General features: G+C 42.6%; 1 protein-coding gene across 2 annotated transcripts; it reads right to left on the bottom strand.

The window, feature by feature from the left end:
- Window positions 1–9,835: 9,835 nt before the first annotated feature.
- GLRA1 (glycine receptor alpha 1) lies at window positions 9,836–103,476 on the bottom strand. Of its 2 annotated transcripts, none has more exons than XM_072145541.1 (9): window positions 102,822–103,476; window positions 45,601–45,731; window positions 45,331–45,398; window positions 25,803–26,026; window positions 25,372–25,454; window positions 23,962–24,099; window positions 23,563–23,777; window positions 19,895–20,041; window positions 9,836–11,348 (listed from the first exon to the last, which is right to left on the bottom strand). In XM_072145541.1, exons 1-9 carry the CDS (start codon window positions 102,875–102,877, stop codon window positions 11,034–11,036), a joined length of 1,377 nt encoding a protein of 458 aa, XP_072001642.1. In that variant the 5' UTR covers window positions 102,878–103,476; the 3' UTR covers window positions 9,836–11,033. The 2 variants fall into 2 exon arrangements, with proteins under 2 accessions (XP_072001642.1, XP_072001643.1); XM_072145542.1 differs by having other exon boundaries at window positions 9,836–11,324; window positions 102,822–103,474.
- Window positions 103,477–127,283: the final 23,807 nt, after the last annotated feature.

Genomic DNA, 127,283 nt, shown 5'->3' with positions numbered 1-127,283 from the left:
GTTAATTAAAAAAAATAAATCGCATAAAATAATTGCAAGCTTTGTGTTCACCATCCAGATGTATTGAGGAGTCCTGTGGCTTTTATGGGATTTTTATTTATTTTTTTTGGTATGCATTTGATTTTCTGTGTGGAGCCGCAAGAAGACGTCCACACAACAACTTCATATAAGATTTATTATAGTTTTTATAATATGGTGAAATACAAAGGTGATCTAGCACTGCCGCACCCCTACAAATATGTATTATGGGGCCATAGAGATTCTGTATTCTGCATCTGCTCAGATGTCAAATGGGGTTCAATAAGTGGTTACTGCAGTAATAGGCTGCTTATAGATGGACTACATCTGAATACGCTGCTGTTCCTCTGTCTGTGTAATGTGGTCTTCAGTAATGTTAGCAGGGCTTAAGTTACAGCATATAATTGTTTTTGTTTGCGGCATGAAAAGTTCTGCAATTGATACTTTCTGTATCAATTCCACATGGTTTTCGATATCTATGCTTGATGTTATTCTAAAGGAAGTTGCAATGTATACTTCATGAGTCGGGTCATGTGCTGTCAGGTGCACAGAGTTGGGTATCAGAGCTGTGTGTTATGAGCCATACATCTGTGTGACATCACATGACCAGGGATATAACAAGCCCAGCACCTGTGTGTGACGACATTTGACCAGGGATCGATTTCTATCCACAGGAAGTAAACAATGAAGCTTCCTGTTCAATGACTGCAAGCAGAGATGTAGAACACCCTAAGGTTGCATTCACGCGTTCAACTTTTTCATGCAGTTTTTGATGTCCAAACCAGGACTGGAGTGGAAAGAGTAGCACCTCTGAATGACATGTTCTACCCATTGTGATCCACACCTTCTTTTGGCTTCAAAACTGAAGATGGGAACATAGCCTTGGGAATCGATACTAAAAGTATATTGCAAAATATTCTAACTTTCATTACAGAAATATCAATAATCTGCTAGAAATGCACAACCTGTTTTAAAGAGGACCTGTCACCCTTAAAAAGCACTAGGAGCTGCTTACTTTAGTAACCCCATTTTTACCAGTGTTACACTGCTAGCTTTATTGCAACCCTCCGATAAAGCTAGCAGACACTGCCGCGCAGTACAATAGGAACACATGGCCAAGCTCAAAGCTGTTCATGAGGGGCTTGGTCCAGGCAATCACTGCTGGCCTATGGAGTGGGAGAGACGGTCCACAGAAGAAGCAGCGCCTTGGACTGCCCACTCATAAATACTCCGGAGCGTGGATCGGCATTCCTATTGTACAGTGCAGAGGGTTCTGATAAAGCTAGCCGTTTATCACTGCTAAAAATGGGGCAGCATTAAGCTCCTTGCTTGTTTTTTATGGAGGACAGTCCTCTAAAGGGAACCTGTCATCAGGGACCTCATTTTCACTAAAGACAAATTGGCAATGCATCTGTAATGGGCTTTTGCAATCTGCTTTTCTGCTTTCTCTAAGCATTTGCTTTACTATATAATTGTGTTATAACTTGCCTTATACCCTGACAAAATCCTGTGTAGTGCTAGGGGTTGTGCTTTGGATGCATTTCATTTGCGTTGCCTGTGACTGAGCAGGAGGGAGGAGCTGTGCAGGAGCACAAAGGTGGGGGCTGAGAGCTGAGGAGTCGCATATTACTTTTTTGAAATGCATCCAAAGCTCAACCCCTGGGACTATAGAGGTCAAAAAGTAAGTTATAACACACTGTTTATATTGTACTGTAAATGCTTATGAATGGCAGATTTGCACTGCAGCTGTAATGGGCTTCTGTAACCTGTCTTTAGTAAAATGAGGTCCATGGTGACAAGTTACACGTGTATATGCACACATATAAAATGCATGGTTCTACACTCATACACACACGTATACACTAGTGCACACGCATATATACATCACATATGTTACATGCTGCACTACAGAAGCCCTGGATAGGGGATGCGTCTTTCATCCTATGCATGAGTTCTTGCCAATAGTAGGAAAACGTAATAGATTTATTTTATTTTTTTCTTCTCCTTAGATCGCTTTGTATAGGGTGTGGTTTTTTTTTTGTTTTTTTTTGTGGTACTGTGTTGGTAGCCACCCCATATAATATATAGATGTAGATCTACAGATTCCATCCTTCATCATGTAATGTCTGACCATTCATCTTGTGATAATGAAAATGTGAACAGAGGTTGTGTAGCCACAAAAGAGAACCCTTTCTAAAGAGTAACGTGTGCCTGGAGTTTGGGTACAGCTCAGATGTTCAAACTGCAGCCAGAGTGTTATAGAGCAGGAGGTGCAGGACAGTGTCCTATCTGCTGGCAGCATGTTATAGAGCAGGAGGAGCTAAGCAGATTGTATATGGTGTCCTATCTGAAAGCAGCATGTTATACAGTATAAGGCTGCATTCACACTAACACAAGGGGGACGTATATACGGCCGATATACGTCCCCCATAGAAGGCAAAGGGGCGTGTGGCGCCCTACTGGAGTGGTACAGTGCGACACCATACCGCTCCGTACCCCATGAAAAAAATAGGACGTCCTATTTTTTTCATGGCATACGGCACCTTGCGCCATGTATCCCTATGGAGAGGGGCGGGGGTGTACAGATTGTCCTATCTGCAGTAGTATAGCAGATTATTGAATACTGTTGCACCTTTAACGTACAACGTGCAACACGATTCTGACGAGTCGCTGTATAAAATGTGTCACAAGCTCTGACTAGGCACTTACTCGCCCCTTTGAATGCTCACAGTGCAGCAGCAACTGGTGCCTTAGCTTTCTAAATACATGTGCAAGCTCCAAAGACGATCTATTCAGTGCAAAGTCAGACTGAAAACGGGAAAGGGGGCGGACAGAATACTTCTCCACCGTGTGTAAGTTTTATTGGAACTTTGTTACATTGTCTGATCCCCGGAATCTTTGCTCTAATTCCAAACCACGGAATCTGTGTCAGCCATAAAGAACCATCTTGGGCTGTGGAGAGAGTTATTGTAGTATTTCCCAGGAGTTTGGCTCTAGATCCTAACAATCAGTATCTTAAGTCCTGGCTAATCCCTTTAATGATTGGTCATTCAATGAGATATCTGACCCCATGACCTCTATAGTGTGGGTGCAGCAATCATTCCAGTTTCTCCTTGAGAGAAGGATAAAGTAATCAATCACTACTCTACTTACTATGTGAGTAATGTAATCGCAGCCATTGCCTTCTGGGTACATGTCCATGTGTTAAGAAGTGCAGGTGAAAAATTGATGTGTACACAACAAATCCCTGCCAGACCCATGATAGATTTCGGGGGGGCCGAAATAGTGGGATTTCTTTCTGTTTTCTGTTCCTATCAAGTAACCGAGGAATAAAAATGCAGCAGCATTGAAAAAAAAAAAAAAAAAAATTCCAGCTGTGTACAGCCACCACTATAGATGTTCACTCTTTAGCTCCCCCTAGTGTTGACTGTGTTCAGCCAGAATGTAATCAAGGACGTCCTTGCATTGTATTACCTGTCTTCTGCACTATGTGTAATTAGTGGGATTGGGAGACCATACAACCCATCGGTGACTCCATTGTATGTGGTTGGTTTTGGAAATATTTGGAAATAAGATGGTTAATGATGCAAGTTTAAAAGAAATCTACCATCTAAATCTAGCATGATCAACCCCTTACTCATAGACCCAGGCACCGTGACTGTGGTAATCATCTTATATTTCTTATCCATGGCCTCCTCCCTTCTAAAATCAACTTTTAAAATTATGCTAATGAGACTGAAGAGCTCCTGGGGTTGATGAACATTCATTCTTACTTTCCCACATCATCCAATAAGGACCATACACGGCAAAATTTCAGAAAACCTTTATTTTTTTCAATATGAATTGCAATGAATGGTACGTGGGATAATAAATATATTTTTATTTATATGTACAGTTACAACAAATGCTACATTCCATGTTCAAACTCAAAAAAAAGATATCTGTAGATGTTTCATCTTTTTTTCTTTTTTTTTTTTTAATTTTTAACAAGCCAAAAAAAGGAAAAAAAAAAAAAATTGCGTAACTTTTGCTTTTTTTTTTCCATGCAAAAGATTATAAGTATTAGTTACAGAATTTTTTTTTCTAGTGTCGCTCTGGCGTTTTATAAAATAATTGCATAAAGAAAGCAGTTTGCGTCTTCGTCGAGCTGCAGGATATGGAAGCACTTGGCGCCACTGACGTAGAGATATTACGGACGGCGTGAACCTATAATTTCTCTCTTACATTTACAGCAAATGTGCTCTTATGTTCTGATACATGTCTTGGCTTTAGAAAGTTCCTACAACACTAGGGGATGACGGGACAGAACCTTCACGTCTTATCGAGAGTCATAATCTGAGTATAAACTGGTATTAAGACAAAGGGCCTACTTGTATGGAGAGAATTTAATTTTTTTAGGGGTCTACAAAGATCCTGGTGAATAGATATTTGGATTCTACAGAATGGACGGTCTATCTATGCAAAAAATGGCCACAGTTGTTCAGATGAGGACCACCTCATCCCTTGGAGGCGAAACTTCAACTGATTCCCATAGAGCAGTGATGGCAAACCTTTTAGATGCCGAGTGCCCAAACTACCACCGAAACCCACATATTTTCCGCAAAGTGCCGATTTGACAATTTAAGCAGTAACTTATTACTCTCTGCTCTGTTACATGTTTAAATTGTATAGGCACCTGAGGACACCAATACAGTAGAAATAAGGAGAAGAAGTTTGGATTATCATTGTAGCTTCCTTCTAGGGTTCTGGGCTGCCTGGAACTGCAGGAGGCCTTGAGTCCTGTCTGGCGAACTGCCAGAACTGCTTTAGGGTGATGGTGCAGGTGCCCATAGAGAGGGCTCTGTGTGCCACCTCTGGCACCCGTGCCATAGGTTCGCCACCAGTGCCATAGAGGTATGTATAGGTGGCTCTCCATCCATTCTCCAACTGGATGTAGAGGCCGGTGGCCACCTCACCAGGGATAGGATGAAAATTCTGTTAAAAGTTCCTTGAGGTCCACCCTTTACCATAAATGGTAAACTTGATTAGAAAGAACAGAGTGCTCGAATATATACACATACCCTTTTGGGACATGGTCGCCATAAATGTAAGACCTGTCCTTTCTCTGGTATTGTGACCGGCACATAGAGTGCCCAAAACACTTGCAAAATGTCTTGGGGCTTTAGAGAGGTCTCCTCGTTTTTTAAAGAGCCACCAGAAGATCTGAAAGAGATATTAATATATGGGCATAAAATAAGATTTCCCAGTGATGCAACGTTAAGCCCTTATAGATATCACCTATACAGCCCATCATCCCTTGAAATTTAGTCACATGATTAACTTGTCCATGCATAGAGTAGTAGGTCTCAGAGGACACACCCTTAAATGTGTATTCGAGAAATAAACAACAAAGAAAGGTGAAGAGTAGAGACAAATGGATCCAAGCTTTGGTTTGGGCGTCCACGGTTCGGCAGCTCTGCCGAACCCAGACGTATTGCCTGATGGGATGTAGCCAAACAGGCAGCTTAACACCCCTAGCAATTAGGCATGTTGCGTTTGGCCAGGTGGACACCGAGTGGACACACCTGGCCAATCACAGCCGAGTCTAATTACTTGTGGCGTAAAGCTGCTCAAGCAGCACGTCCGGGTTAGGCGAAGCTGGCGAATGGCGGAAGCCAAAACCGAAGTTCGGGTGCGCTCATCTCTAGTCAAGATAAGGCAGAAGTGGGGAATGGTCTTGTTGGATGAGTGTGGTCCTACTCCACTCTGTGGTGCCTCTCCACTAGGATTCATATGTCTAAAACAGGTACAAATACTTAACCCCTTTACTTTCAGTTTTGTATATTCATATATACTCAGAAATATGGGATATCAGGGAATAAGTACTAAACCTTCAGACATAAAGGTAAGACCAAATGTACAGAAATACCACCCTATGTCTTTGGTTTCAGTCTAAAAAAAAATCGCCACCTACAATTTGTTTTCCTCCCTCGAGTTTGAACAAAGTAAAAAAGACCATATTTTTCGGACTATAAGGCACACAAAAAATCCTTTGATTTTCCCAGAAATCAAAGGTGCGCCTTATATATGAACCGTACTTACAGACAACAGCTGCCTTGAACTGTGCACAGGTCTGCCACCTGCTGCTCATTCATCCTTATAATCAGGTGCGCCTTATAATCCGGTGCGCCTTATAGTCCAAAAAATACAGTATATTTAGGAAATGGGGTGGGGTTTAAATAGGTCTGCCATTGGCTGGAAAGTAGTATAAACCATAGGTAAATGAAATATCCTAGTAGAAAGTTTTGGATTATGACTATGTCCCTATACTAATAGCAGGATGACTAATGCTGATACTCGGTACAGATGAAGTGGACACAGTGGGGGTAGGTTAATAAGACTAGCGATTTTGACGCCAGTCTTAAAGTGTCCCTCCCCCATCCCTCACTGGTAGTCCGGCGCCCATATACACTTAGAGGCTCTGGCCTTTTAGTGAATATGGGTGCTAACTCCGCCACCTTGGACCTGTAAACCAGGTCTGAACTATAGTAAATCTGGCGTCTGTACTTTCACACCCCAAAGCGCCGTGCAAGTCGGGGAAACAGGAAAACTGACAAGGAGGGGGATATTTGTGTGATTTCTCTGTCAGAAATCTGTCAGAACAGGCATAATGAATCTCCCCCAGTGTGTCAGTGTTGCTTTATCAGCCAAGTGTGCGTGTGTTTTGTCAGGAGAAGGGAATACACAACTATGATGTCATCATATAGAGTACACGGACACAGAGAGCGGCCATCTTGGATCCACATTACTTGTTACTGCATCTCTGAGGAAAAGCGGCAGCTGACTATGAGACGGGAGAGAGAAAATACGGATATTTGGATGTCTATGTGGTAATGACAGAATATGCTGCTTCATTTGATCTCACAAAGATACATGAGACACCATATTTTCCCCTAAAACATTGCAGGATGTTTAGTATACGGTCTAAACCAGTCACAGCACAGCTTTTATGTCCTATGGTTAAAGTGAGAAATGAAAGCCCGGCTGTGATTGGTTGCTTTCCTCATGAGCAGTTTTATGGATATTTTCCAAGGGATACTACCCTGATAATACAGCAATAAGATGGTACAGGGCCGGCTCTGTAGATTCGACATTACAACGCTGCGCCTCCTGGGCTCAGCACGGACCCTAGAGAGGGACCAAAAATCAAAGGTCCACCATAGAAGTAAATACAGTCCCCACGCCCAACCGCACCAGGGTAAATCTATTGGGCCACATTTATCACTGTTGTGCGCCTAAGTGTAGTAGTTGCGCCTAAATTCGGGCGCACTGTTTTGCCAGAATTATCACAAGCTACAACCATCTGTGATAAGTATATTTTCTGCCTCTTATTAATCACTTTACTTTAACACAGTTTAGGCGCAATGTTAGATTCGGGCACTTACATGTGATCCTGCTACAAGCTCCTCTCTGCTTCTCCCACAGACCAGAATGAAGATAACACTCACAGCAGCACCCAGGTATGTGACACCCAGCACCCAGTAATCTCCTCAGCAGGGGCTTCTCCTGGAGGGGATCCCCCAGTGCTGGTCTCCTGCTGCACCCCTGTAATTCTGCACAGTATCCCCCTCAGATACACTGGTGATACTGTGCAGAATTACATGGGGGACACTTGTTTTTAGTATCTGCAACATTCTGCAAACTTGTGCAAACTTCTCTTGCTCTTGCTGTGAGCTCAGCGTTTTGCAGAATATTTTGTAAATAGAAGGTGATGAACTGTAAATAGAGTCTGCAGCTCCTGTCTGTAATGTATCTCATGTATCCATTATATGTTCCAGTGTCTGGCTGAGCTTTGCTGCTAGAAATGAGCTCTTCTGCAAAGGGGCTCAGTGCTTTCTTCTCAGATAACGCCACCTTCGGGCTGGAGTGTTTTTGCGCCTAAATGCAAAAGTCGCACGTGATGAATATCATTAGGCGCAGCAAAACATCTGGAATTGAACGATAGATGAGGGAAGGGTGGTTATTTTAGCTGCGCGGCTAATTTGACATTTAATCGCAAAACGGGCGCAAAAACGGTGCGCCTAAACGAAAAGGCGCAAAAACAACAGAAAAAACAAGTGATAAATGTGGCCCATTGTGTTATCTTAATCCTAAAGTTTTTCCCGATTAAAAAATTCTGCAATAATCAGCACCAACACTAGGTGGCAGTATATTCCTCTGTTTTCCCTAACGCTCACTATGGGATATTGTCGTGTTGTGCGCTGCAGATTTTTTCATGACTTAGCCTTTATCACTAAAATTTTAATATAATCCTAAAGGAAACAACAATGGCGTTCACTAGCGGCGGAGGATTTTCCGAGCGCTGAGCGATCTTGTCACTCTGGAAAATGTTGTCATTCCCATGATTTACTTCTGGTGTTGAGAAAATTAGGAAGATAATCGTAGCAAATTTTGCAAATTGTGAACCTTCTCTAGAGCATTGCCAGCCATGTGGCGTGTCCTCGTATAAACTCAATTACGGGAAATATGAGCAGCTGCTTATGGGTTTTCAGTCATTTCACTAGATAAATGAGGTTTTATAGTTGTAGTGACATCATTAAAGGGGTTTTAACCCTAGATAAGATCCTATGACAAGATTTACAATCACCAAATTTTATACAGCAGCTTTCTGTGACTTAGGGAACTGGGTTTTGAGTCCAAAGTTTCAATCCGCACTCACCAAAACTACAATTAACCACCATTGTCTGCTGCCTGAGACAGAGACACAGCCAGACAGAGAGAGCCAGACAGACAGACAGACAGACAGAGAAAGACAGAGAGACAGACAGAGACAGCCAGACAGAGAGAGACAGCCAGACAGACAAATAGAGAAAGACAGAGAGAGAGACAGACAGAGAGAGACAGACAGACAGACAGAGAGAGCCAGACAGACAGACAAATAGAGAAAGACAGAGAGAGAGACAGACAGACAGAGACAGCCAGACAGACAAATAGAGAAAGACAGAGAGACAGACAGAGACAGCCAGACAGAGAGAGACAGCCAGACAGACAAATAGAGAAAGACATAGAGAGAGACAGACAGAGAGAGACAGACAGACAGACAGACAGAGAGAGCCAGACAGACAGACAAATAGAGAAAGACAGAGAGAGAGACAGACAGACAGAGACAGCCAGACAGACAAATAGAGAAAGACAGAGAGACAGACAGAGACAGCCAGACAGAGAGAGACAGCCAGACAGACAAATAGAGAAAGACAGAGAGAGAGACAGACAGAGAGAGAGACAGACAGACAGAGACAGCCAGACAGACAAATAGAGAAAGACAGAGACAGACAGAGACAGCCAGACAGAGAGAGACAGCCAGACAGACAAATAGAGAAAGACAGAGAGAGAGACAGACAGACAGAGACAGCCAGACAGACAGAGACAGCCAGACAGACAAATAGAGAAAGACAGAGAGAGACAGACAGACAGACAGAGACAGACAGGCAGACAAATAGAGAAAGACAGAGAGACAGATATACAGAGACAGACAGAGAGAGCCAGACAGACAGAGAAAGACAGAGAGAGAGACATACGGAGACAGACAGACAGAGAGAGCCAGACAGACAGACAGAGAAAGACAGAGAGAGAGACAGCCAGACAGAGAGAGCCAGACAGACAAATAGAGAAAGACAGAGAGACAGACAGACAGAGAGAGACAGACAGGCAAATAGAAACAGACAGAGACAGACAGAAAGAGAGACACACACAAAAAGAGCACAAAGTATATGTGGTGAGGGGCTTCATTGCCATCAATGGGTGCCGGTTTAAAGTAAAGTAGAGTCACCAGTTTAGGCCTCTTTCACACGAATGTGTGGCGGAGAGATATCCGTCCCCATAGACGGCCATGGCACCCTACCTCGGTACGGTGAACACACACATACCATACCGTTGACAGGAAAAAGATAGAGCGTGCTTTATCTTTTCCCATATGTACGGCCGGGCTCCATAGTTCCCTATGGAGAGAGGGGAGGGGTGAGCAGCACTCCCCCCTCCTATCTCCAGCATGTGGCTGTATGCTGTAGCCAGGAGAGCATACGATTGTGTGAGAGAGGCCTTATAAGGACGTTCCATATACCGGTTAATCTTACGAGATGGAATTTAGTTAAGATATCTGGGACTATGTTTTATATTTTTAGGTTCATCCTGTAGACAATCCCTAAAATTGAAATTTATAGGATATTCCATAATATAGTCATCACCAGGATACTTTGAGAGATTCAGAATGTCAAGTATCAAATCTATGTCCAGGCCATATTTAAGCTAAAAACAAACATATTTGGTCAGGAATCATCATAAGGTTATCATAGGATTCGAAAATAAATCCCATAATTGTGTCCGGACTACAGTCTACATCCCTAAAAACCACGGCTCACAGAGCCCAGTCCATTAGCGAAGAGCGAACTATAGATTTCTAAGACGACGATTCATTTCTGTGCATCGAGACGATAATTAGACGTTTATATTGTTGCATATTTTACATGGATTTTTTTTTCAGGCCACTTTTCATGTATTTTACAAAGAACTCATTGGATTCATCCCCACTCTGTAGACCTGTCCCTCCTCCACTTGTAAATCTTAAGGCCTATATACACTTTAAAAGCCCCAAATCCTTGGATTTGTATGTATATATATTTATATATATTGCCACATTCTTAAAATCATGCATTTCTGCATTGCTATTGCACAGACTTAATACAGTTTTTTTTTTTATATATTTTTTTTTATGAAAATCCATAATATTTCCAAGTCGTTCTGTCTCTCCCTTTTCCATAGTTCCCCAATTTTTTTCCTATAACCCCCTACCAATCCTTTCCTTTCACACCCCCCTTTGCAGGTTTACATTATGTACCCGAAATGCATTGGGTACACAAATACAATGTAGCCTAATCGTAGTTTTATCAATTCTCTAATCTCATCTCTTTCCGTTTCTTCTCAATTCCAAAAGTTTTCTTAGATTGTCCATCCCCCAATCCCTCTGACCGGCTTTCTCCTCACTGCTTATGGACATCCTCACTACGCACAATCTTGTAGATGATCCAGTAGAACGTGTTGAATATAAGAAAAACCAAAGGGAATCCGATCCTGGAGACCTTGTCGATCTTCTTGGCGCGGCTTATGAAGAGCTTACGCATCTCATCAGGAGATTTGGATGCTGGGGGTGCGTTGCTTGTTGGGTTGTTGTTGTTGTTCCCTTTGACGGAGATCCCATCTTTGGCCTGGAGACATGCGGGGCCCATTCCGTAAGCTGCGAAGCTGAAACGTCCTTCCCCGGTGTCATCCTCCTGCAAAAGATTGATCATAGGGCTCTACTCAAAATAAGACAGGAACGTTGCACCCTCTCCAACAGGCTCTCTTCTCTCTAAAGTCTCCATACGTGTCCTGCTATTTGGGCATCCACAATACTAAATGTAGACCTACAACGTTTTTGTGGGCTACTATTAAGACGGCCTCTCCAATCGGCCAATCTAGACCAAGATCTTCCTTCACTAATGTAATATAGTTTTGTACCAATATTTTTTTTCATTTATTTGCTTGTTTAAAGGGGTTTTCTAAAGGATAGGGCCCAACTTGCCAATCGGTGGATCACTAGATCACTAGAACGAGAGGTCCGATACCCCAGTCAGACCCCTTGCCGATCCCCGAGATGAGCAAAGCAGTAGGATGATCATGTCCGGGCTGTCCGTTCATCTCTATGGGGCTAACATAGATTGCCGAGTACGAATGGGGTAGCCCGGGAATGGGTGGCCGGCTGTTCCTGCTCATCTCTGGGAGCCTCAAGGGGTCCGACTGGGGGACATCGGTCACCCCCTTTAAGATGGTATTTTCCCATAACCACTATTTAGTGAAGACTAAATAGAAAAGTTTCAGCTTTTTCAACTTTTCTCAGCAGTGTCTGCACATTTCAGGTGCGGACATGACGCCTGTTGTCTCCGATGCCAATCTGGTGATATTTTGGCGGATACACCTGCTAATACTCTGGTATACAGTTCTCCAAAGTGGGAATTAATAACGGCACTCGGAGCATCGCCCGGGGTTGCCATAGCAAAGGCATCAGCTTGAGATATTACAGAGCAAATGTCACAAAGGAGATTACAAATCTAATAGTAAAGATGCCTCCCGAAATTGCCTTTTCTTTATTTTTTCTTTATTTTTTTTTATAAGCTTGAAACTTTTAACTCTTCCTTTTCCACATAATAAGATGTTGCATATCCTTATGATGGAATGCTTCAAACAAAATCCCTTTTCAGGAGACAATGGGGCAGATTTACTTACCCAGTCCCATCGCCATCCCACGGTGCTTCCAACGTGGATTCGGGTCCGGTGCGATTTAAGATCGTGTGTCCGAGTTACTTCCAGTGTCGCTGCTGTGCCGAGGTCCCTTCCCTTCGAGTTCACCTTCTTCTTCCCGGTGCATGTGAGTGCTGATCTTGAGACACAAATTCTTTTTTAAATTCCGCGTTTTTTCCGAACCGTCGGGTTGTCCGGCGGCCACGCCCCCCATTTGTGTCCTGTGAAAACCGGCGCCAATGCGACACAATCCGATCACGTGTGCCAAAATCCCGGGGCAATTCGTTGCACAACGGAAATATTGGGAAACCCGACGAAAGTGCACCGTTCGGACCCTTAGTAAATGAGCCCCAATGACTTACCAGCTTGACCATCAGCACTTGGTAACATAGAAGGTGACCATAGTGGTCTCCACAAGAGCTTGGAGATCCAATGTGGTGGCCTCCAGTGGTGAGACACAGATTTGTAGGGAGCAGACAAAGCTCATTTCTTCAAATCTTTGGGTTTATAGGACCTGGTGAATGGTTATTTACATGTAGGCCCTTAAAAAGAACTTTTAGGGGTGAAACACAGTTCTCAACTCAACCACCAAAAGGATGTTGTATGAGTTAGCACATAAAAGTTCTATACACTAATCTGATCTGGGGTATCATTACTTTATTGGGGGGTTTATTGAGGGATTTGATCTAGGGCAGTGATGGGGAACCTTTTAGAGACTTAGTGCCCATACTACAACCAAAACCCATTTATTTAGATGGGTTTTCCCACAAAACAAGTTAGGCCTAATTCACCAGATTAGGCCTAACTTGCTGATCATTCACAAGATTACGAGAACAGGGTTCCGACGGGGGCTCATCTCTGTGAGCAAAGAGTGGTCCGACAGAGGTACCTCAGACCCCATTTGACCTCCCCTTCTCAATTTCTGTGGGGGTCTCATTACTGAGACCCCCACCAATCAGCAAGTTAGGCCCTACCCTGTGAATATGGCCTAACTTGTTCAGTGGGAAAATCCCTTTTAAGTCAAAGTGCCAACATAGCCTCGCAGCACTGGGGTCCTGTGTTCAAGTCCCATCCAGGTCAACATCTGCAAAGAGTTTGTATGTTCTCTCCGTGTTTGCGTGGGTTTCCTACGGGTCCTCTGATTTCCTCCCACACTCCAATACATACTGGTAGGTTGACTAGATTGTGAGCCCCATGGGGCAGGGATTGATTTGGAAAGCTTTGTGCAGCGCTGCAGAACAAGTTGCCGCTATATAAATAAAGAATTATTATTATCATTATAGTAATTTAAGCAGTAACTTATTTTTAACAACTTATTTTTAACTACCCTGTCACACTTTCAATCGTATCAGCACCTTGAGGACACCAATACAGTAGAAAGAAGGTGGAGAAATTGTGATTAACATTGTAGCTTCCATGCAGGAAGAATCAGAAAGCTTGGAGCGGATACTCTGTCCACGCCTACTCCATCTTCCAGTAGACTTAGGAAACCAAGGATACTTTATAATATATCTTATCATGGCACGTCTTGGGCTTCCTTGGACTGCAAGAGGAGGCAAACTTTGTGCTGGGGTGAGGGCCTGGATGCCCACAGAGAGGGTCCTGATTGTCACTGTGCCATAGGTTTTCCACCACAAATATAGGGTATGAATTAAAAAATTTGACACGGCAAACCACTTCCTAGTCACACCTTCAAAAAGGTTTTGGTAGGTTTCGGTCCAGAACGTTGCAATATAATATAATTTCTAATATAATGCACCGTACAAGGACCACTTGAGATCACATGATTGGGGCTGTGGGTCCTCAAGTCAAGTGGAGAGGCTTCAGAATAAAACTGGTTAGTAGCCAGGTTTGTTGCCTTTCCGAAATTAAAGGGGAGGTGGAAAAACATGGCTGCAGTCTTCCAAAGACAGCGCCTCACCTGACCATGGGTAGTGTGTGGTATTGCAACTAAGCTCCATTCATTTCTATACAGCTGAGCTGCAGTACTGGCAGTAACCATGGTCAGGTGTGGCGCTGTTTTTGGAAGACGGCAGCCATGTTTTTCCACCTCCTGAGAACCCCTTTAAGGTTTCCTTCACACCACTTGCTTCTACTCCTCTTCCTCTGGGGCTTGACCCATAAAGTTTCCTGTATAAAGCCCTGAAGGAATATCATCTCATCAGTTCTACAGCAGGAGGTGTGAAGGGGCCGGAGGGGTAAAGGACTTCCTATAACGGACTTCCCCAAAAAGTTTCAAAAACACAAGCAACCTTTAAGACTCACCAAATACATTAGTTGTGTTTGTGTTTCAGGACCTGATTGTAGGACACATTAGTAATGTGGATGCACAAATGACTCCCCCTTTGTAGGTTTTTGGGGTTCACGTTACCTTTAGAGGAGCCTTGTTAAGGGGTGCGATGTCTAATGCAGGTGCAAAACAGGGGATCCTCATTCCTGATCCCACAAGCAAAATGAAGGAATTCACTTTCATAAGGACCGGAAAGTTATCACCGAACCCAAAAATATTTCGAATTTTTTTTTTCCTTTAAAGTTCCATATTTGATTAAAAAGAACATTTGTTAGATGAAAAATTGTAGGATTGAGCTTAAAAACTCTTATTACTCATATCCCCTGGTTTGCCTCTGCCACCCACCCTCCCTTCAATCCCCGCCCCCCGATTTCCTATACGCCCTGTAAAATAAACTTACAATGTTAAGTACTTTGTATAAATATATGCAATAAAATTCCCTTTAAATGGAATATATCAGCAGTTTTGAGCATACAAAATTTCAGGCAGTGTTAGGTACCCGCCCTGGAGATCTGTATAACCTCTGTGTGTGTTGTTAGTAGCAGCTGGACTGTGAAAAATATATTTAGATTCCAGGAATATGTCCTCCCACTGCTGTGCTCTTAGTTCTCTGCACCAGAGTTGTAAATCCCCTTGTGGGATAGAGACCTGAGAGCACAGCAGTGTGAGGACAAGTCCCCAGTGCTCTTGAAGAAGCTTTGGCTATGCAAAACTGCTGACAGATTCCCTTCAATCTAGAATTCATGAAACAGGCTATACACAGGCTATACAGGTGCGTCATGTGTTCCTTACTTTACGGATAACAGAGAAGATAACACAAGGTATAACACGGGAAAACATAGATCTGCAGAGAAGCTGCGTGCACAAAACGGCAGCATATTATTTTTCTCAAGACTATATAAATGAGCGCACATATCCTTTCATTTTAAAGGGAACCTGTCAATAGATTTTACTCCATGGAACTATGAGCTCCCTCAAGTAGGGGATGAAATTTCCTTTCTAGAATTTCTTCTTTTATGTAAAATCTTACCTGTTCAGGTGAAAATGAGCAGACAAGACTCATATTTTTGATGAGTCAAGATTAGAGGCTAAAGCAGGATTGTAACTTCAGATGCCCCTATCTTAAGTTCTAGTACTATTCTATGGTACAGTTCTATAGCGCTTCTGGTGTCATAATAAAGATAAGAATCTCATCTTTCAGAAAGTATCAGGCTTGTGGTTCTGTGAGCTACAGAACCGACGACACAGAGAGTTAAAAACATAATGGGGGAATTTATGAAGCCACTTTAGGCAGACTCAATTTGTGGCCAAAAAAACACAACTTCCGTACATTTCACCTTTTGTTCAACTGTATTTTTTCTCCAGTTCTGTAGATCACAAAACCACAAGCCTCATACGAGTTGAAAGAGCAGATCCTTATCTTTAATAGGACACCAAAAGCATGATACTGGGTCTATAAAATAGAATATAGAGGCAACTGAAGTCACACTTCATTGGAGCCTCTACACTTGACTCATTTCAGGTAAAATATGACTCTTCTCTGGTCATTCTCACATGACTTTGGAGGAAATTTTGAGTGAGATTTCACATAAAAGAAGGAATTCTAGTAAAGACATTTCATATCCTACCTGAGGGGGCTAACAGTTAAATGGGGTAAAATCTGATGACAGGTTCATTTCAAAGAAATGATGATTTTCTTTTCAATGTAAAATTTGGTATTTATAGGCTCATAAAGCAAGTTGCTGATTGGTTTACTTTGGGCAAGTTCAAATGTAAAGGCATTGGATACTTTTAGTTTCTTCCACCCTCATGCAACTTGGTCATTTTTTAACGCTTGGATATTTTTTTTTTACATTATAAATATTCTGTGTATAACTTATTACATTTAATTATCCACATCTATAGTATTAAATGTAAAAACTTATTCACAGAATATTTTGTCCAAGAATAATCAAAAAGAGACTCCACTGGCAACTTTGACATTTTATTCCCAAAGTGGGCGGGACCTATAACTCCATGTAGGAAAAGCGGATCACTGTCTGCTGCTTAGAGAGATAGTTTGCCCCGCTTTGTAGCTATTTTTGTAAAAGCTGTAGGATGGCACGCACAGAAACTAAAATGAAAGTCGTCTGAAGGTGGAAATCCCATTTAATTAAGGAAATGACAATTGCTACATTATGTTTATTACCTGCATTTAGTAATTTGGCAACTTAGGGCAGGTTATTCTATCTGAGCTGTGGATATGCTTGAAACAAGTTGCTCCACTTTTTCATTATATAAGCATCTAAATCGCCATTTATATTGACGTTGGCCACACTTTAGATAAATTGAGGTCTTCTATTGTTTCCTTTGGTATATACAATTAAGATGCATGGCTGGTTTAATGGACACAACATTAGTGACAAGTTATTGTCCGTAATGTTCTCATTTCTATCCGGAGGGAAGCACATTGTTGTGTATCTGTATAACCACACTTAAAGTGGGATAGAAATATTTAAAGGGAACCTGTCAGATAATTTCTGCTGCCTTGAAATCATAATATGGAAGGGGTAGAGAAACTGAGCTCTCTGATATGTAGGATTATATGATTTGGAACATGATTTCTGCATGAAAAGCAGTGTAAAGATTGACATAAGAGAGACAGTGAGAGTCCAGATAATCCCACCCACACTCAGTGATTGACAGTGAGAGTCCTGATTACTCCGCCCACACACAGTGATTGATAGTGAAAGTCCTGATTACTCCACCCACACAAACTGATTGACAGTGAGAGTCCTGACTGCTCCGCCAACACACAGTGATTTGCAGTGAGAGTTCTGATTACTCCACCCACACACAATGATTGATAGTGAGAGTCCTGATTGCTCCACCCACCCACAGTGATTGACAGCGAGAGTCCTGATTACTCCACCCACACACAGTGATTGACAGCGAGAGTCCTGATTACTCCACCCACACACAGTTATGGGCAGTGAGAGTGCTGACTACTCCGCCCACACACAGTGATTGGAAGTGAGAGTCCTGATAACTCCACCCATACACAATGATTGACAGAGAGAATCCTGATTACTTCATCCACACACAGTAATTGGCAACCTCATTTGTATACACACTGATTCAGAAAAATCTGTCAAACACTTTGTGTGGGGAGGTCAACTAGGACTCTTATAGGCAAGCACTGTTTTTGGGCAGAGTAATCAGGACTCTAACTGACAATCACTGAGTAGGTGGGGAAATCTGGACTCTCAATGTCAATCACTCTGTGTGGGCGGAGTAAACAGGACTCTTCTCTGTCAATCACTATGTGTGGGCAGAGTAATCAGGACTCTTCACTGTCAATCACTGTGTGTGGGCAGAGTAATCAGGACTCTCACTGCCAATCACTGTGTGTGGGCAGAGTAATCAGGACTCTTCACTGTCAATCACTGTGTGTGGGCAGAGTAATCAGGACTCTTCACTGTCAATCACTGTGTGTGGGTGGGCTAATCAGGACTCTCCCTATATCTCTTAAGAGTCCTTTCAAGAATTACTCTCTTTGTCAGAAATCCTGTTCCAGATCATGGTAACCTTTATATCAAACCACTTCAATAAATTCTGTCCACAAGCAGGACAGCGGCTTTTAAAGGGGGTGTCTTTTTAAGACAGGCACAAAGTATATAACACAGTAAACCGGGGTCTACATGAGTATTGTTGCATACGGGAAAGTCTAATGATTTCCTTCAGGTGGTTATTGTTGCTGTGGGTAGAGCAGTGTTATGGCGCAGCTATTATTTGGAATCATTCCTTCGCTATGGAGATTGTAATCGCGGATGGCCTATCATCGGAGCTGTGGTAGGAGATAGATCATGTTTCCTTTTATACCGAATTACCTCTGCAGAGCAATTTTTCTCCGGTATTAAAATAAAGGCAGCAATATTATTTCCAATGTGTGATTAGTGGGATCAGCGCTCTGCAGCGCCAATGTAATGAATAGCATCAATTATTCTGTTCTCTCCGAGAAATCTATTAAGTATAAAATTGGCCTTTTCATACTGGAGACGGCCACAGGGTTTGCAAAGCACCGTTATATACCAGATGGATAAGAGACCACTCAGATCTGTTACATAAAAGCTGTCGTGAAGGGTCTCCGTTACCTTACATTCATAGGGAAAACATTGGTACTACCCAAGGGATTGCTTTAAGGGTCGGCTTAGGTTAACATTTTCCAGTTTGGGAATTGATTAGGAAACATTTGGTCTTTTATTAAACTTTTATTATTGACCCCACACCGTGACGGATGCATCACAAGGCTTAGGCCTACTGATGTATGTGGTGAGTGGCTGCGACATCGGGCAATACTACGCCAAGCCCTGCAAGGACCTATGACAGTTTTAAGTCTATAGCTCCGCCTCCAGCCACACCCCGCTTCACATCCCCTTCTTGGTATGGAGGTGGAATGAGAGGGAAAATAATCACAATTACTAGTGGTTTGCACTAGTAATTGTGATTATTTCAGGGCTGGCCTACATGTAACGATAATGATTTCCCCCCGTGCGTATCAAGAGTGTTGGACTAGAGTTCTTCGCCCACCAAGTAAAATTCCAACAACCCATAGAAAAAAGAACTAAGTAGCCTCCAAGTGAGGTTAATATCTCATTGGGTCCAGTATTAGGTTCAAGCCAGGGACTGGCCCACCAGAGGATCATAGGATCCTCTGGTGGGCCAGTCCCACAATGTGTATGAAGGATATATGATGCAGACATTATGAGGGTCCGATATACAAGAGAAACCTTCCTATCTCTCCCAACCCACTCATACATTTGCATGTATGTGTAGTGAATGGGGAGAGCCCGTCCAGCGTAGTAGAGACCCCAATTTTACTTTCACTATGTTCACACTGTCTGTGGTAAAGAGCCATCAGGTTTGCCAAGTAAATTAGTAATAAGTGGCCACCATGACTAGACATCCTAAACCAACTCTTTAGAAGAGGACCTGCAACAGGTCTAACTACTTCTGGGATTCATTTTCTTAGAACTATGTGTTGTGCCGTTCCTTCAAATTCATGAATAAATTGACAACTGGGCATGACCATTCCTCTGAACATTGGTGTGGGATTGGGCGGTTTCAGATTGTGTAGTGTCACCCTCTACAGACGATTTTACTACCTTCTCTAACCTTGAGGCCAGGGATTGGCCGAAGTTTCATGTGGGCAATGTTCACTTCTGGCCCGGTTTTTCCATAGCCCCCTAAATATTGTTCCCCCCATCTGACAGTCATCATCACAGAGGAGGTTACCTTGTGATGTCGTCTCCTCCTCCTGAAGCGTAGAAGTTCCTTGTGCTGTCGTGATACAAAGTTGACAGCTGCGTATTCCAATAGGGCGGAGAAGACAAACAGCAAGCAGACTGCCATCCATATATCAATAGCTTTCACATAGGACACCTACAGCAGAAAATAATTCTTGAATTACATGAATATATTCTGTACCCTTGAGTAGTCCATAAATCATCTGCGGAGGGATAGCCAGGGCAGGAAGCCCCATCCTCGTAGGATTGTTGCACAGTACCACCAAATTTAGGTTTAGCCAAATTTTTTCTTCTGTGAATACCCTTAAAGACTATATCCACCTCTGGGAAATTATTTTTGTGGGCTAAGAGACTTCATAAGAAAAACATTAGCTTTATTTGCCTTGTGTAGACATTTCTCCCCAAACTATTTCTTGTTTAGCTCATGTGGAGATAAAATCCCTGAGAGAAGAAGATCAATATCTCAGAGCGGAACATGTTTGTAACTTTTCGTAACTGGTTGTTAACACTCAATTAAAGTGAACTGACCCTAAATCAGCTTAAATGAGTGTTTATAACTAATAAAGTGAGATGTCAATCTGTTTCTCTGTAGCACTTTTCCTAAAGAGGCCCTTTTATGTTTTTACACAGCCAACAGAGGACAATTTCTATATTTTTCTTCACCCAACTGTTGGTTCTGACCACCAATCTGGATTTCCAATAAACAAACTTACCTCAGCTCAGCCTTGAAACAGGAGAATAGATTTTCTTTCAGCACTTTGTACTTGATAAGTAGTGATGAGCGCACCCAAACCGCAATGTCAGGGGTGACCAAAACCCATCTGTTTGACTTCCAGGTTCAGATTTGGCTAAGCCCCCTGCCGATAACACCCGCGATCAGTGGTGGAACTGATCATGTGTGATAACTATTTAAATGGCAGCACTTTAGGATTTTACCCAGGAAAATGGTGTCACGGTAGCAATTAAAAGTTTTTGGGCGTTACCGATGGGGGTGAGTATTTGGGTCCTGTACCTGAAACCGAACAGAACTCTCAGGTTAGGGTTTGGCCAAATTCACCCAACCAGAACAAGAATGGGTCCACTCATCCCTAGTGACAACTCATTTTATTTGGCTTCCATCAATCATTGTTCCAATTAAAGTTTATGTAATGGGGACACAACGAAATCTTCATGATTGTCTTCTAGAGAGATGGTCCTCTCAAGGAAGATGACCATTATACTACCGATATGATGGAGCAGGTAAAACTGCTCTAGGTATATAGTGGTCGTCTCAAAAACTTAGTCTTTAAGAGAAGTTTTGCTTTATTAATCAAAATTTTTATGAATACCTAAACTATAAAAATCTGGAGGTTTTTTTGATTCTAGACTTGCCTTATCGAGAACTTGAAAGAGCACAGATCCTCCTGCTCTGAGAGAAGGTAATAAACATGAGCGCCCACAACACATGAATGGAAACAATGAAAGCTGATGACTGAAATAAGAAGAATGACATGAGAACAAATTAGAACAGCGAACAATGAAATGATACTGGGATCCGACCACACGGAACGAGTGAGTAAATGAAAGTGTTGGACTGAACGAGGGAAGTGTTCGGAAATCAAAAACACCGAGAAATATAAAAATATATGCAGTGACGGGAAAACACAAATATTTTGAACAAGGTTTATATATATATAAATGGTAACTCCTTAAAGGCGGAGCTAATTTTTACCTTAAAGGGGTAATTCCAGGAATAAACATAATTCATATTCAAACATAATATAAGCTAATATGTAATTATAAAAATGTTAATGTAATACACTATAATAAAGATTTAAAATGCTCCGGTCCTTTGATCAGTTCTTTGATTTTGTCCCTGTGGAGGAGACAAAGGACAGAAGATGGCTGCTGGTTACGTGTCCACATGATATGTCCTGCACGGGTCTGGGCAGGTCATGTCATCATCGCTATGTTTGGCTGTAGTCGGATGGTTGCATCCAGTATGTTCAGTGCTGTGGTGAGACCCATCTCAGTGAGGTAATGTGCAGCGATGGCAGTGACACATCATTACTATGGTTAGTTCATGTTAGATCATTACTCGGAGCAGAACATAGGAGGGAGGAGATGTTACTTAGAACTGGGGGATCATGGGAGATGTAGTATCCTCTGGAGGCCATCTTGGAGATAACTCTGCCTACTTTAGAAAGGCCGTACAATTTTGTGAATCATAAATCGCAAACTATTTAAGCTCCATTCTGTGATTAATGACATTGGGGCACATTTACTCACCCGGTCCTGTTGCAATCCCCGATCCAGACGGTCCAACAAAGATGAAGTCCGGCGCGATTCACCAACATCGTGTGCCCGAGATCCTGCATCTGTTGCTCCCCCGCTGAGGTCCGCGTTGTCCGAATCCGCCGGATCGTCCGACGGCCCGCCCCCCGATTTGTGTCGCGTGAAAGCCGGCGCCAATGCGCCAAAATCTAATCGCGTGCGCCAAAAACCCCTGTTAAATGCGTCGCTAATCGAAAATCATCGGGAAACCCAATGAAAATGCGCTCCAGGGACCCTTAGTAAATGAGCCCCATTGAGTTTTGTTATATTCATTTATTTATAGCATTACGGATTTTTGCAGCAGACATTCATATTCTCGAAATTTCCTTTTAAAGGCATCATTTATTTTTTTAGGTCTGTGTAGCGGTTTTTGGTCTTGTTGTTTACAGGACACATTTTTTAATGAAAATTATTACATTTTCAAGAATTTTTTTTTAAAAACCCTACATTTTAATTGTATTTTTGATCTAGCCATTGCTTTTTTGTAAAAATGGGTTACAATGGACTTTTTTTTTTCTTATTCCAGTTGTTATGGCTAAAGAGAAGCTGTCAATCACAGTTACCCTCAAGCACATATTGTGCCCCTAGCAACAAACATGTATGTAATTCTACGGGAAGACTTTGGCCTCGTTTTGAAAAGTTCTCCTTTATCAAATTATTAGAATTACTTTGAATTGTTCCATAGTTTTGTTTTTTTCCTTTTTCAAGATAACCGAAAATGGGAATTCGCCAAACTTGATCTAGGGGTTGCCAGGAATTTCTTATGAAGGTCAACAATAAATGGCCAACGGTTTGCCAACATCTGAGCCCTGCAGCCAGTTTGATGCTGTGTAAACACAGGACATGGAAGCAGTAAGGCTACATTCACATGAACGTAACCTAATGTGTGCTCGCCAACTCCTCCCCTCTTCATAGCGAATAGCACTTAATGGCTGTTCTTACGGTCAAAGATAGAGCAAGCTCTATCTCTTGTGTGGCCTCGGCCACGGAACAGTAAGCACTTGTTGTGCTCACCATACAGCGCACAGCACCTATTTCCGTCTATGGGCTTGCACCCGTATATATGTCCCCACAACAGCAGTGTGAATGAGGCCTTAGCCTGTGTCCTTTTAGCAGACAGGAGTTGGGGTAGCGGGGGACGATCCAGAACGCAGAACGGGGGATGATTTGGTTCAAGTTTGCTCATTCCTACCATTAATCAATAACTATTCCTCCGAAAACTGTCCAGACTCTCACTCTTTCTTCTATTTCACAATAATCAGAAATAACAATTGCTTAGTATAAGAAAAAAAAAGATATTAAGTGACCAATTTTGTGCAGCATAAACATAAATATAGTACAAACCTTTGGTAGAGATGCTCGAGAGCCAGAACTTTGGGTGGTCATGGTCAGCACAGTGGTGATGCCAAGACCAACCCTGGCAGGAGCTGCGTCCATGTTGATCCAGAAGGACACCCAAGAGAGGATGACAATCAGCAGACTGGGAATGTACATCTGAATCAGATAATAACCCATCTGTCTCTCCAAGTGGAAGCGAGCTTCAATACAAGTGAATTTTCCTTGGGATTAAAAGTGAGAATGATATTGGTTAACTGGTTTGGAGAATATTTCCATATAAATAGAAGCACATGTAAAGCTTATAGGGGTTGTCCAAGTTGTAATGACTTCAAATATCATTGCAGGTAGTCCTATGAGGAAAGGACTAAAAGAAATAGTCCCTAGGTGGATATGACACACACTTACCAGTATTATAGTGTTTGGTACAATACCGTAGATCCTTTTCTTCCTTCAAGATAAACTGTGGTAAGGTAAGTCCTTCTGCCACCTGCACGGCACCCGTCTCCTCCCACTCAAATATAAGATCGTTCATAGTATAGCCAACTGTGTAGAGAAACATACATAATAGCTTTTCGGTTATAAAACATTGGGGTAAATTGATCAGAAGTTAAAGGTGTTTTCTTAAAGTCGTCTTTGGACCAATGATTTGCCACCTTGGACCACAGGACAGCATTTCTTCTGTGTAGAGATGAGTAGACTCCCTAAACTACGACAATATTGGATGAAAGGATGGATTTAGTAGATAAAAGGTTCTCCACTACCGTTGTACTTACCCCACTAATTTGCATGTTGGGTCATGTATCTGATCTTACCATGCTAATCGTCTCATCGAATTACTGATGAAGGCTTCTGCGACTGCTTGGACTCTCTAACAATTGAGGGCTATGGGGCTCACTGGGGGGGGGGGGGGTGTTGCTATATTGCTATATTGTATTGTTTTCTTTTCTTTTTGGTTTGTCTTTGTGTCATGTCCCTGTGTTTTGAAAAGGGAAAGCAGAGACTGTTGAAAACTTTATTTGATCAAAAAAGAGAAGAGCAGACTCGAAGGAAGATCATATCCATGGCTAGTTGCTAGTGGCATCAATTTGTCCGCCAATTCGGCAATATTTCTTGGTCAGGTGGCCGAACCCAAAACCGAACATCAGAACCGCTCATCTCTACTTCTGACTAAGGGCATACTTTGTTGCCCACAGATCTGAGAAGGTCTCACAACCATTAAAGTCAGTCTTGTGCACCTCACTATGTAATCTTCTGCCGTCACAATGCCAAAGGCTAGAAGAGCCAAAGTCATATGGTACCGGGAACCAGAGCAGGGTAAGTACACATTCTTTATTTGCCCTGCTTCAGAGCCCTTGGGGTTTTCTAGACTACACAGTGGCATCCACAGATCCTAGTGACATCACCTGAGCCTCAAAGTCCCACTATCTACAACACTTTTTTCCTAGGAAGGTTGGTCAACAAAGGACACTGGAACAAGGAGCCAGAGTGGGGTAAGTAGACTCAGAGTGGGGTAAGTAAGCTCCCCCTCCCTCCTGCCTAGAATTAGAACTGTAAAATCTCACAGCTCAGTAAGATTCTGTCTTGTTGTTAGCAATATGGAATTCAGCACCGATGCTAAGTAATCAGTGTGCAGGTAGATAAACATCTGTCAAGAATCAATGACCGCAGTTTTTGGCGCCCAGTTGATCATTGGGACAAGAGTTAGACCCCCACCGGTCTGACAGTGATGGCCAATTTATTAGAGCTCCAGTAATCTTAGGATGACACAGGCAAACAGGATTGAATACAAAGGTCTAAGAATCTTTCACAACTTACAACTCTCCAATTGCATGATGCAGGTTTGGACATCCATTGGAAAGTTTTTCAGGTCCATGGGACAGGCCAACGTCAAAGTTAATCTGGAGAAAAATAAAAGATATTTATGAAGGAATTGCTTTTCTAGTAATTGGTTATGCAAGGAGAACTTTTTTAAAATGGGGCAATGATCAAAAACATTAACCCACCTACTGCAACTATAACATAATAGTGGTTGACCCTTCTGTACATTATTGGACAGTAGGGCCTACTTCTACTCTCTGGATGGTCTTCAGAGACCACATACTTGTAGATCACCCTAGGATATTGTCTACTTCTCCCTGTGTGTAATATCCTAACAAGTTTCTTCACATTAAGAATTAATGAGTCCCACCAATAAACTCAAGTACTTTGATCTTGCCTCAATGCTTTCAGGTTATATTTTGACTCACCTAATGCTGTAGAGTACGTTGCCATTTTTGAAGATCCTTAGCAGTTTGTTGTCTGTGGTGATTTCATGAAAATTCGCCCCCTTTTCATTGGCAAAGAACAAATCTGGCTTCCAGATGGAATCCAACATAGATGGGTCCAAATCCAAGGAGTCATCTGGGTATTCACTGTAAGCCAACCGCGGGTCATTCCATTGTTGACGTAGGAATATATTTAATCTGTAATCCTAAAATAAAATAATAAAATGACCATACAACTAAATTAAACATTTTTTTTAATTAAAAAAATTAAAAAAGCCATCTAAAGTGTATGGCCAGACTAAAGGGGCTTTTAGAATTTTATATCAATAGAAAAAGCCATCAATCGGTAGTGGGCCAAACTGGACCCAGGCACTGTTCAGCATTTTGGGACTGGCTTTATGTTAAGAACTGAGTTAGAACAGATGTGTCCTTTGGATAGTGCTCCAGGCTTGACTACCATGACCAGCCAACTCCATGCTCAGCCTTTTGATTGACCTTCACAGATGATTGGTGTGATGGTCAGGTCTTGGCCCACTACTGATCAGATATTGAGGATGGACCATCCATATAAAACCCTGGAAAACTCTTTTAAATTCCTCATTCCTCAGTGAGAAAGCATATCCATTTCTGCCTTCATTTACATTTTCTGTCGTAATAACGTGTATAATTTTATTTGAGCTATAGTATGAAGATGCCTATCTCTCAGTCTGTGGGAGGTCCAGCTTCTTTCTGCCGGTTTATAACCCCAGACACAGGGCCGACACCAGCACTGGGCATACCTGGGCAGGTGTCGGGGGCCCACATAAGGCTGTACATAAGGAGTCCATGGGGCGAGAGCGGCTGCATTTAATGAATACATAGGGGGTGAGGGGGACTTATATAAAATATCCATGAGGGGGCTGTTTGGTTTGATAAACTAGGGAATATTTTAGGGAACAGGAGACTGTTTTGGTTTCTGAATTTTTAATCCCGCCACGTGAGTGGCCCACTGAGGTTCTGTCGTCCAGGGGCCTACTGAAACCTGGAGCCGATCCTGCCAAGACAATATATAATGTAACACAAACAAAATGTTTTTGCTTGTTGACTATCAATCTGTTCTCTCTTCTATACAAATTTGACAATTTTTCTGAATTATTATCTTTCTACTATGTTAATGAAGTGCTGTCCATGAGCACAGGATGTATTATTTGCAGATCCTGTAACAGGTTTCTCACATATACAGCATCCGGAATGGTAAGGGAGGAAGGAGAAGGCTTTTCAGGGATTCAGTGTGCGTACAAGCTGTAATGGAAAACATTCATCCTACCGGCTCTACTGGTATGTAATCATAGGTTCCTGTGAAATGTTTTAGGAGCTTGATGTATGTAACACTTACATTATTCAATGACATTGGACCTTTTCTATAGAAAATCGTGCTATGACTTTAAGATACTACTCTTCCAACCTGAAAATATTCCTGGCACATCCATCTGCTACTGGCGCTCCAATGCATTAGGTTAATTTGATTATCCGATTCTCATTTTTCATTTAGATTGGATTCGATATACTATAAATACAGGCACAAAGTAATGCAGGGGCGGATTACTGTATAAAGAACGTAAATCCTTTTATTTGACGGATATTTCACTGCATGTTACCGGTGTATACAGCACTATCTTCACCGAATTATGGGTTAGGGGATTCCCTTGTGGTACAGGGTGGCACTTGTTGCCATGTGACTGGACTTACAATGTTTTAGAATGGCTTCCTTGTCTGCCATGTACGGAAACCAATTAGGCCGTCCTTTAGAGGAGCTTAAATACACCGAAATCCAGAAGAACTCAAATTTTAATCCCTATGTGATGTTTACACAATAAAGATAATTTTTAACCCCATACTTTAATTTTACAGAGTTATATTGTTTTAGCTCCTATAACTCAGTCATGGTCAGTGTAAGATTTCAGAGTGTGGGTGGGGCCTCTCTAAGCAGACACTTCATGATTCCTCCATGTTTTGAGATGCTGTGTGCTGACAGTGTGCTTAGATTCTCACAGTACAGGGTTTATATGCACTTTTATTTAGCTTCTAAGCATTCTACTAGCATCTGACACACAGAAAAAGAGAGATGAGACAGATCAGAGATGATGAGATCCATGAGATGGATATAAAACCCAATGACACTCTCAGCTCTGCTAACTCAACTAATAAATAAAATACAGAGTCAGCTCTGCTTATCTGTCTGTAGCTTGTAGAGTAAGTCTCTGCACACTGTTTGCCGACTGGAAGTTCCTGTGTCTGAGCTTGTCTTGTAATGCAGGAATGAGGGCAGAAGGCAGAGAGCACTGCAGTGTGCAGACAAGAGAAGCTATTTATGAGAAGAATCGGACCATAGTCCGATCCAACGTCAACCAAAATTGCAAACACCAAGACTTTAAGAATATTTATTGTCTTTGTGGGAATATCCCTTTAAAGTCCCATTGTGGGACTAAAAACATTCTCTAAAATCAGGTTTCAAAATAAAACCTTTTTCTGGTTAAACAGTAAAATATAAAAATGACCAAATACAAACAATAGTCAATGCCACATCTGTAAATAATCTGTGCTACACCACTGTTTAAAACATTATACATAAAAAAAACCCTTCTACTGCAAGATTAAATATATCAAAAAATTAAAAATGCTAAAAAAAAAGTAAAAAATTTGTTCTGTCGTGACGGCCCAGAATTCATGCAGGGGGGAGGGGTTAGAGGGAATGAGTAAGTATTTTACAAAATACCATAAGTGTAATGCATGAGTGGAATCATAAAATTGCCATTGATGTATGACCTTTCATATCCCTTAAGCAGATGGTTGTATCAGGGTTTCATTTTCTAGAACTGATTTATCTTTTCTCATGCAAAGATATCATTAAGGGCTAGGGATGGCTCTATGTGATGTATGCAGTGGACCTTCACATTTCTAAGTATATATCAGAAGGTATCCACACTTCTCACAATGAAAATGTGCAATACATCAAATTTAGGGGCCCCCCATATACAAAGTTTTATAGCACCCCATTAATTATGTGGAAAATATGTATGATGCCTTTTAATCTCCTGATCCCTCATCAGAATTGTTGGTCAAAATCTTTTAACAATGTAGTTCCTCTGGGGATGGGGAGACATATACATATTCTCCCCACCAGTAGCAATGTAAATTGGGCTGCATTCCTCTATCCAGTGGTCCCATGTTAGACATGGATTTTTTTTCCTACAAGTTCATTTAAATATTACAGATTTTCTTTTTAGTCCGCTGATGTTATGTATATGATTCTCATTTACTGCTGAAATAGTTTTTATAATTAAAAAAACTCTTCGTGAACAATAATTACTTATATTTGCGCAATTTTAAACAGATGAGGTTCCTCATGGGAGGAGCTTATTTATTTTCTTAAACCACACAGAAAACTGAGCTTTCCTTTATCTTGAAAGCAAACAAGTAGGTGGTCAGGGTCCATCAGGGCCGGCGCCAGCACTGGGCATACCCAGGCAAGTCAGGGTCCATCACTTGTAAATGGTAATTATTATAAAATTACAGTATCTAATTACAGTATTTTAGTTTTAAAGGAAGACAATCTATATGTACATCAATTTTGTTTTAACCATCACACACACATCAGATCTGTACCACACAGTCTCTCCACGGGCGTAGAAGGTGATAAGAAATAACAAAAATTATTAGACAGGTTCCTGTTACACAGTTATAAGAGTCTGACATCTCAATTATGATACTATACTTCCACTATGATAACCACCTATATTGGGGGTTATTTATCGTGCACCAGCATATGATAGCCCCGCTGCTGCTCCAGCACAGTTGGAAACATAAGGAGACATCGGCCTCTTCATGTATCTGTTGGGGTCTTGCGTAGCATCTATCTCTTGGCCAAGTTCTAGCCCGGGAATTTTCGCATATGAAAAACCTCAGGTGCAGTGCCATGCTGGCCCACTCCCCACTGAACACGCCCACCCTCACCGACCACACCCCCTTCACGCCCCTCAACGCCCCCCCTGGAGTGAAGTTAGCGGATTGGGCAAAATAATCGCAAGTGCTAGCTATATAAGTGCATGGCAAAAAAGCCCCGATAAATATCCCCAAGCTAGCAGAGATGGTCCTAATTGGTGCTATCATGTTGTGCTGGGATATCCTGGGATTTATAGCAAACCAGAGTATAAGAAAATCAGGTAGATTTTTCCACTATATTAAATATGTATGAGGTTTTTATATCTATAGATAGAGAGGATCATCACAGGGCACCTCCAGCTAGCAGAGATGGTACTATATTTGACTGGAGCTATGATGCTGTGCTGGGACATCCTGAGCTTGATAGCAAAATAGGGTAGAAGAAAATCCTGTAGAATTTTCCTGCCAATGCATAGACTAGGTAGGTGTTATGAAATTGTCCCTCTCCTTGTCAGGAGGTGTCTGGTGAGCCTGCTCAACTCACTCAGAAGCTACTGCCCTGGTAAGCTTTGTAATTGCAGCTGGAAACCACTGCCTGAGAGGGCAAGAGTTAAGATGTTGATTTTCCTTAACCAATGATATCCTTTGTCTTATTGTAAAGCAAGTTGGAAGCTGGTAGGACAGTGCTGCCACCTGACTAGAGGAGTATAAAACCCCCTGTGGGTGGGAGCATGTGGTCAGAGTCAGAGAGTCAGTATCATGCAGGAAGTAAGACCTTAGATTCAGAATCAGAGTCAGTTTTTAGTCAGCGGAGTGAGATGCAAGGTCCAGTGTGCAGCTCCTGCAGAGCTGCCATCCTGACACACTACCAGGACGCAGAGGTGTCTCATACCAGCTGCCTGACACCTTGGGGCGGTCAGGAGACTAAACCCCAGAGCAGAGGTCCACCATCTGGACTCTGCTCCATTTACCAGCCCAGCCTGTAGTTACTACCAGGCTGTGAGCAACCTACAAATGGACCAGTTATCTCCATCAACCTTCCAACTGCTGAATCTTCTGCTACTGTTTGGCCGTTGCCTGCTGTTGAATTTCCAATAAAGTACTGTGAGTTTATTTGCACAACGTTCCTCCGTGTGATCCCTGGATCAGGCTGTTTACCATCACGGCTCCCCATCCTCCATTACCCAGGAATGTAGGGAGAAACCTCTTCAAACAGCCTCTCCCCCCATTTTCTTGCACACACCACCTGCTGTAGACTGCTCCTACAGAGCTGCCATCCTGACACACTACCAGGAAGCAAAGGTGTCTCATAGCAGCTGCCTGACACCTTGGGGCGGTCAGGAGCCTAAACCCCAGAGCAGAGGTTCACCGTCTGGACTCGGCTCCATTTACCAGCTCAGCCTGTAGTTACTACCAGGCTGTGAGAAACCTACAAATGGACCAGTTATCTCCATCAACCTTCCAATTGCTGAATCTTCACGGCTCCCCATCCTCCATTACCAAGGAATGTAGGTAGAAACCTCTTCAAACAGCCTCTCCCCGCATTTTCTTGCACCCACCACCTGCTGTAGACTTGCCAGGCTTCAGACCAGGCCTCTGGTGCCAATACCAAGCACCGTGACCATAGCATAAGCCAGCCACTTCGGTATTCTGAGCTCCGGCTGTCTTCAACCACCGAAGAAAAGGCTAGGCCCCGGTGGGGGATGTTGCATATGTATGATGTTTTTTATCTCTACATATAGAGAGGATAAACACAGGGCACCTCCAGCTAACAGAGATGGTCCTGTATCTGACAAGTATCATGATGCTGTACTTGGACATCCTGGGATTGATAGCAAATCAGAGTGGAAGAAAAAAAAGGAAGGGCATGTATAAATCAAGATCGAGATGAAAGACTGAATTGCAAACGTAAGTGCCATATGTATAAAGGATTTGGATTTCAATATAGTAATTACCATCGATACCTTCTTTTAGGTCAATGGTCATTATGTTTTCATGACTTCTCTTCTTCAGATATTACCGACACAGACCAGTTAAGATATCACTTACCCTAAAATGTCCGGTCTTTGTCCCAGTCTCATTATTTTGTCTGCTCTGCTTTATTTTTAGCCGGTAAGGACATCAATGGACAAGTAGCTAAGGCATATCATAGTCTCATCTCTCTTGTTCCCCATCTCTCCGGCAGAAGATGATTTATGGGACTGCTAGAGACTTTAATATTTAAATGTTCTTTTTCTAAAAATACAATTTCTATCCATATCCTTCTCCCACACGAAATGAGTTGAAACTGACCAAAGTCGTTTATCTGAGTTGCCGTGATGAGGTTTAATGGGCCTGTATAGTGCTGTCTGCCCGCAAGGTCTCCTTTGATTTAAGGACAAAAGATGAACCATGCGAGGGGTTATATGTCATTATACCATGTGTCATGCCTCATTTTATAAAGCATGGGCAGCCGGGGAACGGAAAAATGAAAGGCTATAATCAGCAAAGAGTCAGGCCTGGTCATAAAGCCTCGGCGTCCTCTGCTGTAGTAAAAGCCCTACAAGAAACAGACCACAAGGTCAACTTGGACAGAGATGCTCATTAACCCGATATATTATCAGAATGACTGTGTTCCTTCTCCCCTAGGGATGATCCAGTGCTAGGGCTCTGTAATGGCCATTCAGTTTCATTGTAAAGAACCAAGGGAGTTCTCCTGCTTCTTCGTCATGTGCGTCATAGGCAAGTCACATGCGGGATTACTATCTCACTGCGGGGCCACCAGTATTTTTAAGCTTCATCCCCTTTAAAGACCTTATTTAGTTGTCTCTTTGTATCTGATGGCCATCTCAGACACCATCAAGACCATGTGAAGCACCAGACTCACCACATGGGGGCACAAACGCCTCTCATGTTGATTCTTCTGAAGAGACAGGCTGTTGACACACATTTATAATGTAGAAGTTAACCACACTGCCTCCATGACCGTCTACAGATTCTCTCTTAGATTTTAAGGGGATGTATAATCATACTGTCCTCCCAGGGGGTTTAGATGAAATTGTTTCTAGCTGCCTTTGTGATGCTGTGCTGATGCATCATTGGGGCCTCTCATAGTAGCTTCTTTAATAAGACAGGCTGTTGACACACAGTTATAATATAGAAGTTGAACACACTGCCTCCATGACTGTCTACTGGTTCTCTCTTAGATTTTAGAGAGAGATGTATAACTGAGATGTATAATCATACTGTCCTCCCAGCAGGCTTAGATGGTATTGGTTCTAGCTGCCTTTGTGATGCTTCGCTGATGCATCATAGGGGCCTCTCACTGTAGCTCCTCTGATAAGACAGGCTGTTGTAGTATAGAAGTTGACGACACTGCCTCCATGACTGTCTACCAATTCTCTCTTAGATTTTAGGGGGATGTATAATTGACATAATCATACTGTCCCCCCAGCAGGCTTAGATGGCATTGGATCTAGCTGCCTTTGTGATGCTGCGCTGATGCATCCCGAGGGCCTCTCACTGTAGCTGTTGATGCAAATTTATAATGTAGACAACGCTGCCTCCATGACTACAGATTCTCTTTGATTTTAGGGAGATGTACAATCATACTGTCCTCCCAGAAAGCTTAGAGGAATTGGTTCTAGCTGCCCTTGTGATGCTGTGCTGATGCATCTTGAGATTAATAGCTGATAGTATAGAGGAATCTAACAGACAAGATGGTTTCTGATCAGAACTGGGATAATATTGTTCTTGATAATATTTGTTCCTGTTTCAGTTCTAGATTCCTGTTTCCTGTTTCCCTGCAGTCGTTGGTGTTCAGATCTGCTTGAATTGCTTTTCTTAACTTGGAGTCCTTGTGCTGTTGTTTGTGTTGAGGTCAGTAATGCAGATTAGTGCTTCTTTAGGGAGTGTGAAGGTCAGTGGTGTCTTGTTTTAGGGTCAAGTGTAGGGAAAGATTTAGGGACAGCTGGAAAGAGGGTCAGTTCCTTTTTGGTCTCTGCCCCAAACCATCACTATCATTCATTTGTTCTACCATCAGCGTCCTAGAGATAACTAAAGCTTATGCTGCATCATACTACTTCCATTGCTCTATATTATACCCCTGGCAAGAGTGTTTGTAAAATTCACCGCCCATCAACAGCTTTGATGCCTCCCCAGGTCCCAGTACAACTGCTATTTCTATCATCCTACAGCTATGACCTTATATCCCTTGTGCAGATGAGTAAGTAGCAGACGGGCTTCCATAACTCATGATAGTCTATGGGAAAAGCTGGGGGGGGGGGGGCTTGGGGAATTTGACCTCAGCACAGCTGTTCTCCTTTAGCATCCTTACCTGAATTGCTCCCTCTTGTACCGGGAAGTAGTCACATAACAGATGTAGGTTAAAGAATATAATTCACCCAATGATTTACTAATATATGAAGATATCAGTGAAGGGAAGGTTGTATCTTCACTTCAAGGTCACATTCAACCAACTTTCATTTGGGCCATAGGTCAGAAAACTGAACTTATAAGACTATAAAAGACTGAAAGAGACCAGTGCTTGCATGTAAAGAGTCTACCTGTTCTGTTGAAAGTAGGTGGTGGTACATGGCAACATCCCGGGACCCAACCATTCTACAGCACCCACCAAGTTTTATACTGAGAAGGACCTTCACCCAAGAAATCATTGTACATCTGCTCCTGCTCTCAGTACACCTGTATACAAGAGCCATTTCAGAACCTTTGAAGGTCCGCCAAAGGTCCTGAAACCGCAGATTGAAAGAAGGCAATAGGGACGCATCCTCCATTTTCCTGGAGGTCTTAATCCACCCCAATCACATGAATACCAAGACCTAAAGTTCTTCAACCTAGTTACATACGAATACTAAGAGCTAAGGTTCTTCAGCCGCCCCTCATATACATGAATACCAAGCCCTAAGGTTCTTCAGCCGCCCCTCATATACATGAATACCAAGACCTAAGGTTCTTCAGCCGCCCCTCATATACATGAATACCAAGACCTAAGGTTCTTCAGCCGCTCCTCATATACATGAATACCAAGACCTAAGGTTCTTCAGCCGCTCCTCATATACATGAATACCAAGTCATAAGGTTCTTCAGCCGCCCCTCATATACATGAATACCAAGACCTAAGGTTCTTCAGCCGCCCCTCGTATACATGAATACCAAGACATAAGGTTCTTCAGCCGCCGCTCACACACATGAATACCAAGACATAAGGTTCTTCAGCCGCCCCTCATATACATGAATACCAAGACCTAAGGTTCTTCAGCCGCCCCTCATATACATGAATACCAAGACCTAAGGTTCTTCAGCCGCTCCTCATATACATGAATACCAAGACCTAAGGTTCTTCAGCCGCTCCTCATATACATGAATACCAAGTCATAAGGTTCTTCAGCCGCCCCTCATATACATGAATACCAAGACCTAAGGTTCTTCAGCCGCCCCTCGTATACATGAATACCAAGACATAAGGTTCTTCAGCCGCCCCTCGTATACATGAATACCAAGACATAAGGTTCTTCAGCAGCCCCTCATATACATGAATACCAAGACATAAGGTTCTTCAGCCGCCGCTCACACACATGAATACCAAGACATAAGGTTCTTCAGCCGCCCCTCATATACATGAATACCAAGACCTAAGGTTCTTCAGCCGCCCCTCATATACATGAATACCAAGACCTAAGGTTCTTCAGCCGCTCCTCATATACATGAATACCAAGACCTAAGGTTCTTCAGCCGCTCCTCATATACATGAATACCAAGTCATAAGGTTCTTCAGCCGCCCCTCATATACATGAATACCAAGACCTAAGGTTCTTCAGCCGCCCCTCGTATACATGAATACCAAGACATAAGGTTCTTCAGCAGCCCCTCATATACATGAATACCAAGACATAAGGTTCTTCAGCCGCCGCTCACACACATGAATACCAAGACATAAGGTTCTTCAGCCGCCCCTCATATACATGAATACCAAGACCTAAGGTTCTTCAGCTGCTCCTCATATACATGAATACCAAGCCCTAAGGTTCTTCAGCCGACCCTCATATACATGAATACCAAGACCTAAGGTTCTTCAGCCGCCCCTCATATACATGAATACCAAGCCCTAAGGTTCTTCAGCCGCTCCTCATGAATACCAAGACCTAAGGTTCTTCAGCCGCCCCTCATATACATAAATACCAAGACCTAAGGTTCTTCAGCCGCCCCTCATATACATAAATACCAAGACCTAAGGTTCTTCAGCCGCCCCTCATATACATGAATACCAAGACCTAAGGTTCTTCAGCCGCCCCTCGTATACATGAATACCAAGACATAAGGTTCTTCAGCCGCCCCTCATATACATGAATACCAAGACATAAGGTTCTTCAGCCGCCCCTCATATACATGAATACCAAGACCTAAGGTTCTTCAGCCGCCCCTCGTATACATGAATACCAAGACATAAGGTTCTTCAGCAGCCCCTCATATACATGAATACCAAGACATAAGGTTCTTCAGCCGCCGCTCACACACATGAATACCAAGACATAAGGTTCTTCAGCCGCCCCTCATATACATAAATACCAAGACCTAAGGTTCTTCAGCCGCCCCTCATATACATGAATACCAAGTCATAAGGTTCTTCAGCCGCCCCTCATATACATGAATACCAAGACCTAAGGTTCTTCAGCCGCCCCTCGTATACATGAATACCAAGACATAAGGTTCTTCAGCAGCCCCTCATATACATGAATACCAAGACATAAGGTTCTTCAGCCGCCGCTCACACACATGAATACCAAGACATAAGGTTCTTCAGCCGCCCCTCATATACATGAATACCAAGACCTAAGGTTCTTCAGCTGCTCCTCATATACATGAATACCAAGCCCTAAGGTTCTTCAGCCGACCCTCATATACATGAATACCAAGACCTAAGGTTCTTCAGCCGCCCCTCATATACATGAATACCAAGCCCTAAGGTTCTTCAGCCGCTCCTCATGAATACCAAGACCTAAGGTTCTTCAGCCGCCCCTCATATACATAAATACCAAGACCTAAGGTTCTTCAGCCGCCCCTCATATACATAAATACCAAGACCTAAGGTTCTTCAGCCGCCCCTCATATACATGAATACCAAGACATAAGGTTCTTCAGCCGCCCCTCATATACATGAATACCAAGACCTAAGGTTCTTCAGCCGCCCCTCATATACATGAATACCAAGACTTAAGGTTCTTCAGCCGCCCCTCATATACATAAATACCAAGACCTAAGGTTCTTCAGCCGCCCCTCATATACATGAATACCAAGACCTAAGGTTCTTCAGCCGCCCCTCATATACATGAATACCAAGACCTAAGGTTCTTCAGCCGCCCCTCATATACATGAATACCAAGACCTAAGGTTCTTCAGCCGCCCCTCATATACATGAATACCAAGACCTAAGGTTCTTCAGCCGCCCCTCATATACATGAATACCAAGACCTAAGGTTCTTCAGCCGCCCCTCATATACATGAATACCAAGACCTAAGGTTCTTCAGCCGCTCCTCATATACATGAATACCAAGCCCTAAGGTTCTTCAGCCTGCCCATCAGGTCGAAACACCGCTGTCTATTGTACAGCTGGGAGTCTGTTCCTTCTGGGAGATATACTGGTTTGGTTTTAATCCCGCATCATGTCATAAGGCCTCTTGTGGGTCATGCTTGATGTCAAGGGAGCTGCCTTATGAGGTAACTAAAAGAGGCGTGGTTTTTGTTACCCGATCCTGGAAAACTTTGCATATTTTCCCAGAATCCCCCTAGTGGAGCATCCATGGCTATAAGACTCCACATGCCTACACAGGGGCCTTAATTGGCTCTTACTTCCCAATCGATTAACCAGTCATTCTTACACGCAACACGTTTTGTAGTCTCCAACTAGGAATAGACCTGTCATTTTGGAGTTACCTTGAGCAACCCTTGTAGCCAACACAATGGGGCTCATTTACTAAGGGTCCGAATGCCGCACTTTCGTCTGGTTTCCCGAATATGACGGATTCAGAAAAAACGCAGAATTTAAAAAATAATTTGTGTCGCAAGATCAGCACTCACATGCACCGGGAAGAAGGTGAACTCCAGCGGACCTCTGCGCAGCAGCGACACCTGCTGGATATCGGGCGCACAGACCTTAGTGAATCCCGGCAGATCGGGTAAGTAAATGTGCCCCATTGTGTGTCACGGGTGCCCCAGTGAGCCATGTCCCAGGCGCACCCATGTACCTCTGTGTTCCCCCTGGACCCTCTACGCTGGAGAACTCACCTCTCCTGGCTCCAGCGGCGGTCTATGTGGCTTCCGCGGTCCGGTGCGCATGCCCCCGTCTCCTAGGGCAGACCCCGGATTGGACTTTGCATCCCTGCCCTGATCCGGAGCCTGGACCTGACCACGAGGCTGACTCCTGCCAAGGTATCTCAACCTTGGCTGCCACTGCGGGCTGGTCACACCTGTGGAACAACCGGGCGGTACCCTGCCGCAGCAAGACCATCCCGCTTTGCGGCGGGCTCTGCCGAAGATCAGGTGCCACTTAGACTCCGGTCCAAGGTGTCGGCTAGTACCACCTCCCGCGGTGATCCAGAGGATCCACTGATACCGAATCCGGACATTGTGGGCTTAATCATAGTGACTCTACAACTTCCCTTTCTTCCTGCTTTGAAGACATCAACCTCTAGAACTGACTACTCAACGTCTTATACATCCAAGCCCCGGGCAGGAGACAATATAACATAAGCCCATTGCAATTTACAAAAGCAGAAGAACCAGAAAGCAACATCTCACCGTGCAAGCAAAAGCTGGAGGAGTCTAGAGGACCCCTCGCGGGGCAGAAACTAAAGCACTGAGAGGATTTTTTCCTCTGTTTCCTTCTCTTCTGCTGCATTGCCGGGATGACATTACAGTAGAATAATTAGCGCCATCGCTCATTCATGGGGCAGGTTTACTACATGATGAATATTTCTGGTACAACGAGAAGATATAAAGTGTCCTCCAAAGTTTCCAGCTCTTTAATCAAACTTTTCTTTTTCAGAACTTTTTATTGCTGCACATAATGATAATGAATGGCGCCGTGTCGTGTTTGTTCCTGTTCTTTTTGTAGACACCCAGCGGGGGACATCTACAACTCTTTTATGGTGCGTACATGGAGCTGCCTCGTGCGGCCGTATACGGGTTTGGACATTTCTTGAGTAAATTTGTAGGATGGAAGTTCATTAATTTAAAATATGTAATGCCTGTATCTAGGAGAGCAGATAGACTTCCAGTGACTTCATTCTCTCACCGCTCCCTGGTGACCGGGGCTGTAGGGCTAATGACATCCCACTGTGTACTCACTGCTAGATAAATGACCCTTCCCTCTCATAGGGGGCACACTGAGACCCTGCAAATCAAAGGACCAGAGGACCCATAGATAAAATGTCTCCAGACAGACCCTGGTGTTATAGCTACTGGACTCTATTTACCTGCTAGGGAGTCCGTTCTGTGTTCTGACTTCTGTGTACTTGTCAGAGCTTAAGGATAATACACACAGTAATGCCACAGTACAGGGATCCCTTTACTGTGACATCACTGTGTGTATTATACCTGTACTGTGACATCACTGTGTGTATTATCCCTGTACTGTGACACCACTGTGTGTATTATCTCTGTACTGTGACATCACTGTGTGTATTGTATTATCCCTGTAGCGTGACATCACTGCGTGTATTATCCCTGTACCGTGACATCACTGTGTGTATCATCCCCACACTGTGACATCACTGCGTGTATTATCCCTGTACTGTGACATCACTGTGTGTATTATCTCTGTACCGTGACATCACTGTGTGTATTATCTATGTACTGTGACATCACTGTGTGTATTATCCCTGTACTGTGACATCACTGTGTGTATTATCTCTGTACTGTGACATCACTGTGTCTATTATCTCTGTACTGTGACATCACTGTGTGTATTATCCCCGTACTGTGACATCTCGGTGTGTATTATCCCTGTACTGTGACATCCCTGTGTGTATTATCCCTGTACTGTGACATCATTGTTTGTATTATCTCTGTACTGTGACATCACTGTGTGTATTATCCCTGTACTGTGACATCACTGTGTGTATTATCCTGTACTGTAACAACACTGTGACATCACTGTGTGTATTATCTGTGTACTGTGACATCACTGTGTGTATTATCCCTGTACTGTGACATCACTGTGTGTATTATCCCTGTACTGTGACATTACTGTGTGTATTATCTCTGTACTGTGACATCACTGTGTGTATTATCCTTGTACTGTGACATCACTGTGTGTATTGTCCCTGTACTGTGACATCACTGTGTGTATTATCCTGTACTGTGACATCACTGTGTGTATTATTCCTGTACTGTGACATCACTGTGTGTATTATCCCTGTACTGTGACATCACTGTGTGTATTATCTCTGTACTGTGACATCACTGTGTGTATTATCTCTGTACTGTGACATCACTGTGTGTATTATCCCTGTACTGTGACATCACTGTGTGTATTATCCCTGTACTGTGACATCACTGTGTGTATTATCCCTGTACTGTGACATCACTGTGTGTATTATCTCTGTACTGTGACATCACTGTGTGTATTATCCCTGTACTGTGACACAACTGTGTGTATTATTCCTGTACTGTGACATCACTGCGTGTATTATCCCTGTACTGTGACATCACTGTGTGTATTATCCCCGTACTGTGACACCACTGCGTGTATTATCCCTGTACTGTGACATCACTGTGTGTATTATCTCTGTACCGTGACTGTGACATCACTGTGTGTATTATCCCTGTACTGTGACATCATTGTTTGTATTATCTCTGTACTGTGACATCACTGTGTGTATTATCTCTGTACTGTGACATCACTGTGTGTATTATCCCTGTACTGTGACATCACTGTGTGTATTATCCCCGTACTGTGACATCACTATGTGTATTATCCCTGTACTGTGACATCACTGTGTGTATTATCTCTGTACTGTGACATCACTGTGTGTATTATCCCTGTACTGTGATATCACTGTGTGTATTATCCCTGTACTGTGACATCACTGTGCATATTATCCCTGCACTGTGACATCACTGTGTGTATTATCCCTGTACTGTGACATCACTGTGTGTATTATCCCTGTACTGTGATATCACTGTGTGTATTATCCCTGTACTGTGACATCACTGTGCATATTATCCCTGCACTGTGACATCACTGTGCGTATTATCCCTGTACTGTGACATCACTGTGTGTATTATCCCTGTACTGTGACATCACTGTGTATATTATCTCTGTGCTGTGACATCACTGCGTGTATTATCCCTGTACTGTGACATCACTGTGTGTATTATCCCTGTACTGTGACACCACTGTGTGTATTATCCCTGTACTGTGACAACACTGTGTGTATTATCCCTGTACTGTGACATCACTGTGTGTATTATCCCTGTACTGTGACATCACTCTGTGTATTATCCCCGTACTGTGACATCTCGGTGTGTATTATCCCTGTACTGTGACATCACTGTGTGTATTATCTCTGTACAGTGACATCACTGTGTGTATTATCCTTGTACTGTGACATCACTGTGTGTATTATCCCTGTACTGTGACATCACTGTGTGTATTATCTCTGTACTGTGACATAACTGTGTGTATTATCCTTGTACTGTGACATCACTGTGTTTATTATCTGTGTACTGTGACATCACTATGTGTATTATCCCTGTACTGTGACATCACTGTGTGTATTATCTCTGTACTGTGACATCACTGTGTATTATCTGTGTACTGTGACATCACTGTGTGTATTATCTCTGTACTGTGACATCACTGTGTGCATTATCCCTGTACTGTGACATCACTGTGTGTATTATCCCTGTACTGTGACATCACTGTGTGTAGTATCCCTGTACTGTGACATCACTGTGTGTATTATCTCTGTACTGTGACATCACTGTGTGTATTATCCCTGTACTGTGACATAACTGTGTGTATTATCTCTGTACTGTGACATCACAATGTGTATTTTCCTTGTACTGTGACATCACTGTGTGTATTATCTCTGTACTGTGACATCACAATGTGTATTTTCCTTGTACTGTGACATCACTGTGTGTATTATCCCTGTACTGTGACATCACAATGTGTATTTTCCTTGTACTGTGACATCACTGTGTGTATTATCCCTGTACTGTGACATCACAATGTGTATTTTCCTTGTACTGTGACATCACTATGTGTAGTATTCCTCTGATGTTGGCATACAGTTTATATTACTCTTACACTATGACATCTTTGTAAGCTTCAAAATTCAGACGTTACACCAGCCTGCAGAGTATGTCATTACATGACTTAGACCTGCTAAATAAGAACAAAACCCCTAAATTAACTTCTCAGATCCCAAAACCAAACTAAGCAAAGGCCCCTGGTAAAAAACAAATACATTTGTCAGAGCTAATTATAATTGTATGTAAACGAGGACCATGATGCTGCCCTGGTGTAGCATAACTGTAGATTAAACCTGTTTTTTTCTAGAGTTCTCCTTTAAGGGAACGTTTAGGATGCAGCGCCCCGAGGTAATCAACACCAAATGTACCGAGGGCCCCGGTGTCCACATCTCTGAACGGCAGAAGTTATATATCGCCCACAGATGAGGAATGACTCAGAAAGCAGATTGATTTTTGCCTCAGTTTCATAAACTTTCCATTTTTTAATAACTCTTGTCCCAGAGTGTTGGCTCCAGAACAGATTGTTCATTTTGTTCCTTTCACAGAATATCAATAACGTTGATTTCAGACTGACATCCAGTGAATTTTCCCATGTGGGACAGAATAAGACTCCTCTCATGGCTTCAACCAAGGATAGTCTGTGTATTGCTTTCCAGTAATTTCTTGTGATCCCCCCAGTCCCTACATCTCTAGTTATGGGATGGAAACATATGCAGCTCTATATGTTCAGCTCAATGGATATTTAAGGGGCAGATGGTCACCGTGCCCTACGTCCTTCCCCCAAACTTCTCCTGTACAGGGATAACGTAAGGGAACCAGGGGCGTGAGCCCCAGGGCCCCCACCAGTGATCAGGAGGATGACCAGGACACTCCTCCTATAGCCTTTAAAAAGGATTCATTTCAGACAAAATATAATTCTTTGTCTGCTCATTCGTATGTGACTATGTAAATGGTTGAGATTTTTTCAAAAGTGACAACACCCGAACCCAAGAATAAGAACAAAAGGGTTGTCTCCTTCAAGTGCCCCACTACAGGTATGTTCTCTTGGCCCCTATGTCCTCGGTTATATGTAATTTAGAACGGACTATGGGGATCTGAATGAATGACAGACTCACAGATCACATTTCCTGCAGTGCGTTCTGGCTGAATAGACGCTCCATAAACTCTCAGGTCTTATCTTACATGGGACTGCTGGTCGACGGCGAGTTAGATTCACTACCTCAATCAATCGGCATTTCCAGAGCGCAGTGCGTGATAGCACCGTAATGAAGTGTCTCCGCAGCCCATGAGACCAGTTATCTGTGCGAGGGAGAGTCCTGCCGCTCCACTGAGCTCCTCACACCAGATAGCCAGGAGGGAGGAGAGACGCATCATTCAGGAGGCTGCTATGTTAGCAGAAATCTGGCAATACCATATGTGGATGTGACGTAGATCTGAAGAAGATACACTACAATGATCAGAATTCAGCGTGTCCGCTGGCACAGGTAAACCATGAACATCCTAGGACTTTGTTCATAGACTTCATAAAAAACATCCAAAAAGACATCCAAAAAAATCCACATCCACGTCTTTATCTCCCTGAGGCTATTAGCTTTGTAGCTTTGTTGCATTCTTTTTTCCACCTCTCTATTACCGTATTTTTCAGACTATAAGGCGCACCGGATTATAAGGCACACCATCAGTAAATGCCTGCTAAAACCTCTAGGTTCATATATAAGGCGCACCGGATTATAAGGCGCACCTGATTATAAGGATGAATAACCAGCAGGTGGCAGACCTGTGCACAGTTCAAGGCAGCTGTTGTCTGTAAGTACGGTTCATATATAAGGCTGGTGCCACACGCACCGCTTTGTCTGCGTTTGAAAACGCAAACGCAGACAAAGCCTCGCCTACCGGGGCGGCCTGCGATCGGGAACGAGCCGCCGGTATTTTGCGTTAATTTAATGCAAAACACCGGCGGCTTGTGCCTGATCGCAGGCGTTTCCATAGAAACGACGATGCGATCGGGTCGCGGCCCGCCTTGGTAGGTAGGCCCGGCCTACGGCGCACTGGACTATAAGGCGCACCTTTGATTTCTGAGAGAATCAAAGGATTTTTTGTGCGCCTTATAGTCCGAGAAATATGGTACATACATTAGTAGGAATAATTCAACATAGTAGATACAGATTGTATCACTATTTGTTTTCCCCAGAAATAGCGCCCCCCATTACAATAGGAGGTGTCTGGTATTGCTGCTACAATCCCAGACGAGACTAAAATGCAATACCAGATACATGCCACATAAAAGGGCAGCAGGGCCGTAACTTGAGGGAGTGCAGAGGTTTCCCAAGAGGCTTAGGGGGCCCATAATGTGTGATTTTCCCATACATTAAAGTTGGGGGGTCTGGCACAGACGTTCAAATGGTCTGTGTGCAGCTCTGTCCTATTCAAATGTACAGGGCTGTGCTTGATAGGGAGTAAAGAGGCCACATTGCTTGTCCCACCACTGAAATATATTATTCCTGAAAACCCCATAATGTCATTTCGGCCTATAACTATAAGTCTGTCTATGGTTGTCCATGTTACCACTTGCTATACAATGGTTGGCACACAGCAAAAACCTAGCTCCTATCCACAGGACAGTCTCTTGACTGGGGGCTGACCAATGGGACGGCCAATTAGTGTTGGCCGGACCCACCAGTACCAGAGGATCATTCAATGGGCCAATGTATTAACTCACTTGTGAGTACCAGGGACAACCCAATTTGGAGGCTACTAGGATCCGGTTGCCCCCGGCTCTAACCTACTACTGGGCTCCAGAGATACAGAGGCTACTCGTTTCTATTTCCTAAGCGTTGATGAGGATGAACCCTCAGAATAATTTTATCTGGTGGCCCCAAGTAACCTCAGTCTGACATTAGCCCCCGTGATCACAAAAACAGGTCTCATAAGTTTGTTATTTGAATGGAGCATCAATCAATGGATATCACAATTTACACTACTCAACCACCTCCATCATTTCTCAAATAGATTCAGTAGGGCACAGGACCCCTGTTCTTGTGATCGGTGGTGCTACCCCCAACAATCTTAACACTCATCCTATGGCCGGGAAACACTTGCATGAACTTATGGGTAGATGAATGCTTGGAATCCCATCTATGGAGTTTCATGATTCCTGTTTCATGCCGCCCCCCTAAGGTCTTGGGTCGGGAAGTTTAGAGTTCTCCATCCTGGAAAACTTAACTGCATATTTCCCCTAAAGTCTTGTAAACATTAACCATTAGATCTGTCCAATGGGTTCACATGATATATATATAGGTATCATCCATTTATAGACAATAAGTCATGGTTTACCATAGTGGTTTCTGCAATGGAGCCAAAGCTGTTGATGAAGATGTTGCAGCTGACGTTCACTGGAGGACCTGTTGTGAGAAGGAGAATTTACTTGGTGTAAAAGCACATAATGCAGACTGATACATCATTGTAAAGTTATCCTCTCAGCGACCAGCACTGGGTGTGACCTCTACTTGCTATGGATCACAATTGTAGGACCTCACTTGTCCTCTACGCAAGCATCTCCTTAATCCATGCCCATAGTTGATCAAGCTACAAGAGAAGAGTTACCTTTAAAGTTTGGTCGAATTCTGGCATCATAACCCGAAATCTTCCCCATTAACTTATCCAGGAAATCAGAGGGAGACATCAGTTTGGCAGAAGTGCGGGCAGATGCACCAACCTCTTTGGAAGCTGCAAGGCTACGAAAGAAAAGAAACATTAATTGGTTACCTGGGGATTGGTTGACCCACTATTAGTCTACCTACATAAATGCTATGACAGTCATGAAGAAGAACCTTGTGTCACCTGCTATGTGTTACACCAAAGCCTTCGCCAGACCCCTTTTTACAATAATGGTATATCCTCAAGATTTCAGTAAAGACTTGACTCTGTGGGGCAGATTTACTTACCCGGTCCATTCGCGATCCAGCGGCGCGTTCTCTGCGCTGGATTCGGGTCTGGCCGGGATTTATTAAGGCAGTTCCTCCGATGTCCACCAGCTGCTGCGCTGAAGTTCTCCGGAACGCACTGGAATACACCGAGCCGGGCTGAGTGAAGATAAGTGCAAGCTCCGCGACATTTTTTTTTTTTTCCGAATCCGCCGGGTTTTCGTTCAGCCACGCCCCCCGATTTCCGTCGCGTGCATGCCAGCGCCAATGCGCCACAATCCGATCGTGTGCGACAAAATCCCAGGGCAATTCAGGGGAAATCGGCGCAGAACGGAAATATTCGGGTAACACGTCGGGAAAACGCAAATCGGGCCCTTAGTAAATGACCCCCTGTGTCTTATCGGTCTTCTGGTTATAAGGATTGAAAGCCCGGCTGGAAGAGTTGAGGATTGAGATGAGCTTCAGCCAATCAGTAGACTCTTTGGACCACAGGACATCACTTGTAATGTAACAGAAGGTGATGTCCCATGGTCTGAGGAGGACTCTGTTTGGCTGAAGAAGGTCCTCTAACTGGTGGCACTTCCAACTGAGCTGAAGAATGGAAGATTGGTGCAGAGTCAGATATGCCCACAAGAGTACCAGAAGATCCCCAGGTGGGCCCGGTCACTAACCTAATACTGGACCTGGAGATACATCAGGAAACCCTAATTTAGAGGCTAGTTAGGCCTGTTTCCTATGGGATGATGAAGGGTGGGCCCCCAGAATAATTTTATCTGAAGAAACCCAATCTGATTACTGGACTGGGCAGTGCCATTACAGAGCAGGGTATGTAGATTTTCTTTTTTTGTTGATGTTTTGCGCCCCTGCCCGACTGCTGCCATATTTCCATGATCCAGATGATGCCTCAGGACTCCCTATACCCATAATTGTATACATGTATATTTATAACAAAGGAACTTCCACAGGGACATGGAAGAATTTATTTATAGGCCTTAAAGGGCTTCTTTTTCAGCTCATTGATATTGATGTCCCATCCATAGTTTATTACCTTTCCATAATTTACATTTTTTTGCATTATTTACCATTTTACCCATTATGTAAGTATGCAGCTACATTAGTGAGTGTACTGGTAAACCTAAATATTCCCCTGACACCTAAGCACTTGGAGTTAGGGTCCTTTATTGTACAATGTATTCACTCAACCAAGGTATAATCATGTCACAGGAAATCCCTATGGTAGAATCAAAGAGGAATCTTTCATGCTTTCCCCGGAGGGCAAAGGGCAGTGTCACTGGGGTCACTATTACATCCACTCAGGGGGCCCACCGTATAGCTACATGCAAGTATTACCCTACATCTATTTGCTAATTTCCAAAGGTTCTATGAGTAGTAGCATACTTCCTAGTCCTTGACTTGAACTGTTATGGTCTTGGAAGCCCCGTGACTACCCAACGTACCAGGAAGAGGTACGGCGCCGCCTCGCAACCACTAAGATAGATAAATCACCTGGGCCAGATGGCATACACCCCCGGGTTCTGCATGAATTATGTACGGTGATAGACAAACCGTTATTTTTAATATTTGAAGATTCACTGAGGACTGGTTATGTTCCAAAGGACTGGCGCATAGCAAATATGGTACCAATATACAAAAAGGGATCAAAAAGCGATCCTGGAAACTACAGACCTGTGAGTCTAACTGCTGTGGTGGGGAAAATATTTGAGGGGTTTATTAGAGATGCTATCCTGGAGTATCTCACTGTGCACAACCTTATAACCCAGCGTCAGCATGGGTTTATGAGAGATCGGTCCTGTCAGACTAATCTGATTGGTTTCTACGAGGAGGTAAGTTCAAGACTGGATCTGGGGGACGCTGTGGATGTTGTATATCTGGACTTTTCAAAGGCATTTGACACCGTGCCACATAAAAGGTTGGTATATAAAATGAGACTGCTGGGAATAGGAGAAAATCTGTGTATTTGGGTAAGTAATTGGCTTAGTGATAGAAAACAGAGGGTGGTCATTAATGGCACATTCTCAGATTGGGTTGATGTTACCAGTGGAGTGCCACAGGGGTCAGTATTGGGGCCACTACTTTTTAATATTTTTATTAATGACCTGGTAGTGGGTTTACACAGTCAAGTTTCAATATTTGCAGATGATACTAAGCTGTGTAAAGTAATAAATACTGAGGTCGATAGTTTCGCATTACAGAGGGATTTGTGGAAGCTTGAGGGATGGGCAGATAAATGGTTGATGAGGTTTAATGTAGATAAATGTAAAGTTATGCACTTGGGCCATGGAAACAAAAAGTATAATTATGTTCTAAACGGTCAATTACTTAGTAAAACTGAAGCTGAAAAGGACTTGGGGGTATTGGTGGATGGTAAACTTAATTTTAGTGTCCAGAGCCAGGCGGCTGCTGCTAAAGCAAATAAAATAATGGGATGTATCAAGAGAGGAATAGATACTCATGATAAAGACATAGTTTTGCCCTTATATAAATCCCTGGTCAGACCACACATGGAATATTGTGTACAGTTTTGGGCACCAGTGTATAAAAAGGATATAGTAGAGCTGGAGCGGGTGCAGAGGAGAGCAACCAGGATTATTAGGGGAATGGGGGAACTAGAATACAATGACAGATTAAAAAATTTGGGATTATTCAGTTTAGAAAAAAGACGACTGAGGGGAGACCTCATTACAATGTACAAATACCTGAACGGACAGTACAAGGATCTCTCCAAAGATCTTTTTATACCTCGGCCTGTGACCAGGACAAGGGGGCATCCTCTACGCTTAGAGGAGAGGCGATTTTACCATCACCATAGACAGGGGTCATCCTCTACACCTAGAGGAGAGGTGGTTCTACCATCACCATAGACAGGGGGCATCCTCTACACCTAGAGGAGAGGCGATTCTACCATCACCATAGACAAAGGTTCTTTACTGTAAGAGCAGTGAGACTATGGAACTCTCTGCCGCAGGAGGTTGTTATGGCCGACTCTATGTACATGTTCAAGAGAGGCCTGGATGACTTTCTGGAGAGCAAAAATATCACGGGTTATGGGGATAAAACATTTATTTAGTTCTTAAAGGTTGGATTTGATGGACTTGCGTCTCCTTCCAGCCTTATATACTATGATACTATGACAGGCTTTTGCCTTGAGTTTGCACCCTCTTATCTCAGTGAGCCAGTAATACACGACCACACAGCAGCAGGTATCAGGGATCAGCGTGATAATTGTAGATTGGGGACCAGCAGCTGTATGCTAAATACCTGTATGCACCAATAATGTATGGGTTTGGGGGCCCATCTATCTCCAGGCCCACCGGGAGAGTCATCAGTGAGCCCGTCTGTGTCTAATCCAGGGTTTTATTGATTGTCATAGTTAGAGCCTAGTCTAGCTGCAAGGCAACATGTCGGATAGATATGAAAGAGTGAAGGATCATATGAAAAATACATTATATAAAGTTATAAAATATAAAATACCCTCCCCCAGTCACAAACAATGCTAATATATTATGGAGAGCATTTAAAACTGAAAACTTGTTCTTTGACTTGGGGAAAAGGGACTTGACACAAATTTCCCCTACTATCCTTGTCTTTATAGTCCTAATCGCATAGGGCTTCCATAGGGCGAGGTAGAAATGGGTATTTCAGTACCGCAGCGTATACCTGTAGAGACAAGGTATCTGTCAGCAAGAGCCAATATTAGGGTCTATTAGGTCTCCAGCCGTTTCCTTCAGCTATTGTGAGCCAAAACAAGGAGTGGTTGAACGCACAGAACATGTGCAATCCCTACAGTGATAAAGCATAATGGAAAAGCTTGTGTAATGTCCCGGTGGACAGGTCATTACTAAAGTTAGCTCCAGATAGTCTTCTGGTTGGCTGGAGAGGGTCTGGCCAGCTCTCTCATGTCACCTTTAGGTGTCCTTTCTCCTTGAGACTGGAGTTCCCCTGATTTTACACCTTTTCAATATCATTTGCTGCCACCTTCTGCCAGAATATAGTATTAGCACCTGCAGTACAATATATTGAAGGGTTAAGATGTGATGTTGATGGTATATTGCAACCTTTGTTATCTTTTCTTCAGAATCCCAGGCTGGTGATTGGTTGGTGCCCTGGAAATCCCCAGAAGAGAAGGTTTATAACTTAATTCTCTGTCTGGATTTCTAGATCTTCCTGTTTAGTCTTTCTGCTGTTTCCTTCAGAGGGTTGGTTGCCTCTGTGCTAAATCTGCATCTCTGTGTGCTAATACTATGGAGACTCCCACCTAGGGAGCAGCGGGCCAGTCAATCACCCCACGCCACTCCACTTTTAACCCAATTTTATCTGGTTAAAGGGGGTGTGGTAAGCTGGTTAGGGGTGGGGTTAAGTGAGCCTTCGGCTAACTAAGATGAACCGGCTCACGTCGTTCACAAACAAGAGCCGGCTCTTACAGCTTGCTCGTTCGCGAACGACACATCACTACACCTTGCTCCCAAAGCAGCAAAGCCAATCTGGCTCCTACTAGCCAGTCCTCTGACGTCTGGACTCGAGTTGAGGTACTTTCCAAGTTCAATCACCATTGTATGTACACTGCCTTGTATGTGCCTGCAGGAAGGACTGCTACCTGCTGCTGTCTTGGACTGTCGTGTCCCATTTATTGAAAGACTGTGAATTACTGTTCAAGATTTCTGTCTCCAACTGTGATCCCTGTCCTGCCAATAAGATCATGGACCTCCCTTTCACCATCTTCCCAGGGATCCTTTATCACACACATACCCCCTCTTCTTGCATCTCCCTGCTGGCGTGGATGAGGCTGTTTCCCATGGTCCAAGAACCATATTCTAGCACTAGGTTTCACTACAAGCCACTCCAGTCCCTGGGAATACACCTGCCCCCCCTTCTCACTGCAATCAGGCCCTGGTGGGGTCATGTTGTTCTTACATCTGCTTTTTGTTTTTTTGTGTGTTTGTGTTGTTCAATAACTGAAGGAAATAAGTGAAGACCTAATGTGAATCGGCTCTTAATAAAAACAACTGAAGGTCATTAATTGACCACTGAAGGTCAAAAAAGGCCTTATGTGACTAAGTTCACACCTGCATAAGAAGTTCCATCAGGATTCTGGATCCATGGGTAAAAATAAGCAACACATTTTACCAGTTCCCTGCTGCTAGCAATTCCTAGTCCCCTTCCTGTCCCCTCCTAACATACAGGAAATCATTGCTCAGCCAATCGACGGGTGGATCACCACTGATTGGCTGAGTGTTCACTTCCTGTTTCCAGGAAGTAATTTTATTAATGGAATTGCGCTAAAAGCAGCATTTGTAGATTATTTTTTACTACTTTATATCATTCTGAGCTTATTTTAAAAATTGTAATTGTCGGCATAACCCATTTTTTATGTGTTTTTTATTACCTCTGCAAACTACATGGACAGGCAGAATGAACATTCTTCTTCTCCCTAACAATATAAGGGAATTACTCCTCCGCATTATTCCACATGGAATCTATGAAGAAAGTATTATACCTTAATATTCCAGGAAAATCTAATCTCAGGCCCATCTAGCGGGATGCAGGTAATATTATTTTCTATTGTTCAACATTATAAATACCGCTGTGCACATATCATAAAAAATGTATATCTGATCATGTCTGCACATTGTCAGCCACTGGGACCCCCAAGATGAAATGCAATCTGTTTTCCTGGGTCTGCATTGTTCTGCGTGCGCTGAATTCAGCTTCAAATGAAAAAAAAATAATTTTTAAAAATTTTATTTTATAACAGGATCAGTCGAAGGTATAATGAAGGTATCATATTTATAAGCTGTGACAGCCTAGATGATAGAGGCAGAAAAAGATATATATGGATAAATGTTATTTTGCATAGTGATATCATCCCTTAGACGTATACATATAGGTACATAGAGCAGGCCACGAAAATTAAGGCAAGTTGAGCCTCTTGCCTCAGGCAGCACCACCTGCAAAAGGATGGGGATGTTACTACTGGGGATGTCAATAATTTGGACAAAATAAGACAATGGGGCACATTTACTTACAAAGTCACTGGAGTTCAATAAAAGTGCATTGTCCCTCTATAATGCTATGTGCCGCAATTCACTAAGACCGTGCGCCAGAAATCACGAATCTGTCGCTTCCCCGCACTGGTCCGACAGAGTTTACCATCTTTTTTCGTGGTGCAGCTTGAACAAAGGGCGTGCGACACAATTTGAAAGTTAAATATGGCGCTCGGTCTGAAACGGTCGGACCGTCCGAGGGCACGCCCCCTAATTTGTGTCGCATGGAGGCCAGCGCAGCTACGCCACAAAAGGGTGGCGTGCGCCACAATTGCAGACACTTCTTAAATACCCGTGTAAGCCATTTAAGCCATGAAGAACGTGCGCGGTCCGACAAAAGTGCAGGGCACAACACTTAGTAAATGAGCCCCAATGTGAGCCCCAACAGATGTGGATGTGCTCCTTGTGAACTGAGAAGCTAATTTTCCCAAAGAAGTGAAAGTTCTCCAAAGTTACAAAACACTGAGCACATATAAGTCTGGAAAGCTAATAGAGTTCCGTACACAATGCTGGTTTTACTTGTGGTGGGACTCATATTCAGGGAGCGAGCGCCTCATATTAAGGCAAGCACAACCTCAATCCCATCCAGAAGTAATATATCAGGCAAGTGGGTTCTCCATGCACCATACTGACATTGGATGTGAAGAGACACTATTTTTCGCTGCCCCCCCATCTCGCTTCAGGTGGTGCCGCCTGAGGCAAGAGGCTCAACTTGCCTCATGGATGGTGCACCCCTACTTATATTCTACAGACACTCCAAACGCCTGCATAATATTCCACTCATATCTTCTAAAGACAGTAACATGTAGCAGAGTGTGATCACAGCCTCTGCCGTCTCTGTGATATGTCATATGACATATATGGAGGATCTGGGTTAGTGACACACCGCTCCCGGGATATTACATTCCGCACATTAGGGATGCGCTGGCCATAATGATCCTGCTGTATGGAGAAGATACCAGCAGGGAAGCACTAGCAGATGTTCCTACCACCCCAAGGCTTAGCCTGAATATTTCTTGACCTACATCTCATTATACATAGTACTTTTATGTCAAAACCCATTCTTTTGTATGTTACACTTATCATTATATAGTATCCATCACATTCTATTAGAATATATATATTTTATGGATCTTAGTTATAAGGAGATGTCTTAAAGGGGTTGTCTGATTTAGAAAGACCCATGTAGAGATACCCTTTTATTAAAGTAGAAGTTCATTGAGAGGACCATACATTCATGTCTCTTCTATATAACCAGATTGGGATCCCGAAAACATTGCAAGAACAGTACCACTGGCTCTCCACAGGGGAAACACAAAGTCCTATCACCGTCCATGCTGATGATGACAGAGGCTCCGGTCCCTCAATTATAATAAAGGAGATGCCAGTGCATTCCATTAGAGGGGAGGATAATTTCACCAGAGAATGTGCTGCAACTAGCTGCCCATGTGGTGCTGTACTGAGGCATCATGAGATTGATAGCAGAGCATAGAGAAAGAGATATATGTAAATCAAGATGTAATGATCAACGCAAACAGGTAGCTAAGCTGCAAGAAAATAAAAGTATTGTATACCCTGCACTTTTATTATGCTCTAACATTATTGTGGCTCATCATGTTTCGTGATGAACTTCTGAGTGAAGTCTTTTATTCACTCCAGATGGTGACCATCTAAGGGTCATGACACTGCACGGAATATACCATGCAGGTTCTCTATAGGGGGGATCCCCAAATTCCTGTCACAATTACTGCTAATGATGAGACAGGTTCCCTTATTCTATACATCAAAGAAAGAGATGTCAAAGCAGATTGTATACTACTAATCTTAATGTATTAGGAGAATATAGAAGGTTGATGATAATGCAGTCCTCCAAGCAGGCAGAGAAGGTGCTGTTTCTCGCTGCCCATGTGATGATGTCCTTAGGCATCATGGGATTGATAGCAGAGCATAGATAAATATTAATATATGAATGAGGTAGATGTCAATGCAACTTCCCTGATTGAATACCATATTCCAAGATCATAATACAGTCCTTCAATCAGGCAGAGAAGATGCTTCTCCTGATTCCAATGTGATGCTGTTCTTAGGCATCATGGGAATAATAGCAGAATCCAGAGATAATTCAATATGTAAATCAAGGACATGTGAGGGAAACTTCCCCAATTGTATACTACTTATCTTCTAAATTTATTAGGAGAATAAATGATAACTTTGTCTTCCAAGCAGAAAAGGCATCATGGGATTGATAGCACAGAATAGAGAACGAAAAATATGTTGATCAAGAAAATATCTGGGCAACTTCCCTGATTGTATTCTACTTATCTTCTAATTTTATTAGGTGATTATAAAGTTGTGCATGATAATACAGTCCTCAAGCAGTAAACGATGTTACAGTCTATAGTTGCTCATGTGGTGCTTTCCTTAGGCGTCATGGGATTGATAGCAACACATAGTGAAAGAGAAAAATGCAAATCAAAGAGATGTCAGTGCAACTTCCATTACTGTATACTACAGGCAGTCCCCGGGTCACGTACACAGGTTCTTTAGGTTTGTTCTTAAGTTGAATTTGTATGCAAGTCGGAATAGGTATATTTTATAATTATAGATCCAGACAAATTTTTTTTTGTCCCAGTGACAATTGGATTTTCCAAATTTTATGCTGTCATGGGTACAAGGACTATCAATAAAACTTCATTACAGACACCTTACAGCTGATCATTGCAGCCTGGGATTATAGTAACATCCAGAGAGCTTCACCAGAGGTCACAGTGGGCAGAGGGGTCCGTCTGTAACTAGGGGTCTTTTGTAAGTCGGGTGGCCTTAAGTCGGGGAGAATATTAAGTTTATTAGGAGAATATAGAGGGGTGGGTTATAATGCAGTCCTTAAACAGGATAGGATATTACAGTCTATAGTGGCTCAAGTGATGCTGTCCTTAGGGATCATGGGATTGATAGCAAAGTACAGGCAGTCCCCGGAATATGTATAAGATAGGTTCCATAGGTTTGTTCTTAAGTTGAATTTGTATGTGAGTCAAAACTGTATATTTTAGATTTGTAGATCCAGCCAAAAAAGTTTTTTTGCCCCAGTGACAATTGGAGTTTCAACAGTTTTTGCCATAATGGGACCAAGGATTATCAATAAACCTTCATTACAGACTCCTTACAGCTGATCACTGCAGCCTGGGAGTAAAATAAAGCATCTAGAGAGCTTCACAAGAGGTCACAGTGGGCATAGGGGTCCGTCTGTAACTAGGGGTCTTTTGTAAGTCGGGTGTCCTTAAGTCGGGGAGAATATTAAGATTATTAGGAGAATATAGAGGGTTGGGTTATAATACAGTCCTTAAGCAGAGTCGGATGTTACAGTCTATAGTTGATCACGTGATGCTGTCCTTGGGGATCATGGGATTGATAGCAAAGTACAGGCAGTCCCCGGAATATGTATAAGATAGGTTCCATAGGTTTGTTTTTAAGTTGAATTTGTATGTGAGTCAAAACTGTATATTTTATAATTGTAGATCCAGACAAAAAAAAATTTTGGCCCCAGTGACAATTGTAGTTTCAACATTTTTTGCCATAATGGGACCAAGGATTATCCATAAAACTTCATTACAGACACCTTACAGCTGATCATTGCAGTCTAGGAGTAAAGTAAAGGTTTCAGAGAGCTTCACCAGAGATCACAGGGGCAGAAGGGTCCGTCTTTAACTAGGGGTCATGTGTAAGTCGGTTGGGTTATAATACAGTCATAAGAGGGTTGGGTTATAATACAGTCATAAAGCAGGATAGGGTGTTACTGTCTATAGTTTGTCATGTGATGCTGTCCTTAGGGATCATGGGATTGATAGCAAAGTACAGTATTGAGAAAAAGAATTAAATCAAGATGTTGTTTAATCAGAGCAGGTAAAAAGTCAGGTATTTTTGAGTGTTTTTTTTTTTTTTTTAAACCCAACTTGTTACAAAAGACACAATTTCACTAGCATTGTGTTCTAATATAACAGTGCTCTACCATGTTGGTCAAGTTTGGAAAACCCTCTCACCAGCATCATCACTCACCAAAAGATTTAATTAGAGATGCTAAAATCCATTTGACAGATTGAGGATTTGCGGCCGACCGGAGAGATTCACACACTGAAGAAGTCAATCGAGGAAAGAAATTTTTTATAGATTTGCTCATCTATAGAGATGATGGAATCGATTTGACAGCTATGAGATTTGAAGTAAATCAGAACAGTCATTGATTCCCAATCTGGAGGATCAGCAAAGATCTGATCAACTCAAGGCCTTGACCTGCAAATGTACATAACGAGGGTAAAGATAATTCCACATAAAGATTAAATGATGGATCCTGACAAGTATACAGGTAGTCCCCGGGTTATGTACAAGATAGGTTCTGCAGGTTTGTTCTTAAGTTGAATTGAATTTGTATGTAAGTCTGAACTGTATATTTTATAATAGTAGCTCAAGGCAAAACATTTTTAGGTCTCTATGACTATTGGATTTTTAAAATGTTGGGTTGTTATAGGAACTAAGATTAACAATAAATCTTAATTGCAAACGCCTGTGATAACTGTTACAGCTGATCATTGTAGCCTTGGGCTAAAGTACAGTAAATTACCAAAATCCAAATGCCCGTTTCTTACTAGGGGTCATCTGTAAGTCGGGTGTTTTTAAGTAGGGGACCGCCTGTATAGGGAAATGGACATAGGCGATCCGACCACTGAGACCCTCAATCAAGAGAACAAGAGTCCTATTCTCTCTAATTGAAAGAGTTTGTATGTTCTCTCCGTGTTTGTTTGGGCTTCCTCCAGGTCCTCCGGTTTCCTCCCACACTCCAAAACATACTGGTAGGTTGATTAGATTATAAACCCCATTGGGAACAGGGACCAATTTGGCAAACTCTGTGCAGCGCTGCGGTATCTGTGTGCGCTATATAAATAAAGGAATTATTATTATGGTGCAGCTGGTGGACTATGCATCCTTAAGCTCTATTCAATGCAATGCGAATATTGAAAACTGCTGAGCACAGCTCCATTCACTAGTGAAGGAAACTACCATTCTTGTGATCGGTGGGGGTCCCTGCAGTCAGTTATCTCCTATCCTGTGGATAAACTAATTAAATATGCTGCAGCCCCTTGTTGACAAAAATATATCTCCAACTATCTGCATTCTTAATTAGTTGTCCTTCTACTGATTCTGACACACAGTCCTGAATAATCCATAACATTAGTTTCAGCCTCTTTACTGTCAGGTGGGTGGGGCCAGAATCCCTACTCAAGTCCAGGTCTGCCCCCTTGCCAACAGAGAGCATAATTATCATATTGAGTGTTGAAACTTGTGGCACTGATTGCTCAGGAACGGTGGGGGCTACAGAAAAAATGCTCCAAGTGCTCCGGAATCAGTGGAATGACGAGATGGGGGAGGAGTTAAAAAGGTTTCCCGTTTAATCTACTTTTACTAATATAATTTTTTGGAATCACAGAGAAAAGGGCGCTCAATGGTAATTACACATTTCTGTCACTTTCATAAGAAAACAAAGTCAATACATGGATTTTCCCGAATCCCCTCCGAGCGCATGATTTTGTTTTATGTTGACTTTTCAATGAAGATTTATTAAATAGCAAAGTATAAAAGGATTTTTCGCCCCCACCCCTCCCATCTGACACAAAACAGACCCAGCAGCCGAGAGGACGGAGCGGACAGATTTTATTATTAAGAGCTCGAATGGCAAATACTTCCCGTTATTTGTTTCCTGTCTGACTGTCTGTGGAATGGCGGAAGGAATCTCATTAATCTGTGTAATGTATCCTGGGACGTGGGAGAAGCCGCCATGCGCCTGTGGGAAGGGCATTAGAGTAATTTGGCTGGAATATGACTGGAGGTGCCAAGAAATTAGGCTAAATTATTGATGTGACCGTGTAATGTTAGCCAAGTGTCCCAGCAACAAACACTGCACACTGGGGGATTTATCATGGTGCATGGTGTAGCAGCGTATAATGTGAACACCACTCTCGGCATCCGAAGGATCTATTAGTCCGCTCATAAATCTGGCGCAAGGTTATGATGCCAGGTAGCGCAGTAGCCAACGCGGTTCTGGCGTTTCCTGCGCCGCACCGGCCCACCCCGAGGCACACCTCCCTTCACGCCCTCCAAGCCCACGACTGGGAATTGCACCTATTCAGGGTTTGTATGCTAGAAAACTAGCGCACAAGTAAATGCACCCCCCACTGGAGTTGATTGCACAGATCACTTTCAGTACTATTGTCATTTTCATCGTTGTGTTTGATGTATAACAATATGGCGGTAATATTATCATAGGCTCTTATTCTTGTACTTACCCCCTTCTCTTAAACTTGCCAACCAACCCCTGTACATAGCAAAGTCTTTGCAGTTCGGAGACAGAGACCACCTGCTATGACAGACAATTGTCCTAATTCTCAGTAATATTTCAGCTGTTAATGAAAACCGTCATTATAAGTGGCAATTCATTTCTGCGATGATGAAGTACTTGAAGATTAACAAAAGAGCTTCAAAAACGTTGTGATATGTCTTATCAGTGGAAAATGCCTCTGTCCCTGGATAGCTGGATAGGTGAGGTATATGCAGATAAGATGGGATTCTGGGTAAGGAATATGTAAATAAGTTTTACAGGGTGGAGAAAGGAAAACTATGCCTCAGTGCTACCAGAAATAAGGCAGCTCCCTCTACATCAGTGTTTGATTTTCAGGAAGCCTAGTAACATGACATGGGATAATAGCAAACCGAATGCAGACAGAGCTGTTTCAATGGTTTTATATCTCATGAGTGCAGTATAGGGCTCTGGTTTGGCTAGCAGAGAGGCCATGGATGTAGGTCAGGAAGGAATTGATTCCCCCCCTTTATGATACTATCACACGTCACACATTGCTGAAGTGGGAACCCCTTCCACCAATCTCCTTTTGCCATTTTCATTTTTTTGTTCCCTAACTTAAAAAATTCATGACTTTTTTTATTTTTTCCGCGTACAGAGCTGCATGGGGGCTTGTTTTCTATAAACAATTTGAGGACTGTACGAACTTTTGATCACTTTTTATTAAACGTTGTGAAAATGGCAAAAATAAGTGTTGGTTCTGAAATTTGACCGATGTTTTCCTTTACGGAGTTCACTGCTGAGAATAGCTATTTTTATATTTTGATAGATGGGAACTTTTGGCTTGCGACTGTACATGTTTATGACATTTTTATTTAATTTTTTTATCAGTTCTAGGGAAAAGCGGCTATTTTTTGTTTACATTTTCTAAAAAATTATTTAATGTAACTTTAGACCCTCTAGGGCAGTGGTGGCGAACCTATGGCACGGGTGCCCAAGGTGGCACTCAAAGACCTCTCTCTGGGCACCTGCCCCATCACCCCAGGGCAGGGTTCACCAGGCAGGACTCAAGGCCTCTTGCAGTCCCAGACTGCCCAGGACCCAAGAAGAAAGCTACAATCATAATCCAAACTTCTTCTCATCTTTCTACTGTATTGTTGTCCTCAGGTGCCTATACAATTTAAACATGTGACAGAGCAGGGAGTAATAAGTTACTGCTTCAATTGTCGAATCGGCACTTTGCGAAAAATATGTGGGTTTTAATTGTAGTTTGGGCACTCGGCATCTAAAAGGTTTGCCATCACTGCTCTTGGGTACTTTAACCCTAGGTTGTCTGATTGCTCTTACAACAGTATTGTAGTATGCAGTATATTTGATTTGGTAGTGATCTGTCACAGTGTGCCACAGGCAGATGAGCAAACATGGAAAATCATTGTTTGTGTCCCATTTACCTGCACACATCATATGCAGGTAATCTAAGAGGTAATCTCCATAAGGAGTAGGAATTTCTTCCAGGCCTGGATAGGTGATAAATGCTAAATTTATGGGGGTTCAACGTAAGTAAGGATACCTGGTCCCCTCTGCTGCAAGACTGCAGCTTGAGGCATTTAAATGTAGTGTGGGTCCACCATTGACACTGCTCTGTGCATACTGGGGCTCATTTACTAAGGGTCCGAATCACGCATTTCCATCTGGTCTCCCGAATTTTTCCGATTTGCGCCGAATTGTCCCAGGATTTTGGTGCACGCGATCGGATTGTGGCGCATCGGCGCCGGATCAGGTAAAACCGCAGAATTTAAAAAAGAATTTCTGTCACAAGAATAGCACTCACATACACCGAGGCGGAGGAGGTGAACTCTGGCGGACTTCAGCACATAACAATAGGAAAGTTTAGTCCAGCATCGGAGTAGAAAAAAGTTTGTCGTTAATCCATAATTAAACTCCACTTTTATTAGAAAAAATTCTTTAAAACATTTGAGACGTCTCATGGCATAGCAAGTCTGACGCGTTTCGGACTTCTTTAGTCCTTCTTAGTCCTTCAGCACAGCAGCGACACCTAGTGGATATCAGGCGCACGACCTTAGTGAATCCCGGCAGAACCCGAATCAGAGTTGGAGAACACGCCGCTGGACTGCGACTGGACCGGGTAAGTAAATCTGCCCCACTGTCTTTTAATGGAGCAAACAGGTGCACTCTAGTTAAACCCTCGAAAAGAAATGGGGCAGCAGGATCCCTCATTCTGGTGCCCACTATCAGTTCTTATGCCAGACCCCCACCAATTCAGCATTTACCACCCATAGGTTACGTGCCATCTGACTCAGGCTGGAATTTTCCTTGAAAGTAATGTGAGATCACAGAAAGTTCTTCACCCGATGACATAGATGCTCGCTGGCATTTGATGGTACAATTAATTAGGTGTAAATTGACTTTATCATAATGAGGCGCTTACTCATCTCTCCAATTACATCAAAAGACGAGAAGCCGATCATCCAAACCGGATCGCTGACCAATGGAATTTATAATTTCACCTTGGATGAGTCTGAAGCACAATTGCCCTACGTGAACTTGAAGGTTTCGAAAATCATTAAGGGGTCGTCCCTAAGGACTGTGCTTTGCGTAAGGTGGAGATGGGCTTCTAAGTAACCTGCTGATTGAATTGACTTTATGTTTCATGTGATGCTTAGGATAAGACGATATTAGGGGGGGAATAAATTATGGATGTCATGAAAAAACTAATTTGCTAAACGAATCCGGTGGAATACAAATAAGTGGCTGTTCTATAGAAAGATAACGACTGCCCATCCACGCGGAGTCATCCGCCCATTGACATTCATGACATCCCCACCGATTCAACCACCCACACCAAACAATTACCGGTCAAGGCTCATGAATCTCTGCAAATCTGCTTTTTAATGATGCCAAGACCTGTCACCCATTGGTACCCCCTGACACATCATTGCAACCTACCAATGTCTTCAGGGCCATTTACAATAATACAGGCTACAAGGTTGGGCCCCCATTCCATTTCAAAAAAGGAAACCCATTCTAGTTGGAAGTTTCTCTCTAGTCCCCACTGCTCCTGAGCAATTAGTCCCATTATTTTTGGATGTCTACTGTCAGACCGGAGGGGCCATACTGCCTACTCCCAACCAAGACCAACCATCTGAAAGTAGAGAGCCTAATACCCTGAAACCATATGCAATAGAAGTAGTTATACTTTGCTCTGCCTATATATACAGGATAGGAGTAGTAATACTGTGCTGTGCCCATTAATACAGGATAGAAGTATTTGTTCTGTGTTGTGCCCAAATATACAGGATAGGAGTTGTAGTACTGTGCTGTGCCCATTTATACAGAATAGGAGTATTAGTACTGTACTGTGTCTACATATACAAGATAGGAGTAGTAGTACTGTGCTATGCTCATATACACAGGATATGATTTGTAGTAATGTGCTGTACCCATGTATTCAGGATGGGAGTAGTAGTATTGTGCTGTATCCATATATACAGGATAGTAGTGGTATTGGGTTGTGCCAATTTATACAGGATAGGAGTAGTAGTACTGTGCTGTGCCCAAATATACAGGAAATGAGTAGTAGCACTGTACTGTATGCATACATACAGGATAGGAGTAGTCGCACTGGTTTGTGCTCATACACACAGGATAGGAGTAGTAGTACTGTGCTGTACTCATGTATACAGGATAGGAGTAGCAGTACTGTGCTGTATCCATATATACAGGATAGGAGTAGTAGCACTGTGTTGTGCCCATATATACAGCATAGGAGTAGTAGTACTGTGCTGTACCCTTGTATACAGGATAGGATTAGTAGTACTGTGCTGTGTCCATATATACAGGAAAGGAGTAGTAGTACTGTGCTGTATCCATATATACAGGATAGGATTAGTAGTACTGTGCTGTATCCATATATACAGTATATGAGTAGTATTACTGTGCTGTGCTCATATATACAGGATAGGGGTAGTAGTACTGTGCTGTGCCCATATATACAGGATAGGATTAGTAGTATTGTGCTGTATCCATATATACAGGATAGGAGTAGTAGTACTGTGCTGTGTCCATATATACAGGATAGGAGTAGTAGTACTGTGTTGTGCCCTTATATACAGGATAGGAGTAGTAGAACTGTGCCCATATGTACAGATTAGGAGTAGTAGTATTTTGCCCATATATACAGGATAGTAGTAGTAGAACTGTGCCCACATGTACAGATTAGGAGTAATAGTACTTTGCCCATATACCGTATATACTCGAGTATAAGCCGACTCGAGTATAAGCCGAGGCCCCTAATTTTACCACAAAATACTGGGAAAACCTATTGACTCGAGTATAAGCCGAGGGTGGGAAATGCATTGGTCACAGCTGCCCCAGTGTATAGCCAGCCAGCCCCTGCCCCAGTGTATAGCCAGCCAGACCCTGCCCCAGTGTATATAGCCTGCCAGACCCTGCCCCAGTGTATATAGCCAGCCAGACCCTGCCCCAGTGTATATAGCTTGCCAGCCCCTGCTCCAGTGTATATAGCCAGCCAGCCCCTGCTCCAGTGTATATAGCCCGCCAGCCCCTGCTCCAGTGTATATAGCCAGCCAGCCCCTGCCCCAGTGTATAGCCAGCCAGACCCTGCCCCAGTGTATATAGCCTGCCAGACCCTGCCCCAGTGTATATAGCCTGCCAGACCCTGCCCCAGTGTATATAGCCTGCCAGACCCTGCCCCAGTGTATATAGCCTGCCGCCGCTGCCGGAAAGATCGCTCAGAAGATATACAGGGGTCGCCGGAAAGGTGAGTTTAGATTAGATTTATTTTAGATTTAGATTTATTTTTTTGACTCGAGTATAAGCCGAGTTTGGGTTTTTCAGGACATTTTTTGTGCTGAAAAACTAGGCTTATACTCGAGTATATAAGGTATACAGGATTAGAGTAGTAGTATTGTGCTTATTATTAATCAAGTTTCTCAAATGAGTGGAATCAAGTAGCATATGTAGAGAGCCGGGCACATGGATGGAGTGAAGCGTAGATAAAGGTAGTGCATGTAGTGGAGTAGATCACATCAGGTATGATACATGTAGGAAGGAGCAGTCTGGGTAAGACATTTCGGGGAGCAGGAGACTGGAACAAGTCACAATACTCAACCAATGTTAGGATCACAAAGTCCAAAAATCCCAAGGTTTAGTCTTCCAAATTCCAGTAATACCGCTGTACAAGCTACATATAATACCGCCACCGCATGACCAGTACAGCTACCACTACATAGTGACTGAATAATGCAACCATAATACAGCTACATCATTACCAGCACCAATGCCACTATATAAAGACGTATAAATACCCCCATAATGATGTTGTATAATACCCCAACATCATAACCAGTACACTACATAGTGCCTGAATAATACTGCCATACAGGATAATACCACCACATCATAACCAATACCATTATATCTACAAAGCGAGTTAATGATACAGTTATACTAATCCTGGATAACGTCACCGTATCATAACCAGTACCATTATTATATAGAGACCGCTAACTACTACCGTACTAATACTGAATAATACCACTAGACCATAACCAATTCAGTTACCAGTACATAGGAACTGAATAATATAATCATACTGAAACATAATAAAGCCACCACATCATAACCAGTACCATTACCACTACGTAGTGACTGATTAATACTAAGATACTGAAATGAAATAATACCGCTACACCATAACCATTACAGTAACCACTACATAGTACTAAATATTACAATCCCAAATAACGTCTCTATATTCCACTTGTTGTAGCTACAGTGCCCCATTTTGTAGCAATAATGCCCATGTAGTGTATATAGCATCCATGTAGTCAGTGGTGTAACAAGGAGAGTACTGTATATACACACCATATAGAAATACATATAGTACCATATACACCCATGCTTACAAGCCCGGAGGCGTATAGCCGTTGGGCTAATGACTGCACAAAGGGGTCTTAGTTAGCGGGGTTATAAGTACAGGAATAGGCCCTCTTTGACGGAGGTGGTTTTTCCCTTTCCTTTCTGTCTCCCTTCGTATCCCAGGGAGGTGGGGGCTACGTGACTAGGGGCGGGGCTTGTGTCGTGGGTGGTACAGGAAGTGAGCATAGCATAAATAGGAGCTGCAGACGTCACTCACCCTCTTTCTGATTGCCGGCATACAGGTGGGAGGGGTTTTGTTGCACTTTGTTTGTTATTTAAATTTGTTTATCTGTTAAATTCTGTTTTAAATAATACAAAAAAATAATATAAAAAAAATAAGAAATGTTTATTACAATAATATATAAAGCTGTGGCCGACCCTTAAGTCAACCCACATATGTTTAACTTTAATCCAAGTCTCTGTGTGTTTTTTAACGGCGAATATTGGTTTAGGGTTAAAGGGGCCTGTGCTCCCGGTGGGTATGGTTTTAATTTTATTTGGGCAGTCATCATAAACACAGACATACAGCATATACACATCACATATGCATACAAATTTACAGCATATACACAATACAAATACACACATGCAGCATATTCACATCAAATACCCCAGATGCCAGAGTCCCCTTACACTGTGGGCCCCATAGCAGCTTCTATGGCTGCTACCCCTGCAGTTTGGCGCACGCGATCGGATTTCGGCGCAAATGCGCCAGGTTGCATGTGACGGGAATTGGGGGCGTGGCCTTCGGAAAACCCGACGGATTCGGAAAAACGCAGTATTTTTTTTAAAAAAGTGTCGCTTGACACGCACTTACCTGCACCAAGAAATAGAGGGTGAACTCCGGTAAACTCTAGAGGACCTCGGCGCAGCAGCGACACCTAGAGGATATCGACGCACGGACCTTAGTGAATCCCAGCCGGACCCGAATCAGCGCCGGAGTACCCGCCGCTGGATCGCGACTGGACCGGGTAAGTAAATGTGCCCCATAATGTCCCTGTAGTGCATATAGGATCCCTGTAGTAGCTATAATTCCACTTGTAGTAACCACAATGCCCCCTGTAGTAGTTATAATGTCCCTGTGGGGTATATAGTATCTATCTAGTAGCTGCTAAGCATTGATGTTATTGCCCTGTCCGTAGAAGTGCCAGGACCATGTGGCTCCCTGCTCTGCCGAATAATCATACTGGGGACACAGAAAAATTCTAAAATGGGGTTTAGTGTTTGTATGCTGCTTCTTTGTTTTCAGATCTGGAGATCCAGGAGAATCTCACAAAGGAGGCAACAATATATTAACAGAAAAATTGGCCCAGGCGGCATCCCTGGTCCAGTGTGGGCCCAAGCATGTATTTCATTGGCTGCCATAATAATACATCCTTGGTTTTCTTACTCCTGGATGACAGCATCTCCAAGGAGCAGTGTCTGGCCTATAAGACTCTCTATGTCGCCTACAGGCTCCTCAAGGTGAAACAACAGTTCCCCCTAGACCTAGTGGCCGCCTTGTAATAAATCATTTGGCTTCCAGATGTCAGCTGATCCTGATAACACCCTGGCCTCACAGTCCTCTAATCCATAGGGGGTTTCCATGGAATGTCCATGGGTTATGGAATTGTGGGATGAGAGCTCCATCGGGTATCCAGTTCTGATTAGTCTTTGGCCAAGGTCAATGGGGCCTCCCGGAATATCAGACACCGAGCGACTCTTCCGCTTGGTGAAGATGCACAATCTGTAGCCAAGGAAATAATCAGTCGCTATGTGCTGACTTTCCCCGGAGCAAGTAAATCTCCACATCAACATTGTCCCCTCTCCCTGGAGAAGAGGCGAAGCTCTTACATGAAATGTCACAGATGTTTCGTGCCAAGCTCAACTATCCGACTCTTTCATGGTCATAATGACTGTAAAAGCCTCCGGGCGGAAACTTTACTGCTGAAAACTCCTAAATACTTACATCTCTACAATGACCTTGACTGGAGGTACAGGAGACGTCAGCCTCCGCTCTATGGATATTACCGTACTATTTCATCCTAGGAGCAACTTAATGATATCTATGTATGTATCTATAGATGTAGATTGCAGGCAGCACTCCAAAGTCCACAGTTCAATTAAAGGTGAAGTTTATTGTAGATGTGGTAACGTTTCCGTGTATGACCACCTTTTCCAAGCTTGAAAAAGGTGGTCATACACCGAAACATTGCCACATCTACAATAAACTTCACCTTTAATTGAACTGTGGACTTTGGAGTGCTGCCTGCAATCTACATCTATTGTTGAGGGTCTTTGCCAGACTCATGGGGGCGCTGCACCTCTCCTTTTGTGTGGCTTTTTTCCTACCGTGCTGATCTGGACTATCTATCTATAGCCATAAGATTCCTGGCCCAAACCATTAGTATCTAAGTACAACCCGTCCCCGGGTAACCTACAAGCTTGGTTCTGTAGGTTTGTTCTTAAGTTGAATTTGTATGCAAGTCAGAACTGTATATTTTAAAATTGTAACCCCAGTCAAAATTTGCCTTGGTCTCAGAATTGAATTTTAAAACTTTTGGGTTGTCAGAAGAACCAGGATTAACAATAATTCTTAATTGCAGAAACCTTTCATAACTCTTACAGCGGATCATTGTGGCCTGGGACTAAACTACAGTAAATTACCAAAATCGAGATGGTCCGTTTGTAACTTGGGGTCGTCTGTAAGTCGGGTCTTCTTAAGTCGGGGACCGACAGAAGAGGCATCACTCCAAAAATAAAGTGAAACACTGGGTAAGCCATGGAATAACCTTCACCACTTTTCAACTTTATATTTGGAGTGTTGCCTCTTATTTGGACCTATCTACCTACCTCTCTCATATCTTTAGGTGAAAATCTTATAGTGTCAATAAGTTTGTCCCTTAAAGGGGTTTCCTGAGAATACAAAATGTTGTATATATGGTTAGGGGGGGGCTTTAACGGAAATCTACCATCAAAATCCATCATGATAAACCAGGGACATTATTCATAGATCCAGGCACTGTGACTGTGATAATATTCTTATATATGTTATCCATTCCTTCAAATGTATTGATCCTGGACAACCCCTTTAAGGCCTTATCCTAGGAATAACAGGAAATTATTAGATTTGTCAGGGCCATTCCTCTAAACATATCAGTATTGCACTGATGTTTGCCGCAGGCTGAACGCGTCTCCAGACTCCTGTCCACCAACACGTTTCCGCTTTCACCTCATTAGCTCCTCCGAGAGATAAAGGAATCTTGAGAATGATATAAAATGGACACTTCACTCTGCAGAACATCTCTGGGGGATTCCATCAGAAGCAATAAAATCACAAAGTGTCATTGGATCTGTTCTTCACAGCCTCTTACGTCAATGACTGGTCATTGAGAGATGGCGGCGTGGAAATGAGCACCAAACACTAATCATAGTCCGTCATGGAAAAGCATTACAGGTCTTCAGGGGTAGAACTTCAAGGGGTGCAGAAGGTGGGGTTGCAATCAGACCCAAAAGGCTTAGGGGGCCCATAAGGTGTTAGTTTCCCATATGAGAAAAATTGTGCTATAAAACATACATTATAGTTGGGGGCCTGGCACAGTGGGGTGCATCAGCTTCAAGTTACATCACTGCAAGTATTAATTTATACACAGCTCAGCCTTTACCTATCATGGGCCATCAGGGACTGTGTATACTCATACTAGATCTCCAGGGACTGTGTATGCTCCAACTAGATCTCCAGGGACTGTGTATGCTCCAACTAGATCTCCAGGGACTGTGTATACTCACACCGGGTCACTAGACTGTGTATGCTCATTCTGGTCCACCAAGAACTGTGTTTGCTCATACTAGATCACCAAGGACTGTGTATGCTCATACTGGGACACCAAGGACTGTGTATGCTCCTTCTAGATCACCAAGGACTGTGTATGCTCATACTAGATCACCAAGGACTGTATATGCTCATACTAGATCACCAAGGACTGTGTATGCTCCTGCTAGATCACCAAGGACTGTGTATGCTCATACTGGGACACCAAGGACTGTGTATGCTCATACTAGATCACCAAGGACTGTGTATGCTCATACTGGGACACCAAGGACTGTGAATGCTCCTTTTAGATCACCAAGGACTGTGTATGCTCATACTAGATCACCAAGGACTGTATATGCTCATACTAGATCACCAAGGACTGTGTATGCTCCTGCTAGATCACCAAGGACTGTGTATGCTCATACTGGGACACCAAGGACTGTGTATGCTCATACTAGATCACCAAGGACTGTGTATTCTCATACTGGGACACCAGGGACTGGGTATGCTCCTACTTGATCTCCAGGGACTGTGTATGCTCATACTAGATCACAAAGGACTGTGTATGCTCATACGGGGACACCAAGGACTGTCTATGTTCATACTAGATCACCAAGAACTGTGTATTCTCATACTGGGGCACCAAGGACTTTGTATGCTCATACTAGATCACCAAGGACTGTGTATGCTCATACTAGATCACCAAGGACAGTGTATGCTCCTGCTAGATCACCAAGGACTGTGTATGCTCATACTGGGACACCAAGGACGGTCTATGCTCATACTAGATCACCAAGGACTGTGTATTCTCATACTGGGACACCAGGGACTGGGTATGCTCCTACTTAATCTCCAGGGACTGTGTATGCTCATACTAGATCACCAAGGACTGTGTATGCTCATACTGGGGCACCAAGGACTGTGTATTCTCATACTGGGACACCAACGACTGTGTATGCTCACACTAGATCACCAAGGACTGTGTATGCTCATAGTGGGACACCAAGGACTGTGTATGCTCATACTATATCACCAAGGACTGTGTATGCTCATACTAGATCACAAAAGACAGTGTATGCTCATACTGGGACACCAAGGACTGTGTATTCTCATACTGGGTTATGTTAAGTTTTAAGCTCATACTAGATCACCAAGGACTGTGTATGCTCATAGTGGGACACCAAAGACTGGGTATGCTCCTACTTGATCTCCAGGGACTGTGTATGCTCATACTAGATCACAAAGGACTGTGTATGCTCATACTGGGATACCAAGAACTGTGTATTCTCATACTGGGTTATGTTAAGTTTCAAGCTCATACTAGATCACCAAGGACTGTGTATGCTCATACTGGGACACCAAGGACTGTGTATTCTCATACTGGGACACCAAGGACTGTGTATGCTCATACAAGATCACCAGGGACTGTGTATGCTCATACTATATCACCAAAGACTGTGTATTCTCATACTGGGACGCCAAGGACTGTGTATGCTCATACTGGGACACCAAAGACTGTGTATGCTCATACTGGGACACCGAGGACTGTGTATACTTATAACCAGAAACTAGACTGTACATGCTAATACTGGACCGCTAGGGACTGTCTATCCTCACAGTTCTCCATCACCTCTGTGTCTGGTGTAGCAGTAAGATTAAAATTTTCCTTCAGCGCCAACACAAGCCAATAAAAGCATAATGCAATATATACAGACAATGAATATATGAAGCTGAGTATATGTATGTATGTCCGATATAGGAATCTGCACCATCACGTTTACAATCGCCAAATTTTGCACAGTCGCTCTCTGTGACTTAGGGAACGTCATAGACTTTTGAGCCGAAATTTTCACCCCACACTTTCCAAAATCCACTTATTGACCACCATATAGAGGAGCTATTGTCGGCTGCTGCTGCTGTGGCAGTTAGACGCTGAGTCGTGATTGGTTGCTGTTCTTCCACAGGTCATTAATATGAGCTCTGAGCTGTGATTGGTTACTATGAATATAAGACACTTATGTGTGAGGTAATATGGATAGAGATACAGAGATAGGGGGAGATTTATCAGAAATGTCTGAGGTAAAACTGTTCCAGATGCCCATGGAAACCAATCAGAGATCAGCTGATCAGTACTCTGACACTTCTGATAAATTCCCACATAGACAAAGTGACACTCAGAGACAGAGGCAAACAGAGATAGTTACAGTCAGAGACAGACAGAGACCATCAGAGATAGACAGAGACAGCCGGACACAATCGAAGACAGACAGTGTCAGAGATAGAGACAGTCAGAGAAAGTCAGAATCAGAGACAGTCAGAGACAGATAGTCACAGTCATAGACAGTTAGAGAAAGTTGGAGGCAGTCAGAGGCAAACAGTGTTAGAGATAGAGATAGTCAGAGGCAGAGACAGTCTGGTAAAGTCAGAATCAAAGACAGACAGTCAGAGACAGAGGCAGTCAGAGACAGTCTGAGAAAGTCAGAGACAGTCAGAGTTGGAGACAGTCAGAGACAGACTGAGAAACCTGGAGTCAGAGACAGAGATACTCAGAGATAGACAGAGACAGAAACAGAGACAGTCGGAGACAGACAGACACAAACATAATAAGTCAGAGACACTCAAAGTCAGAAACGGTCAGAGACAAACACAGTCAGAAGCAGTCAGTGACAGACACAGTCGGAAATAGAGACAATCAGAGACAGTCAGACATAGACATACAAATAAAATATTTTTGTTAACCCATTCTATTTTGTTATAGCTAAGAGCAGCTATTTACTATCCCGCCGGGAGCTACAGATAATATATATATATATCATGTATAAAACAACATAAGTCTCATTGCTATATTTCCAGTGAATTTATGTACCAACTCGGATGCAAATTTTCGGAGGCACTGTCCCTTTAAATCAGCGAGTGCGGTGTAAATATTAACGGTTTCGATCATCGCGTCTCAGTCTGGAATTAAATAAGAGTTAATTGGAAATAATCGGGAGAACTTGATCTGTTTGCATTTCTGTCTGGAGTGAAATGTTATAAGGTGAGCATCCCATTAGCTGCGCAGAGTGCTGATGTGGCGCTTTCCATTTGACAAAATGAGTTGTAGCCTCAGTTTTCTGCATAGACAGAACCACTTAGAGAGGGGGAGAAAAATGTCAAAATGTTCCAGCTTCCTTCTAGAAAACCTTGGAATGTTAAGAAGTAGAATGTAAAATTTAACATAACCCAATCTACAGGGTTTAGCATAATGCAGGACATGCAGAAATTCTAAATGGGATATTAAAGGGGTTGTTCGAGACCTTAAAATGTATTACCTTTCCTAAAGGTAGCAGTAGAATAGCAATTTTAGTACTTGCTGCACCCAATGTATGTTGCAGAGGGGTAGTTAAAGGGGACACGATGCTACAAAAAGCATAAGACTCTACCTGGTTCCCAATTTACGTGCCACGGCCCCTCTAAATTCATGACCAATCCTTTGATTAACCTAAAATTTAATTTTTCTGTAGTCCCCACCATTCCCGAGCAATCAGCACCCAATATGATAATTAGGCTCTGGTTCCACCGACCTGACACTATGTAGACTAATTTGCATAGTAAGTGCCAACACAAATGACAACAATTGCACAGGAATAGTAGGGGCTAGAGAATGTCTCAAGACATACTGACAGCTTCCCTTTAAAGGCAGCATAGTAGGGGTATGGATATGCTTTCTTAAACGCCCAAAACACAAAAAAATTGTCAGAAAAGCTGATTGTTAGCTATTGGTGGACTGTATGTATGTATGTATGTATGTATTAATGTCCCTTAGAAAGAGACAGGGGAGTAACAAATTTATTAGGACTTACTAGGACCAGGAGCACCGGAAAAATCTCTTTAAGAGAGTATCCACAGTGGGTAAGTAAAAAGTTTGGGACAATGGGAGGATCAGACTACACAGGTTTTGTTTGTAGTCTGTAACAATGGAAACACAGCTCAGCATAGTAACTGCACAAGCATAAGGAAGACCATTTGGAAAGTTGACAATTGTCATAGATGAATTGAAATAATGCAATAAATGAATAGTAAGGGTAAATCTATCCACTATTGGGAGATACCATCATTAGCTATTAGGCCTATAATATGGATTCACCTTCCACTGATATTTTATTGTATAACAGCATTTACTGCCTTTGGGTAAAACTATCAATTTTACGACTCACATATGTAGAAAAACTTCTAATGAAGCTACGCCTAAGGATTTCCACATTAACAAGGGCTCACTTAAGATTTAGGAGGCATCTAATTAGCCAAATGGATATACTGTAATGTATGTATGGTCAAGTAAAATGATTTTATGGGAAAATTACAGCCTTCACATAAATTACGCCATAATGGTAAAAAAGAAATACTGCAAATCAATGCATGGTATAGTACTAGTACTAGTCAGCACATGTATCTAAGAAATCTACTGGGTTCATGGATATCCCTTGTGGGACAAGACAACTCTTGAAGGTGGAAAAATATGCTACAACTTCCTCCCTAAAGAAAACAGCGCGTAAAGGAAACTGGCGTAAGAAATTGGCGTAATAAACCACTACCAGTATGTTGTCAAGGAGAATCTTCTAGATGATGTTTCTTTCGTGGCCTGGTGTGGTGGCTTCATCTAGAACAGTGGTTCTTAATCTTGTTTGAGGTTCCGAATCCACCAGTTTCATGTGCACATTCACCGAACCCTTCTTTAATGAAAAATTTAATATGTGTGCTTCTTGACCTCCTTGGCGGAGGCTACACTGAACCCCTGAGACCGACTCACCGAACCACTGACATAGAATATCAACTTTGAATTGAGATGTTTCTTGGTTTTATGTAGTCAAGAAGGTGGAGAGTTTAACACTGAAGTCAAGCTCTCCCTGCCTTTGACTATCCCCTTCATTGTAATTGATGGTCCTGCATCCAGGGACATCATTGATCAGATCTCCTGAAGTCTGGCGCATGATTTCAATCACATGGGAGGAGGTGTTCGGTGGCAGAAGGAGTTTGACTTCAATGTTAAACTCTCCGCCTCCCTGACTTAATACATTGCACCTCAATGTTGATTTTCTGGATGGTACCACCAAGCTGGGCCATGAAAGAAATATCATGTAGAAGCTTTTCAACAGTTTGTCAACATACTGGTAGTGGTATATCATTTATAGCTGGTCACAGGCTCCAATAGCCTATGCATTTAAGTACTTTATAAAACTTTATTTCACATTATATGGCTCCCTTTCAGCAGTGTTTGGTGAGTCCGGGGGAAAGGGAGCAGTTGCAGTAACCTGTGTGTCTCAGTCTCCTCTCCTCCTCACTTCCTTTCATGTGCATTGAGCAGGTAGAGGGATTGTGTGGAGTAGAGGAAGAATGCATGAGGAGGAAGCAGGGGTCCTACCAAAGAAGTAGAACTCAGAAGGAGCAACACTGTAGATAGGGACACCAAGACATTTAGACTGCTCCAGGTTTCAGTAGGCCCCTAGGCGACAGTGCCTCAGTGGGACCTTTGTAGTGAACACAGCATTCAAAATTCAGAAACTAAAACAGTCTCCTGTTGCCTGAAATATTCCCTAATTTATCATCCCAAATAGCCCCCTTATGGATATTTTATACACAGTCCCCTCATGGTTATTTTATATACAGCCCCTCATGGCTATTTTATACACAGTCCCCTCATGGTTATATAATATACAGCCCCCTCATGATTATTTTATATACAACCCCCTCATGGTTATTTTATATACAGCCCCCTCATGGTTATATTATATATAGTCCCCTCATGGTTATTTTATATACAGCCCCCTCATGAATATTTTATATACAGCCCCCTCATGGTTATTTTATATACAGCCCCCGCATGGTTATATTATATACAGCCCCCTCATGGTTATATTATATACAGCCCCAAATTGATTTTTTATGTATGACCCACTCATGGTTATTTTATATACAGCCCCCTCATGGTTATTTTATATACAGCCCCCTCATGGTTATATTATATACAGCCCCTAATGGCTATTTTATACACAGTCCCCTCATGGTTATATTATATACAGCTCCCTCATGATTATTTTATATACAGCCCCCTCATGGTTATTTTATATACAACCCCCTCATGGTTATATTATATACAGCCCCTCATGGCTATTTTATACATAGTCCCCTCATGGTTATATTATATACAGCCCCCTCATGATTATTTTATATACAGCCCCCTCATGGTTATTTTATATACAATCCCCTCATGATTATTTCATATACAGCCCCCTCATGGTTATATTATATACAGCCCCCTCATGAATATTTTATATACAGCCCCCTCATGGTTATTTTATATACAGCCCCTCATGGCTATTTTATACACAGTCCCCTCATGGTTATATTATATACAGCCCCCTCATGGTTATTTTATATACAGCCCCCTCATGGTTATATTATATACAGCCCCCTCATGGTTATTTTATATACAGCCCCCTCATGATTATTTTATATACAGCCCCCTCATGATTATTTTATATACAGCCCCCTCATGATTATTTTATATACAGCCCCCTCATGGTTATTTTATATACAGCCCCCTCATGGTTATATTATATACTGCCCCCTCATGGTTATATTATATACAGCCCCCTCATGGTTATTTTATATACAGCCCCCTCATGGTTATTTTATATACAGCCCCCTCATGGTTATATTATATATAGCCCCCTCATGGTTATTTTATATACAGACCTCTCATGGGTATTTTATATACAGCCCCTCATGGTTATTTTATATACAGCCCCCTCATGATTATTTTATATACAGCCCCCTCATGATTATTTTATATACAGCCCCCTCATGGTAATTTTATACACAGCCCCCTCATGATTATTTCATATACAGCCCCCTCATGGTTATATTATATATAGTCCCCTCATGAATATTTTATATACAGCCCCCTCATGGTTATTTTATATACAGCCCCCGCATGATTATATTATATACAGCCCCAAATGGATTTTTTATGTATGACCCACTCATGGTTATATTATATACAGCCACTCATTGTTATTTTATGTATGGCCCCCTTATGGTTATATTATATACAGCCCCCTCATGGTTGTATTATATAAAGCCCCCTCATGGTTATTTTATATACAGCCCCCTCATGTTATATTATATACAGCCCCTCATGGTTATTTTATGTACGACCCTCTCATGGTTATATTATATACAGCCCCCTCATGGTTATTTTATATACAGCCCCCTCATGGTTATATTATATACAGCCCCCTCATGGTTATATTATATACAGCCCCCTCATGGTTATTTTATATACAGCCCCCTCATGTTATATTATATACAGCCCCTCATGGTTATTTTATGTACGACCTCCTCATGGTTATATTATATACAGCCCCCTCATGGTTATATTATAGACAGCCCCGCATGGTTATTTTATGTACGGCCAACTCATGGTTATTTTATGTACAGCCCCCACATGGTTATTTTATATACAGCCCCCCTCATGGTTATTTTATATATACAGCCTCCTCATGGTTATTTTATATTCAGCCCCCTCATGGTTATTTTATGTACGACCTCCTCATGGTTATATTATATACAGCCCCCTCATGGTTATATTATAGACAGCCCCGCATGGTTATTTTATGTACGGCCAACTCATGGTTATTTTATGTACAGCCCCCACATGGTTATTTTATATACAGCCCCCCTCATGGTTATTTTATATATACAGCCTCCTCATGGTTATTTTATATTCAGCCCCCTCATGGTTATTTTATGTACAGCCCCCTCATGGTTATTTTATATACAGCCCCCTCATGAATATTTTATATACAGCCCCCTCATGAATATTTTATATACAGACCCCTCATGAATATTTTATATACATCCCCCTCCCCTCATACCATATGGATACATTGGAGCAGGGACAGATGTGTGAGGATTTCATGGGGGAAAGTCCTTTTCAGTGTACAATTTGGTGGCTGGTTTGGGTGGCCATGGCCCCCCTAGACGGCTTGGGTCCCGAGCTTCCGCCCAAACTGCCTATATTGTAATCCACTTCTGTATCCAGGACAGATCTGAGTAAGAATAGCACAAAATGGTATAATTAACTTATAATTAAGGTAATAATTAACATGGACAACTGAGTTTTATTTCAACATTGCCTCGAAAATATGAAGTCTCTTTAGTTCAGCAAGGGGAGAAAAATGCTGAAAGTTAAGGGATCCAAACTCTGCCTCCTTGTTACCCGCGCCAGATCATTATACAGTATATATCAATGGCTTCATGCTCGGTACCATCTCTTGGCACCCAGACAACTCAGTAAGTGCTGAAATGGTCCTGGCTTCTGCTAGAGGAATATATCACTGAAGGAGAATGATAAGTCTTGATTTAAAACAAGGGTGAGTCATACGGGCAGGACGATGATTACACCGCTCCTTTAAGAAGGGATGCATATGAAAACCGTCAGTCAAGCTCATCCCTATATAATTCCCATACGGATGTGCCAAAGACTGCAAGTCCTCTGCTGGCATCCATCTTACTTGCCACACCCCTGCAGTGTTTCTTAGCCAATCAGAAATTGACAATTGTAAATTGAGATAGAGTGGAGGATAACTTTATAGAAAATCATAATTCATAGAATCTAGACGCGGTATTTATAGTTAAACTGCTGTAGAAATGTCTGAGGTGACATTGGAGGAATTTGCAGTCCCTGAATGGTAGCGGTGTAGGAATCACGAGGACATAGTTAGGTGCAAAGTGTTCCCCTTCCTGTGCACCCCTTTAAGTGCACACTTCATCAACCATGGATGTAACATATCTATTAGATCACCTGGGGGCCACACTGTTAAAATATCCAGAGCTGCACTTGTAGCCACCACCCTAGAAGCACCAACTACCATGTATGTCCCAAAATACCACCCCATAAACAGCCAATACCACAGTGAGGCAATAAATGTAACCCAAGAAGCACCAACTACCACAGTACATCTTCTTTGAATAAAACAAACCTCAAATTCGACTAAATAGATAAATAATACTAATTATACCAACCTCCCCAACCCCCCAGAACAGGCAGTTATACAAGCATCAGACCAGACAATAAATTATCATGCAGACCCCAGGCATACTCCAAACCAGACGAAAAATGGTAACACACCCCCCCCAAACCACACCATAAATGATAGTGAAGTCCCCAGACTAGACAATTATAAAAACAGACCTCAAACCAGACAATAAATAATGATTTATACAGACCATGATTTATACATACTCCAAGCCAGACTATAAACAGTAATACAAACCCCCAAACCACAAAATAAATGATAATAAAGTCCCCAGGCTAGACAATTATCAAAACAGACAATGAATAACAATACAGACCCGAGGCCATGATTTATACATACTCCAAACCAGATGATAAACAGTAACACAAACCCCTAGACCACACAATAAATGTTACTAAAGTCCTCAGGCTAGACAATTATTAAAACAGACCTCAAAACAGACAATGAATAACAATATGGACCCCAGACCATGTGTTATACATACTCCAAACCAGACGATAAACAGTAACACAAACCCCCAGACCACACAATAAATGTTAATAAAGACCTCAGGCTAGACAATGAATAAAACAGACCTAAAAGCAGACAATAAATAACAATACATACCCGAGACCATGATTTATACATACTCCAAACCAGACGATAAACAGTAACACAAACCTCCAGATCACACAATTAATGTTAATAAAGTCCACGGAATGAAGCAGACCTCAAACCAGACAATAAATAACAATACAAACCCCAGATCATGATTTATACATATCCCAACCCAGATAATAAACAGTAGCACAAACCCCCAGACCACACAATAAATGATAATAAATTATAAAGTTCTCAGGCTAGACAATTAATGAAATAGACCTCAAACCAGACAATTAATAGCAATATAAACCCCAAACCATGATTTATACATACTCCAAACCAGATGATAAACCGTAACACAAACCCTCAGATCACACAATAAATGTTAATAAAGTCCATGGGCTACACAATTAATGAAACACACCTCAAACCAGACAATATATAACAATACAAACACCAGACCATGATTTATGCATACTCCAAACCAGATGATAAACAGTAACACAAAACCCCCAGACCACACAATAAATGATAATAAAGTCTCCAGACTAGAAAATTAACGAAAAAGACCTCAAATCAGACAATAAATAACAATACAGACCCCAGATCAGACAACATATGATAATACAGACCCTTCTGATGGTCTGGGTGCCACCCTTTCTCTGCTATTTATGTGAGGCCCTAACAATTGTTTTTATGCAATCTTTAAAAACATTTATGATTGAGTTACCATGAAATTAATATCATCAATTGTTCATTTATTTTTTTGTAGATATGATTTATAATTTTCCGACTACTTAAAGGAGTTTTCCAGCATTAACAGAACCAAAGAGAAAGGACAGGTTTAAAATAAAATTTGCCCATTTTCTTTGATTCTGGCTCCAGTAGAAGCACCATGGGGCACATTTATCATTTTATCATGTTGCCCCTCAGCCCTCACCGGATCTATCAGGAGCCTTTGTCATCTTGATAAATCTCAGTAGGTAGCCTATACCAGAAAGGAGGGCACCTACGCTGTACCAGACCATTTCCCAGCCTGGGACTGACCCCTTCCTTGCCCAACTGGAGTAGAGGGCGGAGTAATCGCAGTTCCCGACTCTGCGAATTGCAACAAAATCAAGGCTTGTACGCCCTGCCATTTCTGATGATCCCTTCAAAGGACATCTACCACCAGGATGAAGGATCGTAAACCAAGCACACTTTGAGCTTCTTAAGCCCTTATTTTTAAAGGCTTTAATAACTAATGTAAAATTATGTAAATTAGCCTGAGGGGCTCCAGGTTTCATAAATATAAGCCCAGAGCCCCACAGGCTCATTTGCATAATTTATAAAGCATTTTTTTTCTCAAAAACCAGGACATAAGAAGCTTAAAGAAGAGCAGCTCCTACCAGAGGGGGCACACACCAGCATGTCAGTATGTGTGGTTTACAATCCTTCATCCTGGGGGTAGATGTCCTTTAAGGCATTACCAAGCCGGCAATTATAAGAATAGACCAGTCTAAATAAATAACTGCAATGAAAGAGACATTGCAGATGTATAAATATTGGGGCAGTTCTGCTCTTTGATTTATTATTGGGGCTGATTTCCTATAGATAAATTGTGCTCTTTTTTGCACAATTTTGGTGCAGCCTATATTTCCTGTGCCTGGTGGGAGGATGAGTGAAATTGCACAATGTAGGAAAACAAGTGCGCTTCAGAGCTTCAGAGAAGTCACAAAAAAATGTGCAAATGCAAAACGCAAACGGAAAATTTAAAAAAACACAAATAAAAAGATACATCTGACCCATTGGGGCAGATTTACTTGCCCGGTCCCATCGCAATCCCGCGGTGCATTGTCCGACGAGGATTGGGGTCCGGCACTATTCACTAACATCGTGCGTACGAGTTCCTCCATGTGTCGCAGCTGTGCCGAGGTTTGCTGGAGTTCACCTTCTTCTTCCTTGTGCATGTGAGTGCTTGATCTTACGACACAAAACCTTTTTTAAATTCTGCGGTTTGTCCAAATCCATTGGGTTGTCCGACAGTCACGCCCTCCCATTTCTGTTGCGTGCAAGCCGGCGCCGATGGGCCAAAATCCAATCGTCTGCACCAAAATCCCGGGGCAATTTGGCGCAAAATGTAAATATTCGTGAAACCTGACGAAAATGCGTCCGAAGGTCCCTTAGTAAATGAGCCCCATGATTTTTTTTCAAGAGGGCTCTGCTGTGGGCATTACATTAATAGGAAGGGGGGGGTTTATGTAAAGTGGGGAATCTTGGGTGGACATTTCATTAAAGGGGGGCATCTGCGGTGGATATTTCATTAAAGGGGTCATCTGCTGTGAACATTTCATTAATAGGGGGCTGGATTTATGTAAAGGGGGAATCTGGGTTGGACATTTCTTTAAAGGGGTCATCTGCTGTGGACATTTCATTAATAGGGGGCGGGATTTATGTAAAGGGGGCATCTGCTGTGGACATTTCTTTAAAAAATATCACGGGTTATGGGGATAAAACATTTATTTAATTCTTAAAGGTTGGACTTGATGGACTTGCATCTTTTTCCAGCCTTATATACTAGGATACTATGATCTGCTGTGGACAAAAAAAGGGGCTCCAGATCAATCCGGCAGAGGTCTGCGCTGGCACACAGTTTTTATTCCAGCATAGAATTCCACTGTAGCCTGCGGGGCAGGAGCGCCCTATGTTGACCCACTCAGCTTCTGGGCACACCCCTCTTCACACCTTTTCACGCCCCCTTTTGTCATGGAGGTGGTATATTTGGGGTATTATATTATATAATATATTATATTCTATGTATTATCCATCTCTGTTGTGTTTCTACACTTCGTTATTGTATCGTATGTTGTTTATTTAATAAGAAGAGCCATCTATTGAGTACACACATCGTGTAAGTAATTTTCGCTGATACTTTGTAGTGGATGAAGTCGCTATTACCTCACAGAGATTTCTTTCTTTTCCTGACTCCGTTATCTCTTCCGTTGAATCGTTATTGGATGTGAAGGTTAATTGCTGAATTTAGAAACCAAGGAACAAATGAAAGTTTCCGCCCAGCAGAAATCCGGGGCACGGCGCCGCTACCTTCACTATTTTCTGCTGCCGTCAATGATGTGAAATCTGTTTTGATCTTTTCTAGGCTTCCTCCTTACTCAACATGAAAGCAACACTTAGAAGACTAATCGTGTTACACATCTTTTCTTTGCTGAACCTCTTCACATGGAACAAGAGAATTCCCTGCTCTAAGCCTCCTCCCCACTGACTCAGAAGAGCCCCATTAAGTCTTCACAACACAAAACCTTGGTGGTCCGGAGACGATGCTCTGCGTGTAGTACAAAGGGTTTAACTGCTGGGGTTTTAGGTGGGAAGACTTTACATGTGCCCCTATGTTTACATACAAAGACAGCGGGGGAGTAACTAGGAGAGAGAGATTTCTGACCTGGGCCTCCCTTTCCACTTAAAAAAAATCTACAAATCATACACTCATATAAACACACATAAATATAGTTATATATACAGTATATAGACATACAGCATATACACACATACTGAATAAACATAGATACCGTATACACACACTACTTATACATACATACACATATATACAGTGCCATATACACCCATGCAGCATATACATATCACATATACACACATACAGCAAATACACACATACATGCAGAACGATATACACCATGCTGCGTATACACATCACATATACATACATACAGCATAAACATACAGTATACATATACTACATATACACACATATATCATTAACATAGATACAGTATACATACACTACTTATACATACATACAGCATATACACACATACATACAGTACCATATACACCCATGCAGCATATACATATCACATATACACATACAGCAAATACACACATACATGCAGAACAATGTACACCCATGCTGCATATACAGCTCACATATACACACATACAGCAAATACACACATACACACAGTACCATGTACACCCACGTAGCATATACACATTACATATACACACATACAGCATATAAACACACATAAATATAGTTATATATACAGTATATAGACATACAGCATATACACACATACAGTATAAACATAGAGTAAACATACACTACATATACATACACACATACAGCAAAATATATATATACTACCATATACACCCATGCAGCATATATACTTATATATGTAGTATATAGACATACAGCATATACACACACATTCAGGATAAACATACATACAGTATACACATAGCTCCCAACCGTCCCGATTTTGACGCTGCCCGCGTCACGGGCAGCTATGAGATTGTCACGGATTCTCCCCCCAGGTCCCGCTGTGTCCCGCTGCTGTGTCCGCAGAGTAAATACTTTGAAAGCCTGAACTCACAGTACAGAATGGCTTCTACAGACACCGGGAGGGAATCCTTTTCAGAGAAGTGTCGGGCTTAGCGGAGAGAGCAGGGACCACGTCATCAACTTCAGATCTGTCCATATATGGTCACTGCATCTCCTAGGGTTCCCCAGAGCAGACATCGGGCAGGGAATCCTTTTCAGAGAAGTGTCGGCTTAGCAGAGAGCAGGGACCACGTCATCAACTTCAGATCTGTCCATATATGGTCACTGCATCTCCTAGGGTTCCCCAGAGCAGACATCGGGAGGGAATCCTTTTCAGAGAAGTGTCGGCTTAGCAGAGAGCAGGGACCACGTCATCAGGTCAGATCAGCATCTGTCCATATATGGTCACTGCATCTCCTAGGGTTCCCCAGAGCAGACATCGGGCAGGGAATCCTTTTCAGAGAAGTGTCGGCTTAGCTGAGAGAGCAGGGACCACGTCATCAGGTCAGATCAGTATCTGTCCATATATGGTCTCCAGGGCTTCCCCAGACACAAGCTCTTTATATAATTAAATTAAATAAAGTTTTGGGCCAGGCTGAGATTCGAACCTGGGACCCTCTGCACCATAGACAGGAGCTTAACTAACTGAGCTATAAGCCCAGTGATACAGAGCTGAGGATTTCTGGTAACTAAGACATGTTATCAGCCAGTGTTACACTGTGACACAGACTAATGCACTGATATATAGAGAGGGATCTTCTCAGAGATTATTATTGTAATTATTGAGACTATTATTATTATTATTATTATAAATTTTATTATTTTTATTATTATGGAGATGATTATTAATAATGGTAAAAATAATAATAATCATCTCAATAATAATAATAATAATAATAGTCGCAATAATTACAATAATCTGAGAAGATCCCTCCCTATATACCAAGGCAGTAATTGTGTCACAATGTAACATTTGTCATAGTTCTTAGTTATCAAAATTCTTCACCTTGTTAATCACTGAGGTTATAGCTCAGTGGGTTGAGGCGCTGTGTTATTATTGTACATGGACACTGCAGGTTCTGGGTTCAAATCTAGAGATGAGCGAGTATACTCGTCCGAGCTTGATGCTCGTTTGAGTATTAAGGTACTCGAAACGGCTCGTTGCTCAGACGAGTATTTCCCCTGCTCGAGATCGAGCATTTAATTAAAAAAACACAGTGAAGAACAGTGAAGAATAGAATAAAAACAGTGACCACAGTGAACACAGGATCATTTAAGTGAAGAACACAGTGCAGAATAGATTACAGATGTTCGGCACATCTGCTTACTTGTCGGAGGATACGCGCGGAACGGCAGCGGGGAGACATCGGGCAGCACGGGGGAGACATGGGGCAGCGGGGAGACAGACATCGGGCAGCACCACGGGGGAGACAGACATCGGCAGACATCGGGCAGCACCACGGGGGAGACAGACATAGACATAGGAATTTCCTATCTAGAGCCTCAGCGCAAATGGTCATCTCAGTAATCGGGGGATAGGACCAGTGATCAGTTATCAGTCATGGATCAGTTGTTGTACACAGCCTCCATATTATCCTCTATACCAGTGATGGCAAACCTTTTAGAGACCGAGTGCCCAAACTACAACAAAGACCCACTTATTTATCGCAAAGTGCCAACACAGAAATGTAATTTGTGATTTATACTCCCTTCTCTGTCACAGTTTTCATTGATACCAGCACCTGAGGACACCAATAAAGCAGAAAATAGTCCCAGGTAGAGCTGTCACTTTAAAATAGCTCCGTGCACAGCAAGTCCTGGGCTGTCTGGGACTGCAGGAAGATACCTGGACTCATCTCTGGTGATGGCCTGAGTGCCCACAGAAAGGGCTCTGAGTGCCACCTCTGGCACCAGTGCCATAGGTTAGCCATCACTGCTCTATACTGTGTACAGGAAATAACATTTATTCTTGGGATATCCCCTTTAAATTAAATTTACATAAAAAGAATAAATAATGGTTCAAACCCAACCTACTTATAATGTGCAGCCTGTAGTGTAGCTCTCTAGATTGAAGGGCTCTCAGACGGGGAATGGGGGTCCCAAGGAGTTTAAGCATTGCAAATACATTACATATACACCATGTACTGTGATTTATGACACAAGGGACCACAAATAATCCCCTCTCTTTACGAGAGAATTAACCTAAGTAGCAGAAGGTCAGTATATAGTAAGTAACTGATACTATATAGAAATGATAGTGTTCTCCGATTCATCCATTCATTCATTCATTCATTCAATTTGTTTTGAATGAAGACGAGATCACTTTATATAACTGGATGTAACTGGAGTGTTATCTCTTCTCATTGTATACAGCTGGTGTACATATAATAATATAGAGGAGTCTACTCCACAAACCGGAGCTGCTGTATCTGAGCTACTAGTATATAGACATCCACCTTACATAGAGCTGAGCTGCTGTATCTAAGCTGACATTATATAGGCACCCACCTTACATAGAGCTGAGCTGCTGTATCTAAGCTGCCATTATATCGGCATCCTCCTTACATAGAGCTGAGCTGCTGTATCTAAACTGCCATTATATCGGCATCCTCCTTACATAGAGCTGAGCTACTGTATCTAAGCTGCCATTATATAGGCATCCACCTTACTTAGAGCTGAGATGCTGTATCTAAGCTGCCATTATATAGACATCCACCTTACATAGAGCTGGGCTGCTGTATCTAAGCTGCCATTATATAGGCATCCCCCTTACATAGAGCTGAGTTGCTGTATCTAAGCTGCCATTTTATAGGCATCCACCTTACATAGAGCTGAGCTGCTGTATCTAAACTGCCATTATATCGGCATCCTCCTTACATAGAGCTGAGCTGCTGTATCTAAGCTGCCATTATATAGGCATCCACCTTACATAGAGCTGAGCTGCTGTATCTAAGCTGCCATTATATAGGCATCCACCTTACTTAGAGCTGAGATGCTGTATCTAAGCTGCCATTATATAAGCATCCACCTTACTTAGAGCTGAGATGCTGTATCTAAGCTGCCATTATATAGACATCCACCTTACATAGAGCTGGGCTGCTGTATCTAAGCTGCCATTGTATAGACACCGACCTTACATAGAGCTGAGATGCTGTATCTAAGCTGCCATTATATAGGCATCCACCTTACATAGATATGAGCTGCTGTATCTAAGCTGTCATTATGTAGACACCCACCTTACATAGAGCTGAGCTGCTGTATCTAAGCTGCCATTATATATACATCCCCCTTGAGCCCTGAGTTGTGCCCCTTGGTTCTGTTGGTTGTGCGGGTAGTCCGGGTCCTATGACAGGGGCATTGCATTATGGGCCATACGCTGTGCCATGCCTACATTATACTGGTGTGAGAAAGACGTCAGGTAGATGCCAGGTGTAAGGGCAGTTATCTTATATCAGGATGGGATTATTATACGTCAGTAATTCACTATTGTGTTCTTCCATGATGCCACCATATGTAGTGACATATGCAGTGGAGTCTGTGTTGGCATCATTTCTCATTGTGATTGCAAACTCTTTACATGGATACAAGATGCTTTGTGCCTTGTTATGTGCCCACACTTCCCTGGGCATAAGGAGGATGGATAGATAAGGAAGACAGACAGATAGATACATAATAGATATGAGATAGATAGATAGATAGATAGATAGATAGATAGATAGATAGGAGATAGATAGATATGAGATAGATAGATAGATATGAGATAGATAGATAGATAGATAGATAGATAGATAGATGATAGATAGATAGATATGAGATAGATAGATAGATAGATAGATAGATAGATAGATAGTTGCATAGATGGATGGATAGATAGATATGAGATATATATGAGATAGATAGATAGATAATAGATAGATAATAGATAGATAATAGATAGATAGATAGATAGATAGATAGTGTTTGGGAAAGTCCAGAGCAGCACTACAAAATAGTAGTGGTGGTGCAAAGCCGGAAGACCCGTGGCAAAGGATCCCAATAAATAAGTCCAAAACCCGAGTGCTGCCTATTTTTGGACTTAGATTGATGGATGATAGCTAGATATGAAATAGATAGATAGATAGATATGAAATAGATAGATAGATAGATAGATAGATAGTTGCATAGATGGATGGATAGATAGATAGATAGATAGATAGATAGATATGAGATATATATGAGATAGATAGATAGATAGATAGATAGATAGATAATAGATAGATAGATAGATAGATAGATAGATAGATAGATAGATAGATAGATAGATAGATAGATAGATAACTCCAGAAAAGTAAGCAGCACTCCAAAACAGCAATGGTTAAGTGATGAAAAAAGTGTTTCTTTTATTCCATGCTTCAAAGTACAGTGAAGTACAGCGACGTTTCGGCTCCAAGGAGCCTTTTTCAAGCCTTTTTTTTTTTGCTGTTTAGGAGTGCTGCTTACTTTTCTGGAGTTTGCTATTGAAGGACCTGGGGCCTGGTCCCTGTGAGCGTGCACCCACTGCCCCTAGTGGACTTTACTTGAAGTGTGCTGTTTTTTGCATTTCCTGAAGTAGATAGATAGATAGATAGATAGATAGAAGATAGATAGATAGATAGATAGATAGATAGATAGATAGATAGATGAGAGAGAGATAGATAGATAGATAGATAGATAGGTAGATAGATATGAGATAGATAGATAGATAGGTAGATAGATAGATATGAGATAGATAGATAGATAGATAGATAGATAGATAGATGAGATAGATATGAGATATATATGAGATAGATAGATAGATAGATAGGAGATAGATAGATAGTTGCATAGATGGATGGATAGATATGAGATAGATAGATAGATAGATATGAGATAGATAGATAGATAGATATGAGATATATATGAGATAGATATGAGATAGATATGAGATATATATGAGATAGATAATAGATAGATAGGAGATAGATAGATAGATAGATATGAGATAGATAGATAGATAGATAGATAGATAGATAGATAGACAGACAGACAGATAGATAGATAGATAGATAGATGAGAGAGATAGATAGATAGATATGAGATAGATAGATATGAGATAGATAGAGAGATAGATGGATATGAGATAGATAGATAGATATATAGATAGATATGAGATAGATAGATATGAGATAGATAGAGAGATAGATGGATGTGAGATAGATAGATATGAGATAGATAGATAGATATGAGATGAATAGATAGATAGATAGATAGATAGATAGATAGATAGATAGATAGATAGATATTAGATAGATATGAGATAGATAGATGGATAGGTAGATAGATATGAGATAGATAGATGATAGATAGATATGCAACACCCTCGCCGATGCAATGGCGCAGGAGTGTTTGCGAATATGTCCCACCTGCATGTAACCACATCACACTACATGGTCCTTATAGGACAAAGGGGATATTGCAGTGGTTAATCCTGCCTGGCAAGGCAGAAGTTAAGTATTTTGTATGATGCAAGATGCTATTATCCAATGATTTGTGTTACATCCTGTCTTCTGTAAGCTGAGATGTGATTGGAGGAGCAGCCACCACCTGACCAAAGGAAGGTAATAAAACCCCTGGCCAGGAATGTTCTAGAGAGGATTCTAGTTGAAAGAGATTCTAGTGTAGGAGAATCCTAGAGCTCAGTGAGTGAGTGAGTAATCTCTGTCTAGCCCATACCAGAGCAGGAAGAGCCTAGCCCCTGCCTCTGAAGAGTGGAGTCTAAGACTAGAGTTAGTGTAGTGAGGAAAAGGGGTATCATCTTACCTTTAAAGGTGATACCTGAAGCCCTACAGGACAAGCTGAAGCTTCCTACCAGGACACAGCTGCCTTCCCAGCCTGCCCTCTACATCCAGGCTGGTGAACTATCTCCTGAGGCTCCCTCCAACTTACATCTCAGCACTCCATCTACCTGTTAAAGGCACGTTGCTGCGGTTCCTGCCGGTTCAAATAAAGAACTGTAAGTTGTTTTCTTCAACTTCTGTCTCCGTCTGGTCCCTGCTAATACGGCTGCCTTCATCACCGGCACCCTGTCCATCACCCAGAGACTCACACTCGGGACATTAAGGGGTTGCCCCAGGGAGATCCGCTATAGCAGCCTCTCCCTCATCATTTCTTGCCAACACCACCCTGCTGGAGACCTGCCAGGCTGTAGGACAGCCCTCCGGTTCCCCCGTACCAAGCACCGTGACAATAGCGTGCTTAGGCCGCAACCGCCAGCCACTCCGGTACAGCGGGCCCCGACTGTCTCCAGGCCTCATCTCAAGGGCTAGGCCCCGGTGGGGGATGTTGCAGATAGATAGATAGATAGATAGATAGATAGATAGATAGATAAAAAGTAGAAGATCCAGAGCAGCACAGCTAGCGGTGGGTGCAGAAGCCGGTGATCCCTTGGCCAGGGTCTCCAATATATGTTCAGTGAAGAGGCAGCACTCCTTGTAGTGGTGAAAGGGGTGAAGCTTTATTCCATAAAAAGCAACGTTTCGGTGTACTGTTACACCTTTATCAAGCATGTGAGTCTATTTTAGAAAGAAAAATACAACTGAAATTGAGGAACACTGAAGCGATCCTGTTCTGTAATCTACTCTTTAGACATTTATTGCTTTGAAAAGAATTTTTATTTATATTTTTTCAACAAAAGATTCTCCTATACTGCCGATAAGGGTGAGCACCGGGGACTCACATGTATCAGCTTGTAGATTAATACGTATAGAGGTTGTCCCAAAGGTGAAAATAGATAAAGTAGAAGCCTTGGAGATTATTCCGGGACTTCAGCTGTGTCTTCGCCTGGTAGACTTACCTCTTTTATTTAGGAATATTACCCTGTTACCTACCCAAAAGCAAAATGGCGCCCGCACACTAGGTATAACATTGCGCATGTCCGAAAATATGTCACGTGTCTGTGACGTCAGGTCTCATGTGTGAGACCCTATGACGGACCGGATGTGACGCGGACGGCCAAGATACCACGCGCGACTAGGCTACCATGGATGCGAACAAGTAGGTGGGGTATATGAGATGGGCGTAATCGCTTATATAATGCTGATTGGTGAATACCTGAGAGCGTCACCTGAACATGCGCAGAAGGAATAGGAGAACGCTAATTTTTATGAACAGGATCGCAATGTGAGTGTATGTCAGTCATTTCACCTGTACACCTTGGATTGTATACACTTGGGGCCACATTTATCACTTGTTTTTTCTGTTGTTTTTGCGCCTTTTCGTTTAGGCGCACCGTTTTTGCGCCCGTTTTGCGATTAAACGTCAAATTAGCCGCGCAGCTAAAATAACCACCCTTCCCTCATCTATCGTTCAATTCCAGATGTTTTGCTGCGCCTAATGATATTCATCACGTGTGCCTTTTGCATTTAGGCGCAAAAACGGGCGCAAAAACACTCCAGCCCGAAGGTGGCGTTATCTGAGAAGAAAGCACTGAGCCCCTTTGCAGAAGAGCTCATTTCTAGCAGCAAAGCTCAGCCAGACACTGGAACATATAATAGATACAATTAGATACATTACAGACAGGAGCTGCAGACTCTATTTACAGTTCATCACCTTCTATTTACAAAATATTCTGCAAAACGCTGAGCTCACAGCAAGAGCAAGAGAAGTTTGCACAAGTTTGCAGAAGCTTGCAGAATTTTGCAGAAACGACATACAAGTGTCCCCCACGTAATTCTGCTCAGTGTCTGAGGGGGATATTGTGCAGAATTACAGGGGTGCAGCAGGAGACCAGCACTGGGGGATCCCCTCCAGGAGAAGCCCCTGCTGAGGAGGTCACTGGGTGCAGGGTGTCACACACCTGGGTGCTGCTGTGAGTGTTATCTTCATTCTGGGCTGTGGGAGAAGCAGAGAGGAGCTTGTAGCAGGATCACATGTAACTGCCCGAATCTAACATTGCGCCTAAACTGCGCCTAAACTGTGTTAAAGTAAAGTGATTAATAAGAGGCAGAAAATATACTTATCACAGATGGTTGTAGCTTGTGATAATTCTGCCAAAACAGTGCGCCCGAATTTAGGCGCAACTACTACACTTAGGCGCACAAAAGTGATAAATGTGGCCCTTGGACTATGTACACTGTAAATATTCACTGCTCTATGTACTGTTATGTATGTATTGGATGATACTTAATTACTTTTTATATATATTGTGTATAATATGACACTTTTGTATATTTTATATATTTATGCTCCACCCATGTTATGAACCACTTCCTATAAATGGAAACTTTATGCACCCTGACAATTGCTTGAGAAAGGCTTCAAACGAGGCTGAAACGTAGCAACTTGGGAATAAAAACCACTTGATTTATCCCCACAATATTGGAGTGCCGCCTATTTTTCTATTTTAGATAGATAGATAGATAGATAGATAGATAGATATGAGATAGATAGATAGATAGATATGATAGATATGAGATAGATATTATGCTGAATACATCCCCTGACATTATGACATATGGATAATAATGGGAGTCAAATCAGATCATATCTCTCCACTTTCATATTTACTCCATAAACCACAATTAATCCTCCTCTAATCCTTATCCCTGAGACTGGACAAGGACATCACAGCTTCTATGTGGACCAGATCCGGAGAGGCCGTACCCCGTATAACAGGGCACAATGCAGGACATTAGCATAGAGATGTGAGTGATGTTCTCCATCCTGCTGCTGCTGAGCTAGAAGAGATGAACATGAAGTGATTACTGCCTCAAATGAGCAGCTCCTTATTCTACATCATTTCACAGCGCTCCCCAAGGCTTTGCTACTATTCGATCCTCCAGCGCTCACGTCATTAGGCTCATGCAAAAAGTTTGGTCAGGAAAGAAATGTGCAAGGATATAAATATGCAGAGCCAATGACCTAGCCATGGAGGATAAAAGAAGACGCCCCAATACACAGAGCCCCAATACACGGGGGCATCCGATATTACGTAACCACTGTGTAATCTGCACTGCATGAACATCCCATCGCAGTAAGTTCCTTCCCATAACATGTGATATTTACAATCAGGGGCGTAACTTGAGGGGGTGTAGAGGGTGCGATTGCAAACGGGCCCAGGAGTCTTAGGGGCCCATAAGGTGTCACTTTCCCATATGAAAAGATTAGTACTATAAACCATACATTATAGTCAGGGGACCTGGCACAGAATTTGCACTGGGGCCCATCAGCTTCAAGTTACGCCACCGTGTACAATGCATCCACCATCAAAGCCTCCATAGTCTCACTGCTCTTACGAGAAAATACCGGTCTATGGAGATGATAGAACTGCCTCTCTTCTAGATGTTGAGGATGTCCCTTGTCTATGGTGATAGTAGAACCACCTCTCCTCTAGGTGTAGAGGATGCCCCCTGTCTGTGGTGATGGTAGAACCTCCTCTCCTCTAGGTGTAGAGGATGTCCCCTATCTATGGTGATGGTAGAACCGCCTCTCCTCTAGGTGTAGAGGATGCCCCCTGTCTATGGTGATGGTAGAACCACCTCTCCTCTAGATGTAGAGGATACCCCCTGTCTATGGTGATGGTAGAACCACCTCTCCTCTAGGTGTAGAGGATGTCCCCTATCTATGGTGATGGTAGAACCGCCTCTCCTCTAGGTGTAGAGGATGCCTCCTGTCTATGGTGATGGTAGAACCACCTCTCCTCTAGATGTAGAGGATACCCCCTGTCTATGGTGATGGTAGAACCTCCTCTACTCTAGGTGTAGAGGATGCCCCCTGTCTATGGTGATGGTAGAACCTCCTCTCCTCTAGGCGTAGAGGATGCCCCTTGTCTATGGTGTTGGTAGAATTACCTCTCCTCTAGGTGTAGAGGATGCCCCCTGTCTATGGTGATGGTAGAACCACCTCTCCTCTAGGTGTAGAGGATACCCCCTGTCTATGTTGATGGTAGAACCTCCTCTCATCTAGGTGTAGAGGATGCCCCCTGTCTATGGTGATGGTAGAACCACCTCTCCTCTAGGTGTAGAGGATGCCCCATGTCTATGGTGATGGTAGAAGCTCCTCTCCTCTAGATGTTGAGGATGTCCCTTGTCTATGGTGATGGTAGAAGCTCCTCTCCTCTAGATGTTGAGGATGTCCCTTGTCTATGGTGATGGTAGAACCTCCTCTCCTCTAGATGTTGAGGATGTCCCTTGTCTATGGTGATGGTAGAACCTCCTCTCCTCTAGGTGTAGAGGATGGCCCTTGTCTATGTTGATAGTAGAATTACCTCTCCTCTAGGTGTAGAGGATGCCCCCTGTCTATGGTGATGGTAGAACCACCTCTCCTCTAGGTGTAGAGGATGCCCCCTGTCTATGGTGATGGTAGAACCTCCTCTCCTCTAGATGTTGAGGATGTCCCTTGTCTATGGTGATGGTAGAAGCTCCTCTCCTCTAGGTGTAGAGGATGCCCCTTGTCTATGGTGATAGTAGAATTACCTCTCCTCTAGGTGTAGAGGATGCCCCCTGTCTATGGTGATGGTAGAACCACCTCTCCTCTAGGTGTAGAGGATGCCCCCTGTCTATGGTGATGGTAGAACCTCCTCTCCTCTAGATGTTGAGGATGTCCCTTGTCTATGGTGATGGTAGAAGCTCCTCTCCTCTAGGTGTAGAGGATGCCCCCTGTCTATGGTGATGGTAGAACCACCTCTCCTCTAGGTGTAGAGGATGCCCCCTGTCTATGGTGATGGTAGAACCTCCTCTCCTCTAGATGTTGAGGATGCCCCCTGTCTATGGTGATGATAGAACCTTCTCTCCTCTAGGTGTAGAGGATACCCCCTGTCTATGGTGATGGTAGAACCTCCTCTTCTCTAGGTGTAGAAGATGTCCCTTGTCTATGGTGATAGTAGAACCACCTCTCTTTTAGGTGTAGAGGATGCCCCTCGTCGATGGCAATGGTAGAACCTCCTCTCCTCTAGGTGTTGAGGATGCCTCCTGTTTATCGCGATGGTCGAACCGCCTCTCTTCTAGGTGTAGAGGATGCCCCCTGTCTATGGTGATTGTGGAACCGCCTCGCGTCTAGTGATAAAGGATGCCCCTGTCTATTGTGATGGTAGAACCACCTCTTCTCTAGGTATAAAACTTAAAATAAAATTTACTGTTTACTGATACCCAGTGTTCTCCCATTTAGTAAATGTAATAGTACATTTTGTTTACTCAACTCAAATGCATAACCCTACATTTATCTACATTAAACTTCATTAGCCATTTCTCCACATACTATCACCCACTATCTGTCTCTGTATCAATTACTTTACAGAGCTTAGTGTCCTCTGCAAATGATGAAATACTGCTCTGTAAACCAACTATGGTTATTTAGAAAAAATTGAAATGCATGGACCCAATACAGACCCCTTTGGCACTCCAATGGTAACTTCAACATAATCTGTGCATGCACCATTAATGAAGACAACCTGTTTTCTACTATGAAAGAAGTTGATACTCGCATTATGTATATTTCCCCTATTCCCATCAGTTTAATTTCATCTATTAACCTTTTTCTGAACAGAGTAACAGTCATGCTAGCATGTTGCCTGTCAATTCACTTCCAGCTAGTAATAGCTGACTACAGTACTCATGTACAGGGCCCTACTTGCCCACCAGAGATTCCTTTGGTGGACCGAGACTGTTTTATTATATTAAAATAGGCCCCAAAGGTCTAGCTGAAAACTACCAAATTTGGAGGCTCTTATTGTCCCTTCCCTAGGATTTGATGGATGGTGGAACACTGGATATATTTTCTGTAATGGGTCAAATGAATCTCAGTCCAACTACACACTTTTAAGAGAAGGTTGGATAAACTAGTGCCCTTATCTGGCTCGCAGAGTTACTAGCGTTAGAGTAACACAGAGTTACTACCAAAAATTGAAAAAAATTTGGAAAATCTTGCCAACAATCCCAAATTTTCCAAGTCTGAAAGATCAATGATGCCCAACTAATAACTGAGGCCACATGTGGTTTTCATGTGCATTATGGCCTGCTATTCTTTTTGACCATTCCTGACCATGTGATGGTCCTCAGATTGAGTCATGGGCTTCTTCTGTGGACCACATTATATTAGATTAACCCCTGCTGTGTCCGTTCAAGCGTTACCTCAGCGTTGAGTAGACTGCTGTATTGGCAGCACCTTTAGTGAAGCACGACTGAGTCTCTTTCAAAGTGAGATTTTATATTAGGGAAAATCCATACAGGGAGATTATAGCGGGAGCTGATTTAATGCCGCCTGCGCTGACTGATGCCGCCTTATTGTGAAATCAAATACGCGGCTCTACTGAACCAGAAAACGGTTTAATGCGCGTCTGTATCCAAGTCTAATAATATCTAATTGCTCTCAATTTGGGAATAACAATGGATTGATTTCTAAAATGTCTCGGAGTCTACCCGTATTTTATTTCAGTTTTTAATTTTGTGTCTATTTAAGTAAACAGCGGTTTCCAATTTCAACAATTGTTCCAATAAACCATAAAATTGACAACATTTTTTGATTTTAACCAGTTCTAACCCAGCTCCTGTCCACTATATAATCTCATCTTTGGCCAAGCTTTGGTACCTCACTTACTACCTCCTTTTTCGACAACAGACCCAAACTTAGAATCTTTGGAAACTTAATGATTTATTGGCCAACGACACTTGGCCAAATGTAGATATATGTGACAGATATCTAAAGACCTCGTGGCCGGCTGAAGTGTACATGGCAGTCATTATAATGGATGTTTAGTTGGTTGGGGTGTCAAAAGAAAAATTAAGACCTGCACGGTAAGAAAAGTTCTATTGAGGGTCAGGAAACCAAAACTATTTTGGATACCATTGTCATTGTGAAAGCCAAAGACATCTGTTGGACATTTTTGAGTTTTGGAAAGTTCACCTGTAGACCAGATCTTCATCTTAATGTTTCAGGTACTAATCATATGTCCACCTGGGACTTGCTATACTGCGAGCAAAAAGTCCTATCAGGATTCTCATCTAAAAGTTGACCCTTGCACAGAGAATATACAATCTTCCTGCAGACGAGCAGGATTATATATGTAGCCCCTTTAATACAAAGCTCCACTCTAAATGCCCTCTTGCCCAGGCAAAGCTGTGAACTGTATTGGCCTCCTGAGGATGCTGATACAGATTACAACACATGGGGCCTTGATTCGGCATCCACATGTGGCCTCGATTGGGTATCCACATTCTCACAAGATTCCGGAACCAATTGTGTCCTCTCCCCCGATCTCTAAAATTGTGGATAGCTAACTGTGTGTGTCAAAGGGGTTTTGCTTTGAGGTTCACACACTTGTCATTCTAGCTATGTAGATAAATTAACCAATTAATCAGAATAATTAATATAACAATTAAAGGGATTTTCCAAGAAACCTGGAAAACCCCTGAAGGTTCCAGTATTGCGACAGTTGTGGCCATTTTTGCCAATGAGTGGCCTCAGCTGTCGCTCGTGGGATAGAAAAAGTGAAGGCCACTGATTGGCCAATGCAGATCCCATGACCCTGCACTTCAGAAGACCACCTAAATGTTAAAACCAGGAGCTGGAATTGACAGAGTACACAATTTTTGTTACCTTTAGGGGCTTTTTAGGATATTAGTTTATCTTCAGTAATTAGTATAGTAATTTACATGCAAGAGAGGGCTCCCACTGGGCAATACAACACGACTCCGAGATTTGACCCTTAATTTTACTCGTTTTGCCATAACCTTTGGAAACCCTGGGACCATTGTCTTCCATGGGATAGAGTTAGCAAATTATACTACTCCATCAGTCTCCTCGAAGTCTCTCATGAGATGCCAAACATACAACCCTATGATCAATACATATAGAGGTTTAGGGACCCCCATTCTTATGATTTCTTCAGTCCCAGAAGTTAGACCCACCCTCCCTCTGATCACTCATCACCCATACGTGTGGAAGTTTAATTCATGGAAACCCCCTTTAAGGAATACATTTTTGAATTTGGGAACTAATTACTTGAATACACCACAACATCCATGTCATCTCCCATATTCTATTTTATACCTACAGATTAACCATCGTATAAGGATATGGTATATGTATAAGTGGCGAGTAAAAACTCATTACATGATTCACTGGCGCTGTCATTCCCTGACAGGAAATTTATTACACCAGGTAATAAATATCATACTCTGCGGTGATTTCTTGGCCGTATAGAGAGACACAAACAGTATTATGCTATGAGATGCAGCTCGTGTACAGCATGAGAAGTAGTAGAGGAATGCGTGATATTAAAGGGGTTGGTCACTTTACCTCATGTATTTTGTTATGTGTGTGTAAGTGTGGGGGGCAGGATATTAGGTAATTTACCAATATACATCTATTATTAGTTCTGCTCTGGTTTCTTGATATGTAAAGTGAAGCCTCCTGTCTTTTACCTCATCAGTCAGAGATTCCTGTCCATAAAATGGCGCCAGATGGAGGGTCATGTGATCACTATCTGTCCATGACAGGACCTTATGATAGTATTCATGAATATAAGATTAAGTTCCTGTCAGGGCGATTGCTCATGGACAGATAGAGATCACATGACCCTCCATGTGTGGCAATCTCAGCAGTAACTGGTTGGGGTCTGAATGTGGTACCCCGAGGCAGTCAGCTATTTACTAATCACTAATTGTGAATCAAAAGACCCTTTTATTTCAGAAAGCTAAGGGAAAAAACATATCTGATGTCTCAGCGAGTAATGGGGGAGCAGCCAATCTTTTAGACTGTGTCCAAAACATGGCCACCATTTTGAATGCCTTCATATTGCATAAAGGGCAAGTTCTTCCAATGGGAATGAGGTCATGTAGTAGATCAAAGAACAGAATTGTCTTAGAAATTAGGTTTGCAATATTTCAAAATTATCAATTCCAGTGAATCTCCATAGATTTTTATGTATTGGATCCAGCCGTTTAGCTCTGTGTTCAGCACCATGGACAACAAAACACATTGGGGCAGATTTATCAAGCTGTCTGAAAGTCAGAATATTTCTAGTTGCCCATGGCAACCAATCACAGGTCAGCTTTCATTTTACTAATGCTCATGAATATTTCAAAGGGGAGCTGTGATTGGTTGCCATGGGCAACTAGAAATATTCAGACTTTCAGACAGCTTGATAAATCTGCCCCATGGCTGTGCATCACAGGAAACGTTCCCAGTTGTTTTACGAGACAATTCTGGTCTTCTATGATCTACTACAGGATCAGCTTAACCTTGAGCCTTCAAGATGGCCGCCATATTCCAGACATGACCTAGCCCATTACTTGCTGAAGTATCATATATGTATATTTCCATTTAGTGTCCTGAGACTTTTGACTCACCCTGTACTATTACAAGTCAGATAGAGGTCATGAAATTTAATACAATATCATGATATGCTAGATACCCCCTTTATGAATCCTATGGACAACACAAATAGGGTATGGCCCATATAGGCACATATAGGATACGCATCTTGTGGCTGAGAGTTTGGTGTGAAAAGACAATAGGTAAGGAGGGACCCAAATGTGAACAATACATACAGATAATCAAGTCAAGTCACATCCCATCAGCCCTTGTGGTTACTATGAAAAAATTCTCTATCTTTTAAATGGGGTACAAGAAAACATTTTTTAGTATGGGGCATGCTCTAACATTAATACTATCAGGGCAATCCATTGTCCATCCCATAATTGCCACAAAATTGCATTTGACTCTTACTCCATGACCCCCTTCCCATTGGAAAAACTTGACCTTGATCCAATATGGCGGCTTTCAAGATTACAGCCTTGTTCTGGACATAGCTGGATGTCCAAAAAAACACCAACCCCTGGCACAGGTCACATCTATCAGAAGGCTCCGGCCTCTATCTACTGATAGATATATGACAGCGGGGGTGCATTAGGTCCGTCCTGGCCTAGAACTACGCTTTGGTCTGAACCTGCCTGGACCTGCACTACCCACTCCCTGTCTAACCAGCACATGTGTGACTACATCACAGCTTGTACACACTGGTATTTGGGTGTAAAATCCATGATAAATCCCCCCGTAGTCTAAAAGAAAGGGCCCTTAACCTGTGACATCAAGAGGTATTTACTGTCATTTACTGTTTTGTTTCTGAAATTGGGTCGACCCGTTGTACTATTGGGAGCTCAGCTACTATGAAAAGGAAAAGGAATGTTCCCCTTAACAAAACTAAATGATGATCAACTTATCTATGTGTGATACACAGGCCATAAATATGATCCGAATATCATGTCCACCAGTCATAGCTAGGAGTCATCTTTTAACTGGGGCAAAAATTTCAAGGCAATTTACAATCAAAATCCATAATGATAAACCAGAGACACTTACTTATAGATCCAGGCCCCGTGACTGTGGTAATCTTCTTATATTTGTTATCCATGGTCTCCTTCCTTCTAAAAGCAACTTTTAAAATTATTCTAATGAGCCTGAGGGACTCCTGGGGGGTGTTTCCAGGGCCCCACAGTGCTGAAAATTCACAGGCTGCTACACTGGTCTCACCCTCTATTTCTGCTCCCGTAGCATGTCTCACCTCCCTTTAGGAGGGCGAAACGTGCTCCTGAACAGTGTAACAGCCTGTGAAGCTACACCACAGGGGAGCGCTGGCCCTTCTGGCTCATTAGCATAATTTTCAAAGTTGATTTTAGAAGGAAGGAGGCCATGGATAACACATATAAAGAGATTACCACAGTCACTGTGCCTGGATCTATGAGTAAGTGTCCCTGGTTTATAATGAGGGATTCTGATGGTAGATTTTTTTAAGTTACATCCCTAGTTCTGTATCTTAATAGTTGAGTGTCTTGTTGAGCCCCTTGTGGTCATACGCTCATAAGGGGAGATTTATTACAAGTGTCTGAGAGCAGAACTGTACTAGATGTCCATGGCAACCAATCAGCACTCAGCTTTTATTTTCCCACAGCTGTTTATAAAGTGAAAGCTGAACTCTGATTGGTTTCCATCGGCAACTAGGACAATTTTACCTCAGAAACTTTTGATAAATCTCCCCCATAAGTCCACATCAGTCAATGTTGACTAGAGATGAGCGGACCTGAACTCTTTGTTTGGGGTTCGGGTGCGACCGTTCGACTTGGGCATGTTGCTGGAATGACTGCCGAACAGCCAATCTAGCAACTACTGTAGCCATGGTTTTGATTGGTCAGGGGTGTCCCCTTGGCCAATCACAGCCATGGCAAGTAGCTACCAGTATTAATATTCCAGATTGTCTGTTCGTTAGTCATTCCAGCATCATGCCCAAGCCGAATGGGCCGCACCTGAACCCCAAACGGAAAGTTCGGATCCGCTCATCCCCAATATTGACCTAAATATCAATCATTACAATGTCTCAATGCAACTTTTACAACATCACAAAAAACAAAATGCAAAGTGATGTCCTATGACGTTGGCAGGATTTTCATTGAAAGCAATGAAGACAAAACTCCTGGCGTAAATCTACGATGGTGTCAACATATGTGCCCCCTGCCCTAACCTTTACCCCATAGGGTTAATCTCTCTTCCATCTGCCGGAGAGGGGAGAACATGATGCCTCATTATCTGCAGATTTCATTGTCAAAATGTTCACATCTGAATCACCGGTTAAACAGAGCAATAGATGTCACCAAGCGAGACCTGACTGCTGTGCAAGGGCTGGTGACTGCACCCAGCGACATGGCAAAATCGAAACCTCTGATTATTCCGAATATAGGATTTTTTTAATTTTTAATTTTTTTAAGTTTTTGACAATCATAGGTTTTCTCATAAGGTATGGACATAGGTTCAGAATTCTAACACCTATGCAATATCCTACATATAAGGATAGTTTATCCCGCTTTGATATGAAAAGTACATAAAGTGGCACCCTGTTGGTGTTAGGTGGGGGCACCCTGTTGGTGTTATGTGGGGGTTACCTACTGGTGTTATGTGGGGGCACACTGATGGTTTTATGTGGGGGCACTTTGATGGTGTTATGTGGGGGCAACCTGCTGGAGTTATGTGGGGGCACCCTGCTAGTGTTATGTGGGGGCACCCTGCTAGTGTTATGTGGGGGCACCCTGCTAGTGTTATGAGGGAGCACCCTGCTGGCGTTATGTGGGGGCACCCTGCTGGTGTTATGTGGGGGCACTCTGATGGTGTTATGTGGGGGCACCCTGCTGGCGTTATGTGGGGGCACCCTGCTGGTGTTATGTGGGGGCACTCTGATGGTGTTATGTGGGGGCACCCAGCTGGCGTTATGTGGGGGCACTCTGATGGTGTTATGAGGGAGCACCCTGCTGGCATTATGTTTAGGCACCCTGCTGGTGTTATGTGGGGGCACCCTGCTGGTGTTATGCGGGGGCTCACTGCTGGCGTTATGTTGGGGCACCCTACAGGTGGTATGTTGGTGCACCCTGAGGGTGTTATGTGAGGGCACCCTGCTAGTGTTATGTTGGGGCACCCTGCTGGTGTTATGTTTGGGGCACCCTCCTGGTGATATGTGGGGGTGTTATGTGGTGGTAACCTGCTGGTGTTATGTGTGGGCACTCTGATGGTGTTATGTGGGGACAACCTGCTGGCATTATGTTGGGGCACACTGCTGGCGTTATGTGGGGACAACCTGCTGGCATTATGTTGGGGCACACTGCTGGTGTTATGTGGGGGCACCCTGCTGGTGTTATGTTGAATAACCCTGCTGGTGTTATGTGGGGGCATCCTGCTTGGTGTTATGTTGGTGCACCCTGCTGTTGTTATGTGGGGGTACCCTGCTGATGTTATGTGGGGGCACACTGCTGGTGTTATGTAGGGGGCACCCTGCTGGCATTATGTGGGGGCACCCTACTGGTGTTATGTAGGGGGCACCCTGCTGGTGTTATGTGGGGGCACCCTGCTGGTGTTATGTGGGGGCACCCTGCTGGCATTATGTGGGGGCACCATGCTGGTGTTATGTGGGGGCATACTGCTTGGTGTTATGTTGGGGCACCCTGCTGGTGTTATGTGGGGGCACCCTGCTGGCGTTATGTGGGGGCTCTCTGTTGGAGTTATATTGATGGCATCACAGAGGATTTCGGGGATGACACTAGTAAATGAATAATAATGGGAGTTAATGCAGTATAATAAATAATAAAACAATAAATAATAATATAGTAGTAATAAATATGATAAATAATAACAATTCATTGAAACGCAACAAAAGTTAAAAAAAAAAGTTAAAAATCTTTATAAAAATAAAGTGTTCTGGGAAACAATTTACATACATGCAGATTTTTTTTTTAATCTGGTGCTTTACTGGGAAATTGAATTAAATGAGATTTTGTACTGGAGAAATTTCAGCGCAGAGAATTCTTTTTTTTTTGATAAACTTAAAAAAATTGGAATAAGTTGACATGCCATCCATAACCAAACATGTAAACATGATAAATCTATATATTGTAAATAATAATAAAATTGGGGGGGGGGGGAAGGGGGACAAAAAAGTAATAAAAAAATAATAAACAAAACTAGTCACTGGGCTGTACTGGGCAATGACTGCTTTATGGCAACTGTGATTAATGGCCTTATCCAAGCCCTCCACTGCGTCGCTGTTGAATTTTTTTTTTAAAAAGGTATAATTTTATCTCTATTAACATTTTTCACCTACAACACTTAGTAAAAGGATAAAAACAATAATAACGTTAATTTTTTAAAAAAACAATAAAATAATATTTCAAAAATGTCTTAAAAAATTAAATTGAATTATATTGGATATTTTTACATGATAAAATAAGCATTAAAATAAGTGAAATGTTTATCTTTGCTATTTAATAAAGTTTTTTATTAAAAATAAAAAAAATATACTATATTGGGTATTTTTTACAGAATAAAAGAAAATAATAGTAATAATAATGATAATAATAATAAAACAAGAAATAATAACAGAGTAATAAAATGCACATTATGCAAAGTAATGGAAAACATTGAGTATAAGAAAATATATTATATAGTATATATAATTATGTATTAATAAATATAATTTAAAAAAACTAGAAAAAAATAATTATACTATATAGGATATTTTTTAACAGAATATTTATAAATTAATAATAATAGAATAATAAAAAACACATTATGCAATGTGATGATTGTTTGACAAAATAAAATAATTAAAAAATAATTTTAAAAATGTAAAAAAAAAAAAAACTATAAATAAATTTATGTAGAATAAAATAATTATAATGCCAGAAAAAAAAAAAAAATAATATCAACATGTTTCAATGTAACTGAAATAATTGGTGACAATTGAATAGAGATACATAAAAACCCCATGACTATTGCATTGTTAATCAGCCTCTGAAGGTAACCTTGCCTATTGCTGGTCATTTGTCTTCTCTCCCTGTGTGTCAAATGTGATCATATCATGATGTGTAAAAGCCTTCCTTGTAATATTAATATTCTACCTAAAAAAAAAAAAAAAAAAAAAAAAAAACGCCTGCAAAACGTCCAGGCAATGGAGAAGCAGACAGCAGGCACGCGCGGGCGCACCACCCCCAGACGGCCGCTAGTGGCCGCTCACACACACACAGCGGCAGCACTGGGCTGTTTTCATCAGCACTGCGGTTCCAGATTTTGCAGCACTAATTACATAAAGTCCTTAGTAAAAAAAAAAAAAAAAATCCAGTAACAAATTACACACATTCCCCCCCCATCCCAGATTAGACAGCCTATAATCCAAGCATTAACCCAAGCTGGGATTAACCCCAGATTACCTGAAGAATACAAGGGTCTCCCAGAGGTAGATGCCCAGGGCATTGAGGCTGCACATGGTGTCTGCTGGATGGCTGCTTCCCTTACAAGATCAAGTCCTTGCAGATAGAGAAGGAGGGAGGAAGGAGGAAGAGTCTGTAGTTGGGAAGGGACAGCTCCAGACAGGGGTGGCTGCTCCAGCACCAGGGACAGCAGCAGCAATCACCTCCTCTCCATACAAAGTGCCTATGCTCCAGGATGCATGAGGATCTCCTTGTGCTAGCCCTGCGCTCCCTTAGATTCCATGCAGATGGATAAGGGTGCTGATGCTGCTGCGGCGGGTGACCACCCTGAAGATCTCACTGTCCCCTCTTCAGCATCGTCTTCTCCTCCCGAGCTGTGAGTATTTCCTTCCCCGAGCTCCTGCTCTTGTCACTATGTCCCATAGCTTGGAGGGGGGTTTAAAAAAAAACAAAAAAACACTCCTTTAAGTTTCACAGTCTTGGGGCATTGTATAGTAAGAAGGTGCTATCAGTTACCAACCTAGTGTGTACGATCTATCTCCTCGCCCCATGATAAGACGGCGGAAAAATCAACACTTCTTAGCATATCCCTTACTGCAGTCATTTACTAAACTACGGGGAAAAAAAACACACACACATAAAAAAAAAACCTCTCCAGCCTCCGGAATTCCTCCCACCTGACGCTGTGATTGGTCCGCCTGATTTTAAAATGTCCCAGGCGCCTGCTGATTGGAGGGCGGGATTGTTCATCATGGGAATGGGTTAACTCTGAGCTGCCTGGAACTTTCCCTGTGTCATAATCCGGGTTTTTTTTTAAAATTCCTGTTCGGAATATTATTGTCAAGGAGAAATCTGCGGAGGTGATCATCTCAGACGTGTCCGTGCCCTGCGTCCGGGGAATTGTATAGTAGGGGAATAATATAGACTGTTATGTAAGAAGTTTATCGCTGGTGGTGGGGAGTTGGCGGGGGGCGAAATCTGACCCTCACAGAATTAATCACCAACCGAGCGGAAATAAACCCTGTGCAGCATTTCCACTGATCGTCCCCTGTCGGGATCCTGCAACACCTGCAGAAGCGGAGAACATAACCCCTTCATCTCCAGCGGGAAAGTTCTGCCAGGGGAGTCAATGAGGCATGAGAATCTCTGGAGGCAGACGATGGTCTATCATCTAACATATTTATCTGTATCTTATAGTCTAAATCAAATTCTGTCTATAAACTATTTATCTTTTTTTTCAATATATCTATTGACCCCCCCCCCCCCTCCTTAGGGGTTCCACAAAGTTGTGCGGACTTGAACTCTACTTTTTGTAGATAGATAGATAGATATAGATAGATAGATATATAGATAGATAGATAGATAGATAGATAGATATGGGATAGATAGATAGATAGATAAATAGATAGATAGATAGATAGATAGGAGATAGATAGATAGATATGAGATAGATAGATATGAGATAGATAGATAGATAGATTGGAGATAGATAGATAGATAGATAGGACATAGATAGATAGATAGATAGATATGGGATAGATAGATAGATAGATAGATAGGAGATAGATAGATATGAGATAGATAGATATGAGATAGATAGATTGGAGATAGATAGATAGATAGATAGATAGATAGATAGGAGATAGATAGATAGATAGATATGGGATAGATAGATAGATAGATAGATAGATAGGAGATAGATAGATATGAGATAGATAGATAGATAGATAGATTGGAGATAGATAGATAGATAGATAGATAGATAGATAGATAGGAGATAGATAGATAGATATGAGATAGATAGATAGATAGGAGATAGATAGATGATACTGATGAATAGATAGATTCGCGGCGGTTCGCGGCGATACGCGTGGGGCACAGTGATAGATAGATATGGGATAGATAGATAGAAAGATAGATATAGATAGATAGATAGATAGATAGATATAGATACATAGATAGATATAGATAGATAGATAGATATAGATACATAGATAGATATAGATAGATAGATAGATAGATATGAGATAGATAGATAGATATGGGATAGATAGATAGATAGATATGCGATAGATAGATAGATAGATAGATAGATAGATAAATAGGAGATAGATAGATAGATGATACTGATGAATAGATAGATTTGCGGCGGTTTGCGGCGATACACGTGGGGCACAGTGAGCCCCGTTCTTTCACCCTGTCCTACAGCAAACGGTAATTTTCTATGTTCTTGACAAGCGAGGTAAGTATTTTTGCATTTTTTGTTGTTGCTCTTTTATCACATTTGGGCTTTGAACCATCTTTTGCCTAGCCCTCGGCGATTGTGTACTTCTTGTTATCTGGTCAATTTATTTAAGGACAGTGGTCTGAACGGGGCTTTAAAGGTGGACAGGAGCATTATCAGGTGTTCCTGTCTCTCCTGTGTTGTCTTCTATAGGGGTACAGTGTGACTGTTTTCCCCTTTTTTAATTGTTGTTATTTTGTTTTGTCTGATCTGTTGTTTTGTGCATGTGTATATATATCTGTATTTTTCAAATAAAGATAACTTTTTCTTTTGCTACTTGACACATGTGTTTGTGTTGAATTCGATATGTAGTAGTTTTTCATGTGTGTAGCGCCTTATACTTTTCATTGTTTGGTCCCCCCTGAGTGACTAGTGTATTAACTGTACCTTGATGGTGAAAGGAGGAAATTTTACACATCCATCTACTAATGTCACATATGAAATGAAACACTATGGGGCACATTTACTAAGGGTCCGCAGCCACGAATCCGTCAGGTTTTTCCCGAATATTTCCTCTTTGCGCTGTATTTCACTGGATTGTGGCGCACGCGATCAATTTTTGGCGCAATTGCGCCGACAGAAATCGGGGGGCGTGGCCACTGGACAACCCGAAGGATTCGGAAAAACCGCGGAATTTAAAAAGCCATTTGTGTCGCAAGATCAAGCACTCACATACACCAGAAAAAAGCAGGTGAACTTCGGCGGACCTCGGCGCAGCAGCGAAACATGGTGGTTATCGGCGCACGGACCTTAGTGAATCCCAGCAGAACCCGAATCAGCGTCGGAGAACCCGCCGCTGGATCGCGACTGGACCGGGTAAGTAAATGTGCCCCTATATGCTGGAATGTCCATGTAATTTATGGTACATTGGTGAAACAACTCTTGATTTCAAAACACGCATGATCCAGCACCGGTATACTATCCTGTCCCTAAACATTCGCCTCATTGACAGAATTCCACCTCTGAGGAGAGGGGGTGACTGGACCAAATTACTTAAAAAAAGAGAATTAGAATGGATCTATAAACTTAACACGTTGAAACCAGGTGGGCTCAACGTTGATTTCAAAACAAGTTGTGTCTTTTGAATGCTGGCTCCCATCAATGTGCAACTTCCACCCTTTGTGACTGTGATTCTCCTTGTTGGTTGTGGTGTTTTGACCATATGATATGTCTCACATATATCACCGTGTCACTTTATCACCTTCACTCTGTACTGGACTGGACACCTCCTGTGGACCCCTCCTGGAGACTTAGAACATATTTTCATGTTTCTTTGTTATTTTTGTATGACATTTAGATCAATAAATAATTTTTCATATAATCCGTCAGCACCTGTCCAGCAACCGCGCAACCACAACCAGGCTTGGTGCTAGCTGTCAGACTAGGTAAGTGGTGGCGAACTCACCCTGCGACGTCCCTGCGGACTAAGGCCCTGCCTAAAGCAGATAAACCGCCCTGGTAAGGGCGAACCCGTAACTGACGGTCCCTGAGCGACCCTACAAGATGACAGGGAGAACCTACTTCATTTGGCAGCTGCTGGATGGTGGAGCGGACTGTTAACCGGAACACAGATATAGGTCAGTGTTCACACTGGTAACAGCAACCGACACTAGACAGACAGGAAGGTGGGGTCACACTAGGAGATACACCATACTGAGGGACAAACAACAGATACAGACAGACAAGCAAAGTCAAACAAATCGGGTCAAAACCAAGATGGCGGCAAAGGTACAGATTCGTATAGCAAATAGAATGGTCAGTAGGCAAAGCAGAAGTCAGTACACAGAATAGCAAGAAACGCAATGGCACTAGATACACAGACTGCAATAACCAGCACCAAATGAAGCAGCTGAGCAGAATATAAGGCAGTAATGGACACCGCCCCCAGCACTGACTGGCTCAGCCGTCCATCACTGCCGCAACTGCAGGCAAAACGAGTTCAGAGGCACACCCAGCTTTCCCAGGATCAGAAATGCAGCTGTCAATCACAGGCAGCTCTGGGTGTGGTTTTCCACCAAAATGCCTGAAACCTGATCGCATCAGTACAATTTGTGAGTTCTGACATAATTTTTGTGTTAAGTACATTGGAAAAGCAGATTTAAGAACTTACTTCTTGGATATTCCTGCACCATGCCGCACAAGTTACCTATTTATAGTAGTAACACAGCTTTGTTTCTGCACTATTGGTACATGTTGACCGCTAGAACTTCTTTTACTGTTGAGTCCACTAGTGGGGGAGTCACTCGCAGTGTCCGTAGTTGGAGATGGATTCATTTCCACTGAGGTCCTGTGCTCACTCCATACATACGTAGGATCTGCCTGTAATGGGTGGACCCTGGGTTTTGTGACCCACATTTTATGGTGGCATTCCTCATAGCTGTTTAGCAATTTTATATATCTCTGTTTAGCCCAATCTTTGTGCTTAGCAAGTTACCAGCCTGGTACTCGATTTATGGCACCGTTTTCTCATTGAGTATACTTCGCTGTTGATCTACTTCTTCATACCAGTTAACGTAGGATATTACACTGGGTTACATAATATAATAGTGTCGCTACCTTTTTTCTTTTCTCCTTTTTTAGTGTCCCACATCTGCATTGTCATATATAGTAAGTAACGATGACATTATTTCTAGCCATTTAGGCTTAATTTGCGTTGTGTGATAGCTATTTGAAGTGCAGGCACATACCCTTATCCAAGATGGCGTCTCCCGATGCCTATTATGCTTATGCGCATGCGTGACATGCGCACTACAGTATCTGCTCTCCATAACCTTTCACAGACATGTGAAAGGTCCATCTATTCATAAACTCAATCCAAATATATCTTTCTAGATATTTATCGTCTATATACAGTGGGTATAGAAAGTTCAGACCCCTTTATATTTTTTACCCTTTGTTTTATTGCAGCCATTTGGTAAGATCAAAAAAGTTCTTTTTTTTTTGCTCATTAATGTACGCTCTGTACCCATCTTGATAGAAAAAAAAAATAGAAAGGTAGATATTTTTGCTAATTTATTAAAAAAAAAAAACTGAAATATCACATGGTCATAAGTATTTAGCCCCTTTGCTGTGACAATCATATTTAACTCACATGCTGTCCATTTCCTTCTGATCCTTCTTCAGATGGTTCTTCTCCTTCATTAGAGTCTATATAAGACCTCACAGTACAATCCAGAGCACAAGAGAATCATGAGGGTTAAAGCACTGCCCAAGGAGCTCAGAGACAGAATTGTGGCAAGGCACAGATCTGGCCAAGGTTACAAAAAATTGTCTGCAGCACTCAAGGTTCCAAAGAGCACAATGATCTCCATAATCCTTATATGAAAGAAGTTTGGGACGACCACAACTCTTCCGCGATCTGGCCGTCCAGCCAAACTAAGCAATCATGGGAGAATAGCCTTGGTGAGAGAGATCAAGAAGAACCACTAGATCACTATGGCTGAGCTCCAGAGATGCAGTAGGGAGATTGGAGTCAACTATCACTGCAGCCTCCAGCAGTCAGGGCTTTATAGCAGAGTTTGCTGACAGAAACCTCTCCTCAGTGCAAGACATATGAAAGCTGTGTACACTTTGCAAAAAACACATCTACATTTGTATTTTTTTCTGTCAAGATGGGGGCAGAGTGCACATTAATGAGAAAAAAACAAACTTTTTTGATCTTTATTTTGGCTGCGATGAAACAACGGTGAAAAATTTAAAGGGTCTGAATACGTTCTGTACCCAGTATATCTCTTTATATTATCTTATTCACATCTATTTATCTGTCTAACTTTACATTATCTATCTTTTCGCAGTATATCATAGATCATATGATCATATATATCTTTTTATATACCGTATACTGGGGGTGGGATGGCACAGGCTATATACTGGGGGCAGCACTGGCTTTATACTGGGGGGAAAGGCACTGGCTATATACTGGGGGGCAGGCACTGGCTATATACTGAGGTGCAGGCTCTGGCTATATACTGGGGGGAGGCACTGGCTATATACTGAGGGGCAGGCACTGGCAATATACTGGGGGGAGGCACTGGCTATATACTGAGGGCAGGTACTGGCTATATACTGGGGGAGGCACTGGCTTTATACTGAGGGGCAGGCACTGGCTATATACTGGGGGGAGGCACTGGCTATATACTGAGGGCAGGCACTGGCTTTATACTGAGGTGCAGGCACTGGCTATATACTGAGGTGCAGGCTCTGGCTATATACTGGGGGTAAGGCACTGGCTATATACTGAGGGGCAGGCACTGGCAATATACTGGGGGGCTGGCACGGGCTATATACTGAGGGCAAGCACTGGCTTTATACTGAGGGGAAGGCACTGGCTATATACTGAGGGGCAAGCACTGGCTATATACTGGGGGGAGGCACTGGCTATATATTGAGGGGCAGGCACTGGCAATATACTGGGGGGCTGGCACGGGCTATATACTGAGGGCAGGTACTGGCTTTATACTGAGGGGCAGGCACTGGCTATATACTGGGGGAGGCACTGGCTATATACTGAGGGGCAGGCACTGGCTATATACTGGGGGGAGGCACTGGCTATATACTGAGGGGCAGCCACTGGCTATATACTGAGGGACAAACACTGGCTATGGCAGCTACTGCTATAGTTACGCCCCCTGCCCCCCCAGTAACACCCGTAAGAGAACCCACTTAATAAAAAATATCCTGTTATATGACTTCTGTGTGGGGCGTAGGGGGTGCCGCTCTATAACCCGCCTCAAGTAGCATAGCATTCAGGTTCACCCCTGCCTGCTTTGCTTATATGGTAGTTCTCTTGTGTGGCCTGTACCACCCATAAGTATATGGGATAGGATGGTGGACAACATGTACCATGGGTTGTTTCCGTGGTACATATAGATTTGATATACGGTTTCATAGATGTGCAATTTTCGTATAAGTTATTAATTACTTCATATTAGGAATAATATATGAAATCCAAGGCAAACTTTCACTTGGGGTAAAGGCCACAATGGTCTTATAAAGCATAGTGGTTCTTAGCGTCATACACAAGGGGAGCATAGCCTGGACATCCAGTACACATGTAAATTATTAGCACAATTCCAGCTCCGCCGTGCAGAACAGCAACGATCATGTTGCTCTATAATTAATGAGCAGGTATTTCTCTCATCAGACACCGAGCGCCTGTAATAGGAATTACTCAGCTGAATCCCGATAATATCTAGTCGTCTAATAAGCTACAAACTGGTATTGTGCCATAGAAAAGTTATATATCCCTGTTTAACTGCAGGGGGCGCCATAGCCGCCATTGTAGGGCGCAAAACAAAAGACCCTGGATGGGATTTTTTGTTGCAATTTGAAGGATTGTCTCTAAAGTTTACAAAACTCTATTAAAACTTTATTAAACTATTGTGGCCTAGTGAAAATTTTCTGGATATTCAATAAATATTTGCAAAAAGATGGTGAGTGTTTTTACCCCCATTATATTTTCCCCTTTATACCATTTGGTTTATCAGAAAAAGACAATGAACATAGGCAGTGATTATTGGATTGGGGAGGATTTATAGGGACAGACAGGAAGAACAAACAGACAGAAACAGGAAGTAGGAGGAGTAATATAACAGGAAAGGGAGGAGCTCACAGTATTCTGCCATGAAAATGGGTGCCTAGTTAGATGTTATTTTTAACTGAGATTATTATTGCACTGAGATGCAGTAGAAGACACAGCCTTTATTATAAGCTGCCAGAAGTGTAAGGAGACTGATGGGGTTGTGTTTCTAGCTTTCAGAGGGGGAAGGACACTAACTAAAAATGAAAGTAGACTATATTTACAGCTGCTGGGTCGGGAAGAGGGCGGCCAAAGGACTGAATACCAACAATGGAAATGGAGTGGTGATAATTGGAGCAGAGAATTTTGTGGTTGACTAGGCGACTACATAAACTTTGAAATTGATTGTGTGGCTCCCACTGCAGCATAGACTGATGTCTGTAGTTTAACCTTCTTTAGGGAATATTCACATGGTGAAAGTTTTACAGCTAGAAAATCTATGTTAAATTTTGGCCTCCCAATGCAGCTTATATTTTTTTTGGAGAAATCCAAGTGGATTCTGCTTAGATTATAGGGCTCACAAGATTTCAATCAGAGAGGGATTTTTGGACCAAGAACTGTAGACTGAAAATCCAAGTACGGGTTTATTTTTTTGTGGTCAAAAAATATTAAACAATCTATCTATCTACAATCAATTAGCTCAGTTCTTACCTCTGATCCAGAACAGCGCCGCCCATCACCTCTGGTCTGTGTTGGTATTGAGTGGTGATGTCATAAGATACTGGACATAACATAATGACATAGGTTAGTATGGGTTCACTATTATTTTTACATCACCTGTGAACCATAGTTACTGTTGACCGGCCCGAACCCAGACTTCATTCAGAAGTTTGGGTTTGGCATTCTACCTCAACCCAAGTTCACTCCCGGCAGTAACACCTATGACACCTATTGAAGGTATTGAGTATTTAGGTGCGCTCCACCATTGTGGTGTCAATGGCGAGCAAATATCCATGGGAAAATGGCACTGAAAGCTGCATTTAAATGGTAACCCCATGATCAGTGCCAGCACCGATTGCAGGTGTTACTGGTGGGGGTGAGCCTTTGGGTTCGGGTCCATGAACTTTCAGGTGCCGCTTAATCATACCCATAGTATCATAGAAGATAAAGTAAAAAAAAAAGATGGCGGTCCATGAAGTTCAACCTAAAAAAAGCATTTTGATGATCCATTGGAAGGCAAAAAAACCCTTGCCCTAAATTAGGGAAATATTTTTTTGGGACCCCATTTTCAATTATTATAATAAATATACTCCTTACATCTTTTAGGACTACTTCACCTCATGTGCTTTGTAATGTGTGTGTAAGTGTTAGGGGGCGGATATTAGGTAATTTACCAATTTACATCTAGTAATAGTCCTGCTCTGCTTTCTTGATATGTAAAGTGAGGCCTCCTGTCTTTTACCTCATCAGCCAGAGATTCCTGACCATAAAATGGATGCAGATGGAGGGTCATGTGATCTCTATCTGTCCATGAGCAATCGCCCTGCCAGGAGCTTGATCTTTTATTCATAAATACTATTGTAAGGTCCTGGCAGGACGATTGCTCATGGATCACATGACCCTCCATCTGCTGCCATTTTATGGTCAGGAATCTCTGGCTGATGAGGTAAAAGACAGGAGACTTCACTTTACATATCAGGAAAGCAGAGCAGAACTATTACTAGATGTATATTGGTAATGACCTAATATCCTTCCCTCCCACTTACACACACATTACAAAACACATGAGGTAAAGTAGCCAACCCATTTAAAGGGATATCCCCATGAAGACAAGATTTTTAAATATGCCCAGGATAACAAAACAACACCTTCTCTAATTTACTGTTATTAACAAAAATACATCATTTTACAGCAATTCCAAACTGTCTCCATCAGGCTTGCTGTATATAATTTTGCTTTACCCGGGATCCGACTGTAAATTCTTTGGCTTAGGGTCGGACAAGACAGATTCTTCTCATGAAAATCTTCTCCTTTCTGCTTGCTGAACTCGAGCCCCTCCCCCCTGCATTCCAGGACGAGCTCACACACAGACACTTCCTGCTAGCAAACAGAAGTGTGAGGAGATTAAATCTGCAAGCTACAGGCAAGATAACATCTTGATAGCAGTCGAAGAAGTTTTAGCAGAGCTGACTGTGTGTTTTATAGCTAAGATGTAACATAGCTGAAGTGTGTCATTGGGGCACATTTACTTACCCGGTCCCTCGGTGTTCCATAAAGTGCATTGTCCGTCCGGAATAAACTGTTTCGCGTCTCACCAAGATCGTGCGCCCGATATCCTGCATGTGTCGCTTACCCGCTGAGGTCTGCCGGAGTTGACCATCTTCCTCCCGGTGCATGGAAGTGCTTGGCTTGCGACACAATTTAGAAGTTAAATTTCGACGTTTGTCCGAATCTGGGGGATCGTCCGATGGCCAGCCCCCCCCCCCATTTCTGTCGCCTGAAAGCCGGTGCGATTGCGCAGCAATCCGATCGTGTGCGCAAAAAACTCGTTTAAATCTCTGTCCCAGCGGCGCAAAATGGAAATTGTCGGGATGTCCGACAAAAGTGCGGTCCGCAGGGCCCTTAGTAAATGAGCCCCATAGTGTGTAATATGCATCTCAAGGATCTCATCATCTCTCATCTATGATCTGTATCATCTCTTTTATTATGTGTCAGATAACATTGACTGTTTAGAAGCTAAATAAAAGCATTGATAAACCCTGTACCCTGATCATCAAAGCACATTGTCAGCACACAGCATCTTAGAGCACTAGAGGGATCAGGAAGTGTCTGCTTAGAGAGTCCCCGCCCACACCCTGGAATCTTACATTGACCATCACTGAGTGATAGGAGCTAAAGGAGCAATAATACTGAGTAAAATTGTAAATTAAAGGTGTGAAAAGGATCTTTATTGTGTACACATCACTAGGGGATTATAATTTAAAAACTTTCTTTCATGGGAAAATCCCTTTAATGTGTGGCATGACCCCTTTAAGGGCCATATATATATAGAAAAACATTTGGTGGGGAAAAAAATCCCACTTCTTTCCAGCTCGTTTGTGATGCCGTCCCACATCCCGGTAGAATATAGCTTCCCTCGGTATTGATGCACAGACACTATATTGCGCTTTCAGCTAATGGAATTAGGCTTTTGTGTTCTCGGTTTCTGCAAAAGATGGAGAATGGAAAAAAAAAAAAAAAACCTTAAACAATGAAGCTGTTTATGGATTTTTGCGGAATGCTGAATCTATCCCTGTCATTTTATCCCGAGCAGTAAAAGCTAATTATACAATAGTATCCATGACTTCAGCAATCGTGTCCCAAGGTGGGTCTTAAAGGGCTATCACAGAATCTCCCTTCTGGAGACAATGTATGAAATGCATAAGGCTTTGATTTGAATATAAACTGAAAATCCTATTATATTTGTCTGTTTGAGGTTTTCTCGGAACGCGTCCTGCTGATAAAGGCGCGCGGGGGAATGTGACATTACTATCTCGCTGTGGCGCTGGTGTTCCTTAAAGACACCGACCATATACAAGTCCTTGTTAGTAAGCAGAGTATAACATGTGCATGACGATTTGAGAGGTAGATCTGCTGAATCGGTCTTTTTCTATGGAGATGTGCGCGAAGGCATCTACTTTTAATACCATATTTATGTACGATATAAAACCGCGCAGCGCGATACGGAGGTTTGTGCTCATAAAATATGCACAGCGGTCGCTGAGCTGTTTCAGGATATTGAACTTATGCAATGTATTCATTAAATTTCTAGGACGAGGTAGAGAGAACACGTTAATAGGGGGCTACAAAAAAAAAATATATAGTACGAAACTTTATGATCGCAATAAACTCCAGATTTCTGATTGAATTGTGAGATTTTTTGGGTAAAAAAAATAAAAGCAACTTTGATGTTTGCATTTTGTCGTGGCCCCTTTTATACACCTATATTAAAGGGGTATTCCTCCCACAAAGACAAGTTTCTTATATGTACTCAGGATAACAAAATAACACATTCTCTAATTCACTGTTTTTAACAAAAATGCAGCATTTCACAGACCTATCAGTCTTGCTGTACACAATTTCAGTTGCCCCTAGACACGACCCTGTAATTTCTCACTTAGGGTCGGGCCGACATCTTGGATTTCTGTGTGAGATCGTGCAGATGAGAGTTCTCTCTCTCTCACTGCTGTGTGGCTGTAGCCACGCCCCCTGCACGGAGCTCAGAGACACTCACTTCCTGCCAGGAGATCATGAGGAGAGAGAGAGGCTTCAAACTAGAAACTACAAGGAGATAAGTGATCCGGGGGAAGGGGGAGGCAGGCACATGTCTGTGAGAACAGAGATGTAGCAGGGCTGACAGTGTCTAATAGGTATTTCATGGAGCTCTCATATGTCTCATCTCTCTCTTTCTATGTGTCAGATATTAGTAGAATGTCAGAAGCCAGATGAAATAGTATATAAACCTGTACCCTGATAATGTAACCATATTGTCACCCCACAGAACTAAATGAATTATAATGTGTCTGCTTAGAGAGTCCCCGCCCACACCCTGGAATTTTGCACTAAGCAGCCTAGGAGCAAAAGCAGCAATAAAACTGAGTAAAATTGTAAAATAAGGGGTTAAAATGATCTTTACTGTGTAAACATCACTAGGGGATTGAGATGTGAGAATTTTCTTTCGTGGGAAAATTCCTTTAAGCTAGATCGTCAGCGATCAACTGTGCTCTATGGTGAAATGTGTCCCTCTAGTGACACCGCAGGTGAAATTAAGTATTGCACAGTGCCCTCTAAAATTACTAAGCTGGATGTGTTGTGAATTGATATTCTGGGTCCTCCAGAACAATAGCTTCTGGGCTGTTTATTAAATTTTTAGGCTGGTGTGAAAATTTTGGTTCGTAATTAACTTCATATTTCTGATTTAAGTGTAGGATTTTGTTGTAAAAAAAACCCCAGCAACTTTGATGTTTGCATTTTGTTGTGCACCTTTATACACTATATATAAAAGAGGACCTGTCTAACTCCCAAAAGACCCCCACCAAATATGTCCCCCATAATCCTCCCCTATTCTAGCAATGACATTTTAAAAAAAAATTTAGGTTGGCAAGTTAGTTTTAATCGATCCGACCTCTTACCAAATAAGAGGTCGTATCCTCGTATCCTGTCCCCTGGCAGTCGGCCTTATTCATGAGGGGGCGACCGACACACCCCATCCACGCCCCTGTCAGGGACCTGGAAGAATAGCCGGCAGCAGCGCATATATTGTGCAATCGCTGCCGGCTCTCTGCGATGCGGCTGCTGAGTGGCTTATTCACAGCGTGACAGGACCTTAATCTTATATTCATGAATACTATCATAAGGTCCTGGCAGGGCGATTGTTCATGGACAGATAGAGATCACATGACCCTCCATCTGCCGCCATTTTATGGTCAGGAATGTCTGACTGATGAGGTAAAAGACAGGAGGCTTCAATTTACATATCAAGAAATCAGAGCAGAACTATTACTAGATGTATATAGGTAAATTACCTTATATCCTGCCCCCCCACACACACACACTTACACACACATGAGGTAAAGTGGCCAACCCCTTTTTGAAGTTGGGTTACACTGACAACCTCATGTCGATGAAGTAGCAGACTTATTTGGGGAAACAAGAGCCTGCCAGGTTGGCATTGTACCTGTCTAATCCTATTGTTTAAGCAGAGATAAGAGGCGCCAGGGGCATCTGCCGTCTATTATTGCAATCCATGTCTGCATGTTAATGGTGGAGCCGGGCGGATAGCCGATGGTCAAATGATTGTTCAGCCATGTCTGTTTCTTGCTTATATACAAACTCCAGGGGGGGCGGATTTTGCATCTTTCCCCTCACTAACTACTATGTGCGGCTCCCAGCGGTATCTGCAGATAATATCACTAGACATTGCGCAGATATCTACAGGATCCATCCAGATTGCTGCCGCTCCTCGTTCATCCTCTCTGGTGTGAATATTAGGTAGAAAATATGTTCTCTACATCCTAAAGAAAAGCCAAACATGAGACTAAGGAGGTGCTGAGGGAGTTTTGGGGTGGGAGGGGGTGGGGGGTAAGACGTGGCCTCAATCACGTTGTGTCTTACATGAAATTGGTTGTTTTTGTTTAGAAGACTGGAGCTGAGGAAACAGCTGGAGAGAGACCTCCGGCGCCTCGGGCCTCCAGTCATGGCGCGGCGCAGATGGCAGGGGCTCAGCAGTCACCAGCCGCCCCTTGTTTGCCATTGTTGGAGCTATTGAAGGGTAAGTAAATACATTACCCCCTTCCGCTGCTCAAGAACATTGTATAATTTCGGGCCGGCTAGGAGAGCGCCCTCACATCCCATAAACTCTCAGAGACCTTCAGCATTAATAAAATATGACATTTCATCCACTTAGGCAGGAAAACAGAACTTAGCTGAATGAAATGTATAGCATCGAGTCAATTCATCAAAGGCTTGGGAGACAAATGAGCCGAAATGTAGGAAAAATGAGTAAAAACCAAGCAAAAAAAAAAATTTAGTAAATACACTGCGCGAAAAATTAAAGGGAACACTTTATTATTAAATCTTGAAATACAATCTAAAGGAGGGACAGGGACTGATTTGGCAATCTCTGTGCAGCGCTGCGTAATCTGTGTGCCCTATATAAATAAGGAATTATTATCATTAGAAAAATTTTATTTAAAACATGACAATATAACATAACAGTATAAAAGCTGATAGCTGAACTCTTGCCAGAATGAGGCTTGCCCTTCTTGCCAGCCCTTAATAAACTATAAGCTCCTCCCCCAAAACTTTGAAACTCCCTATCACCTGTCTTGATATTCTCCACCAACCAATCATTTCCACCCAATGCATACCGAAACCCCTCCCAGTCAAGGCCGTGATGCCCGCTCTCCACCCGCCTGTAGCAGGCTCCGTGCTCCCGTTCCCAGCTGTCAATGCAGAAGCTCGGCTGTTGCATACACTCCTGCACGTATTGCACAGACTTTGGGGAACGTCATGGTGCACTAAATACAAGCTTATGAGGCGGGAAGGGGTTAAATTTGTCATAAGAAGGTGGAAGAGATGATGATAAAATGATCCGAGTTCTGGCTGGTAGAAGCTGACGTATCCTCCAGATAGAAGAATAAGAAAGAGAATTCCTCCGACCAAAGACTTCATGTGTGAATTCCCGGAATTACAGTAATTGCTGGTATTACACATCTGCTCACAATTTTCCACTCAATACACAACAGTGAGCTTGGCTTTGGTTCTGTTTTCATGTATTTACACACATGTCTGCAAGGGGAGAGTGTTGTGGTTGTGACATAACAACCATTAGGAGCATTTCCAGGTGTTCTAGGGAGGTCATACAGGCACATGGAGGCCACACACACTACTGAGCCTCATCAGGAGCATGTCCAGGTGTTCTAGGGAGGTCGTACAGGCACATGGAGGCCACACACACTACTGAGCCTCATCGGGAGCATGTCCAGGTGTTCTAGGGAGGTCATGCAGGCATGTGAAGGCCACACACACTACTGAGCCTCATCAGGAGCATGTCCAGGTGTTCTAGGGAGGTCATACAGGCATGTGAAGGCCACACACACTACTGAGCCTCATCAGGAACATGTCCAGGTGTTCTAGGGAGGTCATACAGGCACATGGAGGCCACACACACTACTGAGCCTCATCAGGAACATGTCCAGGCGTTGTAGGGAGGTCATACAGGCATGTGGAGACCACACACACTACTGAGACTCATCAGGAGCATGTGCAGGTGTTGTAGGGAGGTCATACAGGCATGTGAAGGCCACACACACTACTGAGCCTCATCAGGAGCATGTCCAGGTGTTCTAGGGAGGTCATGCAGGCATGTGAAGGCCACACACACTACTGAGCCTCATCAGGAGCATGTCCAGGTGTTCCAGGGAGGTCATACAGGCATGTGAAGGCCACACACACTACTGAGCCTCATCAGGAACATGTCCAGGCGTTGTAGGGAGGTCATACAGGCATGTGGAGACCACACACACTACTGAGACTCATCAGGAGCATGTCCAGGCGTTGTAGGGAGGTCATACAGGCATGTGAAGGCCACACACACTACTGAGCCTCATCAGGAGCATGTCCAGGTGTTCTAGGGAGGTCATGCAGGCATGTGAAGGCCACACACACTACTGAGCCTCATCAGGAGCATGTCCAGGTGTTCCAGGGAGGTCATACAGGCATGTGAAGGCCACACACACTACTGAGCCTCATCAGGAACATGTCCAGGCGTTGTAGGGAGGTCATACAGGCATGTGGAGACCACACACACTACTGAGACTCATCAGGAACATGTCCAGGCGTTGTAGGGAGGTCATACAGGCATGTGGAGACCACACACACTACTGAGACTCATCAGGAGCATGTGCAGGTGTTGTAGGGAGGTCATACAGGCCGTGGAGGCCACACACACTACTGAGCCTCATCAGGATCATGTCCAGGTGTTGTAGGGAGGTCATACAGGCATGTGGAGACCAAACACACTACTAAGCCTCATCAGGAGCATATCCATGTGTTGTAGGGAGGTCATACAGGCATGTGAAGGCCACACACACTACTGAGTCTCATCAGGAGCATGTCCAGGTATTCTAGGGAGGTCATACAGGCACGTGGAGGCCACACACACTACTGAGCTTCATCAGTTTGTGAAGGAGGTGGACGATATCAATTCTCTCCGACCTTTAGCGTAAATCATGCAACCAACACTACATGGTTACTCCGATTAGAAATGTATTATGGACGCCCGATTCACTTTGGCCATTTGTACCAGACACTAGTAACATTTTTATGGCGGGAATATCCAAAATATTCCCAACTATTGTCAGGACAGAAGAGTAGAGTCATGGTGACGTCTGTAGACACAGGATGGTTTATCCACAATGTGTTTCCTCTACTCGTATATTCTATGTACTTTGACTTAATATTTTCTGCTCCATTAATCTGCTCAAACAGACTTTATACTTCTGTGGAGATGTTTCATGGAAGCATATGTCAGTCGGAAGGTAGAGGACTGTAGAAATTGTTCTGTCATATCCAGCCATGGAATTCTCTGTAGGATGCCGGTGCTGGGGTCTTTTCAGGATGTGACTCTGGAGACGATGTAGTAGCTTTAACTCCTGGCATCTGTAATATTCTGTGATCCATTTGCAAAGCACAAGTTTCCGAGTTCTTGTCCTGACCTTGTAGCATAGAAAAATATTTTCTATCCATAACATAGCTAATTAACATCACATTAGTGAGGGTCTGACAACAGACACCTCCAAAAATCAGAAGTAGCTTCTTCACGGTCTACCAATCATAGCACTGTACACTGCATAGCGGCTGTGCTTGGTATTGCAGTCAAGGCTTATTTAAGTGAATGGGGTTTGAAAAAGGAATAAAATAGCTGATAATGATGCTTATATTCACTTGAAGTATGAGGACAGTATAAAGAGTGAATAAAATGTAACTTTTAATGTTAATAATTAACATCAGCACTACCCGCTGAACGGTTTTCTGAGACACGGGATCCAGTTTCCTCATCAGAATCCAAGTGAATGGGGTTGAACCAAAAAAAAGTCATGTGACCAATAGACATGACATCACAGGCCAACAATGAGGCTGGAGTTGAGTTTGCCAACTGCTTCAAACAACTATACTAAGGATAGGAGATCATAAAAATAGTCCTGGAATACACCTTTGAAGAGAACCTGTCAACGGAGACCCCACAAACCACACACTACCTTTTACAAGTTTTTTTACGTGTTCCACGGATGCCTCTATCTATGGGATTAGAGCCACCATTCTTCTAAAAAAGACTTTTATTCATGTGCTCTGCTCTACTCATGGAGGTTAGGAGCTGTATACCCTACCTCCTCCCTGATCCTGACACTACCAACCCAGTCCCCCTCATGAATGAGAAAGACATGTGACTATCTAGAGAGAACTCCTGAGGGAGAGGTGAGGTTGATTTCTCTTGACATAGCCAGTCACTCTCACCCACTCCTTCCTGAGGGAGGTTAATGATGTAGCAGTTCTGTGTCACAAACCACTGTCTGTCTCTCTCTTTCAACGTTCCAGCAAGGAACTGAGTAGAATTTCATACCTATAATAACAGTCCATGGGAAAGTAAAGGAAACCATGTATGTTTGTAGTTATATTTACAGAGAGTCCCCAAGTACTAGTTCCATACTGGCAGTATGTAATGGTAGCAGTGAGACCTGTCAATCAGGAACAGGGTGCCAGGGCAGAGCAGGAAACAATGAATATGCTGGACTCACATACTGTGATTGGACTTACAATAGGTGAGTTGTATTTACAGTGGGGGGAAAAATTATTTAGTCAGCCACCAATTCTGCAAGTTCTCCCACTTAAAAAGATGAAAAAGGCCTTCAGCCTCTAAAAGTGACCAATTTCAGGCAAAAAGTGTTGCTTCTCTGGTCATTTGTGCACGACTTTGGAGGTGATTTTTAAAACAGGTAAGATTTCACATAAAAGAGGGATTTCTAGAAAGGACATTTCATTCCCTGCCGGAGCAGACTGTTAGCTTAATGTTATAAAAGGTATGTATATGTTTATTCAAAAGACATCAGACCCTTAAACGTTTTGTTCCCATCCAGGACAGTTCCTTTAGCTTTAGGTAAGTCTGAAGGATACTGATAGGATGTAACATCCGTGACAATCGGGTTTAAGCATCATTCTCTGTCCACAAAGTACAGCAGAAGACATACTGTTCACTGTATGATTTTGTACTTTATCGGCATTATGTTGCGCAAGAGTCTGAACAATGTCCTATTTCACTACTGGCTGTCTTTATTGGATTGCATCTAGAGATGAGCGAACATGCTCGTCCGAGCTTGATGCTCGGTCGAGCATTAGGGTACTCGAAACTGCTCGTTGCTCGGACGAATACTTCGCCCGCTCGAGAAAATGGCAGCTCCCGCCGTTTTGCTTTTTGGCGGCCAGAAACAGAGCCAATCACAAGCCAGGAGACTCTGCACTCCACCCAGCATGACGTGGTACCCTTACACGTCGATAGCAGTGGTTGGCTGGCCAGATCAGGTGACCCTGGGATAGACTAGCCGCTGCCCGCGCTGCTCGGATCATTCTGTGTCTGGATGCCGCTAGGGAGAGAGCTGCTGCTGGTCAGGGAAAGCGTTAGGGTGTTCTATTAGCTTACTGTTAGGCAGGAGTGATTCTCAAAGAACCCAACAGCCCTTCTTAGGGCTACAATAACGTTCTACTTTTTTTATTTTAATTTGCATCTAGTACCATTTTGTGAGGAATTAGCAGGGGGACTTGCTACCGTTGTGTTTAGCTCTTAGTGGCACACATATCCATAGCAAAGACCGAAGTGGGAAAATTTAGTAGGGGTTGGATTTCAATTAGGCACTAACTCAGTGTCATCTCATCTGGCATAGTAGTGTGCTTTGATACTTGGCTAGAAAATAGCCATAGGAGAATACAAAGAGCTTACTTACGCATACAGTAGCGTTCTATATATTTGATTTCTGGTTGATCTGCTGGTGGCTGTACTTTCTGCAGTGCATGTACTAGCCAATTCTGAGCAATTTGTAGTGAGACTTGCGACCGCTGTACATGCTATCTAGCTTCATTCTGTCACTCTGTCATGGCCATGCTGTTGCCCATAATTTCGGCATAATGGTGCGATTAAGCAGCCTCAGAGGCATCCATGCATGCTGCCCCTGCTGTTTCCTGTCCATTTCCGTGGTGTTTCCATCCTTTTCTGAGGTTCCCAGGTGTTTGGCCAAGCTTCCCTGTGCAGAGCCTTGGTCCCCTTGAAAAATGCTCGAGTCTCCCATTGACTTCAATGGGGTTCGTTATTCGAGACGAGCACTCGAGCATCGGGAAAAGTTCGTCTCGAATAACGAGTACCCGAGCATTTTAGTGTTCGCTCATCTCTAATTGCATCACGTTTGTCTCCTGCTGACTTGGTTCAGGGCTGCTAATGGTTAAGCTAGTTGTGATGGACAGATGTATTCTCCATTTACATTCCTCCCCTGCTAATCTGTTTTCTGTTTGGTCTGGATGTCAGGGGGCCGGTCCAATCATTATTTGGACCACGACTCCCATAAGTGGATTGTTTGCCCCCTTCCCAGTGCTTGCTATAAGTTTTCCTTGAATCTTCCTAGCATTTTTGGTCTTCTGAATTTTGGATTTTCTAATCTCAGCATGGCTTCTGACCTTGCTTTGGCTGCTTATTCTGTACTTAGTAGTCCTCTTTCTTTTCTCCAATATGAGTACAACCTTCATTCTATGTTTTACTTTGGCCTGTTTTGTCGCTATATTTCACTTTAGCACAGGAAGGGAATGTCAACCAGTTGTCACCAACCATCTCGGTTGGCATCGACAAGTAGGCAGAGACATTTGGATGCCTCTAACAATATGGCTCATTATCTTTCCCCTTGGTTGTACGTTCCCTATCAGGAGCATTACATAGGTTTAGGCTACTGCACCTCCTTTTCTCCTGTATCATCCATGACAGTTCCAGTTCCAGTCCTACTCTAATGTCATCATAGTCCGGAACCGAAAACTGAAGGCATAAATCAAGAGGATAAGGATAGACATAGAGATGTGTTATGGTTTGTTGTTGAGAGATTATTTAGAAAAGTAACAACTCCAGGTGTAAAATTTGTCTTATATCTTACTCCATTGGTTTCAAGGGCCAAAAACATTACCAGAAGATATAGCGTGTTCTGTGATGAGGTACCAGAAGATATAACGTGTTCTGTGATTAGGTACCAGAAGATAAAGCGTGTTCTGTGATGAGGTACCAGAAGATATAGCGTGTTCTGTGATGAGGTACCAGAAGATATAGCGTGCTCTGTGATGAGGTACCAGAAGATATAGCGTGTTCTGTGATGAGGTACCAGAAGATATAGCGTGTTCTGTGATGAGGTACCAGAAGATATAACGTGTTCTGTGATTAGGTACCAGAAGATATAGCGTGTTCTGTGATGAGCTACCAGAACATATAGCGTGCTCTGTGATGAGGTACCAGAAGATATAGCGTGTTCTGTGATGAGGTACCAAAAGATATAGCGTGTTCTGTGATGAGGTACCAGAAGATATAACGTGTTCTGTGATTAGGTACCAGAAGATAAAGCGTGTTCTGTGATGAGGTACCAGAAGATATAGCGTGTTCTGTGATGAGGTACCAGAAGATAAAGCGTGTTCTGTGATGAGGTACCAGAAGATATAGCGTGCTCTGTGATGAGGTACCAGAAGATATAGCGTGTTCTGTGATGAGGTACCAGAAGATATAGCGTGTTCTGTGATGAGGTACCAGAAGATATAGCGTGTTCTGTGATGAGGTACCAGAAGATATAGCGTGCTCTGTGATGAGGTACCAGAAGATATAGCGTGTTCTGTGATGAGGTACCAGAAGATATAGCGTGCTGTGTGATGAGGTACCAGAACATATAGCGTGTTCTGTGATGAGGTACCAGAAGATATAGCGTGTTCTGTGATGAGGTACCAGAAGATATAGCATGTTCTGTGATGAGGTACCAGAAGATATAGCGTGTTCAGTGATGAGGTACCAGAAGATATAGCGTGTTCTGTGATGAGGTACCAGAAGATAAAGCGTGTTCTGTGATGAGTTACCAGAAGATATAGCGTGTTCTGTGATGAGGTACCAGAAGATATAGCATGTTCTGTGATGAGGTACCAGAAGATATAGCGTGTTCAGTGATGAGGTACCAGAAGATATAGCGTGTTCTGTGATGAGGTACCAGAAGATATAGCGTGTTCTGTGATGAGGTACCAGAAGATATAGCGTGTTCTGTGATGAGGTACCAGAAGATATAGCGTGTTCTGTGATGAGGTAGACAGCTTTGCCTAGGAGGGTTTTCTGTGTGATCTGTGTTCAGAGGATTGCAGAAGTCTGCACTATTCAGTCAGCGAGATGGGAGGCATGAGGGACGTCTCAGCAACAATTAAGGTAAAATCTATATGAACAAGGCCGGGCCGCGACTGCTGTTTTATTTATAGTCTCCACTTCGATTCATTGGAGGGATTTTCCTATTTTGAGGTACTTTTGTTGAGTAAAAGTCATAGGACCCCCATCAAATTCAAGATAGGACCCACGTCCACATTGAAATAGAGAATAAAATTTCTTCTCTGCTTTATTTTCTGCTTTGGAGGGTTTTTTATGACATGGAGGGGTTAATTAACAGAGCAGTAGGGTGATATCTAACCAATTTGATATTTTAGTATTATCACCATGTATTACATATTGTTCCTTCAGTGGCACAAAATCACAGAATGTCCCCTCTGTGGTACCTCATATCATATAATGTCCCCTCACACCATAAAATGTCCTTTAAATGGATGTCCCCACACTATATGATGCCCCCCAGTGGCATCAAATCACATAATACTATCTCAGTGGCACCTTGCATTGTGGCCCCATACACTGAATATTGCCCTCTCAGTACTACCACATGTCCACATAATATCCCTTCAGTGGTATCGCATCACAGGATGCCCCTTCAGTAGCCCCTCACACCATAAAAAGTTCTTTGTTCCCCCACTATGTAGTGCCCCTTCAGTGCCACCACATCACGTAATACTACTTCAATGGTACCTCAAATTGTATAAGGTTTTTTTAGTGGTCTCCTCACACTACATAGTGTTCCTTCAGTGCCACCATATACTGTAAAATGTCAGTGATGTCCCCACAATACATAGGGGGAGATTTATCATCCAGTTTCTGAGGTAAAACTGTTCTAGTTGCCCATGGAAACCAATCAAAGCTCAGCTGTCATTTTATAAACAGCTGTGGGAAAATGAAAGCTAAGCTCCAATTGGTTGCCATAGGCCACTAGAACAGTTCTGCTCGAAGAGACTTATGATAAATCTCCCCCACAGTGTCCAGTCAGTGGCAACACAACATTTAACCCCTTAATGACCGCCCTATCGGGTTTTTACGGCGGTCATTAAGGGTACTTCTTCTGACGCGTACGCCTTTCTACGGCGGCGCATCAGAAGAAGTTTTCGGGACACCGGGTTATTATAGTGCCGGTGTCGGGCTGTGATATCATAGCCCAGACCCGGCACTAACACCCGGGATCGGAAAAACTCTGATCCCGGGTGTTTAACCCCTTGCACGCCGCGGTCAAGCATGACTGCAGCGTGCAAGTGTGTCCCCCATGGATCGGACCCCCCCGGTGGGCTTACCGGGGGATCCGATCCCTCCTGACGCTGCCCCGGGTTCCGACGAGTGACCCGGGGCTGTCGGCTCCTCTTCTCACCGGGTCCTGCCTTCCTGCAAGTGTATTGCGGTGTAAAGGCTTGAATAAGCGATCGGATGATTGCTTATTCAAGCCAAGAAGTAGAAAATGTAAAAAAGTAAAAAAAAAAAAATTAAATCTTTTTATAATATAATTAAATAAATAAATAAAATAAAAGTCCCATAATCTCCCCAGTAACACACAAAATGCAAATACAGTAAATAAAACACAAAAACACGTACATATTTGGTATCGCCTCGTCCGTATTAATCTGTACAATAAATCTAAATCAATATTGAACCCGCTGGGTGAACTACGTAAAAAAAAAACTCGAAAAACTTCGCATAATATACAGTTTTTCATCAAACACCATCACAAAAAATGTTCTAAAAAGTGATCAAAAAAAGTTACGTTCCCTAATATGATACGACTGAAAAGAACAACTGTTTTAAAAAAAAATAAGCCCTCAACCAGATCTGACAACAGAAAAATACAGAAGTTATGGCCCTGAAAAGTTGTCAATAGTAAAAACAATGTGATTTTCTCCAATATTGGTTTTGCTCAGGAAAATTGAGCAAAAATAAGAAAAACTATATAAATGAGGTATCACCGCAATCGTAGTGAACCAGAGAATAAAGATAAAATATTATTTTTACGTTACGGTGAGCGGGGGAAAAAAAATGCTAACAATCCAAAATAAAAATTGATGATTTTGTTTGTGTCCCCCTTGAAATAGTTAATAAAATCTCATGAATAAGCTTTAGACTCCCAAAATGAATTATTTATACATTGTATCTCATCCCATAAAAAATAAGCCCTCATATGTTCGCATTACCAAAAAAAATAAAAATTTATAGGTCGTACAATGTGACAATACAAATCTGCTGTGAATGGCGCCTCCATTCATTCTATGCTCGGCCGTGCGCCCGTACAGCAGTTTACCACCACATATGTGGTATCGGTACACTCGGGAGGAGTTGGGCATCAAGCGTTGCAGTGCGTTTCATCATTTAATTTATTCTGAAAATGTCAGTTTTGGCCTAAATGAATGTATTTCCAAAAAAATTCTAGTTTCTAAATCGCAGGTCCATATTTTTTAACCCATGTGAAACACTTAAAGGGTTAATGGACTTAATAGAAGTTGTTTTACATATGTTGAGGGGTGAAGTTTCTATAGTGGGGTAATTTATGGGGTTTTACTATTATTTAGGCCTTTCAAAATCACTTGAAAGCTGAGTTGTCCCTCAAAATGTGAGTTTTGGCAATTTTCATGAAAATAAGAAAAATCGCACCTAAAGTTCTGCGCCTCATAACATCGTAGAAAAGTGACCGGAAGCATAAAATATCAT

This window comes from Engystomops pustulosus, chromosome 4 (genome assembly GCF_040894005.1).
Source record: "Engystomops pustulosus chromosome 4, aEngPut4.maternal, whole genome shotgun sequence".
Classification (NCBI taxonomy): Eukaryota; Metazoa; Chordata; class Amphibia; order Anura; family Leptodactylidae; genus Engystomops; species Engystomops pustulosus.
This window is presented reverse-complemented; position numbering and strand designations above follow the sequence as displayed.

Excerpts from the sequence above, each read along its gene's own strand:
- GLRA1 (XM_072145541.1), bottom strand. The coding sequence starts at position 102,877 with ATGTGCAGCCTCAATGCCCTGGGCATCTACCTCTGGGAGACCCTTGTA. Across the intron at positions 25,455-25,802 it reads AACGTACTCTACAGCATTAG|ATTAACTTTGACGTTGGCCT; the intron begins GTGAGTCAAAAT and ends ATTTTTCTCCAG. Across the intron at positions 11,349-19,894 it reads GGAGGAGACGACATCACAAG|AGCCCTATGATCAATCTTTT; the intron begins GTAACCTCCTCT and ends TATTTTGAGTAG.